This window comes from Eumetopias jubatus, unplaced genomic scaffold (assembly GCF_037043125.1).
Source record: "Eumetopias jubatus isolate StellerSeaLion01/CBP00866 unplaced genomic scaffold, mEumJub1_p1.0 scaffold_16, whole genome shotgun sequence".
Classification (NCBI taxonomy): domain Eukaryota; kingdom Metazoa; phylum Chordata; class Mammalia; order Carnivora; family Otariidae; genus Eumetopias; species Eumetopias jubatus.
This window is the reverse complement of record NW_028274822.1, coordinates 24316582-24440693: the sequence shown is the minus strand read 5'-3', so window position 1 is coordinate 24440693 and position 124112 is coordinate 24316582. Positions and strand designations below refer to the sequence as shown.

At 43.0% G+C, this 124112-nt stretch overlaps 4 protein-coding genes and 1 pseudogene across 25 annotated transcripts; 1 reads left to right on the top strand and 4 right to left on the bottom strand.

The window, feature by feature from the left end:
* Positions 1-3300: 3300 nt before the first annotated feature.
* On the bottom strand, positions 3301-43917 carry CFAP53 (cilia and flagella associated protein 53). Its single transcript, XM_088019522.1, has 8 exons — positions 43584-43917; positions 39587-39816; positions 38750-38923; positions 25293-25596; positions 20920-21138; positions 11724-11940; positions 9614-9716; positions 3301-6839 (listed from the first exon to the last, which is right to left on the bottom strand). Exons 1-8 carry the CDS (start codon positions 43650-43652, stop codon positions 6611-6613), a joined length of 1545 nt encoding a protein of 514 aa, XP_087875648.1. The 5' UTR covers positions 43653-43917; the 3' UTR covers positions 3301-6610.
* A 2617-nt stretch (positions 43918-46534) lies between these two features.
* Positions 46535-58180, bottom strand: MBD1 (methyl-CpG binding domain protein 1). 21 transcript variants are annotated; one of them, XM_088019521.1, is made up of 17 exons: positions 58023-58180; positions 56512-56646; positions 54003-54117; positions 53745-53911; positions 53576-53658; positions 53376-53416; positions 52858-53004; positions 52626-52754; positions 52373-52447; positions 52120-52239; positions 51968-52036; positions 51233-51400; positions 50581-50880; positions 50350-50487; positions 49878-50012; positions 49730-49791; positions 46717-48555 (listed from the first exon to the last, which is right to left on the bottom strand). In XM_088019521.1, exons 2-17 carry the CDS (start codon positions 56619-56621, stop codon positions 48516-48518), a joined length of 1899 nt encoding a protein of 632 aa, XP_087875647.1. In that variant the 5' UTR covers positions 56622-56646; positions 58023-58180; the 3' UTR covers positions 46717-48515. The 21 variants fall into 21 exon arrangements, with proteins under 21 accessions (XP_087875646.1, XP_027953969.1, XP_027953970.1 ...); XM_088019520.1 differs by lacking the exon at positions 52373-52447 and having other exon boundaries at positions 46535-46806; positions 50344-50487; XM_028098168.2 differs by lacking the exon at positions 52373-52447 and having other exon boundaries at positions 46535-46806; positions 58023-58105.
* A 1057-nt stretch (positions 58181-59237) lies between these two features.
* CXXC1 (CXXC finger protein 1) lies at positions 59238-64964 on the bottom strand. Its single transcript, XM_028098353.2, has 15 exons — positions 64671-64964; positions 63712-63830; positions 63511-63611; positions 62986-63221; positions 62720-62896; positions 62280-62306; positions 61957-62202; positions 61679-61786; positions 61318-61502; positions 60819-61026; positions 60629-60739; positions 60451-60500; positions 60207-60303; positions 59763-59915; positions 59238-59681 (listed from the first exon to the last, which is right to left on the bottom strand). The coding sequence occupies exons 1-15, from the start codon at positions 64671-64673 to the stop codon at positions 59535-59537; spliced, it is 1968 nt and encodes a 655-aa protein (XP_027954154.1). The 5' UTR covers positions 64674-64964; the 3' UTR covers positions 59238-59534.
* A 9508-nt stretch (positions 64965-74472) lies between these two features.
* On the bottom strand, positions 74473-79186 carry LOC114204979 (putative RNA polymerase II nuclear localization protein SLC7A6OS pseudogene; annotated as a pseudogene).
* Positions 79187-92913: 13727 nt separating this feature from the next.
* On the top strand, positions 92914-107409 carry SKA1 (spindle and kinetochore associated complex subunit 1). Of its 2 annotated transcripts, none has more exons than XM_028098369.2 (7): positions 92914-93028; positions 93683-93781; positions 96636-96760; positions 98307-98404; positions 101298-101435; positions 104828-104997; positions 105813-107409. In XM_028098369.2, the coding sequence occupies exons 2-7, from the start codon at positions 93694-93696 to the stop codon at positions 105959-105961; spliced, it is 768 nt and encodes a 255-aa protein (XP_027954170.1). In that variant the 5' UTR covers positions 92914-93028; positions 93683-93693; the 3' UTR covers positions 105962-107409. The 2 variants fall into 2 exon arrangements, with proteins under 2 accessions (XP_027954170.1, XP_087875460.1); XM_088019334.1 differs by lacking the exon at positions 92914-93028 and adding an exon at positions 93505-93594.
* The last annotated feature ends 16703 nt before the right edge of the window (positions 107410-124112 follow it).

The window sequence follows — 124112 nt, the reverse complement described above, 5'->3', positions numbered from 1 at the left end:
GTGATGAAAAGCAAAGAGAAACACAGAGCTGGGGTGGAGCAGGGACATGGCAGGGGGCACGACAGCCTGAAGCAACACTGAGTGAAGGCAGAGCCGCAGGGAAGTGTGTGGAGCCGGACAGTGTCTGCTTAGGGATCCCTGACGATCCGTTCTGCACTGCTGGTTCTTGGTGCTCAGGGAGTTCTAGGAAGAGAGCCCAAGGTGGCCTCTGTGTGTTGGCTCCTGGCTTATTTCTACACTGGAGGCCGAGACCTGTTAGTTCAGAAGCCCTCCCATGCCAAACTCAAGTCTTCACACATCCCATTATTTTAAAAAATAGCCCAAACACACAAATGTTTATAGTCGATTAGAGACCACCTGCTTTGCTTACCCCATGACTCCCAGCCCAAGTGCTGTTACTAAGATAGGCCCCCACGCTGCCAGAGCCCCTTTGGAGTTCTCTGACCCAGAGACTTCCCACTGGGCTACTGAGCAGTATCACCTAGACACGTGAGTCCCTCCCTGATGCCCCTCTCCCCCCGGGGCTTCCCTTGTCCTCCACCCTTTCTGGATGGCCTCAGCTTGATCTCCCTCCTGTCGGGGTCTCTTGCTGTGAGGCCTTAGCCTTTCCTGCAACCCCGTCCAAGCCCCAACCCACCGAAGCTTGTGTGTGGTACTGCCATCTCGAGGTCCTATCTTCTCTCCTTGCTCCGCCCCAAATCCACCAAACCCCTGCAGAGAGGCAGGGGGAAGGCTGCCATCAGAGGAGGGACCTTTACTCAGTGACCAGAGACACAAAGGGCAAAACGCCTTTCATTTCCACCCTACACTCTCCTCATCAATCTGGCTAACCTGTTCCTGGCTCTGGGTAGTCACTCACCTGAGAGCCTGTACCCAGACAACATGGCAAATGTAGACCTGTGCCATGATCACCAGCCTTACGCCTGTAGTCAAGATATGAGTCTGTGAAAATTCTAGCTCCCCAGTGAGGAGAGAGAGGGCAAACATGTTCCACTCCCTTCGGGAGCCCTTACCTGCTCTGTGCCAGAGGCTGTGGCTACTGGAAGCTACAGGACATTTCCTGTCCTGCTCTGGGAGCTGTGGAATCCTAAGTGTTGCCCCCTCAGATGACGTCCCCCAGCCCAGCTGCCTGCCTGCTTCCGGCCCTGTGTGGCCGCTTCGTGTCAGGGCTCTCGGCCTCCTGTCAGCTCTAGCCTGCTGCTGGCCCTGCCAGGGGTTCTCTGGGGGCCGGTCTCTCTCAGCCTGGCCTCATCCCACGACAGCCCTGCTTGGCTCTCTTAGGTCTGGTTGCTGAAGAATCAGACAGAAGGTTCGGTGGTCACCGTTTCACCCTGCTCACTGATCCTTCCTTTCTTCCCCCAGGACAAATGAGGAAATATTTTCTGAGGACTTGCTCTGGGCAAAGTCTTGTGCTGAATGCTTGGGATCATTCGAGTTGTCTAAGACTGGCTACCTGCTTCATGCAACTCACTGTCTAATTGGAGAGAACACACACACACAAACACACACACACACACACACACTCAGAAAATATGTTCACACGCAGAAAGTATGGTTCTAGCTGTGTGCTGCGGGTCCGATCTTAAGTCTTCATACCTTCTCCAGCCTTGAGGTGCCCTGTATCACCGCTCCCCTCTGCCCCCCGGATTCCAGCAATGGTTCTGTCTGGGGCTCCAGGAAACACCTCAGGGGCATACCCCACATGACTCTGCTTTATCACCCAGGGCCTTCCTACAGCCTCCTTGGCCTCCCAACTACTACAGGGGCACCCCTCAACAAAGGGGGCAGGAGTGGGGTGAGAAGTGCCCCAGCTTCCACCTTGGGCAATACATACCTGCGAGGCTTTCTGCATAGTTCCTCAGAAGGCCCCCAGGTGGAATGAGATCCAGTTGCCCGCAGTGGTAACCACCCTATAGCACATTCTTGTATTGGCTCCTCCCTTGTTACTCTGCCCATCCCAAACTTCTTCCAGAATCACCTACCAAATAACCTAACTGCAGCTAAGTCCTCATAGTGTGAGACACTCTCTCATCTCTAAAGTGAAGGGTTTGGACTAGACACTCCCTCAGGACCCTTCCAGCCCTAGAAGCACCTCGGTTTTTAGACAAGAGAAGCACATCCCAGATGGTCCCACCAGAAGTCACACAGCTGATTAATGGCACATGGGGCAAGAACCTGACATGAAACGGTCTTGTTATATCAGCTTTCCCAGAACCTCATCTATAAAGTCATTTCAAATAAAAGTCCCACATCACAATGTTTGGAAGCACTAAGTTCATAACAGTCAGCCTCTATCCAAAACACATGTCTTAGAACTTTTAAAGAGTTTATACCTGGAGGCAATTTTTGGCTCCTAGAGTTCTGTCCAGCAACAGCTTCTCTGGAGGCACAAACAGAATCACATCTTTTTATTGTGACCTTTTCCTGTTATCTCAGGGCCATCCCTGTACAGGAAGCTACTCTTTTTATTGAATGAAGTTCTCGTCTATATTCTGAGGGGCTGTTTGCCCAGTGTATATAAGGTAATCAAAATATCAGAAGGATGCTTTATAGAAAGAAAAACATTCATGCCCATTTGTAATTTATGGAATGTGTATGCATAAGTGTACTTGATGGATTTGCACCCATATGCTGTTAGCACACGTAAAGGTGTGGATACAGGCCACAAAGTGACAGAAATAGAGTGGAAAGAGCCTCATGCTATCTATTGCCTAGACAGCAAGCTGTGCAGGGCATATTGGTTGATTAAGAGTGCATTGATAAATTGGATTTTGGCAACAAATCATGATGTTATATGAAGAAAGTGCTGAGCCAAGACATAAGAGATTTTGGGGGGTTCTGTTTTATCATTTCCAAAATAAAGGAAACTAAAACATTCGTGATGGGTTTTTACACTCTAAAAGTCTATCGTTGATTTATTTTGACGGTACCGCCTGTTGTGGGGAGGCAGCGAACCAATGAAACTAAAAGCATAGACGCTCTATTCAGCCAAGGTTCGATTGCCAGCACCACCCTACTAACTGGGGGCTCCCAACACCAACAAACAATTCTCTGGTTCTCCAAACACCGATGTTCAACAACTCAATTCCGTTCTGACACTAATTATCTGGAGTTGGTGCAGATCCCACAGATTTAAAAGCTCAGTCCCTCCAGACTGCCCCTGCCCCATTTCTGAGGCCCGTCGCAAGCCCTGGGCCACCTAGACTTCTGATCGGCTGGCTATCAATTGGGAATTCCTACAATCCCCTCTCCTTGGCTCAATAATTGAGAACGGCTCACAGAAGTCAGGAACACTCTGTATTTACATTTACAGCTTTATTATAAAGGATATAACTCAGGAACAGCCGAGCAGAGGAGCCAGGGAGGGCAAGGTATGGCAGAGGCAGAGCGTCGGTCCCCTCTCTAGGTGCGACACCCTCCCAGCTCCTCGTGTTCACCAGCCAGAGCACCCTGAACACCCAACATCGTTACGCACGGGTTTACATACAGCTCAATCTCCAACCTCTCCCCTCTCCAGCTTCTTATTGTCTTGTATATAACAAGCAGGTAGGGCTGCCAAGGACAAGACGATTGTGCCTACATTTTTTCAATTGTGATTCGATGGTGGGCACTCAAACATGGACTGCGTTAAATGAAGTATAATGCACCGATTAAAGGAGGTGGTGGTCCCACTGTATTGGGCTCTGCAGACCTCTTCTGGGCTGCTTTTTTCTAGTTCTGAGCATCCTGTTTTAATACAAATCTGGAAAAATGACCAGTGACCACTAGAGGGCAAGGTGATGATGAAAGGTCCACAGTGCAGGGACCAATGAAACATATTTATCTGGAGAATAAATGGCAAGACACATGATAGTAGTCTCCAGACACTAGATTCAGTTTGTAAAGATCCAGAAACCCACATCATGACCAATGGCAGCTATTTCAGAAAGCTTGATTTTTTTTTTAACTCTTAATGGAAGCCCAGTACACATATCGAAAACTGCACAAATCTTAAATGTACAGCTTGAAGAATTTTCTCAAGGTGAACACACTGAATCACCACCACCCAGATGAAGAAACACAGCATTAATACCCAGAAGTCCCTCTCCAGGAACTCTCCTCCAAAAGGGTAATCACCTGATTTCTAATACCAAAAATTAGTTTTGCCTGCTCCTGGGCTTTTCCTAAGTGGAACCTCACAGCACATGTCTGACTTATTTTGCTCATCATTATGTCCATGAGGCTCATCAATGCTGCTGCATGCAGCAAAGTTCATTCATTGTCATTGTGTATAGTGTTTTCCATTCTAGTCTGGTTGGGCATTTGGGCAACTTCTAATCTGGGCTATTATGAATAGTGCTGCTCTGAACAATCTTATATATGGCATTCGCTGCATATATGTATGCATTGGGTAAATACCTAAGAGTGGAATTTCTGGATCACAGGGTACATATATTTTCAGTTTTAGCAAATACTCCCTCATAGTATCCCAAAGTGATTTTTAAAATTTATATTCTGGGGCATCTGGGTGGCTCAGTCGTTAAGCGTCTGCCTTTGGCTCAGGTCATGATCCCAGGGTCCTGGGATCACATCCCACGTCGGGCTCCCTGCTCAGCGGGAAGCCGCTTCTCCCTCTCCCACTCCCCCTGCTTGTGTTTCCTCTCTTGCTCTCTGTCAAATAAATAAATAAAATCTTTCTTAAAAAATTCCTGTTTTATTTTTAAGGCTGGCTGGCTTCTTAGGGGTGGCCCTCTGTCCCTTCAGCCTAGTGCTCAGTGAGTGATTAAGCTAGTAAGGCTTTTACCTTTTGCTGTGGATCTGTGTGAGGGTTGGGGAACACATTCAAAGTTTAGGCCAAATCTGCCCCAGCTTTTACTTTCTGTATGTGCAAGGCCTCACATTTGGCCAAGGATCGGTAGACTGCTAGGACCTGTCCAGGTTCTTTAATGAGCAAGCATGTAGCTTTATGTCTACACAGATTTCCAGACTCCCAAGAATATGTGGAAGCCCATTCAAATACCAAAGCCCATTACAGCTGTCATGTTCCCCAGGTCTTCCTGTAAATTTCTGGCTGTTCTGCTGCTTGTCCCAGTCAGTATCACAACCTCAGGCTAGTTGTGATTGTTGGTCTTCCCTGACTGCCACAAAAATCACCATTATTTTGACAATGCCACAAGCATGGATTTTTCTAAATGGTGCTCCCAATCAAGTCGGCCTAATCTGGCAGTGAGGTTGCAGGTCCTCACGACCTGCCTTGCCCTGGTAGAACTACTGCTCCACGTAGCTGAGGGGATATGGCAGTAGCTCCAGGCCAATATGCCATAGATTCCCACCATTCTCACCAAGGTTTTGTAGGTTTTCTGGAATAAATGCTTCCCCATCTGTTGCGTGCCTTTGGTCAATTTCCAGTGCTGAAATGGCTGTTTTTGACAATGTTTCCCATTTTATCATTGCCCTTTGCGAAGAGGATTTCCAGAGCTCCTGACTCAGCCATTCCAAAAGTTCTCTCCCCTCCCTTTTAAGGAGGCTCTCTAGAAGACCCTATAACACTTTGTCTGCAAGGGGGTGTAAGTATCTTACTGATCACACAGGGCAGCCATGGCTTAGGGTGGAAGGGGATTGCACAAGGGCACAGATACAGGGGAGAAGATCATAGGGACCATCTTGGAGGCTGGCTACCATGCTATCCTCACCTCTCACCTGGACTACTATGATCCGCCATTCCTTAACTGAGTCTGTTTTTGTCTCCCCAAAGTCTGTTCTCAACACAGCAGCCAGCAACTGTCTTACATCTTATGTTGCTCTTCTGCTCGAAATCCTGTAACAGCTTTTCATAGCCAAGTAAAAGCCAGCCTTCACCATGGCTCCACAGCCTTACATCATTTAGCCCTAACTGCCTTTCTGATTAATCTTCTACCACTCTCTCCTCCCTCACTCCACTCTAGCACAAATGCTATGCCTCAAACGCACTAAGCAGACTTCTGCCCCAGGACCCTTGCACTGACTCTTTCCTCTGGCTGGGATCTGCCCAGATAACCATATGGCTGGTTCATTCAAGTATCAGCTGCTCAAAATGATCTTCGAGCACTCTTGCCATTTCCTTCTTATAGCACTTAACACGTTGCCTGGTTTCCTCCACCAGGACAGAAGTCCCACAAAAGCAAAGAGTTTGCTCTGTTCTTGCTAAAGTCACATGCAAGGTAAATATTTGTGTAATATTTAAATAGGTGGGCAAATGAAAGTGGATGTTAGGCCCAGCTCTGCCCTGTTGATATGGTGACTTTTGTATATGAGACAAAGCAATTATGTATATGAAAGAAAGGCAAGAGGAAATAGGCATTTGAGTGGATGGGGGGGAGAAATTGTAGCTATTAATAAATGAACAAGAAAGGGAGGTGTATGGGGGGTAAGTCAGGAAAATAACTGGGTGATATGAAATAAATCATTCAGATTTGTAAGTCTATAAAGTCTAAAATAGGCACAAAGTTGAATTTGAAGGAATAACATTACATAGAATTATGCAAACTCAGAGAAATAAAGGAAGTTTATCCATGATTTGAAAGGAACAGACCAGCATACTGTAGTTAAAAACATTAAAAGACTGAGAAAAAATACATTAACATTAATGAAACTACGGCGGAAGCTTATCAGGGCATGCCCTCCGCATGGGATGAATGTTGCAGGGCAGCACTTGATGGAAGGACAGGATCTCCCTGATCTTGTCCTGGCAAATCTTGTTTGCTGCTCGCCCTGCTTCAACCTCTCGGCGTTCCTCTTCCTTCTGCGCTTCCCGGGCCTGCTGCTGGTAGGATATCTGCATCCGAAGTTGCTTCCTGTATTCCTGGGCCAAACTGGAGCGCCTAAGGTATTGGCAATGTCAAGTACAAAATTGTAAAAGCAAGCATTTGGATTCATTTAGGGCATTAGAAGTAAAATGTAATTTTTGAAGTCAAATTAAAATTCCCATTAAAATCAGGGTGAGATGGGAAAAAATAGATGGAAAATTCATTAATGTGTTTATTACACAATAATAATTAAGATGAACAGAACAAATATTGATTTTAGGGAGGGAATGCTTCTGGCCCACTCAGAATATTTCCTGCTATCTGGAGTGAGTCCTTGGCCTCTCTCCACCCCCTCTCCCACTCTTCTCCAAGGAAGAAGTGACTTTTCCACTGGTCAAACCGGGAACAGGTTAGTCTGCCGGGTTTCCACCCTCCTGTCAAAGGGCCACGCCCCTGCCGGAGAGACCTGGCACTCCTGGGGTCTGGGTGGGTGTGTGTGTCTCATTCTGTTCAGTATGAACTAGACAATTTCCTCCATACATAAGCTACATTCTAAACATATAAACCACATTTTAAATTTTATAGTGTGATTTTTTTTTTTTTTTTTTTTTTTTACTGTGGTAAAAAACACATAATGTAAAATTGACCACTTAATGATTTTTAAGTGTATAGTTCAGTAGTGTTCAGGACACATTGTCGTGAATCAGTTCTCCGGGACATTTTCATCTTGAAAATTTGAAACGCTACACCCATTAAACCACAGCTTTCTTTCCCTCCTCCCCCCAGCCTCTGGCAACCACCATTCTAACCACCATTCAATTTGCTGTGTCTATGAATTTGACTACTCTAGGGATCTCGTATAAGCGAAATCATATAGTACTCATCTTTCTGTGACTGGCTTACTCATCTTTCTGTGACTGGCTTATTTCACTTAGCATAATGTCCTCAAGGTTCATGCATGAGTTGGCATTTGACAGGATTTCCTTCCTTTTCAAGGCTAAATAATATTCCATTGTATGTATATATCACATCTGGTTTACCCATTCACGTGTTAATGGACATGTGGGTTATTTCCACCTCCTGGCTATTGTGAATAGTGCTGCTATGAACATGGCTGTGTAAATATCTCTTCAATGTCCTGCTTTCAATTATTTTGGATATATACCCAGAAGTAGGATTGCTGGATCACATGGTAGTTCTATTTTTAATTTTTTGAGGAAACTTCATACTGTTCTCCATAGTGGTCATGCCAATTAAAATCTATAAGCCACATTTTTAAATAACAGCTTTTATCAGAAAAGAAGGCATGCCCATACCTCTGTGGCAGATTCCATTTTCTAAAGATGGTCATAGTAGCATCTCCCCTTCCATATGTTCTTCTGCGATGTGAACCTCTATTCCCCTTATCAAGACGTGGAGCTTCAGTCTCCAGCCTTTGAATCTGGATAGGCCCTGGTGACTATTTTTATGACCAATAGATTATGACACAAGTGATGCTATGCTAGTCCTAGGCGCAGCCCCTGTGTATTGGAACTCTCCCTGTCAGAACCAGCCACCACACTGTGAGAAGCCCCAGCACATGGAGAGGCCACATAGAGGTGTTCTGGGTGATAACACCAGCTGAGTCCTTAGCTACAGTCAGCACACACTGCCAGCTCTATGAGTAGGTATCTTAGGTGTCCAGGGCAGTTGGGCCCTCAGATAAATGTAGCCCTGGCTAACATCTGACTTGAACCACATGAGGGACCCCAAGGAAGAACCACCCAAGTGAGCCTTGTCACCAGAGAATCATGAGAGATAATCATAACTCACTTTAAGGCACAAATTGTAGGGTATTCTGTTATGCACCAATAGGTAGCTATGATACCTTCCACACATACTTGTTTTTCTTCTCTCTCAGTTGATTCAGAAGTTGGGCAAGGAAGCACATTGCTATTTATCAAGTCCCCCTCACATCTCCAACAATAAATTTTTCAAAATGAGAAGGAAAGACCTCCAGAGCAGAGGCAGTAGTAGGAAGTAAGTAGGGTAGACCAGAAATTGTTAGTGCCCCCAAACTAACAATAGGTGCAGGTATATAAACCCTACTCTTTCTAGAATGAAGAGAGCTTATTTCTATGTATTAAGTATGTGTAAGTCATGGGACAGGGCCAAGGGATGGGAAAGGGGACCAGCAATTAGAGGAGCCAAGTCGTCTTCCTCCACCACACTGGTCATCTGAATTGGGTATCTTGGTCACCGGTGGGAAAGGAGTGCTATGGTCCAAGAAATGCTGCAAAGAGGTATCTGCCTGTTTCCTCCACCAGAGCCTCGTGGTGGTGATCAGACAGGCATTTCAGAGAAGGCAGTGGTATTTCCCAAAGCACCTAGAACATTTCAGTTTTCCAGCCCAGTGAGGCTACAAAAGTTCTTCTGAGGACATTTTGCATGGACTCCTATCCTCAGAAGCCATTTCTGCTACTCCAACTAATCAAGCCACACTGTGTTTCAGGGTTTATTTCATGGGAAAGAATAGTCTTCTTGTTATTTCATTAGGATTCAATGTTGGAGCCTATTTCTAAAAAGTTGTTTCTAACTTATTTTATTTTTTAAAGTATTCGTTCAGCTTGATACCTAACGTCTATAATCACAATGTATACAATAGCAATAAAATTTAATTTTACCAAGATGTTTTGTGCTGATTTTTATATGGAATTTTGTAAACTGACTGGAACTTTTAGGACAACTGTAATACTGATGTAAAAAAAAATGCCAATAATGCATGAGTGATGGCACATTGTCCTCTCTCTACATTAAAAATCTTCCCCGTTTTTAGGCAGTAAACAATAATAAAGAAAACAAAATCATACCTTGCAAAATTCTCCTTCTCTTCGCGGTTAAGCTCTCGAAGACCTTCATTTATGCGTTCCTGTTCCATAGCACGCTCTTCCTGTTCTTTTGCTTTTCGTTGCACTTAAGAAAGACAAATGTAATTTTTGGTAAATGGCTTTCTTCAGACAAGACTTGCTGGCATCCCTCCGGGCATCAATGCCATCCTGTCTTTAGAGAGGCAGAGCCTACAATCACTGGGCTGTATCTTAGGTCAACAGGGTAGAAGTAGTCCTCTCCAAAAGGGAAGAAGAGGGTTTAGGTTCGAATGTGTGTGATCTACACAGATTTTTTTCTTAACCATTTTTCACTGAAAACCTACGATCAGCCTTTTTCAAACCAGGTTACCACCATTAGAACACTTCTTACCTTTCTCTTCTTGAGGACAAACAGTTCTGTTGTCATTTATGTTAACAAGAGAGTTTACGACTAAATACTGGAAAAGCCTGAGTTTATAATATATAAGGTATTTATGAATTAAATTTTAAAAACATAAGCATCCAATAAGGGTGACAAAATGACAAAGAAAACAGAGTTCACAAAAGAATAAATACAACTGGGAAATACACATCTGAAATGTACATCTTTGGCGCCCAAATCCACTTATAGGAACTTTCCTTAAATAATCATATATAAGCCAAGAAGAACTATATACAGAGATAGTAACCTGCAATTCTAAAATAGTAGTAAAAAGATTCAAGACAATCTGAAGGTCCATTAATTGTGTTTAGGTAAAATAAATCACGGTCCATTTTTATAATGGATTTCTAGGCAGCATTACAAATTTTATAATTGAAGAAAAATGACCCAGAAAAATGTTTATGATAAGTAGCAAAGGCAGGTTGTAAAACAATATATTCAACATAAATCCTAGTTTACTATATACATAGTAAAAATACTGGAAGGAAATACACGAAGTTGTGAATAGTAGCTATTCCTGGGTGGTAGAATTATGGTTGATTTTGTTTCTTTGTTTAAAAATGGCCCCAAAGGGCACCTGGGTGGCTCAGATGGTTAAGCGTCTGCCTTCAGCTCAGGTCATGATCCCGGGGTCCTGGGATCGAGTCCTGCATCGGGCTCCCTGCTCCTTGGGAGCCTGCTTCTCCCTCTGCTTCTCTCTCTCTCTCTCTCTCTCTCCCCCTCCGTTTCTCATGAATAAATAAATAAAATCTTTAAAAAAAAAATAAAAATGGCCCCAAATACTTAAATTTTCCACGTTGTCTCAATATATTTTAAAATATTTATCATGGGTAAATACGGAAATTTGTTAGCTTATATGCTTTTTTCTCATTTTCTTACAACTCCACCTAATACAGGCTTAACAATTTTCAATGGCTGTTATAATTCCTGGAGTGGAGAATCAATGAGTTTTCTCTCACAAAGACAACTAGTGTGAAGTCTAATGGTACCCGAATGGTAAACGTGTCCATCTACTGCCTCTCCAGTTCACTGGGCTGGACATGGAACAGTGTAAATCTGAAGGTGGCAGTTCACCCTCTCAACAAATATTTCTTTTCGTGACCAAGCACTGTTTGGAGCTGAGGGCAGACAAAGGTGTGCTAAGACAGGGATGTGAGCAAGCCACAGTGAGAGCCTCAGAAAGAGGATTTATTATGAATAAGGGGACGTATTTGAGGAATGAGACATTTGAGCTGGCCTTGAAGGACTGCCAGGATTTCTCAAGATCAAAAGCATCATAAGCAGAGAAAACTACCCAAGCAAAGGTGTGAAGGTATGGAGACACTTACAGAAAGAAAAGAGGGACAGATAAAAGGGTGGAGGGGTGTGTGTGTTGTGCCCTATCTTCTCGCTTCCCTTTATAGTCACTAAGGTGCACAGACCATTCAACAGACATACTGTTCCTTTAACCTTGAGAACATCTCCAACATGACTGCTAGAATCTGCTAGGATAGAAAACTCTTCATATGTTTATACTCAATGTATTAAATAAGTTCTACAAGGCAGGGGTCTTGCCTTAATCCTTTTTACATCCCTCATATCATTTTACATATAATACCTACCTAATAAATATTTTGGTTGCTACTTAGTTGAATTAAGGCCGGACTATATTATTATAATTCATGTCCTTACATTTTTCCTGAACTTGAAGTTTTCTTGTACACATGACCTCATTCACAAGTTGTCTCCTTGCCTCCTTTTCAAGTCTCAGCTCCTTGTCCTTCTCAGCCAACTTCTTTTCCTTCTCTGCCTCTAATACTCTGTCCAGTTCGTTCTCCTGAGCTCTCTCCTCCTCACGCCGCTGTGCCACATACTGACGATATATCTCCTGTTCTCTTGCCATCTCTTCCTACACAACAGAAGAATTACCTCACGTTGTTAACTTGTAGGTGTGATGATGGTACAGAGGTTAAGTTTTACAACAATCTTTTAGAGCTACAATCCCAATTTTTTAGAACTACATACTGACACATTTATAGATGAAATATTCTCTCTAGGGTTTAGTTCAAAAAATTCAAGAGTGGTGGTAGGGAACGGGTGGAGCACACATGAAATACAGAATTGCCGTTCGTTGGTGGTGGTTGAAGCTAGGTGAAGGGCATATGGGCGTTTATTGTGCTATTCTTTGTACCTGTGCTTTATAATACATTTTTGAATAAGTTACTTCGAACACTTTCCCAAAGTGTTTTTCAAAGCAGTTCCTAGACAATTTTCAATTACACAGCTCTATCTGTATATTTATTTTCATTTAGGTATAACCTGAAAAACAAAATAAGTCATTACCACCATGATAGCACTGTTTCTGACTAGAAGCTGGTCACTTGATACTTTGATGACAGACCTTCTCAGCCTTAGCTATACTTTGAAATCACCTGGAAGCTTTAAGAAGTACCAAGGGCTGAATCTCACCCTAAGACTCCAATCTAATGAACAGCGTTTAAGTTCTCCAAGTAATTTTAATGTGCAGCTAAGATTGTCAACTGGGCTTTGCAATGCTGGCATTTTTAATTGGCTTTTCTGTTATTCATGGTATTACCCTTGTGCCATTCCATCCAATCTCTGTCCTGACCTCTTCTGAGAATATCATAGATCTGGCAAGGTCTGAATTGTACCCTCAGAATGACTGGCATTCATAGTCTCATACTTGGGAGTAAATTTAACGAAAGAAGTGCAAAACTCATACTCTGAAAACTAAGAAACTGAAAAAATAAGTGGAAAGACATCCTACATTCATGGATCAGAAGGCAATACTGTTAAAATGGCAATGTCTACATTTGGTCTACAGATTCAAAAAATCCTTATCAAAATCCCAAATGGTTTCCATGGAGAAATCGACAAGCTGATTCTAAATTCATATGGAAATTCAAGAGAGCCAGAAAAGCCAAAGCAATTTGAAAAAGAACAAAGTTGGAGGATTCACATTTCCTGATTTCAAATTTACTGCAGAGCTACAGTGATCAAGCCATATAGATACGTGCTCCTGGCATAAGGACGGACACATAGATTAATGGAATAGAACTGAGAGTCCAAAGATAAACCCTCAAATTCACCGTCAATTGATTTTGAATAGTGTACCAAGACAATTCTATAGGGGAAGGACAGTCTCTTCAACAAACGGTGCTGGGACAACTGGCTATCTACACGCAACAGAATGAAGTTGGACTTCTACCTCATACCATACACAAAATTTAACTCAAAATGGATCAAAGGCCTAAATGTGAGAACTAAACCTATAAAGCCCTAAGAAGAAAACATAGGACCACCATCTTCTTGACCTTGGGGTAGGAACACATTTTTAGATATAACACTAAAAGCACAAGCAACAAAACAAAATATAGATAAACTGGACTTCATCAAAATTAAAACTTTTACACTTCAAGGGATACCATCAAGAAAGTGAAAAGACAACCCACAAGATGAAAAATACATATATTTACACACAATTTATGTGTAAGGGACTTGTATCTAGAACATATAAAGCACTGTTACAACTCAATAATAAAGACAGCCCAATTAAAAATTGGGGAAATGATTGGAATAGATTTCTTGAAATTTCAAATAGGTTCAAAGAGATTTCTCCAAGGAAGATATACAAATGGTCAATAAGCACAGAAAAAGAAGCTCAGCATCAATGAGGATGTGGAGTCATTAGGAAATGCAAATTGAAACCATAATAACAGATCACTTCAAACACACTAGGATGGTTGAAATAAAAAAGACAGACAATAACAAATGTTAACAAGCATGTGGAGAAATCAAAACCTGTGTACACTGCTAGTGAGAATATAAAATGGCAAAGCCACTTTGGAAAATAATTTGGCAAGTACTCAAAAACTTAAAGTTACCTTAGGACTCATTAATTCTACTCCTCGGTATATGTCCAAGAGAAACAAAACCCTATGTCCAAACAAAAATTTATATACAAGAATATTCACAGTAGCATTATTCATAATAGGAAAAAAATGCAAACAAATCAAATGTCTATAGATTGACAAATGGATAAATGAAACATGGTATATCCATACAATGGAGAATTATTCAGCCATATAAAAGAAGGAAGTATTCATACATGTTACAACATGGATAAGCCTTGAAATATGCTAAGTGAAAGATGCCAGTCAAAAGGTCAGATAATATATAATGCTATTCATAATAAAATCCACAATAACAAATTCAGAGACAGAAATTATATTAGTAGTTGCTTAGGAATGGCAGTAAAGAGGGGCACCTGGGTGGCTCAGTCAGTTAAGCATCTTCCTTTGGCTCAGGTCATGATCCCAGGGTCCTGAGATCCAGCCCCAAGCTGGGACCCCTGCTCCGTGAGGAGTCTGCTTCTTCCTCTCCCCTCTGCCCCTCCCCACTGCCTGTGTGCATTCTCTCTCAAATAAATAAAACCTAAAAAAAAAAAAAAAAAAAGGAATGGGGGTAAGGGGTGAGGAAGAGGGAATAGCGAGATAATAAAAAGTTCTAAAATTGACTGTGGTGATGGTTGCATACTTATGTGAATATACCAAAAACCACTGAATGTATATTTGAAATGGTTAAGTTGTATGAATTATACCTTAATAAAGCTGCTAAAAAATAAAATGATCTAATGGAGAACAAAAAACTTAATACCAAAAAAAAGAAAATCAAATAATTCAATTAGAAAATGGGAAAGAAATCAAGAAATGGGCAGAAGACATCAACAGACATTTCTGCAAAGAAGACATCCAAATGGCCAACAGACACATGAAAAGGTGTTCAACATCACTCAGCATTAGAGAAACACAAATGAAAACCTCAATGAGATACCACCTCAAACCAGTCAGAATGGCTAAAATTAACAAGTCAGGAAATGAGAGATGTTGGCAAGGATGCAGAGAAAAGGGAACCCTCCTACACTGTTGGTGGGAATGCAACCTGGTGCAGCCACTCTGGAAAACAGTATGGAGGTTCCTCAAAAAGTTGAAAATAGAGCTACTATCCTATGACTCAGCAATTGCACTACTGGGTATTTACCCCAAAGATACAAATGTAGTGATCCAAAGGGGTATGTGCACCCCAATGTTTATAGTAGCAATGTCCACAATAGCCAAATTATGGGAAGAGCCAAGATGTCCATCAAGAGATGAATGGATAGAGAAGATGTGGTGTGTGTGTATATATATATGATAGAATATTATGCAGCCATAAAAAAAAACCAACAAAATCTTGCCATTTGCAATGACATGGATGGAACTAGAGGGTATTATGCTGAGCGAAATAAGTCAATCAGAGAAAGACAAGTATCATATGATCTCACTGATATGAGGGATTTGAGAAACATGACAGAGGATCATAGGGGAAGGGAGAAAAAAATGAAACAAGATAAAACCAGAGAGGGAGACAAACCATAAGAGACTCTTAATCTCAGGAAACAAACAGGGTTACTGGAGTCGGGGTGGGTGGGAGGGGTGGGGTGGCTGGGTGATGGACATTGGGGAGGGTATGTGCTGTGGTGAGCACTGTGAATTGTGTAAGACCGATGAACCACAGACCTGTATGTACCCCGAAACAAATAATACCTTATATGTTAAAAAAAAAGAGATAGTAGGAAGGGAAAAATGAAGGGGGGACTCAGAGAGGGAGACGAACCATGAGAGACTGTGGACTCTGAGAAACAAACTGAGGGTTTTAGAGGGGCAGGGAGTGGGGGGAAGGGTTAGCCCGGTGATGGGTATTAAGTAGGGCATGTATTGCATGGAGCACTGGGTGTTATAAGCAAACAATGAATCATGGAACATTACATCAAAAACTAATGATGTAATGTACGGTGACTAACATAATAAAATAAAATTTAAAAAAAAAGAAAAAGAAAATGGGAAAGAAACATGGGAAAATATTTCACTGAAGAGGATATACAGAGAGCAAATAAGCACATGAAAAGTGGATCAACATCATTAGTTATTATGGAAATGTAAAATAAAAAAACAATGAGATATCACTACACATTTACGAGTAGAGCTAAAGTAAAGAATAGTACCACCAGCAAATGTTGGTGAGGATGTGGAGAAACTGAATCATTCATTCATTGTTGGTGGGAATGTACATTATTGGTTGGATGGCAAAACTACTCTGAAAAACAGCTTGGCAGTCTTAAAAAACTAAACATGCGATTACAATTGCCCTTCAAGGCATTTTTTGCAGAGAAACAAAAATTTATGTTCACATAAAAGCCTGTACATGAATGATTATAGCAGCTTTACTGATAATAGCCATAAACTGGAAGCAACTCAGGTGACCTTTATTTTTTAGTTTTTTTTTTTTTTTTTTTTTATTAAACCCAGGTGACCTTTAACAGGTAAATGGTAAAAACAAACTGTGGTATAGTCTTACCATGACTACCACTCGACGATAAAAATAAACACTACTGATACTTTCAACAACTTGGATAAATCTCCAGAGAATGACGCAGAACAAAACTGTCAATCCCAAAAGGTTACATACTATATGATTCCATTGATATAACACTCTTGAAATGACAAAATTATGGAAATGGAGAACAGGTAAGTGGTTGCCAAAGGTTAAGAAGGGGGTGAGGACAAGAGGGAAGTGGATGGGGCACCTGGGTGGCTCAGTTGTTAAGCGTCTGCCTTCGGCTCAGGTCATGATCCCAGGGTCCTGGGATCGAGCCCCACATCAGGTTCCCTGCTCAGCAGGAAGCGTGCTTCTCCCTCTCCCACTCCTCTGGCTTGTGTTCCCTCTCTGGCTATGTCTCTCTCTGTCAAATAAATAAATAAAATATTAAAAAAAAAAAAGAGGGAAGTGGATATGGCCATAAAAGGAAAACATGAAGAATCCTTGTGATGGGAATGTTCTGTATCTTGACAGTTCAATGTCAATATCCTGGCTGTGATATTATACTATAGTTTTGCAAGATTTCATAGAGAAAAACTGAATAAAGGGTCCACAGCATCTCTTTGTATTATTTCTTTCAACTGCATGTGAATCTACAATTATCCCAAAATAAAAAGCTTAATTAAAAAAAATAATAGCAGACTTCCTGGTTTTTAGTCTGGGATATAAGGAGCTTAGAAGCTGCCACTCTGGCATCCTAACAACAAGCAAAAAGCTAGCAAACTTAATAAATCAACAATCTTAGGGGCGCCTGGGTGGCACAGTCAGTTAAGCATCTTGGTTTCAGTTCAGGTCGTGATCTCAGGGTCGTGAAATCAAGACTTGTGTTAGGCTCAGTGCTCAGCACGCTCTCTCTCTCAATCTCTCTCTCAGAAATAAATAAATCTTAAAAAGAAATCAACAGTCAGTACACCTGAGTGGCTCAGTTGGTTAAGCGGCTGCCTTCACCTCAGGTCATGATCCCAGGGTCCTGGGATCGAGTTCTGCATCAGGCTCCCTGCTCAGCAGGAAGCCTGCTTCTCCCTCTGCCTGCCGCTCCCCCTGCTTGTGCTCCCTCACACTCTCGCTGACAAATAAATAAATAAAATCTTAAAAAAAATTAAGAAATCAACAGTCTTAGATCCATAAGAGAAGTGAGGTCTCCAGATTGGAGAGACAGACAAGTAAATACAGACAATCAGAACTTACCATAGTGGAAACCCATGAGCAGAAATTTCTATGGGAACCAGTGCTGGGGTAGGAAAACCTGTAACTGATGAATTGCTAGAGGCTCAGTGTAGACCCCTCTAAGAGTTAAAAACTCTAAGGGGACCCAGCATTGAAGGGTGGGGGATACCACACTTTTGTGAGTTTTACCCCCTGAAGCTCTACCAGGTTCTCACAGTGAATATTAGAGAAAAAGCCTTTCACGCTTCCTGCAGCAGGAGAAGAAATGGAATCATTTTGAAATACACCAGAGCATTCCATTCTTAGGTTTGCTCTCAGGAGAAACTATTTAACCAGAGCCTAACCTGCTGGGGTTTTATCTGAACCTAACTGACCTGGAAGAAGGTAAATACTCAACTCCAGGAACCCTGTAGCCTTCCATGTGGGAAAAGGGAAACACCATAATCAAGGATTCCGATGACAAAGGAGCGTCCAGACCCAAAGGCACCAGCTCTAAAGATAGAGGGAGGATCCCTTCCTCTACTTGCTTGGATTTTTATGGCTTGATGCTGACCTCACCCTCCTATTGTAGTTATTACAACAAAGGCTCAAAGCCAGTGGAACACACTAGATGAGGCCTGATTCCTTCTCTGTAACATTGGTATGGTCCAATGGGTCTATCACATCTCTGAACATAGCAACACAGATGACCCAGATTTCATCTCCAATCTTGAAGAGGCCCCAATTGTCCCTAAAACCAGATAATTCTTCTTACAGGAAAACCCCCTTCCAAATTAACAGAGCCACATGCCTCCACTTTGTGGGGACCTCCCATACTATTCAGGAGGCACTGGAAGGAGTAAACTTAATGGCACCCCATGAAAGAGATACTTAACTAGACTTCCAGATTTTATAATACCAAGGCAGCCCACAAACCCAAGGCCAGCCTTCAGGTGCCAAACCCTGCAACCCACCTTTCAGAGCAACATTCCCGCCTCCTGGTCCTGGAGCTCCTGTGCCAAATCTGTCAGGAAGCAATGTCTGAGACACTTCAAATAGCAGGGGGCCTTGTACTGGCAGCTCCACCAACTGGGGGTGCCCAGTGATATATTGGGACAACCCCGAGGTAAGCTCCTCTGTTTAAAACAAGTGATTACCGCACTACAGAGCCCAATCCTAATGTCTCAGAGGCCTTCAGAGAGTCCCAAGGCTCGCTCTCTCTCCCAAACAACTTCCCTGACCTGCAGGCTTGGCATGACCCAGAGAATTACCCTAGGGATTTGGCAGTCCCTCAGAGCTTGTCCCACCCGCACAACTGTCCATTTACAACTCTGGTGGCCCACTAGGTCAAAGGCAACCACCAGACATTCCTGGCTCTATTAGACACAGAAGCCCAAGTCACAGTGATTCTAAACTCAGTTGTGGACACCGTGCATTTCCTTGCAAGGGGCACCCCTGCCAACCCAGCAGAGCTCACTGAGATCTGCTCAACTAGCAGTAGAGCCCGTACTTGTAGTCCCACCCTGAGCCAGGCCTCTAGTATGTACAGTTGACTCTGAACAATGTGGAAATGCAGAATGGTATAGCCACTTTGGAAGACAATTTGGCAGTTTCTTAGAAGACTAAATATACTCTTACCATATGATCCAGCAACTACACTCCTTGGTATTTACCTAAATGATTTGAAAACGTACAGCCAGGGGCGCCTGGGTGGCTCAGTTGGTTAAGCGACTGCTTTCGGCTCAGGTCATGATCCTGGAGTCCCGGGATCGAGTCCCGCATCGGGCTCCCTGCTCAGCGGGGAGTCTGCTTCTCCCTCTGACCCTCTTCCCTCTCATGCTCTCTATCTCTCATTCTCTCTCTCTCAAATAAATAAATAAAATCTTTAAAAAAAAAAAGAAAACGTACAGCCACACAAAAGCCTGCATACAAATGTGTACAGCAGCTTTAGTCATAATCACTAAAACTGGAAATAACCCAGGATATCCTTCAGTAGGTGACTGGATAGCCTGTGGTCCATCCACACAATGAAATGTTATTCAGAGCAAAAAGGAAATGAGCTATAGAGCCAGGAAAAGGCATGGAGGAAACTTAAATGCACAGTACTTGGTGAAATAAGTGAATCTAAAAAGGCATCATACTGTATGATTCCAAATTTATGACATCCTATAAAAGATGAAACTGGAGACAATAAAAAGATGAGTGGTTTCTAAGGGTTTGGAGTCGGGGAAAGTAATGAACAGGGGGAGCACAGAGGACTTTAGGCTAGTGAAATTACTCTGTATGATACTTTCATGGTGGCTACATGTCATCTTACATTTGTTCAAACCCACAGAATGTACAACACCAAGAGTAAACCTTCATGTAAACTATACACAATGACTTGTCGATGTAGGTTCATCAATGGCAACAAATATCCCACTCTGGTTGGGGGATGTTGGTAGTGGGGAAGGCTATGTCATATGTAGGGGCAGGGGATACATGGGAAATCTCTGTATCTTCCGCTCAATTTTGCTCTGAGCCTAGAACTGCTCTAAAAAATAAAGTTTATTTTTGGGCACCTGGGTGGCTCAGTTGGTTGGGCGGCTGCCTTCGGCTCGGGTCGTGATCCCGGAGTCCCGGGATCGAGTCCCACACTGGGCTCCCTGCTCAGCAGGGAGTCTGCTTCTCCCTCTGACCCTACCCCCTCTTGGGCTCTCTCTCTCTCTCTCTCTCTCAAATGAATAAATAAAATCTTTTTTTAAAAAAGTTTATTTTTAAAAAGAAACAAAAAAAAATAGTATCTACAGTATCTACAGGAAAAGCACAACACCCTCAAGAGTTCAATACAAATTTCAAAAGAACAGACAACTGAATACATACTGTAATGCTTTTCTCTACGCTCTGCCTGACAAAACTTTACATATTTTTCAAGGTCCAACTCAAATACCACTTTCTCAGCATGTCTTCCCCAGCTTCTCAGCATACTTAGTCACTCACTTCCTTCACTCCCATCCTGCTATCACAGTGCCAACTCCATGTTATAGCAGTGCTCCAAATTCAGTGGGCATCAGAATCCGCTGGGGGAGCTTGTTAAAACAGATATCTTGCCCCTGCCAAGATTTCGATTTGGAGACTCTGATTCTGGAGGCTATGAATTTCTATTTCTAACATCCTCCCAGATGATGCTGATGCTGCTGGTTCGTGGACCACACTTAAGAGTAGCACAGTATGGTTCATTCTACATCTGGCTGGTTCCTGTAAGACTGAAAGCTAAGCAAGGTACCTCATCCAGCACATAGTAGGCACTGAATAAACATCTTACTCTTTTTTGCTTCTTTTTATCAGCCTCTTCCTCTAAGTCTTGAAGAGCCCTTTGCACGAGCTTCATGTTCAAGTCCTGCTCTTCTCTGTATTCCTGCTGAATATGTTCTATCTTCTCTCGGAGGGCTTTTTGCAAAGCAGCTCTAATTTCCTGTTTTGTCTTCCGTTTCTTTAGCTTATCCTGTTCGTTCTCAAGTTTCACCTGTGCTTTGTCATTTTCCTAAGGTAAAACAATAATGAAGATTAAGATACACACACCTGAATTTAGAGGGACTGTAAGAAAGAAAACTTGCGGGATGGGTTAGCCTGGTGATGGGTATTAAAGAGGGCATGTTCTGCATGGAGCACTGGGTGTTATACACAAACAACGAATCATGGAACACTACATCAAAAACTTATGATGTAATGTATGGTGATTAACATAACATAATAACAAAAAATGGCTATGTCAAAAAAAAGATAGAAAACTTGCTTTTCATTGCTGAGTCAGCAATAACACTTTGTGCTGTGAATGATTATGAAATAATAAATGGTGTGGAGTTCAAAATGCAGAAAAGTATAGAGAGAAATCACTTTTAATCTTAGTACCCACCACCCACTACCACACTCAACATTTCGGTGTATTGGCCTTCAAGACTTTACTCTTCTATGGACACCTGCAACATCTAGATATGGACACATTATTAAGCAGCAGTAGGAGTCCCAAACTGGAAAGGTACTATCAGGTACATATGCAAAATTAAATGGTACGCATTTTGTTCTTTAAAAGTACTCCCCCATTCTTCTCATTTCTTATCTTTCTGACCTTCTGGGCTGGCTTAATTGCCTGGCCAGCTAAGCAGTTTTAACTAGGGCACCAGTGTTGTTGGGCATTGTGGGTTTGCTAGAAAATCTGGGTATGGTATAAACTGCAGCACTAGTCCTCCTGCCAGAGGCAGCTGAGCAGTCCTGGAGGGATAAGTACTTGCCCAGCTGGGACAAGAGATGATGTGGCAACAGTGAGAATGGTATACAATTCCCAATGTGATTTAACCGAGACTCACAACAGCCGCAATCACCATGATCACTGGCTTGTGAGAAGACAGTTATATGCTAGACTTTCCTATTAATGTCATGAATAGTAAACCCTGAATTGTGAGGGTCAAAAGAAAATGTGAAAATCCTCCGCCACATCTAAGGAAAAGCAATGGCTATCAAAAATGAAAGCCAGTAGAATAGCAGGCCACATTTTTTTAAAAGTAAGGCTGACTATACCAGGACGAAGCAATCAGCCAAATCCCCACTATGAGACCTGGGGGAGATGGGATAGGACAGGGGAGAAGTGTTCAAGATTAAGAGACATAAAAGCAGTTCATCAAGTCTTGGTTTCTCCAGGGTAGTTCTGATTGTGCACCTGTTGTGCCGATGTAATGAATTTATTGCATCCCTTTCGACCTCAATTTTGCCCTGGTTTGAATAAGAAAGAGTCCCTCTTTCTAAAGAGACTCTATGAACCATGTTTGGATTCTGATTTAAACATCAAGTAATTCAGACAATGATGGAAATTTTGATGTTGATTTAAGATGATAAAAAGGAACCACAGTTACTTTTTTTAGGTCTGATATTGGCATGTGTAAGAAAATGTCCTTAATCGTGTCATTGAGACGCATACTTGACATGTATTTAAGGGGGAAATGACATGTCTGGGATTGATATTTTAAAACATAAAAATGGAGTGGGGTTGGGGAGGTAGAGGAAACCAATATGGCAAAATTATACAGCTGCTGAAACAGGGAGAGGGGTAGAGAGGGGTTCACTGTACTCTTGACTCTGTGTATTTGAAACTATTTATAATAAAACATTTAAAAAGGGTGGAATTTATATAACATTCTCAAAATCACAAAATAATAATGATAAAGCATATATCACTGCTGCCAGGAGTTAGGGTGGAAGGACGTTATAACTATAAAGGAGTAGCTTTAAAGGAGTTTCTTTGGATGATGGAACAGTTCTTTCTGCATCCTGATTTTGGTAGTGGTTACAAAAATCTATACATGTGATAAAATTTCACAGAACTACACCCCTTCCCCCCCCCAGGTCTACATGTAAAAACTGGTGAAATGCAAAGATTTTACTATATTTAAATAAAGAATAACTTTAATTGAAGGTATTACACCAATGTTAATTTCCTGGTTTGTTTTGTTTTCAAATGCAACTTATTTTTGCATGTTTATTTTGTATCCTGCAACTTTACTCAATTTGTTAATTAGATTGAACAGTTTTTGGGTAGTCTTTAGAATTTTTGCTGTATAAAATCTTATCATCTGCAAATAGAGGCAATTTTACTTCTTCCTTTCCAATTCTGATGACTTTTGTTCTCTTTCTTACCTAAGTGCTCTGTTTAGTAGGACTTCCAGTACTACGTTGCCCACAGTGTAACAGCGGGTACCCCCTTGTTTTTTGCCTGATTTTAGAGAAAAAGCTTAAAACCTTTCACCACTGAAAGGTTGGGCTTGTTATATATAGTTGTAATTGTGTTGCAATACCTCCTTCCATACCTAATTCGTTGATAATTTTTAACATGATTGGATACTGAATTTTTTCAAATGTTTTTCTGCATCTATTAAGATAACCATACAATTTTTGTTAATTTCCTGGTATTTATAGTTATATATACAAATATAAAACTATAAATACAAATACATACATATATAATGCTTGGTTACATAAGGGTATATACAGGAACTCTACTATTTTTGCACTTCTTGTGAGTTTAAAATTGTTTCCAAAAAAATGTTTTTGAAAGGAAGGTAGAAATAGAGCTAAGCATGGTATAATGAAAAATAAATATTTGGTCTGTATCCCTGTGTCCTGGTACATAGCTTCTAAAACCTTTGTGATCTCTGAAGTGGTAAGACTATCTTTTGTACCCTCATGTTATGACTAGTGGCTGGAGCCCCTACATAACTTCAGGGTGGGGCTGGTAACCAGAAAGAGCAAACCATATGATTAGAGGTTTGAAACTTTCATTCTGGATATCCCTCTATCTCCAGAGAAGAGAGAAGGGCCAGAAATTGAGTTCAGTCACCAACGGTCAATGATTTAATTAATCATGCCTACATAATAAAACCTCCATTAAAATGCCAAATGATAGGGTTGGTGAACACATGGAGATTGGGAACATGGTATGCCCAGAGGGTGTGCAAGCTGTGCATACTGCCCCCCATACCTTGCCCTATCCATGTCTTCCATTTGCCTGTTTCTGAATTGTACCTTTTACAATAAACCAGTAATATAGCAAATAAAGCACTTTCTTGAGTTGTATGAATTATTTTAGGGATTTATCAAACTTAGAGGAAGTTATGAGAACCTCTGACTTTATAGCCAAGTTGGACAGAAGTGTGAGTAACCTGAGGACCCACCACTTGTGACTGGCCTCTGGAGTACAAGCAGTCTTCTGGGACTGAGCCCTTAAACCTGTGGAGTCTAGTGCTATCACTGGTAGCTAGTGTCAGAATTCAATAAAATTGTAGGTCATCTAGTTGGTGGTGTCCATAGAGAATTACAGAATTGTTTGCTGTGAGAAAAAAACCCACACATTTGGTGTCAGGACTGTGAGTAAAAATGACTCACTAGGTATCTTAGCACAGAAGTAATTCGGGGGCCACCATTTCAATTTTCTTAGAGAAGCTAAAATATTTAGACATCTTCCACTAAACTCTCCAAAAGAAAACAGTCTCAAACCCAGGAAGGTTTTTAGGTCTCTGAAGTACCTTACCTTTGGCACTTCTTATGGTTCTAAGATTCAATACTTGGGATTTCCCAGGAAAATATATTTTTTCCTTAAATTTGGTGGTATTAAAGTATCAGTTGCTAGAAGCTTTATATACATATAAAATTGCTACTTGTTTTAGTGCTTTCATACATTTCCAGTGACAGTTCTAATTTCTCTACAGTAGGGGCAACGACCTTGCTGGAATGAAATGGTTGATTTTCGTGGCTGGGGTGGAGAGGCCACTGTAGCTGCTGTGTAGCGCTTGACAGAGGATTTGGAAACTGTAAGTTACTCATATCAAAGAACAGGGGGATGTTGCCAAATTGCCACCAGCCCTCCATGGTACTGCCCATGATTATCACATTTCATCCTCACAACAAAGACAAGCGCCTTTTGCCTCATTTTTTAGATAAAGAGATCAAGTCACAGTAGTGAAGTAATCTGCGCTATGCAATGGGATGGCGCTGTTGACTGGGCCTTGGACTCCAGGGCTCTGACCATGGTCTGCTGCTCTGTGAACTAGCCAGGCCATGAGGCATAGGGCATGGCAGCAGGCCTGCAAACTGTGTACTATACCCATAGAGTGGATCAACCCGCAACAAGCATCGTAAAAGGCCCACCACAAAGCGTGCCTCCTCTTCCTTCAGCTGCTGCTCAGCCTGCCTTTGCGCTTTGATGCTGGTGATCTGGGCATTCAGCCCCAGGCGTGTGTTCTCCACCAGCTCTTTCTGCCTCCTCGCCTCTTCAGCTTCTCGCTTTTCCTTGGCTAATCGGTCTTCTTCCCAGAGCTTTGAGAACATCTGCTCTTCCACCAGTTTCTGTCTTTTCAGCTCCTCATTGAAAGCTATCTGTGCTTTTCGCTCCTCGCACACCTTCTTCTGATGGATACAAAACAATTCAGCACGGAGCTCCTCACAGCGTTCTCTGAAAGGAGAATTTATTTTTAAAAGGCAAAACCCAGCCTTTCATGAGACACTGCTCTATTCAGGCACACCTCTGCACAGACACTGAAGTATGAAAAGTAAAAGACCTGGAGGTAGACCACCAGAGCCGAGAGGACATGTGAGGGGCAGCGGGGAGACAGGCATCATGATGTCACAGGCAAAGCACAGGCACTGGCGTCCGGCCAAGCAGACTTTGAAACCACAATCTGACATTTCTGTGTGACCTTGGATCACAAACTCGACCTATCTGAGTGTGTCTCTTTATCTGTAAAACAACTCTCTTTCAAGGTTCTGGTAAGGATCAGAAAAAATGGATGAAAATATCTGGTAGAGAATAGAAGCTAAATAAATGGTAACTATTATTATTACCATAGAGGAAATAGAAGAGGCATGGGTCCCTGCAATATTACAAGTAGATTAAGGCTTTGGTAGGAAGAGGCCCTGCATGCCAAGGAAAGAGCTAAGGGTCAGCATATCATGAAGCTGCCCCAATGCCCCTCATTCCTGGTGGGACACATGTCACTGAAGGGGTTTCTGCCAGAGCTGGGAAAATAGCCCAAATGCTACCTTCTCATACCTAGACTTATGTCACCATTCCAGAAGAAATGCTCTTTCAGTAAGTGTTTAGATTTCACCTTTTCTCTCAGTCTTAGTAATTCAAATTTCCTCAAAAGTTCTTCCTTGAGCCCGTTTTTAAATTAAGGGCTATGATATTCAATACTGTCTACACTTTAGATTTACTTAGGGGTATCTTTAAAATCCTATTCTCCACTTCTTCCCTCTGCTACTCCCAGACCAGACTAGTTAAATCAGAATATCTGGGGGCAGGACCCAGGTACCCGTATTTTTTCAGAGAGCCTCAGAAACTTCTGGCATACAGTCAGAAGTTTGAGAACCTCTGATTCAAGGTAATGTTTATAAACATCAAGTCTTCCTGGTTTCATCAAGTTCAGCACCAAGAAGCTGAAATTTGAGAATGGGCTCAATAAAGAACTTCAAAGAACTTAGTTGCTAAGGCTGAAAGAAAGGTTGATGTCTAAAATTACAAGTGTGGTCAATACCACAGAAATTGACATTTATCAAATACAGTTGAGTATTGTTCAACATTTGTTGAGGACTAGTCTCATTTTCCTAAATAAAGGGGAATCTCTGTGAGGGCTGGAACTTAGGAACATATTTCAGGAATATATTTCCCATACTACCTACCCAATGTCCATTAAATAACTGTTGGTTAAATTGATATACAGTCATGCTTATTAGCAAAATAATGATAACTGGCAGTTATCTATATTCTGTGGAAATCTCAAAAAGATTACAGAAGCTGAAATTGCTAGGTTACCAAAAAAAAATTTAACATTGAAAAATGAATTCATCAGTGAAATTCTATCAGAATTGGCCATGACAACTAATTAAAGTCCTTCCCAATCCTATGACTTATACTCCAGAAAAGTTATTCAATCAACGAAAATCTGAAGCCTAAGAATAACAAGTATGGTTTATGATATTTTTTCAAAAAAAAAAGCTTTCTAATTACAAAACTAATACACGCAGAAAAACTGGAAAATATAGAAAAGTATGAAGACACTAAAAATACGCTTAATCCCTCTCCCCAGAGATAATTGCTTTTAGCATGTTAGTGTATTTCTTTCCAGTCTTGTGTATGTGCATTTTTACTAGAATTGGGGTCGTTTTGTAGATCTGTATACCTATACTGGTATCCCTTCTATCTTAATTTTTCCACCTAACATTATTTTGGGAATGTTTCTTCATGGAATCCTCTTAAAAGACCTAACCTTACACCTTTACTATAGTTTATTAAGCTATGGAATATAGTCTACAACCTATAAATATATCAATTTATTTAAATATTTCCTTGTTTGATGAAGATATAGGTTACTTCTGACTTTTACTATAACATTGCAATGAGTATTTATAAATGTAGCTCTTTCTGCTTACCTCTGATGATTTCCTTAAGGTAATTCCTTTCCTTAATATAAAATCAGAGTACAAAAGTGTTGCAAGGCACCTGATGATGCATGTTGCTGAGAAAGCCTGAATTAACACTGTATGAAGGTGCCCATATCAAGTATTTCTTTAGATCAGTAGATCTTCAAACTTTGATTAGGTATCCTTTTCAGTAAAAAAATTCTAAGCACCCACAAATAGGTAGGATTATTATTTATAAATTGTATGCAATTATTACTCTATTACTATATCACATAAATTATTAAATATAGCAAAAATAAAAACCAAAGACAGATGAGATTTAAATTAAAAACATCAAATATTTCCTCCCTACATCCTAATGATTCATCTATTCACTTAAAACTTGAGAACACTTGATTCAAGGAAGCTCACTTTTATCTACAGATAAAAGTGTGTCTAACTATTTTCATTATAATAATCATTGATAAGAGGAAAACTTTTTGTTTGTGGGTGTTTTACATGGTACTTTCACAGTAAAATCTTATTTTATCCTCACGTGTGTCTTATAACTTGGAACAGAAAGGACTATCCCCATTTTAGAGTTACACCAATTGAAACTCGGGAACCTTGGTGTCTTCCCAAGCCACATAGCCAGTAGTTGTAGTATTGTTAGCAACAGTTATTGAGTGCTTATTATTTGTCAGGTGCTGTTCTAAGCACTTGACACGTATGAACTCTTGTAATCTTCATAACAACCAATGTTGCAACATCACTACAAGTTCATTCTTATTATTATTATCACCAGTTTAGATAAAACGGAAGCACAGAGCAGTTAAGCATCATGGGTAAGTTCATACATTTCATATGTGCTAGAGCTGGGACTGAAGGCCTGGTAGTCTGGCCCTGGAATTTGGGTTCTTTGGTACTTTGTTCTATCACCTCTATCAGTAATTAACAAAGGCAAGACAATCCTCAAGTGTTCTGACAACACATCCTAGGGTATTCATTTAATAAAAACACCCCAAAACAAAACAAAGCCAAAAATTGCCTACCTTAATCTGGGATCCAATCACTAATTATATATAAATATAGAACAGTTAAAAACAAATTTCATGGGACGCCTGGGTGGCTCAGTCAGTTAAGCGGCTGCCTTCGGCTCAGGTCATGATCCCAGGGTCCTGGGATGGAGTCCCACATCGGGCTCCTTGCTCAGCAGGGAGCATGCTTCTCGTTCTGCCTGCTCTGCCTGCCACATCCCCTGCTTGTGCACTCTCTCTCTCTGACAAATAAATAAATAAAATCTTTAAAAAAAAAAACAAATTTCATGATGTATCAAAAGCATGATCCATAAAAGAAATGTTGATAAAATGGATTTCATCAAACTTAAAACTTTCTCTCTGTGAAAGACCCTGTTAAGAGGGTTAAAAATAAAAAAAACAAAAAACAACTACAGACTAAGAAGAAAAATGTTTCCAAACCACACAGCCTACATAAAGGACTCATATCTAGAATATGAGGCACCTGGGTGGCTCAGTTGGTTAAGCGACTGCCTTCAGCTCAGGTCATGATCCCAGGGTCCTGGGATTGAGCCCCGCATCGGGCTCCCTGCTCAGCAGGGAGTCTGCTTCTCCCTCTCCCTCTGCCTGCCACTCCCCCTGCTTGTACTCTCTCTCTCTGTGTCAAATAAAATATTTTTAAAAAATAGAATATATAAAGAACTCTAAAAACTTAATAGCTAATCCAATTAGAAAATGGGCAAAAGACATGAAGAGACATTTCACCAAAGAAAATATAGAGATAGCAAATAAGCACATAAAAAGTTGTTCAACATCACCAGCCATTAGGGAAATGCCAATTAAGACCATGATGAGATATCACTACATACCTCTGTTCTAATAGTGACAATATAAAAATCTGGCAAGAATATGGAAAAACTTGGTCTATTATACATTACTGGTGCAAATGTAAAATGGGACAGTCACACTGGAAAACACTTTGGCAGTTTCTGTAAAAATTAAACATACATAGAAAGACCCAGCAATAGCATAGAACAATTATCCTAGAGAAATGAAAATTTATGGCCACACAAAAATCTGTATACAAATGTTCATATTAGATTCATTTATAATAGCTAAAAACCAGAAACAACCAAAATGTTCAGTAGTGAATGGTTTACACAAACCTAAGTACACCCATACAAGGGACTATAAAGGACAAACTACTGATACATGCAGCCACTTGGAATGGACCTCAAAGGCACTATGTTGAGTGAAAAAAGCCAATCTCAAAAGCTCACATATTGGGGCACCTGGGGGTGGCTCAGTCGTTAAGCGTCAGCCTTCGGCTCAGGTCATGATCCCAGGGTCCTGGGATGGAGCCCCGCATCGGGCTCCCTGCTCTGCGGGAAGCCTGCTTCTCCCTCTCCCTCTGCCCCTGCTCGTGTTCCCTCTCTTGCTGTCTCTCTCTCTCTCTCTCTCTGTCAAAATAAATAAATAAATAAAAATAAAAAAAACCTCACATATTGTGTGATTCCATGTATGTAACTTTCTTGAAATGGTGAAATGATGGAGATGGAAAAGAGATCAGCGGTTGCCAGAGGCTGGTAATGATGGGGGTGAGAGGGGTAGGTGTGACTATAAAGGGGTGGCATGAGGGAGATCTTTGTGGCGATGGGAGAGTTCTGTATCTTGATTGTGGTGGCAAGTTACGTGGATCTACACGTGATAAAATGACACAGAAATGTGCAGACATGACGGACCACTGTGAATTTCCTTCATATTGTGCTGTAGTTATGTTTAGATATAACTATGGTGAAAAACTAGGATAAGGGTACATGGCACCCCTGTACTATCTTGACAATTTCTGTGAGTATGTAATTACTTTAAAATTTAAAATAAGAGAAATCACTGGCTATCTTGTCATTATTATTCATTTCATTTCATTATTACAGAAAATAATTTTTCTGTTTAGAGTGGAACACTAAAAATGACCCATTCCAGGCATCAAATATTCTAGGTACCTAACAGAAATGAAAGCACATGTCCACCAAAGACACATACAAGCACGTTCACAGCAGCTGTATCCATAAGAGTCCCAAACTAGAAATAACTGAAATGTCTATCATCTGGGAAATGAATAAATTGTGGCATATTCATACAGGGGAATACAAAAAGGAGGAGGAGGAGACGGCAGAGAAGAAGGAGCAGTAATTTTATCTTGCTCTACATATGTATTAAAGCTCCAGTTATATTTTCGATAATGGGGCCTTAATTATTTATTTACTTGATGCTGAACTAGCATGATTTTTATAAGATTATTTATTTGAGAGAGAAACAGACACAGAGAGCATGCAAGTGGGGGGGAGGGGGAGAGGGAGAGAGAGAATCCTCAAGCAGACTCCACGCTGAGCCCAACACAGGGCTCAATCCCAGGACCCTGAGATTAGGACCTGAACTGAAATCAGGAGTCGGACACTTGACCAACTGAGTCACCCAGTGCCCCAGTGGGGCCTGATTTAGCATCCTTGGTCAAAATTTAACCCTCACCCTTCACTCTCATAAAGAATCAAAACTGTGTGTGATGCTCTGTATTGAAGAGTTGGCAGTATTACATTAAAAATACTAAAAACAATTTGTTTTCAGATGAATTATAACACTGTAGGATATAACTGTTTCTTCAAAAAGCTAACAATTTAACTAGCAAGTGATACAACTTCTCTATGAAGCTGCATATTCAGTTATACAAGATTTGTCTATATGATCTATAAAATGTTACCAAATTAATAGGTATTTTAAGAGCATGGACCGCTTTTGAACCTCATTTTTCTTACTGTGTTGGGCAACATTTACCAGGGAGTGGAAAATATATGAATGGTCATTGGAATTCACTTGCCAGTGTCCCCTTTGTCCCTCCCTGCATCTTCTCCTCCAGCCGCCAGTAGGGAGTGTTTGAGTCCTACCAAGGGCAGCGGTGAGGTTATATTTTACATAGGCTAGAAAATCCAAGTCTAATTCTGTCTTGGTTACTACAAGCTTTAAGACTCAGGAAAATTAATACCTGTGGAACTCAAGTTACCCATTTGCTAGATGAGGAAAGTGATGAGTCCCTTCTGGCCCTATGCATTACTACTCTGGTTTTCTTTAATGCCTTCCTTCAGGCAGGTCCCCAAGCCCTGGAACTTGCCATTCTCTCCAGTTTGAACAGTCTAATTTACTGCTAGCTCAGCTGTATCTGCGATTTGTATACACTACTCACTGAAATAGCTTACTTGTCCTCTGGGCCTCTACTAGGAGGATTCAGGGCACTCTATATGATTAATAGCAACTTCATGGCAGAGAGAGAAGAGGTGGCAAAAGCTCTGCCTCTGAAACCATGTCTTAATCCTCCACGTGTCTGGTTTTGCTGCTTTTTTATACCTGTTGACCTTTGGATTTCTCATCTGCCCAAATTTTGCATGCTGTAAAAAATGAACTCTTGTATTCCTTCTGAATTGTGCTAGACTTTAATTCAGGGTTTACATTTACTTTGTTACATTAGTCTGTTCCTGAATCCAGAATAACATGATACACAATCTGCCCCACTCACATTTGGTGACCTGATAGCCTAAATGACACTCATTTTTTTGTTAAGCCAATCAATCTATTATTTAATCACAGAATTTGGCACAAAGTAGGGGCTCAGAAATATTTATTTAATTATTGAATGATAATGGCTATGCTTTAAGCATTTCCAAGTAACATTTGAAATTTAAAGATCCCTTCTCAAGATAAAAATATTAATCAGTGACTCCAAAATTAAGAGACTGATAAAGTGGATAATCTGGAGCATTGCATGGGTTACATCGTGTGATCATCACTACATTAAGAAACATGAATGAAAAGAGGGAGCAAAATGAACATATCATCCTGAGATATATAATAGTAATTCTTGATGTTCACACTCTTATAAGGCATTATTAGAGGCACTGAAAGTATAACTGAGGAGTTACATATATAATGAAATTATAAATATGTAAATATGTCCTTGCTCTAAGAGCTGTAGATCTAAGAAGGAATGTAACACATTGAGACTTTTTTAGTATACCTTTGCTTTAGAGGTAAGGAATCTCTCACAGTTTGTGAAATTAAAAGCCTTTGCCAAGCTCTTCGTGATGCAAATCATCTCAGAAGATCATCCTCAGGCACTTCCATGCAAATCTTCCCTCTTTAAGTGCAGGGTATTGGAATGAAATGAGGGCACAGACTCAGGGTATCCCAAGATGGAAAAAGCAAAACAAAAAGGGTTGATGGAGACAACCACAGAATTGGACTGAAGACCAGGGATCTGAAAACTGAGAGTCACTGTGGGTATGGGTCAGGAAGTGGATCAAAAGTTAAGGTGATCAGACTCCAAGGACCAAGAGACCAGGCGGGGAAACAATAAAGAACAGGGAACCAAGCACACATTCTGCACAGGTAGAGACAACAGCACTAGGGACAGCAGGGAAACTCAACTCTACCAAAGACTTCCTGCAACAGGAACTTCCTGCCAATAGTAAGTCTGAGGTTAATATCTAAAATTCAATAACAGAATCTCACTTGGTACCTTCCATTCTAATTGGGAGATAAGCACAGAACACTAGAGCACGGGACTTACACAAACTCAGTACCTGCATGAATGGACATGAGCAATGCAGTAGACTACAAGTTTTCTACCATTATCCCCCATAGAATTGATTTTGATAGTCGCCCATGGATGAGAGTACCTTTGTGGGAGTCTAGGAGTCCAGTGGGGAAGGCACACCACTAGCCAAAAATCCAATAACAGACACATTGAAAGGATTGAGAACAGCTTCATTTTATCCATGTCACCTCTCCCCCAAGGTGGCAAAACTCAGTGCCAAGAGAGATGCCCCCCCCAGTCCATGATTTCTCTCATGGGAGAAAATGAAAGCATGTAAGTAAGCATTTGACTTCTCCCAAGTGGCTCCGCTTCTTTCTTGCCCCACCCAAAATACTGAGGTGCATGGCTGAAGGGTTGGAAGAGGTGGGGAGCACAGCAACCAGGGCCTGGAACTCATCAAGGGACATGGATCCTCCTAACTGCCACATGGACTCCATCAGGAAGCCTGCTCATGAGCCACTGGGGACATCTTGCCTGCAAACACACCAACTGATCCATGAACAACCCCATTACTCCATGGCACACCCCCTGTGGCCAGCTCCCTTCATGTGCTCCACTAGACAGTGAGTGTGAGCCTTTGCAGATGGCTAGCCAGCATAAACAGAAAGCCAGCCCAACTCTGTGAGACTGGGGGAAGGTATACAAATTTGAGGATTTCAGGGTACCACACTAGGGAAAACAAATGGAAGGCTCTCAGCATCTGGCCTGGCTTTTCAGAACTGAGAGAAGACATATAATCTTAAAAAATCCTCTCCCTGAAAATAAAGAACAAGAACTGAGGGGCAGGCACATCTGTAAAAAGGTCTGAGAAAGCCTCAGAATCCCTAGCTGGGCTGACTGATGAAGGTATTTCTCTCCTGAAGCAATCCAATAAAGACTGGAGGAGGTAACTGCTTCTTCAAATGTGAAGAGAGCAACACAAGACTTCAAGGAACACAAAAAAAAATCAAGAAAACATGATGCGACCAAAGGAACAGAGTAAGTTTCCAGTAACCAATCCTAAAGACAAAGAATTCAAAATAATTGTTCTAAAGAAGTTCAGTGAGGGGTGCCCAGGTGGCTCAGTTGGTTAAGCGTCTGCCTTTGGCTCAGGTCATGATCCCAGGGTCCTGGGATCGAGCCCCATGTTGGGCTCCCTGTTCAGCAGGGAGCCAGCTTCTCCCTCTCCCTGCCTGTGCTCTCTTTCTGTCAAATAAATAAAAATCTTTAAAAAATAAAAAAAAAGAAGCTCAGTGAGCTACAAGAGCACATAGACAGACAAAATCAGGAAAACAATACATGAACAAAATGAAGTTTCAACAGAGAGAGAGAAATCATAAAAAAGAACCAAACAGAAATTCTGGAGCTAAAGAATACAATGGGTGAAATGAAAAATGCAAGAGAGGTCATCACCACCAGATTTGATCAAATAGAATAAAAAAATCTAAGAACACAAAGATAGGAAATTTGAAAGTATCCAGGGTGGCTGAACAGAAAAAAAACAAGACCCAACTATATGCTACTCTTAAGACATTCACTTCAGCTTTAAGGACATATAAAGGCTGAAAGTGAAGGAATGGAAAAAGATAGTCCATGGAAGTAGAAACAAAAAGAAAAGGGGTGGCTAAACTTCAATCAGACAAAATAGATTTTAACTCAAAAGCTGGAAAAAAAAAAAAAGACAAAGAAGGTCCTCATATAATTATAAAGGGGTCAATTCATCAAAAGGATATAACAATTATAAATATATATACACCTAACACCTAAACATATTAAACAAATATTAACAGATTTGAAGGGAGAAATTGCAGCAATCCAGCAATAGTAGGGGATTTCAATACTCCACTTTCAACAGGAAATAGATCATCCAGACAGAAAATCAGTAAGGAAACACAGGACTTGAAGTACACTTTAGATCAAGTGGAACTCACAGACATACACAGAAGATTCTATCCAACAGCAACAGAGTACACATTCTTCTCAAGCACGCACCGAGCACTCTTGAGGATATATCATATGCTAGGTCACAAAAAAAAGTCTTAACAAATTTAAGAAGATCGAAATCTTATCAAGTATCTTTTTTGACCACAATGGTATAGAACTAGAAATTAATAACAGAAAGAAAACTGGAACACTAACAAATAATGTGGAAACTAAAAAACACACTTCTGAACAACCAATGGGTCAAAGAAGAAATCAAAAAGGAAATTGGAAAATACCTTGGAACAAATGAAAATGGAAACACGACATACCAGATTTATAGAATGCAGCAAAAACAGTTTTAATAGGGAATTTTATAGCAGTAAACACCTATATTAAGAAAAAAGAAAAACATCACGTAAACAACCTAACTTTACTTTCAAGGAACTAGAAAAAGAACAAACTGCCCAAAGTTAGCAGAAGAAAGAAAATAAGTAAATAAAACAGAGACTAGTAAATAAGATAGAAAAGACCAATGAAACTAAGAACTGGTTTCCTGAAAAAATTTAACAAAATTGACAAACTTTTATCTGGACTAAGAAAAAATGGAGAAGACTCAAATAAATAAAATCAGAAATGAAAGAGGAGACATTACAACTGATATTTCAAAAACACAAAGGATCATAGAAGACTACTATGAATAATCATAAGCCAACACATTAGATAGCCTGGGAGAAATGGATACAGTCCTAGACACACATAACCTATCAAGACTGAATCATGAAGAAATATAAAATCTGAAAAGACCAATAATAAGTTGAGATTAAATCACTAATCAAAAAAATCTCCAAATAAAGAAAATCCCAGGACTAGGTGGCTTCATTGGTGAATTCTATCAAACATTTAAAGAAGAATTAATACCAATCCCTCTCATAAGCTTCCAAAATATTGAAGAAAACACTTCCAAACGCAGTTTATGAGGCCAGCATTATCCTGCTACCAAAGCCAGACATGGACACTACAAGAAAAGGAAATTACAGGCCAATATCCCTGATGAACATAGATGCAAAAATTCTCAACAAAATACTAGCAAACCAAAGTTAACAGCATTTTAAGAGGATCATACACCATGATCAAATGGAATTTATCCCTGGGATACAAGGATGGTTCAATATACACAAATCAATAAACGTGATGCACCACATTAACAAAATGAAGGATAAAATTTATAAGATCATGGCTATAGATGCAGAAAAAACATCTGACAAAATTAACATACTTTCATGATAAAAACTCTCAACATACTAGGTACAGAAGGAATGTAGCTCAACACAATAAAGGCCATATATGAGAAGCTCCCAACTCACATCATGTTCAGAGGTAGAAAGTTGAAGGCTGTTCCTCTGAAAAAGTGCCCATTCTTGCCACTTTTATTCAGTATAGTACTGGAGGTCCTAGTTGGAGCAATTAGGCAAGAAAAAGAAATAGAAAGCATCCAAAATGGAAAAGAAGCAAAACTGTCTGCCCAAGACATGATCTTATATATAGAAAACCCTAAAAACTCCACCAAAAAAACTGTTAGAACTAATCAGTAAATTCAGTAAAGTTGCAGGATATGAAAACAACATACAGAAATCAGTTGAATTTCTATACACGAGAAATGAACTATCTGAAAGAGAAATTAAGAAAACAATCCCATTTGGAAGAGCATCAGAAACAATAATATATTTAGGGAAATATTTAACCAAGGAGGTTACCTGAGGTTAACTGGAGTTAACTGAAAACTATAAGGCACCGATGAAAGAAACTGAAGACACAAATAAATGGGGAGGAACCATTTGTCCTTGGATTGGAAGAATCAATATTGTTCAAATGTCCATACTATGCAGTGATCTACACAGTCAGTGAAACCCCCACCAAAATTCCAATGGAATTTTTCACAGAAATAGAAAAAAAAAATCTTAAAATTCAGATGGAACCACAAAAGAGCCAAAGCAATCTTGATTTAAAAAAGGACAAAGCTCAAAGCATTACATACTTGATTTCAAACTATATTACAAAGTTATAGTAATTAAAACAGTATAGTACTGGCATAAAAATAGATATATAGATCAATGAAACTGAATAGAGGGCCCAGAAATAAATCCGAAAATATGTAGTCAACTAATCTTTTACAAGGAGGCAAAGAACACATAATGGGGAAGAACAGTCCCTTCAATAAGCAGTATTGGGAAAACTGGATATCCACATGAAAAAGAATGAAACTGGACTACTATATAAACCATTCATAAAAGTTTAGTCAAAATGGATTAAAGACTTAAACATAAAATCAGAAACTGTAAAACATATAGGCAAAAACATAGGGAAAAATCTCTTTGACATTGGTCTTGGCATTATTTTTTGGATATGACATCCCAAAGTAAAGGCAATAAAAGCAAGAATAAACAAGTAGGACCACATAAAATTAAAAAGTTCTGCACAGCAAAGGAATCAATCAACAACATGGACAAGGCAATAATGGGATATTTTCAAACTATGTTATCTGTTAAGGGGTTAATATCTAAAATATATAAGGAACTCATACAACTCAGTAGCCCCAAAAAATCTGATTAAAAAATGAACAAAGGACCTAAATAGACATTTTTCCAGGGAAGACATAGAAATGGCTGAAAAGTACATGAAAAAGTACTCGACATCACTAATCACCAGGGAAATGCTAATCAACACCATAGTGAGATATCACCTCACACCTGCTAGGATGGCTATTATCAAAAAGACAAGAGATGACAATTGTTGGCAAGGATGTAGAGAAAAGGAAACCTTTGTATGCTGTTGGTGGGAATATAAGTTGGTACAGCTATTATGAAAAACAGTATGGAGATTCCTAAAAAACTAAAAATAGAACTACCATATGATCTTGCAATCCCACTTCTGGGCATATATCCAAAGGAAATGGAATCAGGGAAGATTCCCGTACCTTGATATCTGCAATCTCATGTTCACTGCAGCATTATTCACAATAGTCAAGATATGGAAACATTCTAACAACATTATGTGAATGGATAAAGAAAATGTGTGGTATATATACCACATACATACACATCTATGTATCTATATGTATGTGTGTGAAATGGAATAGCAGTCAATATAAAAAAGAAGGAAATCCTGCCACTTGAGACAACATGGATGAATCTGGAGGACACTATACTAAGTGGGTTAAGACAGACAGGCAAAGACAAATACTGTATTCTCACTTTAAAAAAAAAAGTTGAATGTATGGAGAGTAGAATGGTATGGTTTCCAGGGACTGAGGTGGGAAAAATGAGATGTTGGTCAAAGGACACAAACTTTCAGTTATAAGATGAATAAGTTCTGGGGATCTAATATAGAGTATGGTAACTATAGACAATAACACTATATTGCATATTTAAAATTTGCTAACACAGTATGTCCAAAGTTTTCTTACTACAAAACAACAGCAGAACCTCAGTGCCTGCATTATCCAATGATGTGTATAATTACCAAGACTTAGAGGCACAACTACTGTGTATACCATCTTAAGGCCATACTTTACTATAAGTCAGTATGCCTAAATCATTTTTTCATACACCAACTTCAGATTCTGTGTGTTTTTCTGATATCATTACCTGAATTGCTGGTCTAGTTTTTCAGCCACAAGATCTTGTCTCTCTTTTTCTTTCTTCTCTTTCAATAATCTGGTTTTCTCTCTCATTCTATCTTTTTTCTCCTCAATTGTTCCTTCTTTCAACTGCATTTCAGTAAAATACCCACTTTCTTCTGATGCTAAAAGTTCACGTAGCCTAAAAAAAAAATCACAAAAAAAGTAAAACTGTCATGCCACATGGGCCGTTTTACTAATTGGTTTTTATTTACTTTTATTTATTTAATTAGCACGTTTATTTTTATTTTTAAAAAAAAATTTATTTATTTGAGAGAGAGAGCGTGTGCATGAGTGGGGGAGAAGCAGACTTTCTGCTGAGCAGGGAGCCAGACAGGGGGGCTCAATCCCAGGACCCTTAGATCATGACCTGAGCCAAAGGCAGACACTTAACCGACTGAGCCACCCAAGTGCCCCCAAAGCACAGGTTTAATCATAAATTTTGCAAAGGAAAAATATCATTGCAGTCTTTTATAAAATAAGACTAGTCCTCATTTAAAGCAACAGAAACTGACGTGCCATATTTTATTTGATCTCATACAAATTAGCTAATGTACATCTTCAACAAGAGTATGAACAGATTTTAACTAAAGTAACAAAATATTAAACAATATATTCTTATGCTTCCTATCAAATGTGGGTTATCACAAGTGAAAATACAAACAAGGAGGAGCTATTGATTGGGTAAGGATATGACTATCTCAGCTATGATCCTTACTATAAAAATTTACTTGATTTTTGGTCGATCTCACATTAGGGTTTTGGGAATGTTTTATAGTCTGAAGCACCAGTTTGTGAATCTTACTTATTTCGTCTTTCTTCAGTGTTGATCATAAAACCTTGCATGGCATCCTTGATTCTTGCTTTCACAAGACTGTCCACAAACTTGCGATCATTGTGCTGGTCCCACTCAACTTTCAAGCGATCTCTCTCCTTTGACTTAATAGAAGTCAAAATAGCATGATGTTTCTGATGGCTGCGTTGGATTCTTTCCAGATGTTGCTCAGCCCCATGAACTTGGGGAGGCTTGGCTCTCTGAAAACAAATAATTATCACTTACAATCGATCCAAAATCGATTGCATATTTTTAACTAATCATGACCTCCACCAATGCTAAATAAAATTGGATGTATCAAAGTAATCCTGCTACAACTGCAGAGAGCTTAAGTGCCTAAGGTTTAACATGTTTGATTCTTTGAGCCTATACTTAAAATGTCATCAAATCAGCCTCAAATGTTTCCTAAGTGCCGCTTGAGTAAAAGTTCATGGAATTATAAAGTTAAAAATTTGAGCAGGACTCTAGAGATTATTTAGTCAAACTCAGAAACATTAAGTGATTTGTCAAAGTGCTTCCAATAGTCAGGGCAAACCTGTATAGAACAAGAATTAGAGGTCTTCTAATTCCTGACCTTCATCTTGCCCCCCACTATCCCACATTGTTTCTCAGGGGTAGACCACATAGTTACCATCAAAATAATTTCAACTAGAAGAGGCTACTATCTCTAAGTATATAGGATATATATAATGAGTTGTGACAATAAAAAAACCCTCTACTGAGAAGGAAGGGAAGTAGGGAGGGAAGGGAAAATAGGAAAAGAGAAAAGGGGAAAAAACTGATAGTAATGCTTTCTTATTTCTCTTGTGCCCAGTTTAATGCAAGGGCAGTACTCCTGATATTTTGGGGTAATTTGAATTTCTACATTTTTTTTAATACAAACTTCCACTAAAAAGTTGGAAACACACTACTTTGAATACATATTGATATATTTAATAAAATCACATGGACAATCTTTCTCATTTCTGTATTCCTACATTGAAGTATAATGCCTTACCACTGTTGGTTCTCAATGTGAAGCAAGGAAAGAAGGTAGGGAGAAAAGGAGGGAGAAAGGACACATCTCTGGGTAGGCTTGATGCAATTTCTGCTCTTCCTGAAGCCATCATGAAATCCACTGTCTTGAGCTTTGTATTTTCAAGCCAGTTTTATCAAGTCAAACTTAGGTGAATAGTGAGACTGCAGGATGCTGATTTACAAGTAACAAAATTCTTAACTCATATGGCAGAAAGTCAATCTGATAATTTACACTTCTAACATTACACTAACATCACTGTCAGGATTACCAAAATACTAGTGTTAAGTCTTGGTAAAGGAGTCTCCTAGAAAAAAAAAGAAAATCAACATTTGCAGATAGCCTGATGAAAAGATTCAAGGTACACATACAGTTACCTAGATTTAGCTGAACAAGGTAAGACAGGGCTGAGGTGGATTGGAGCAGATGATGTTGGGGGTTATATCATGTTAGGTAGCTAATCCGTATCAGAATTTAGAGCCTAGAGCCACTTAATTAACAAACTACTGTTCTCTAATATGTATGGCATTGTATGAATGAAGATTCAGTGATAATGAAGTGGAAAAGGGTCAAGACTACACCTTGTTCAGGATACACACAGGAATTCAGGCTCCCATTAGACATATGGGCTGAGAACCAAGCACCAAGGTGATCAAGAATCAATTGTCTTGAGTTGTCAGAGCAGGAACCTGGTTCTGAGGTACATTTTGACTGAAAAGGTGAATGAGGGTGAAGGGTGGTAAGAAACATCCTGAGTAGTAGCCAGGTGTCAGGAACCCCTTCAAAGCTTGGGGTATCCTGTATAGGGCTCTGTGGTGAGGAAGGGCCCAGTGTCTGGAGGAATAAGATATGAACTGGAGTTCTCTAACAAGGTGACACCAATCCATGCACAGTCTCAGTATTACTCAAAATCCACACTTTTTAACAGAAATATAATGTAAAACAGATCCATAGTTTAACATTTTCTAGTAGCTGCATTTTAGAAAGTAAAAAGAAACAGGAAGTTAATTTTAATAATATGTTTTATTTAACCAATATATTCAAAATATTGTCATTTCAACATGTGACTCTAGGCACATTTCAAGTGCTCAAAAGCCATGTATGGCTAGTGGCTACCATATTGGACACTGCAACTCTAAACCATGCTAAAGGCAGGAGAACATAGGATTTAATCACTACCTTGTGTTTCCAAGGTCACTGAAGCCTCTGTCACTGTAACATGTTAAATTACAGTTTCTAATGAGAGAGTTTACAGTTTATATGTCTTAAAGAACAGTATTTTACAGTCTGGGTTTGATTCTGGCCTCTACCCATAACAACCGTGTGATTTTAAACAAGGTACGTAATCTCTTTGAATCTCTGTTTTCTCACCTGTCAAAATGAGCAAAATAAATGTGGTCCTAAAAAACTATTTTGAGAATTAAATAACTGGGTCCCTAAGCAGCACTCACCACATAACTGCTCCTTTAGTTCTCCATTACTTCAGACGTTACATCATTTATTGCTTTCTCCTGGAGGAATTGTTTAGCATCAAGTCTCATCTCTGGTGGCTTTAATTCTTCCCCCACCGCAACGCTGCAATCTCTAACATCCATACTTCTTATCACACTCTGCCATCTGAGATGCACAACGCTGACTTTTCCCTTTTCCTCTTTATTCTTCTATAAGCTCAAAGTATTTATTTGGCCTGCTTCTCTGGTTTGGTGGTAATTTTTTTTTCATGTTCCTTATTTGTTCCCAACACAAGTAATGGCACTCAAACAATAGCCCAGTCCCTGAGCTCTGTGTTGGGATACAGAACCCAAAGTAGATCAGTTTCTGTCCCTTATGAAATCTGTCTATAATTACCACCTTGAATCCTACAATCTGTAGAATCCTCCAATCTACTGATTTCCAGACCCAGAACCTACAGTCCTTGGACCCAGAGAAGAGGGAGCAGGTCTGTCAGTGGACTGAGAATTGCTATGTGCACTGTGGTGCATAATGAAACTGCCTCCTTCATCATTATTCCTGATATTTCTTCCACAAAGTACCATCACAGACATATAGCACATGATTATCTACCATGTTAGCCTTTAATGGTTTATGTATGAACAAGTTGTTTCTGCAATTAGATAATAAGCAACAGGAAGGCAGGGATCAGACTTTTAATGAAGAATAAACCTCCCAAGGTCATTGTATTTACCACTCTATCTCCCACAGTGCTGTGGACACAGCAGGGGCTCAAGTAATACCTCTAAAATTGCCTAATTACACATGAAGGTTTTCTAGCCTGTAAAAACTTGTAGGAACAAAGGAATCTAGGTGCATAGACCAAGTGTCTGGGGTTCTAAGCAAAACCCATCAAATTCTGCAGCACACAGCACTCTCCTGGCCTACCACCACCCCAGCCTTAGAGGCAACCAACTGTCCTATTACCAGGCCTGCAAGGACACTTCTGTTACAGTTGAGTTGGCACAGGAAGGTCACTATAACTGCTCACAACCCCTCACAGCCCAATCCCCCTTCCATATACGATTTCCCTGGGAATGCAGGACCAGCCCAAGATTCAGACACAGCTGAATCACCACCAGCAGAGACCCGATTTCCTGCCCTGCCCCAGCCCAGCATGCTTTGTGTGACAGCCATGCCACATCACAAGGGGACACACCTCCTTTGGGTGTCTTGGAGACTGAAAACTCTCAGTATCCCAAGTGGTGATTCTACAAATACAGAATCTAAATATAACTGGTGTGAGGTGGGGGTGGGGGGTGAAGGATGGGGGGTTGAGGAACAGAGTACAGGAACTAGGTGAATGGCCTTATCTTTCCTTCTTTCAAAATTCAACCCACTGCACAAGGCACCTGCTCCCCTTGAGAGAGCCGCGGCTGGGGCTAGGTTGGGCTCGGGTAGGCCTGGAGTGCAGGGAGATGCAGAAAGCAGTAGGGTCCCGCACACACATCCCGTGCTTACCACGATCACCACTTTGGGAGTGGGGCCCTTAACCTCCCGCTGTAAGATGCCAAATCGCTGGCTGTACATTTTCGAGTCCCTCGGGATGGGGGCGGCGTCCGCCGCGGTTTCCCGACAGTGGAGACCTGCGGGACCAGCTTCCGCAATGCAGAGGTCTGGTTGCCATGGTGCGCCCTGCAGGGTGAGGGGCAGGTGGGAGGGGCCGAAGTCGGTCCCGTCACCATGGTGACCATAGACGCCGGTACTCGCAACTTCCTCCCGGAGCCGAGGAGCTGAGTCTGCGCGGTCCTCACCCCGCCCTTGGCCAGGCCTCCGGCGACCGCGCTCCCTTCCTCTAGGGTTCATCAGAATAGCAGAAATAAGCCTCCTTAACCCGAAGTGAAGGCGAAGATCTAATTACATTCCATTGACTTTGCTATTTATATCCTGTAATCAGCTCAAAAGCATGAGAAAAGTTAGTGGATACTCTGTGGGAAGGTTAAATTTTGCGGGCATTTTTAGGTAAATCTTGATGATGGTACTAATCATCACATGACCACCACCTTATATTTGTGTAGTTCTTTACGGTAATTTGTAAGGTATTTTCACACATAAAACCTTTGGACCTCACAAATGTCTTACAGGGTTTATAGAACAGCAGGTATTATCCTCTAATACCTGCTAAGACAAGGCCTAGAGAGCCTGTCAGCCCACCCAAACCAGTAATGATAAATGTTACTAGTATCTTCCTACTGCACTGGGCAGAAACCACAGCTGACTCGGGGTACCCTAGGATGGGGGACAGATCAGATGGCCTAAGAGGGCACTGACATGACCTGGCTGGGCAAAATAAAGACCAAGAGTCTGAGGTACGGTTCACAGTAAACCAGGGTGAGGACATGGATGGGAAGCGCTGGTAATGAGGCCCTGAGAATCCGTATCTGAAGGGAACAGGCAACACAGACAGCTCAGGGAACCTAGAAAGAGCCCTAGGCACAGGTGGAGCCCACAGCTGTACTTCAGTCAAGAGCAAGGTGGTAGTAACTAAAAGCCAATTAAGAATGACGCTTTGGTACTCTCCTTCTAAAGTGGGGGCGAGCACAGAACACTAGAGCATAGAAAAAAATCAGAACCTTGTCAGTCACTGACATCTAACAATAACCAAAGTACAACTATTGTGTATACCGTCGCAAGGCCGCAATTTACTGTAAATTAGCATTCCTTAATCATTTGTAATCCACCCACTTCGGATTTTGTATGCGGTACGTTTCTAGATTTGGATTCCATTTCCTGAAATTGCTGGTTCAGCTTTTCAGCCACAAAATAATGTCTTTTTTCTCTTTTTAATAATCTCTTTTAATAATTCTCATTTTGTCTTTTTTCTCCTATAATGCTTCTTCTTTCAATTGCAGTTCGGTAAAATACTCATTTTCATTTACTGCTAAGAGTTTACGTAGCCTGAAACAAACAAAAAAGAAAGAAATTAGAGGTCGTCTCGGTTCCCTGGACAGAGTCCTGAGGGTCAGTTCCTTGATCTTCGAGTCCCACGGGCGACTGGCCCGCTGGTTGGTCTGTGTGGAACCACCCCTCACACCACACCCTTGGGAAAGAAGGGAGGCAATGAAAAGGCCCTCAGTCAGGCGCAGGGTTTGGGAAAAGCAGCAGAGATACAAGGAGAGCCAGTCAGGCACCCCAGAGGTCGTACAGCCCGTAGGATCCCGTCGAAATGAGTTCGGCGACGGGGGAGGCCGACCCTTGGCGACACTTTGCTGCCCTCGAACGTCCCAGCGTCGGTCCTGAGCTCGTCGTGCTGCACCCTTACCCCGGGTGTGCCCCGTAACTTAACTCCAGTTCTGTTTTGCCTGTTTTACCACTACGTGAAGAAGAAGAGTCGGCTTTCCTCCCAGCCCGGCCAAGGATTCGTGTCTCGGCCGGGCGGAGGCCACGCCCCCGAGCCGCCCCGGCCAGGGGTGAGGGGCTGCGTCTCCCGAGAGCGACGGTGGGCTGACCGCGGCCCCGGCGCCCCCTGGCGGGCCTATTTGGAGAGTGGAGGGGCGGGGCCGGAACCAGCGCCCCGCACAGTGAGCCTCTGCCTTCAGCCAAGCCCCAAGGCCTGGAGAAGCGATTGGCCCAAGGTCCTCGGACAGAAACTGACCCTGATCTTGCCACCCACCATCCCACTTTCTCAGAGTCAACACTGTTACCACCATCAAGACACTCCCCAAAGAAACACTGAATATATGAAACAGTAAACGGGACAATAAAAATCATTTTAAAATAATTTTAAAATAGAACAGCTCAGAGATAGAAACTATTTATATTATTTCCAATTCCTATTGTGCCCCAACACGGTTCACGCAAGGGCTGTCCTCCCGACAGTTTCCTGAATTCTATATTTTCACCATTAAATTCCATGATAAAGTTGGATATCCATTCACCATTTGTAATACATACTGATGTATTTAATAAAATTGCATGGACTATATCTTTTTCATTCCTTTATCCCAGTATCAAGTACAGTGTCTACCATGGGCCAGGTTCTCATTACTTGAATGAATGACACAAAAATAGCCGAGACCAGCCAGTTTTTTTCTGGGTGGGCTTGACAGTATTTCTGTACTTGCTGGGGTCACCATGAAATCCATGGTCTTCAGCTTTGCATTTCCAGCAACGTAGCTTTATCAAGTTATCCTCGGGTGAGCAGTGAGACCCTTGGGAGCTGATTCATGGCAGGGTGGCTTTGTAATGTGTCACCTTGACTAGGCTACGTTTCCCAGAACTCCCTTCCCTGTATGCTTCCGGTTAGGATGGGCCACAAGAGACATTTTGCATGGTAACTGGAGGACAGAAGTGAAGCAGCAGCATACTGTTTTTACACTCGGAAGGTTGGTGCAGACGCACCAGGCACTGTTGCAGTTCACACATGTTGTCACTTATCTGCTGGCTCACCTCGTTGGTGTGGGGCAGCAGCCAGGCCTGCAGTCAGGCCTGCAGCTGCTCCACTTTCCCTGGGATCTTCCTTCAGCTTCTCTAATTCCTGGGCAGGATGAGTATTTAACTCTGTGATGAAGGGCACCAGCTTCTTCTGCAGGACACCCACATCATCGAAGTTGGAGGTGCTGAGACACCGACATGGGTTCTAGGCCATCCTCGCCGGTTCCAGCTCTTGCTCGTGCGCGCCAAAGTGTCCTCCGTCTCCCACACTTTACATCCATCTTCCCTTCCCGATTGCCTGCCCTGCAGACTTCAAGCTCCAGCATTAGATGCAAAGACAACAGCCTTACAGAGACTGTTTACTCAGCTCCCACTACTGCATAAGCTCAAATCCCTATTAAGTCCCTTAAAATATACATATACATATATATATACACACACATATATATACATATATATATAATCTTTATATTAGTGGTGCTGCTTTTCTGATTGTACTGGGATACACACTGTAACCAGACTCTTAGGAGTCTGAATGCCAATCAAATAAATTTCATGTAAGACATCACAGAATGCTAGGGTTGGGTGGCTGGGTCCTGGGGAGAACAAAACAATACCAGAAAATTACCCAGTCTTGTCTCTGGCTCAAGAAGGTAAAGCAAAGGAAGGAGCAGAGAGGGTAGCAGAAAGGGTTAACAGTAGGGAAATGTCTAATCTACATCTGAATTATCTAAAGCTGAAGGGCCTGGACTAGAATAAGGTAGGGGAGATACAAAGGCTACAGAATTTAAGGAGGCATGCACTCAGTCACAGCCCTGTAAAGCTGGCTATGTAACGAACCACAGGTCTAAACTTTTTGGCACTTTATGAAGAACTGGGAAGTGAGGTGGGACTGTGTCAAGACTGGCCCTTATGTAGAACTTGAAGCAGGAATTCGGTCCCCTAGTAGAGAGGGGCCAAGGGCAGAAACCAAGCACAAAAGTCATCAGGGGGCAGGGAGGCAAGTTGTCAGCAAACCAGGCTGGCAGCTTTACTTCTGAAGACTGCTTTGGCTGAGAAGAATGAGGGCAACAAGCAAAATGGACAGTGACCCCTGGGGAAGGCGTCCGTTAGTGTTTGAGGAATATTATGCAACACCTAAGGCCTCAGAAGAACCCAGTCTCTTGAATGCATGGGTGCCGTGACAAGGTGACCAAATCCACACAGCCTTGGCACTCCCTAAACCACGCTAGAGGCAGCAGTGTAAGCGATTTGTTCTTTTTAGGGTAATCCACTTTGTTTTCAAGGTCACTGGAAACTTCTGTTACCATAATATTATCCATTATTGGATATAGGATTACAGCTTACAGTTTGGTGGCTTAAAGAACAAGGTTTTTACAACCTGGGGTTTTTTTCTAGGCTTACTGGTGTGAGTTGTCTGACACTGGACAAGTTATTTAATTTCTTTGAGTCTTGTTTTCCCAAATGCAAAAATGGGCAAAAATTATTGTCTTCCTAAAAAGATTGGAGAGCTAAATAAATTATATCAGTAGGAGGAACTATATCAAATAAAGAGTTCCTTTCCTCGTTTATTCACATTACACTTTCCAATGCTGTCTCTCTGAGAAAATGGAAATGTTCAGAAACACCGCCAGGTCTCATCCAGAAGCCACTGAAAGATTATTCATGAAGAGGGCTTGTATAGGCTGTTTTGTGGTGGCTTTTACATCTCCTCTCCACCCCAGATCCCCTACCTGTAATATCCACACTTCTTATCAGTCAAGCTCCCGGGATTTGCACCAGTTGGAGCAGATGCAACAACTTTCTATTCTTTCTCTTCCTTTCCTGCTTACTTCTGCTATAAGCTCAAAGTACTGAATAGGCCTGCTTCTCTGGTTTGGTGGTAGGTTTTTCCAGTTCCTATTGAATCCTACATAAGCCCCTCGGTCTACGGTCCAGCCTCTGAGTAGATCAGTGTTCTCTCATAAAGCCAGTCTTTAAATATCACCTTGAATCCTACAGTCTGCAGAAGCCTCCAGTCTACTGCTTTCTAGCTCCAGGTTTTTTAAGGTCCTTGGACCTAGAGAAGAGGGAGCAGGTCTGTATGTTGAATGAAGTTCGCTCTTTGCAAAATGGAGCATCACAAAACCATTTCCTAGTATTCTGTGCCCACCATCCATTTCCCCATAATTATCCCTTATCTCTCTTTTCATTTTAAAATATTCCATTACAAACAAGATAACACATCATTACCTTCTCCGTTAACATGTAATGATTTCACACATAGGGAAACTGTTTTCTCACTTAGATGATAAGTTCCCTGAAGGCAGGAATCCGTGTCTCCTGAAGGATAAGCCTTCCGGGGTCACTGTATTCACCACTGCATCTCTCACACTGCAGTGTACCCAGCAGGTACTCAGTCAGTACCTCTGTAATTGCCCAAGGCAGATGAAGGAGTTTCTGGCCTGCAGAAACTAGTTTGTGGGAACAAAGGAATCCAGGTGCCTAGGCCAACAATTTATGTTGCCCATGTCTGGGGCTGTGTGCACAGCCTGTGAACATTCTGCAGGAGGTAGCATTCCCGTCCTCCTCCCGCCAGCCCTGTCCTTAGGGGCAGCTATCCTTCATCCTACTGCCAGGCCTGCAGGGACAGTTCTGTGGAGCAGCTAAAACTATTAATAACCTCAAGAGGCTCAGGAAAGGCTCAAGAAACACAGCCTGACCCCATCCACAAAGGATGTTCTAGGAGGTGGAGGACTAGCCTGAGATTGCGCAGTTGCACGTGGACCCAGATCAGAGCCATCTCAGGGCCTAGATCTCCTGCCCACCCACCACTGTCCAACCCACCTGTCATCTATTGGAGACTCCAGAGGCCTTCAAGACCCCAAATGATGATTCTCTGAGTAAGAATTTATATATTAAACCTGACCCCTTTTGGATTTTCTTAGGAAGATGTGGACCAGGCTTTTATAATTTTCTTTCAAATCTCATCACCAGGAATCAAGTCCTCACCTCCACTGACCCCTGTCCCTCTACCCACCACCCCCACACACACCCAAGGAAAGTCCTGACCTGAATCTCAAGAGAAATTTCTAAGGTCCTGCACATAACCCCTCACTGATCATGATCAATGCAGTGATATGAGCCTTTACCTCCCACTGCATCATACCAAATTGCTGACTCTACATGTAAAACTCGGGGCCCACATCTGACCAGCACCAACCCCATACCACCCCTCACTGTGCGGGGCACACCTTGGCAACCAGACTGCTGTGTCCCGGAGGCGGGTTCCACCCAGGCTGAAAATCTCGGTGATCTAGAGAAGAATTAATATCATGGGTCATCATGGCCAACAGGGCTAAAGCGGGCTCAGGGCAGGGTGAAGCATCCCCCAGCACTGACCACGGGTGTGCCAGCCCCTCCTGCCTCCTCCTCTGGTGCCGAGTCGGAGGCGGAGTCATCCTTGCTCTCTTCCTCCTTGTCCTCCTCAGGGTCCAGTGGCTCTTGCTTCACAGGTGGCAGGCCTGGGTCTACTGCCTGGGAGAGGTGGGAAACAGGCAGCAGTCAGAAGGGCAGGGTTGGCCTGAGGAAAGAGTCTCTTATCAGCCAACCTGTCAGCGTGCTGACAAATCCCACTTTCGTCACACTTCAGCCCAGAAAATCCATCTCTCAGCCTACAAACCTTTCCCATTCCTCAGAGAATTCCATTTTTGTTAGCTGGACAGCAAAGCAGGCAGTTAGTTGCCTGGGGAAGGTGGGGCATGTGTCAGACAGGTGGGGTAATTTTATAGTGAGGCTGCAATCAGCACATCTATTGCTCTGCTCAAAGAACCACCATCATTCTGCTCACAGACCACCCATCACTGACCCCCACCTTGCTGGGGCAGCCAGACAGCAATACAGGAGAAGTCAGGATGGCTGTGCCCGGTGTCCAGTCTTCCTGGGCATCCGCCTTCTCTTGCTTCACCTGGGGTAAGGCCACAACCCAACTCAGGCCAGGGCACTGGGCCTCCTGTGTGAAGGAGGATTGCGGCAGACTTGGTCCCAGCTTCCTGGCACAAGGCTGGGTAGGGCTGGGAAGGGCAGAATAAGATGGGACCCTCACCTGCAACAGGGCTTCTGTGGAAGCTGAAGCAGGGCCAGGCACCTGCACAGGACTGCTTGCACCTTCCCGTAAGAACACAAGGTCGGTGCCAGGTGGGGGTAGCACAAAGCCACTGCCTGTTTCCTGTTTCATTGGAGTCTGGGCACGGCCTGATCGGGCTGTGGGTGTGGTCAAGGAGGTCTTCAGTATCTGCCCCAGACGGGGCCGTCGAGTAGAGCCAGGTCTCTTTCGACGAGAATAAGGTGGGGGCGGCCCTGCCCCATCCTCAGATCCTGCCCAGACACTAGGCAGCAGCCGCTTCTGAAGAAACACAAGATATTATGGCCATCTGGTGCAGTGACCGACTCCACCACCCTGTCCTGATCAATGCACCTGCTAATTCCCATTAGTTCCAGCACAGAACATGCTTACATCGGAGGCCCTCATCATTGAGCCTGCTGGTCTCCTGTTAGCAATGCCAGTGCCACCCAGAGTCATTTGCCCCAGCACAATGCTGGCTAATCTTTGGCTGAACCTACTGCCCTGCCCACTCTGAAGATGCACAACCCATCTGGCCTGCCCCACCCACCTACCAGGCCTACCCACCACTCCCAAGCACTGGGGGCCCTGGATCAACTTGTCCCACCTGCCTGACCCTTCCTGCCCCACCCACCATGGCAAACTGCAGGCATTGGCGCCAACGACACTTCTGACGCTTCTGGTTGCTGCCCCCAAATTTGGGCTTGTCACAGCAGAAGTCGCAGTGGCCACAGTCCATCCGGCGTAGGCAGGCTGCACAGGCCCCACACTTGCGGTTCTGCCGACGATTCGTGTAAGGCTGCTGGGGGACAGGCAAAAAGGGGGTTGCTATTACTGGCACTATTCCAATGCTGCTCCTGTTGCTCCTTCACTAGCCTCATCAGAGGGAACCAGCTGTGCACTGGTCTTGGTCACACCTCAGGAGCTGCTAGTCCAACACCAGGCACTACCATTGTATCGGACAGTGCCCGATACCATCAGGCACTCCAACACCGTATCCATCACGCCATCTGCTAGACTAGTGGCTACCAAAGTCTTTGACCCCCACCTTCAGCAGAATTTTGCTGACCCGCTATCGTTGCCTCCATTGTGCCTGCTGTATCTGCTCAACCTATGTGAACTCTGCTCACTACGCTGACATTTCCTCTATTAACCCCACCAGAGCACTGATTCATCTGACGTTAAGTACTGTTGCTGCACCTGTCCATCCCATATTAGTCCCTCCCCCATTGTCTGCTCACCCCGTACTAGTACCCATTACTCTGTCTTGCTGTTCCCCTATTAGGCCCACTGCAGCAGCTGCTTCTTTGGGCTTAACCAAGTGCCCTGGGAGGGTCTAGGTTTGTCCATGTAGGGTAGGGCCACTCACTAGCTCGTCCTCGTCTACACAGTAATAGATGAACTCGGCAGGTGGCGAGGGGGCCAGGGCTCTGGGGTGCTGCAGAGGCAAATGGGGTGGGGTCAGGGCAGGTACTGGGTAAGGTTAGGGTTGTGCCTTCCCCCTGCCCACCAGGGCCTCACCAGCTCTGGGGACTCTGGAGGCTGTGATGGGGGAACTGGAGGCAGTGGCTGGGCTCGCGGGGGGCGCCGCCGAGCTGCCATCTTGGAGTCACAGCCTCCTCTGCGGCGGCTACGTTTACCCTGGGAGAGAGCCAGAAGAGTAGTTTAGGCTTGGTGGCACCAAGCAGACACAGGACCACCCCCCTCCACCCCCAAGAGGAGTGCAGAAAGCATGCATGGGACAGGCAGGCAGAGTGTGGGGTGCGGCACTCACAGCAGGGGGAGCCACAGCTAGGGGAGGGCGTCGTTGACATCGCTGATGGTGGCGACGGAGACGGTGGGCAAGGTGCTGGCAGACAGGGGCAGGTAGGTGGGACCAGGGAGTTGAGCATGGGGCGAGGGAGAAAAGAAGACATGAGGTGGGCAAGGCTGGGAGGAAGCAGCAGCAGCAGTAGCAACTTTAACAGCAGAATGAATTCTGCCCCAGCCCTGGCCCCAACAGCGCTGGCCCCTCCAGCCTGACTCACCCGTAAGCAGCGCCGCTGGACACACCTCCACTGGCGCCTGAGACCAGGGCGGGGAGGGCGAAGGCAGACTCGACAACGGCCACAGTCCTCTCGGGTCTGACAGCCCCGGCACACTCCACACCCTCGGCTCTGTTGGGGGGATGGGAAGGGGCGGAGGCATGATGCATGGGGCCAGGGCTATGAGAGCCAGGGCTAGGGTGAGCCATGGGCCTACCCTACCTGCCCAACTCACCCTTTCCACAATCCGGAGGCACCGTCTCTGCTCACACTTGCAGAACAGCCCCGAGGCCACATCATGGGGCAACTGCAGAAGGCAGGTGGAGCAGGCCCCGCAGTCCTCGGTTACCCGGCAGGCCGCGCACTCCCCGCAGCCCACACGCTGCCAGGAATGGGTGGGGCGAGGTCACAGGCCCAAACTGAGTTGCTCCAGGTGCGCTGCCCCTTACATGTCTGTTATCAGCCCCCACTGCCATGTCTAGTAGTCCACCACTTGCCTCATCACTGTATCTGACAACTACTGATTAGCTGCCATCAGAGGCTATCCCCAATGTCTACCAGTGCCCCGTTAACCTCATCGCTGAATCTACTGACACCCCTTTAACCCATTACTGTCTGCTGACCAAAGCTAGCTCCCTACAAAATGACTCTGACACCCTGTGGATCCATCACCATTCCTTCAGATCCTCCATAAGCCCCCATCACATCCTGCTCCCACCGCACACTTGTGAGGAGGAGGCAGGTCGTGCTTACTTTAAACATCCTTTGCTCCCGGTTGAAAGCAATTCTCTGTGCTGGAGAGGGAAAAAGAGAAGTGGACAAAAGGCATCAGATATCTAACCTCACCCACTGCTGCTACCCTGATGTCCATTCAACCTCTAGCCTGACAGTGGTGTCCTAACCGACATCAGACCTGCTCCACTCCTGTCTCCAGGGTCCTGGGGGCCACTCACCTCGGCAGTCCTTGCATAATGTCTTGAGCCGCTGTCTTCGGGTACCATCTCCTGAGAAGCTGATTCCACAGTTCTCACAGCACCTGGGATGGGAAACATGGGTGTGGGGCTCTGAGTGCACCCCAACCACAATCCTCACCCTCTTGGCTCACTTTAGGCCAACACTCACCCAGGAGCAGGGAGTGAAGCTGGGGCTGTGTCGGCATCAGCCTTGGTCTCATCTCTTGGGGCCTCCTTCCTGACCTCACCCTTCTGGGGTCCAACCTGACGTTTCCGAGTCTTGGCTGGCCGTGAAGGCTTCTTCCGCTTCCTGCTAGGGACAGCTAAGGACTGGGGCTGCAGATGAGAGGGAAAGAAGGAAGAGATCAGTGGGTGGGTGTTAGGTGGCTCAGTTACCCCTGCCTGGGTACCCAACACTGTGTAGTACCTTGGGGGCTGGATAACACAGAATGCCTTGTTTGAAGTCGAAGAGGGTGAGGTCGCACGCAGGGCCCAGGTATCGGGTCAGCTCAACTTTGCTTCGGATCCTGTCTCCTGTGGGGCTAGGGATGGGCCAGGATGGGTTGGTACCTGGGTGGAGCCATGGCCACTCCACCCACACAACCCTTCCACTGGGCTAGTGAACAGGCTTGCAGGGCTGGCAGGGGATACAGGAGGCAGCGTGGGATTGGTATGTAAGCCCTGACCAGGTCTTACCCCAACTAAGCCTGCGTAGCAAAAATACAAAATGTGTACAAATAGCAGTGTATATGCAAATATAAATAAGTAATATAAACATAAATACGTATGTATTTATGACACACGCTACTTGTAGTCTACGTAAATAAAAATAAATACAGATAGAAATACCAATATATTAAGTAATATATAAATACGTTAGTGTTACTTAGCTGAACATGTAAAAAGGCAAAAAATACTCTTTAAAAATATACACACAAACACGCACATAAATATAAATACAGACATATGCGTAAACATACAGATGCAACTACATACAAAACAAAGTAGGAATAACTGATATTGAAAGAGAATACTCCACGGATCTCTAGCATTTCTGCATGTCTTGCAAGAGAGGCACTGACAGTCCTTTGTTATGAACTATCTTTTCAAGGATGTTTGTACAGCAAACAGCCTTGGAAGATAAGAAATAAGTTCTCCTTCCAGAGCAGAAGGAAGGCATCCTACTATCCTAACATTATAAAAGATTGGATTCCTTAAGCTCAAGGTTCCTTTCCTACAATCCAATGCACGGGCAGATGCTAGTTAGCCCTCTGCAGGTGACCATATGGGAACTGGTGTTTGGGGAATTGACATGAAAATAACAACATTCTGGATACTGCTGTTACTGTGAGTAATAAACTATCTTTCATTTCTGACCCAGGAGTCTCGTATATCCTACCAGCACCCACAAAATTATGACATACTTGTTATCTTGCCCTAATTAGGATAAAACCTCTAATCTTGTATGGTTCTTGATGACAGCACTTAAAAGTATAAGTTTTGACAGTTTCATACAAATTGTGATTATGTGGATAAACACAAAATTAAGTATGAACACTATTATTTATAATTTTACTATATTTCTCCAGGAAAACAGCAACTTAGATACAAAAAAAGTTCAGGAAGAATGCAGTAAACTCAATAACTGTATCATTAATATATCCTAAAACACCTTAGATCCTTAAACATAAATAGTATACAAACACATACATTCACATATTAATAGCTGATTCTCATTTGTGGTATATTGTATAAAGTCACATTAAACACTTAATTGGTGAATACAGAACCTCTTCTCCTAGTGAAACTACAGGTTAGCTTCCTGCGAGCCTCAGGTGACATTTCTGTCAACTGATCAATGTGTAACCTTGTTTTATGTATGGCCTTTCAATAATTTAAAGCCAGGAGCTTTGGAGTATTGTTATATAGGTACTTTTGGCAAGGTCCTTGTAAAATAAGCCAGTCTCTCAGGTTTGAAAACCTATTCTTCTACGTGATACTTTTCCCACGTAACACTTAACAGGTATTTTTAAAATTCCTCTGCAAACTCTTGGTCTGCAGAACTACCTTGCATGCAAATTTAACATTTTTCAGGATGTATCACCTTTTGAAACATGTGACCCAGTCAGCACTAGCTGAGATAGGTTTAACATTTTTCTAACCAGGGGTAACACAACTGTCAATGTCCCTGGCTTTCAGCTTCTCACTCTTGTCCACTACACTTTATTCTCCTGGTTATTATCTTACGGATCTTTAAGTTTAGCCCTTTTCCCACCTTTTCCTGAGCTTCTTTACATACTATAGATGTTACTTTAGCATTTTCCAGAAATTGGAAGTTGGACAAATTGGAAAATTTCCTTTTCTTTTTCTAGATGTACCACATTTTCGATTCATTAACAATGCACTCACACCTAACAATACTACAACTCACACCTGAAATTTATTTAATGTGTATTTTCTCCTTGTAGCACATCACATTTTTCTCCTTATGCCCATCACAGACTTCTTGCACTTAGAACAACAGACACTTCAGCACTACGCTGGGGGCCATTCTAAATACCAAAATCACCAATAAAAAGTACAAAAATGTGAAAAACATGGCACTAAGTAGACCACGAAAAGGACACTTGATTACAGTGAAAGAACTGAAACAAGAAAGCCTCATTCAACCTCAGCTGGGAATGCGTGTATGGGGCAGAAACTTAAATTTTTTGCTGTTCTGTGCGTATCTATGAGAGACTATGAAAGTACAGGGAGTATCGACTTTAATACAAATTCTAGCAAGCAAATTTACAAACATGGAATCTACAAATAGTAAGAATCAAATATATATGCATATTTTAACCCACCCACAAAATTAAACACACCCCCTTGATTTCACCCTGCTTAACCAGGCTCAGCCCTACCCAAGACTCTGTCCGCAACCCACTCAGTACCTCTGGTAATAGGTGTCTGAGCGTCCACAGGTGGCACCTGACTTTCGAAATACCTCACGGCGCTTCCAGCCAGGGCCCAAGGCTGGGCAGTCCAGCCAGTCCTCAGCCATGGGAGCCAAGGGAAGGAGCAGCGGCCTGCAACATGGAGGGGGCAATGAGGAAAACTGAGGCTCTAGGGGAGGACACGTTGTGCCCTAGCCCCACAAACTGCTAGTATTTATTAATGCTTGTCCAAGACCTGGTATTTACCACAGGCAACTGGCCAATATAACAGAAATTCCCCTTCCCCATCTCATTCTTCCCTGTCCTGGGCCCAGAAGCTTGTCATTCCTCCCCCTTCTGACCTAGCAGCCCCATCTTCAACTTAAGAGTCCCGATCCTCAACCCAAAGATCCTCATTCCTTACTCAATGTCCTGATTACCAATTCTTCCCTGTCCTTGGCCCGAGCGCCCATCACTTCTCCCCTCTGCCAACCTAGGAACCTCTCATCCCTCCCAGGAAGACACTCTGTCTCAACCTACTGGTCCCCACTCCTCCCCTTTGTCACCCTGAAACCTCCATACTCCCCATCCTCAGCCTGAGAGGCCCTAGTCCTCCCAACATCTGCCCCATTCTGCTCATCCTCAGACCAAGGTTCCAGTACTCTACTTCAGTGTTCTGACCTCCCATTCACTCTCTTCATTGACCCAGGAGTCCCCAGTTACTCTTTCAGTCTCTTAGCCCTCCCATTCCTTCCCTTTCTGATGTCCTCTTATCATGCTACCTCAGGGCTATTGCCTCAATTTCCTCTGTGTCCTCTGCCAGAGAGCCCCCAGCTTCTCCATCTCTTTACCCTAAACAGCCCCTCACTCCTTCTGTTCCTCAGCCTGAAAGCCTCCTCCTCCCTTATTTTCCCTGTCAGTGTTCCTCTCGTCTTCAGCTAAAAAGTTGCTTCATTCCTTCCCTTCAGTGTCCCTTATTCTCCATTCCTCTCATCACCCTGACATACCCTGACTTCTGCCCTCAGCATTCTGAACCCACCCCTAAATCCTCCCCGTTTTTGTCCCAAGATCATGCCATCCCTAACTCAGCATTCGGAACCCCTATTTCTTCTCGTTCTTCGTAGGAGTCCCAGTCGCTCCTTTTCAGCATCCCAATGCCCCCCATTTCTTCTCGTCATCAAGCTGAGAACCCCTCATTTCTCCCTCTCAGCGTTCTGAACCCCCATTTCTCTCCTTAACCTGAGAGGCACCGAGGTCTCCCCTCGGTGGGATGGAGTTCGGATCCTTCCCCATCCCTCTCCGTCCTCGTCCAGACTCCCGACACTTCCACCTGTCAGCGCTCTGAGCCCCATTCCTCCCCGTCCTCAGGCAAAACCTTCCCATTCCTCTCCTTCAATATTCCGACGCCGCCATTCCTCCCACTCATCGGCCTGAGGGCCCTTCATTCCTCTCCGTCAGCGTTCTGAGCCTCAATTCTTTCCCATCCTACGCCTGAGCGCTCTCCATTACCACCCCCACAACTGTCTCACCAGCTCGGCACCGGGCCGGTAGCTTCCGCCGCTCTAGGTCCGCGGACCCATGGCGAGGGTCCCGCCTGTGACTCCCGCCTTGCCCTGCTCTTCTTCCTCCTCCGCAGACGCTTCCTCTGAAGCGGTAGCTGTCGCTGCCGCGGCCGTTCGTTGCTCCCGGAACCGGAAACCCACTGCCCACTTCTAGGGCCCCGCCCCCGGCAGGACGCCTGCGCGCTAATGCCCCTCCAGCGTTTGCCCTTAGTGGGGAGGACGCCCCGCGCCTGCGTGCTCAGTCCCAGAGCGGCGCGCGCCTCTGGCCCGGGACCTACTGCGCTTGCGCCCTGACGTCCAACTACGGCTCGCACCTCTATCGGAGACCTGCAGCGCCGGAGCTCCTCATTTCGCCAACCGGCGCTTTCTCCCCACTCCGCCTGCCTGGCTTGCGCCCGCGGTTTCTCAACCTAAGGGGGCGTGAAGGGTTAGCATTGGCCCTACGCTGCTCCCCCAGCGGTCTCCACCGGCGGTAACCAGGCGGGAGGGGCGCCGAAGGCTGAGGTTGTGCCGGAGGCCTCCTCTCCCACCCCTCGCCTACGTCGCGCCTGTAACGGGCGGTCCCCCGACCCTCTCCCCCAGGACTATTGTGTCCCGCTCTCTCCGGCCCGCCGAACTGTCGCAGGAGCGCGCGGGGACTAGTGCGGCTGCACGCTAACCCCGGCTCCTTCCGCGGGAACTGGAGAAGGGGGCGGTGCCGCGCTGCAGGTAACCAGAAGGGCCGTGCGACCGAGCCGGGCCGGCCCCTCCTGTAAAGGCTGTGCTGTGGGGATCACTAGACCCGACGACAGGGCGGGATGGGCTCCCCAGACTTCTGTTACACGTGTAACGAAGAGGGGTTCGTGGGAGAATGAGACCGTGTGTCCGTTATCTAATACATTTCTACTCAGGAGGATGTCAGTGCTGACACGGGTGGTAGGTCAGCCACAATACTGAATTAGTGCCGACTGTATAGTTTCAGGATGAAATACTAAGAATGTAGGTCATTGGGCTCTCCTTCAGCAAGGCATATCCCATCGCCCAAGGGGGCTCCTGCAGAGCATAGAGTAGGTGCCAACTGGACACTTAAAGCTGTATACTGCAACTTCCTCTGAACACAGGTGTGTGCCACAGCTCATCTACCCAAGGGGTTTGGGAATGCAGCTGCAGCTGGATAAAGTGTGAAAAACATCAGTAGTGATCTTTCTTAATTCTTCAAAATTTTATTAACAAAACCGGGGGGGAGGGGGCAAGAGTGAGCAAACTCCACAGTCCCACCCAGGCACAGAGAACGGAGAGACAGAGGGACACACAAGAACAGGAGAAAATTCTGAGACCCTCTGGTAACGGCAGCTGGGTAGTCAACTGGTGGATGGGCACAGGGAGAAACTCAGGGACCATTGGAGAAACAGATGAATGGCAGAACAAACAAATGGGGGATTCACGGCAGCTCCCCAGCCTGGAATGCAGGGTGTGAGGACTTCTGGGCCAGTGTGAGACTCAGCGGTCAGCACTGGAGCGCAGGTCGGTAGTGAGTGGGTCATGTTGGATCGTTTGGTGCAGCATCAGGGCCAGTAATCCTGCCCGGTTAGTCATGGCTGTGCGTACATTGCGCTCCTGCTCAAACAGCTCATCCAGCTTGTACCACTGCCAGGGGAGCAAAGGAGCCATGAGAAGGAGCTCCAGAAGCCCCACCTGACCCCAGCCACATTCAGCATCAAAACCTACCACGCGCACACGCTCCAGGTCCACTTCAGCACGCCGCAACTTCTCCCAGCAATAATGGCGGTTACACTGGCGTTTGGGCAGGCGACAAAAGTCACCTGTGAGCTCAAAGACATCACGTACAAGAGGGCACCCACATACTTCATCTGCTGGCACCTGCAAGGAGATTGGGGGTCAGGGATAAATGGTGGTGGGGCAGAAAAGAGGACAGGAATGGGGAATGGTCAGAGAGGTAGGAAGGAAGGAATAGAGAGTTCAGAGTGTAGAGAGGAATGGAGATAATGAGACACGGAAAGGAAAAGAATGAAGAGTGACCAAGCAAAGTGAGAGTTATGGAAGCAGTCAAGTAGGGAAAAGGGAAGGAAGGAGGGCAAAGGACGAAACAAGGGATGAATGTGGGGCAGTGAAGAGAAAGAACAGAATGGGGGAGTTGAGGGCAAACCTTACTTTGGGGTCCCGTGAGTGCTCAGGGCACAGCACCTGGAGCCGCTTACAATAGGTCTTGCTCTGAGGATTATAGACATCACAGAAGAGTCGTGTAGCTCTGGGGATTTAGAGTAGAGAGAAGGTAGTGGAGGGAGAGAAGGGAGACCCATCTATTCTTGTCCATACCCATATCCTACCCCAACATGCCACTTCCGACCCCAGCCTTAACCTCCCTGCTCTAACTTCACGGAGCACGCACACTCACCCCTCAATGCGTGTGGGGTACATGGACCCAAAGGACGTCTGGCTCTCATACTGGAGGGATGAGCACAAATGGAGGGAACTGTGGATGTGTGCTGCATGCCCTCCCGAGACAACCCCCAGACAACACATCTGTTACCCCAGGGACCCACTGATATTCCCCCTCAGGATGACACCCTGACCTTGGCGTAGCAGCGCTCCATGTGGCGCAAGGCAACACGTGGGTTGATAGGGTGCCCGCAGGAGACGCAGAAGATCTGCAGGTCCGTGTCATCACTGTCACCCTCATTGCTCTGTGTGGAGTGAAAGAAACAATGAAGCCAGGTAGGAGCAGGTACTGGGCCCCGTGCTGCTGGGCCTGTGCTTGCTCACCTCCTCATCCTCACGGACAGCCTGCTGCTTGGCACGAAGAATAATGGCCTCAAGCTCATGGAATCGGCGCTCCATTTCCTGAAGGCGGGTGCGGGCGCTCTGCTGCTCACGGCGAATACGTTCGAGCAGCTTCTTCCCATGCTCCTCAGCAATGCAGGGACTCTGCTGCCACTGCTGGATGCGCTGGGGGAGGATCTCATAGATGCGGCTGCAGGGAGGCAGTGGGTTGGGTGCAGGCAGGGAAGGTGGCAAACAAGGTAAGTGGGGTGATCCAAGAATGGTAAAATGGATGGCCGACCAAATGGCAAAAGGATAAGTGACTGAATGGTAGATAAATAAGCAGACGAGCACGTGAGTGGTGGATGGATGAGGGATGGATAGATGGGTGCTTTGTGGACTGAACAGTGGGCAGGTGACTGATGGGAAGACATACAGAGGGCTCAGGCCATGCCCTACCCCGTATTCCCTGACTCCCTTGAAACCTTCAGGAATGACTCACTTGGCTGCCAGCTTCATGCCACAGTCATCTGAGCAATACTTGGAGCCGGGCTGGGCAGGGCGCACACAGCCAGGTCCCAGGCACTGCGGTAGTGATGCAGGGTCCTTGGCGTCGGCGCGCTCTGGGTGTTTCCATTTGTCCTTGTGCTTCTGTTTCTGCCGATGCCGCTTGTATCTCTCTTCTTTCTATGGGACAAAGCAGGTCGGGTCAGGTTAGGGTGGAGTTAAAGTCAGCCCTCGATCCCTGTCTCCCCCTGTATGCCACCCCCTTCTGGCTCTTGTCCCATCCAGCTCCTGACCTTTGCCTCTCCCTCCCCTCCCTGCCCTCGGCCTTCCCACACTCATTTCACCCTCTCCATCACCTTCTTCTCAGATTTCTTCTCCCGACGCTTTACGTGCTTCACTTTCACTGCCCTCTTCCGCAGCGCAGGGTCCAGGAACGGAGACTCCTCTGTGTCACTCATCCAGGGCTGCAAGTGAGACATACACTGACCCACCTGCCCCTCTCATGACTACCCCACCACTAATCAGTTCCCAAATCAGCCTTCCATACTCTGCCTCATCTTCCATGTCTCCTCATCATGGAAACTCAGCTTCTGTAACCTCTCCCCTTCCACCATGGGACACTCTGCCTGCTCACCAGGCCATGGTCATCAAAGGCCCCCGCACAGAAGTCCTGGTACAGGTCAGGGTCCAGTGGCAGGTCCTCATCCGAGAGTGGCTCAGGTGTGGCCATAGCCTCAGGTGGCTCCTTGACTGCTGATGATGCCACTGCCCCTTCGTCCTCACGGATGCGCCCCAGCTTCTGTGATGGCTGTGGCTGCTGCTGGGTGGGCAGTGGCCTGCGAGGCCGTGGCAGGGACTCTGAGGGCGTCACTGGCGAGAGCTGCGGGGCAGAATCTCAGGACTGGCCCTGACCGCCCTGCCCGCATGCCCCGCCCCGCCCTGGGGGGCTGGACTCACCGAGGAAGGGAAGTACTTGTACGATTCCTGTGCCGGCAGGAGGAAGGCCCAGGTCAGCCCCAGGTGGATGGAGGGTGGCCCTGCCCTAGCCCCTCCCACAAGAGCCTAGCCCCACCAACTAGCCCTGCTTTGCCTCCCCAGACACACCCACTACCCCCACTTCTCAGCACCAGGACATGCTCATCCCCGTCCCACCTGCCTTGACACGCCTGACTGCCTTGAAACATCTGGCTCTACCCTGCCCACCTGGGGTTGGAGGCGCCCCTGCTAGCCCCATACACCTGATCGTGCCCCGTTCATCTGGACAGGCCAGGCTCCTTCCCACCTGTCTGTATGCAACCAGGCCCCACCTCACCTGGCCCACCCCTCCTGGCCTCAATGAGCCCTTCCTGGACATCTGACACCCCCACCTGGCCCTGCCCAGCTCTACCCATGCTCACCCGGGCCCGCAGCTGGCACTGACGCAGCCGGCACTTCTGCCGGATCTTGTTGGGGCCCCCAAACTTCTTCATGTCCCGACAGAAGTCGCAGTGGCCACAGTCCTCAGTGCGCCGGCAGGCCTCGCACTCGCCACACATGCGGGCTGACCGTTTGATCTGTTGCTGCTGCTGGTGATGCTGAAGACGGGCCCAGAACAGAAATCAGGAACGCAAGTAGGGCCTGAAATGGGATCCCCTTACCTATCCCAGCCATGGCAGCCACTCACCTGGCTGGGTGTGGCCACCAAGGGCTGTGGAGAGGATTTGTGGGGCGAAGCAGAGCCCCGAGCAAGCATCGCCCCAACCCCTGTCCCTGACCCCGCCCGACGCTGCAGGTCTGGATCTGGGGCAGGCCTCTTGCGCCCTCCACCCTCATCCCGGGGCTCACTGCCGTCTCGCTCATTGCTGTCCCGCTCCCGTGACTTCTTGTGCCGATAACGGATTTCCAGCTTAGGGTCTTTCTCTGTGGGGTCAAGGTGGGTTGACACTGAGGAATTTGGATGGTCCCAGAGCTCTTTCTTCTTCTTTTCTGTCCCACCCACCTTCTCTGTCCCCCTACTCCAGGGCAAAGCTACCCAGTCTGGTGGGACCCTGTATTTGGGCTCACCGTGGAGTCTCCGCTCTAGCTCACCACAAACCAATAATCACCCACAGACGTATGTCACCACTCCACATGATCCACCCTCCTTTTATGGCTTCTCCTCCCTCGTGGCAGGTGGATCTGCCTGCCCTGTCCAGGCCGCCCCCCTCACCTCGGCACTCCCGACAGTACCACTCCCGGATGGCCTTGGCCATCTTCTCAGTGATCCGGATGCAGTCCCCATGGAACCACTCATTGCAGTTGTCACACCCGCTGCAGAGGATGGGGTGAGTGGTGCAGATGTGAGGGGCTGGACCCATCAGCCTCACCCAACCTTACAAGTGTCAGCCCCGCCCGCCTCTCCCCGGCTCACATCATGAAGCAGTTGATGTCTGGTTTACGGCAGATGCAGTAGATGGGCGCATTCTCCCCATTCTCCGACTTGCTGTCCTCCCCAGCATCTGGAGGCTCTGGGTCTGAACCATCACCCTCCTGTGGGATTCCCCCCACCATCATGGTTCCTTAGAGAACCCCCATCACAGTGCCTCATCCCTTGTTACAGCTCCATCACGCCTCACCACAAACCCCAACATTCTGCCAATAGACTTTCCATCATAGCTCCTCATTAAATCTTTCCATCACAATTCCCACAAGCTCCCCCCACTCACCCCTGACACCCCAGTCCCACACTTATAAATCCCATCACTCTGTCTCAGACCTTCCATCACTTACCCCACTAACGCTCCAGCACTCAATCCACACGCTCTTAACAGTTAGTTACACTCTGCCATTCATCTCATACTGCCCCCATCGTGACTCCTCACAGGCCCCCCTCACTTCTCAGACACCACGGGGTATATTCCGCAGACAGAACATGTATTTCCATCACGGTTCCCCGCAGATCCCCCGTTATCAACCCCACAGACAACCCGCCCCCATCACCTTTCCCCACCGGTCCTTTGACAAAGACTCATCACGGCTCACTACATACTAACCAGTACTGCTCATCGTAAACCCCTTATCACTCAGCCCAATTGCCCATCCAGACCCCCGCTAAACTACCGAAAGGGATCGCCACAAACTTCCATTACGGACCCCCATAATCGCTCATCACAAAACTCCCAGATGGTTCACACATCAGAAAAAATTCAGAACATCAGACCCCCAACATTCTACCCACAGACCCTTGTTAAGGCTCACCACAGGCTCCCACCTAGTGCCCACAGACTCTCCTTACGGTTCACCACAGACCCTGAAGATCTGCCCACAGACCCCACCACTACCAATCCACCTGACCTCTACCGCCGACCCCCTCCCCGGACCCGTACTCACCATCTCTCCGCTCTCAGCGCACCCCTCCGCGACCCCCGCCAGCGACCCGCGAATCCGCACAGACCTCTCGGAGGCGTCCCCGGCCGTTGTAAAGGCGCCCACAACTACTTCCGCTTTGGTCGCGCCTCCCGGGCACCGTACTCTTATTGCGCAGGCCTACTGCGTCGGCTCCGCAGCAAACAAGTAGATCCGCCGCCTAGAGCCTCTCCGGTCTCTTAGGCGCCACCATCTTGACTACTGAGACCGTACGGCAGCCGAGTCTATAAGTTTGCAGGAAACATGGCCGCACCTATATGGCTGCTTTCCCGAGGGCACCGCCACCTTGTCGGCTGAGTCCGTACGGTGACCGCTTGTACGGACTCAACGTTACAGGAAATATGGCCGCGCCTGTGCGCTACTTCCACGCAGATGCCGTCATCTTGGAAACTGATTCCGTAAGATGGCCGAGTCCGTACGTTCACAGGCAATACATGGCAGCGTCCTAATCGCGGCTTCCAAGAGGGCGCCGGCATTTTGGCCATCGATTCCGTACGCTGGCGGCTTGCACTGCAGAGAAGTTCAAAGAAAAAGTGGCTGCGGCAGAAACGCTACTTGTATCAAGTTACACTCACTCTTCCATTCAGTCACTTTCCCCTTCCACATGTATAAATGGGGCGCCAGCAGACTGTGTCCCTTAGCACTGCGAAGGAAACATTTCCCCCTGTTGTGTCTCCGATGTCAACGTCCACCACTCTTCCCCGCTCTCATTCCTCCTTCCAATTCCTAAGCCCGGTTCAGCCTCCGGGCTTTTGCAGGAGCGTTCTCGCCCCTCGGAATCAGTCCCAGGCAACCATGGTAGGCCATAAACGGTGGTGAACCGGTGAACTGACCGACTCTGGTGAGAAGTGGCCGAACCAAAGTAGATTTTGAAATCCGAGACAGCTGGCTTCACCAACTCTTCCCCTGACCCCGCCACCGCCAGAATGTGGATTTGCCGGGTTCCTGGTGACGTCCACTTCAGTTCTCTTGTTTCGTACATATTCAATTCTCTCCTATAAAGTTAATTGTAACATTTTTAAATTAGATCATGTACAATAAAAAAAAAATTTGGACACATCGGAGAGGTAGACGTCTCCTTAGGGTAATGATCTAACTCGGGCAACCACAGAGGTCAAATGAGATACAACAGGTCAATGCCCCCATCACCCCAAGTCCCACCCAATGGTCATAGTAAATGTCCACATGTCCACATTCAGAGTCAAAACGACTTGATTCGGGTTGAAGAGAGGCCTGGGGAAAATAAAACTTTCTCCCCTTTGCTGACAATTCTTCTGGACTTCTTGGCTCCGGATGTAATAGCAACTTATTTGCTACTGATGATTCTTCTGACGGTGGTTTCAAAAGTCTGGTTTTTGTTTTTGTTTTGTTTTTTTCACCTTTCCTAAACATTTTTATTTATGGCCCCTCCACATCATCACAGACAGCTGAAGACACAGGAGCTGCAACATGGATTCAATGACCCTCTCTTCCCAGAACACGTTTTTAATCCACAAAGCAGTCCTTCAGATCCAGACTTGCCTCCTTTTTCTAATTAATATTGAATTAATCTTAATTTGATTGTAATTTATTTTAATTAACATAATTTAATTCAAATTTAGTTGTTCTTTTAATGTATTAAATTAACTTTAGTTAGTATAAATGAATATGTATGTGTCGTAAAGGTACTGATACATTTACTTTAACATCAATTAATGAATTTCATATAATTCAATTTTAATTTAATTACAATTTGATGTACGAAAATAAGTTTAAGGGAATATAGTTCAAGTTTAACTTAAATTTAATTACTCAAATTTAGTTTAACATTACTGACTTGATTTACTAAATTTAATTTGGTCTAAAATAATTTAATATTAATTCAATTTATTAAATTCAATGTTGTGTATCATTTAAATTTAATATTGTTTACTTATATTACATTTCATTTAATATGATTTAATTCATTCAACTTCAATTTAATACATTTAAATTTTAATTCACATTTATCTGATTCATTACCTTTTTAATGTTACATAACTAAGTTGAATTAATTAAATGTATATTCAGTTACTGTAATCTTAAAATATAATTTATTAAATATGACTTATTCAATTAAGAAAAAACAGCAAAAAAACACAAATAACTCACCTCATGAATGCAAAAAGAGCCAAAAGTACGGATCTTACAGATATTAAAAAGAGAATATTATTCACACATTTATACCAACCTAATGCAATATATTTGACTACTCAGATAAAATGGACAAATTCACTGAAAAAGACAACTTACCAAAACTAACACATGAAGAAAAAGAAATTTTCAGTAGCCAAGCAGCTATAAAATTGTTTGAATTTCTAATTAAAAACTTTCCCACAAAGCAAACTCTAAGCCCAAATAGCTTCACTAGTAAATTCCATCAAATATTTAAGGAGAAAAAAAAAAAATCAATCCTATATAAAGTGTTTGAGATAAGAGGAGGAAGGAACACTTTCCAATTCATTTTCATAATCATTTCCCTGCTACCAAACTAGACAAAGACATTACAAGAAAAGAAAATGACAGGCCAACATACCCCATGAGCACAAATGCTACAAATTTTGAGGAACAGTCTCCAAAAGACTGGTTTTCCTTATTTATTTGTTTGTTTGTTTGTTTATTTATTTATTTATTTTTAAGTCACCTCTACCCCCAATGTGGGCTTTAAACTCACCACCTTGAGACCAAGAGTCACCTGCTCTCTCAACTGAGCCAGCCAGGTGCCCCCTGCTTTTACTTTTGGCATCACTATAGAGTTTAAAGTTCCCCAAGACCATGCTTACTTCTGACACTAATTGCAAGTTTGGGGGTCCCCAACTAATTTGCTAGAAGGACTCACAGAACTCACTGAAAGTTGTTGTACTCATAGTTATCACAGGGAGAGGATTAAAATCTGTCATAAGACAGAGTCTGAAAGGGTTCCAAATACAGAGCTTCTAGTCATCCTGTCCCTTAGGAATCCTAGACAGAGGTAGTTGCTCTTAGGGACAATATGTGACAACAGGCATGGAGAATTGTCAACCAGGGCAGCTCACCTGAGCCTTGGTGTCCAGTCTTTATTGGAGTTCCATTACCTAGGCACTAGGTTAACTACCCATGTCTGATCACAGTTTCTATCCCTTCAAGAACATGATACCATGTGACTTTAAGTCCTCACCCCAAGTCACATTGTTAGACTATCCAGTCACTAAAGACTCAAGAAATATTTAAAACAAAACCCACCAATAATCCTACCATCAAAGAGAAGCATTGTTAACTTGCTAACATATGTATATAGGTATGTATAGGTACATAAACGTTAAAAAACAGATTTGGGGTAATATGGTATTTCCAGACCTATGTCTTAATCTTTTGGTCTAATGTTTTTTGAGGAATACTTTTCCATATCCGTAAATATTTTTTAAAATAATTTTTAAACTATTTTCAAAATGTTTTTTAAATCCCTGAAAGTTAGGATTGTTATACGCACTTTATATTGAAAGCTGTTGAGACTCAGGGAGTCTAAGCCTCTAGCCAGGCCACACAGCCAGTAATAATAAATCTGATATTGTTAGTAACAATTTTCCTTCTTTGAGTGCTGCTCAGTGGGCTGAAATCAGGGCATAGACTGAGGGAACCCCAGCATGGGAGCAGCTAAATGAAAAGGCTGATGGGGCAGCCACAGAATGAAGCAGGTTCTGAAATCTGAGGATCACAGGGGACCTGTCAGGAAATGAATCAGTAGTCCAGGTAATCAGATTCCAGGCATCAGGGTCTTAGTTAGGAAACAAGCAACATGGAATGAAGAGTAGCAGTCTCTGGATGTCAACATACTTCATGGTCTGTTGGTGTCAGGATCATCAAAAAAGATACGACTAACAGAGGCATTGGTTAAAACGATGCTTTACTCAGATAGAGAAGGGACAAAGTGAGATCAGCCACACCAGTAGGCATAAGTTCCCCATAGCCAGTGGGACTCTTATTGCATTGGGTATGAATATCTTCATTGCCCATTCAATGTGTACTCCTTTGTTCTGCTTAAGCATGTACATCATATAGCACCTGGCTAACTCCACTACTATATCCCACCAGGAATGGGGTCCGTCACCTGCTGCACCAGATGGGTGCTTGTAGGCCATCACCCTGCTAAGGATAAACATACAGGTTTATTGGGTATATAACTAAGAATAGGATCGCTGGGTCATATGGTAATATTTGAAGAAATTGCCAGACTGTTTTCCAAAGTAGCTTTACCATTTTCTATTCCCATCAGCAGGTTCTAATTTCTCCAACTCCTCAGTAACATTTGTTATCTGTCTTTTGGATTATAGCCATGCTAGTGGGTGTGAAGTGGTGTCACATTGTGGGTTTGATTCGCATTTCCTTGATGGCTAATGATGTTGAGCATATTTTCATGTGCTTATTGGCCATTTTCATATTTTCCTTGGAGAAATATCTAATCAGATCCTTTGCCTATTTTTCATTCGTTGTTACTATATCTATAAATATTCTAGATACATTCCTTATCAGACATGTGATTTGCAAGCATTTTCTTCCATTCTGTCGATTGTCTCTTCACTTTCTTGATGGTGTTTTTTGAAGCACAAAAGTTTTCAATTTTCAGCCAACAAAACTAAAAGACAGCCTACCAAATGGGAGAAGATATTCACAAAAGGCTATAAAAGGTTAGTACCCAAAATATATAAAGAACTCATACAACTCAACATCAAAATAACAAATAATCCAATTTAAAAATGGGCAGAAGACATGAACAGACATTTCTCCAAAGAAGACATACAAATGGCCAACAGACACCTGAAAAGATGCTTGACATCACTCGTCATCAGAAAAATTCAATCAAAACCACAATGAGATATCACCTCATACCTGTCAGAATGGCTAAAATAAAAAATTCAAGAGACAACAGTGCTGCCAAGGATGTGGAGAAAAAGGAAAACTCGTGCACAGCTGGCGAGAATGCAAACTGGCACAGTCATTCTGGAAGATAGTATGGAGTTTCCTCAAAAAATTTAAAATAGAACTACCCTATGATCCAGTAATCACACTACTGGGTATTTACCCAAAGAATACAAAAACACTAATTTGAAGGGATATATGCACTCCTATGCTTATTGCAGTAGTATTTATAATAGCCAAACTATGGAAGAAGCCCAAATGTCCATTGATAGATGAATGGATAAAGAAGATGGGGATTATATATATATATATATGAATATTATTCAGCCATAAAAAGAATGAAATCTTGCTATTTACAACAACACGGATGGAGCTAGAGAGTATAATGCTAAGTGAAATAAGCCAGTCAGAGAAAGACAAATACCATATAATTTCACTCATATGTGGAATTTAAGAAATAAAACAAATGAACAAAGGAAAAGAAAAAAAAGACACAAACCAAAAGACAGACTCTTAACTGTAGAGAACAAGCAGATGGTCACCAGAGGGAAGGTCGGTGGAGGGATGGGAAAGGAAAAAAAAAAAGTTTTTAATATTGATGATATCCAGTTTATCTACTTTTTCTTTTGTCACTTGTGCTTTTGGTTTCATATCTAAGAACTATTACCTGACCCAAGGTCACAGAGATTCACACCTATGTTGTCTTCAAAATGTTTTATAGTTCAAGCTCTTACATTTAGGTTTTTGGTCCATTCTAAGCTGAAAGATCCGTTTTGAGTCTTCTGTATGGTGTGAGGTAGGGGTCCAACTTCCTTCTTATGCATATAGGTATACAGTTGTCCCAACACTATTTGTTGACTGTTCTTTCCTCATTGGATACTTATGGCATCCTTGTAAAAAATCAATTGATAATAAATATGAGGATTCATTTCTGAATGAATTCTATTCAAATTCATTTCTGAATTCAGTTCTATTCTGTAAATCTATATAGCTATCCTTATGCCAGTACCATATATCTATGTCTTGATTACTGTAGCTTTGTCGTAAGTTTTAAATTCAGAAAGTGTGTCTCCTTATTCTCTTACAATATTGTTTTAGCTATTCTGGGTTTCTTAAATTTTCTTAAAATTTTATGATCAGCTTGTTTAATTTTTCAAAGAATTCAGCTGGGATTTTGATAGGAGTTGTTTGAATCTGTAGATCAGTTGGGAGTAATACTGCCATCAGAGCAATATTAAGCCTTCCAATGCACCAACACGAGCTGTCATCTTCTCTTAATACAAGCCCTGACTGCAGGTCCAGTTGGGCTAGGCTGGGCCTAGGAACTGGGGCCAGCTGGACAAGTTTCTAGGGTCTCAGTATAGGTCATTAACACCCTTTCTTCCCTTCCTCCTACCATCTCCAGGTCCCCTCCCCTCCAACACCTCATTTGCCACTGTTGCCACCACAATCACGTAGGGGGCGTGAGACCTTTCAACCTCATTCCGCCCCATGAAACCAGACAGTTGTCTTTAGGTTTTCAGAGCCTTTGGTAGGGCAGCTGCACCGTATGGGGGGGGAACCCACAAATCATAGTGACCAGCGAGGACTCCTTTAAGGTGTGGCATTTGGGTTGCCCTGAGCTACCCACTCCCTGAGGAGGGTGGTTGGGTGTGTTTGCTCCTGCCCACTCTGGTTCACCAAGGGAACCAAGGACCCCGGAACTAGCTATTTCCTCTTGGCTCTGAGAAGCTGAGTCTCTGCACGATTCTCTCCTCCACTCAGGCTGGCCTCGCTGGATGTTATATCCTTCTGCCCGGAAGGCAAACTAATTCCTAGTACATCTTTCCTTTGGAAAAGCCGAAGGTCTAAATACAACTCCAATTTATACAGGGAATTGTATCTTATAACAGGTATAAAAGTATGGTTAGCTCTTATCTGGTTCCAAGAGTGCACTATTCAGCCTTTTTTTTTTTTTAGCAGTTCATGAAGGGTTTTGTTATTTTGCTATTTATGGTACCGGCTGAAAATGGGGGTGAGCGGGCAAGAGTGCCCTCTCGGAGCAGGCGGGAGAGTGTGGAGGTGATGGTGATGTCCCCAGTGCCCACCCCCCCCTCCACTACCAGTCCCACAGCAGCCACAGCCCTGCCCCTTGTCTGGTCCCCTCCACCACCAGTGGGTGCTTCCACTGTGGCATCGGCAGGAGGGGCCCCAACCAGAGACCCTAGGCACTCCAACAGCTCCCATCCCATAAAGAAGCCTATCCAAAATCGAGTCCTGCATGGGGTCCATCTAACCTTTGAGCAGGTTTGTCCAACCTCTGAACCTGCTTCTGCGAGGTTAGGTTTCCATAATAAAAATTCCACATCCCCAGGTGGTCAGGTGCACCAGAGCAGGAGGGGCCTCAGCTCAGTGACAGGAAACCCAGGCTGTCCCTGAGGCTGCACACTATCACAGGGAGACTCCTGCAGATGCTGCTCACAGCCAGGGTGGCTCTCAGCAGACCCAGGGGCCCGTTGGGGGCCCTGCGCCTCCCTGGGCCATGGTCTGTAGCAGGTTATCAGCCCGCTTTCACCCTCACCAGGAAACCCATGTCAACTTATGGAGAGTTTAGCTAAGCTACTCCATGGTATTACCATTCCCACACCCATTTTGTTTGGCCAAGTGGCTCGCAGGGGCCTCAGATGGACACTGGCCCCCCACGCAAGCACATGCCCTAGATATCAGCCACAGTCACATGCAGATGTAAACTCCTGATATGACTTCCCCAACAGCCCTTGTGATCAACAATCTCCTCTGCCTCCCCAAGCCTATATGCCTTAGGTACTACTTAGATAAGACCTTGTGGGACTACCCAAATCCTACTGTTCAGTTTGAATTGATCAATTCCGCCTGGGAACCCCAAAGCACTCCACCCAGGGACCCTAATTAAAGGCATGTGCCCAAGGTCCTGACTCCCTGTCTGCACTCTGCCTTGATCTCTCCCCACTCCTGGAGGAATGCAGAGTACTTCCCTTAGAAACTGTGAGTAATAAAATTTTCTATTTCAATTTCTTTTGAGGCCTATTGTTGAAATGGGGGTAGGGAGGGTGGGGCTCACCATCCAGCACCCTGTGTCCCACTTAACAAATGTTAATTGAATGATGTCATAGGATGGTGGCATAAGATGGAAGCCCATGGCCAAGCCACTTTTAACCTCCTCAAGGACTCAACCCTTTGCTCCTATGGAGTGAGAAGATCACAGAGACCTGGCCCAGTTAGCTCAGGTCTGGGGACAGGTGGTATAAGGAGATCTCTGGATGGGAACAGGGTTGATTGACCTCTTGGAAGCCGGGAAGCCCATCATGGGCCTCAGGGGATGGTGACACAACAATCTGCAGCTCTTTGGGGATCAGTGTCACCTGGCTCTTTGGGGGCAGGGAACCTGGGGATGCTTCCTCTGTGCTCCCTACCAACTGTGGACCTTGAGTACTAGGACAAGAAGGGAAAACCCTTCACACAGAGGGAGACCAGCTGGAAGCTGTGTGTGCTAACTGCTTTTCTCTCCCGGGCATTGGGCATCGCCTTTCACACCACAACTGAATTCAAATTATTGTCACCACTTGCCACCTTGTTTTTTTCTAGCGCTGTGGTATGACTTTGTCTCCCTGCTGTGTCTCCTGACTTACTCTTTCTTCTGATGATTTAGGAAGGTAAAACAAGTGCTCACTTTGGCAGGACATATACAAACAGAAGAAAATAAAACAAACGTTTGCAGTTTTCAGAATGTTTATGGCAGTCTGCTGTGTTATGTCTTTATTTTGTGCTGTTTTAAAAACTGTAATTGTCCTAATATTCTTTTGACCTCAAGCATAGCAGGGAATTCTGTGAAAAGAAAACAAAGAATAAAAAAAAAACCATTCTTGTGTAATTTCTTTGAAATAGTTTGTAATAAGTTTTTGGTGTTTTATCTTAATATGGACAGTGTTTTTGTTTGCATTTCAAAACACAAATGTAGCTGTAAAATGTATTGTCTGTTCTTAAACATACTATTTGATGTAATCCTATATGAATTTATAATATATGTTCTTATATTTGCTCAATATATAAAAGATTTTGAGAAATCTTTGTAATACTACAAGAAAGTGTGACAAATATGAAGCTTATGTTTTCAGTTGAATACATGTTTTCCTTTAACAAAAATGGGAGGAGAGGGAAGTCACTGACTTTTTTTCTACTGCTCTGATGTTTCTTTTTCATATTTAAAGTTAGCTTTTACTAAACACAGAGTATCACATTCATACATTCCCTGTTTCTTGGCACCACAGCCAAAGGAAGACAATAATATTTACAACCATTAGCAAAGTCAGGAAGCAGGGAGGTAGAGACAGCTGTTGACTAGAACCTCTCAGAGCTCAGGGAGATTCTATTTCCTTCCCTAGTGGCTATTACTATCCAGTCCGTGCTGCCAAAAGGGACCCACTGTAGCCCTTCTAGTTCCCTCTATTAAAAGAAACAGGCTTTTACTGGAGGCAGGCGCCCTGGTGGTATGGGAAATCTTAGTGTTGAGGAAATAGGAGCCTCTCCTCCACTTACTGGCTTCAGCACAGGAAGAGAATGGGAAAATGCCTGGGCTAACGAACTTCATTTTCATGGCTTTTTAAAAAAATTATAAACTATAGAATCACTTTTGATTGAGGCAAAAGAACACTGCTGTTACTGGAAAAGACATACTTCTTCAGCAAAGTTTTCACTGGTAGGATGGTGATGGTGGACATGCATTTTCCTTCCATGTGTTAAGCTAGGAAGCCCAAGAAAATGTTACCCGGGCAGCTGACACTGCATTCACAAAGCCCTCAAGGACCAGCGGCAGAACCGCACAGATATCACAGGATCATCGGTCTGAATCCAGCTCAGAGGGGTTGGCATAGCCAAACTCCTGCACCCCCAAAGGGGATTTGCTCCACATCTCTGGTCTGCCATTGCCTCCTTCCTTTTCTCTGAGGCTGTCCCATTCTTCAGAGCCTCTGGAATCTTCATTTCCGGCACCGTTCGCCTCCTCTGGGCCCTCATTGTGCCAGTTATTCTCACTGTTCTCATCATTTTCATCTTTATAAATGTCCTCTGGTTGCTAGCCATCACTCCTGGCTGTAGGACTGCACAGAGGAAGTCCTCGACCCATCCTGGAGTGGCCACCTCCATGTAGTAAATGTCGTACACACGGTTGTCCTTCTGTTCCTCCTGGCACCTGACTCTTGATCCATCCTTGGATACAGTCAGCTGCTCCTGGGTCAACTCCGTGAAATTGCAGAGGACTACATCTGGGTCAGGTGTTTTGCAGGAGCCATTGGAGGTGGCTTCTGGGTTTTCCTACTTGTGGACCAGGTCCACAGCTGGAAGTATGCATCCTTAGAGGCTTCTGGGTTTCCTGTGCATCCTCAGACTCCAGGCCACTGGAGGGAATCCCCAGGATCAGTGGCTAGAGACCACCCTGCAGTGGCCTTCCAGCCGGATCTCCTCAGCCAAAGCACAGAGGTCAGGCCGGATATGCTGCTGGGTGCCCGAAATAGTGCAGGGTGGCTCACAGGAGAGGTTGCACTGGCTGTGTCCTCCTGGGAGTGCACCAGTGCCCCCACCTGGAAGACATTATTCTCCACTGCTCTCTCCAGATCCTTGGGGGCGTCTTTTGGGCCACTACTGGATTGCGAGGCTCCAAGGTCTTAACAAGTGAAGACGAGAGCTTTGGCAGGCTCCCCACTGTTCTTTGGCTTCATGCAGGGTACACCTGTCCTGCCTGCCTCCAGGGGGGCTGTCACAAAGCCTCTTACTGCTGTAGTATTTTAAGATTACAAATTGAGCCTTGAACAATAGGGATTTGAACTGCATCAACCCACTTAAATATGATTTTTTTTTTTTAAGATTTATTCGACACAGACAGAGAGAGAGAGCACAAGCAGGAGGAACAGCAGAGGGAGAGGGAGAAGCAGGCTTCCTGCTGAGCAGGGAGCCAGATGTGGGGCTCAATCCCAGGACCCCGAATTCATGACCTGAGCCAAAGGCAGACACTTCACCAACTGAGCCACCCAGGTGCCCCTAAACATGATGTTTTAAAAATAAATACAGTATAGAACTATAAATGTATTTTCTTTTCCTTACAATTTTCTTAAGAACATTTCCTTTCTCTAGCTTCCTTTGTCGTAAGAATACCATATATAATACATATAACACACAAAATATATCTTAACCAACTGTTTATGTTATCCATAAGGTTGCTGGCCAAGAGCAGGCTATTAGGAGTTAAGTTTTGGGGGAATCAAAAATGATATGTGGATTTTCAACTTCACATAAGGATTGGTGCTGCTAGTCACTGCGTTGCTCAAGGGTCGACTGTACTTACAACTCTTCCTTAACAAGGTACTGATCTTTTTTTTTATAAGATTTTATTTATTTCTTTGACAGAGAGAGACACACCGAGAGAGGGAACACAAGCAGGGGGAGAGGGAGAGGGAGAAGCAGACTCTCTGCTGAGGAGGGAGCCCCATGCGGGGCTCGATTCCAGGACCCTGGGATCATGACCCGAGCCGAAGGCAGACGCTTAACGACTGAGCCACCCAGGCGCCCCACAAGGTACTGATCTTAATCTCAGCACTGTACAAGCAGCTGCCTCAATCCAACAAGAAGGATCTTTGGGCCAGACCCGTCCTTTTAGGGTGTTTGGAACATGTCAAGAATTATACAGTTTGGCAGAGTGAGCAACACAAGAAGTGCCAGCTAAAACTTGCATGGATTGTGTAAAAACAACACAAATAAGAACTGCATACATGAAAAGCTTTACCCAATTGCTGAGCAAAACAGCCACCAGCATGTGTATTACCAAAAACCAGATATAGTCACTAATTACATTCTGAGATCCTGCAGACTCTTTGCTAGCTGGCTTTAATATGTCCCTCTCTCTGGCACTGGGAACAATGTAGGTGGTTCCTGCTAGGAAGACAGTTGGAACTTGATCTTTCCTTTTTGTCTTAGAGGGGAAAAAAGGGCCCCAGTAATGTTTTCCTCTTCTTAATAAATTGAATTTTTAAAACATGCCATTTGTCTTTCTTGTGATTTTATCCTTTAGGTTCATTCACTCTCAGTTATGTCTGAAAACATCAGCATCCTCATCTCTGCAGTGATAACCTCACCTCTCTGGTTGCTGCATCCAGGCCTTACAAGACCACGACTTGGTCCCACAGATGTCCCAGGTTCTCCTCTACTGACTTTCTGAGACGGCAGACAGCCCTTTTCAACTTGACCCCAACTCACATTTCATTTGCCTAGCTCTTCACCCGCCCTCCCTGATCAGTATATGAGCTGTACTCATTCATTGAAAGTAACACTGAAAGTCTTGTTGTGTCTCTGAAACTGCTGCCCTTTGTTTCCAAAGACAGGAGGACTATCCCAATGTCAAAACTAAATGTATTTTTAGCTCATTTATTTTAGTTCACATACGATAAAATTCATTCCTTTCACTGTACAGTTCCATGAATTTTAACAAAGACATAACTGCAGGTACACAACCACCGCAATCAAGATACAGAGCTCTCTCATCACCTCCCAGAAAGTTCCCTTGTGTCACCCCATTGTAGTCAACCTCTTCCCACATCCCCCCCACCTGGAAACCACTGATCTGTTTTCTGCTCCTACAATTTTGCCTTTTCCAAAATGTCTTATAAAAGGAAACTTTGGGGCGCCCAGGTGGCTCAGTTGGTCAAGCGTCTGCCTTCAGCTCAGGTCATGATCTCAGGGTCCTGGGATCCAGCCCCGCCTCAAGTTCCCTGCTCAGCCGGGAGTCTGCTTCTCTCTCTCTCTCTCTCTCTCTCTGCCCCTCCCCCCTGCTCATTCTCTCTCCCTTTCTCTCAAATAAATAAAATCTTTTAAAAAAATGTACAATTCAATGGTTTTTAGTATATTCACAGAATTGTGCAAAGATTACCACAATCAATTTAGGACTTTTTCATCACCTCAAAAAAGAAACTCTGAACCCGTTAGCAGACACTCCTCACTTCCCCCCAACTTCTCCAGCCATAGGCAATCAAAATCTACTTTTTGTTTCTATAGATTTGGTTAGACTGGACACCTCATATTGACGGAATCATACAATATGTAGGATTTTGTGACTGGTTTCTTAGCATAATTTCAAGATTCATTCATGTGGTTGCATATATCAGTATTTCATTCCTTTTTATGGCCAAATAATACTCCAGTGTTTGGATATAATACATTTCATCTCTGCATTTGTTGATGGACATTTGGGATGTTTCCACTTTTTTGGCAATTATGAATAATGCTGCTATGAACATTTGTGGACAAGTTTTTGCATGGACATGTGTTTTTTTTTTTTAAGATTTTATTTATTTGACAGAAAGAGACACAAGGAGAGAGGGAACACAAGCAGGGGGAGTGGGAGAGGGAGAAACAGGCTTCCCGCGGAGCAGGGAGCCTGATACGGGGCTCGATCCCAGGACCCTGGGATCATGACCTGAGCCGAAGGCAGACGCTTAATGACTGAGCCACCCAGGCGCCCCGGTAACTCTATATTTAATCATCTGATGAACTTCAAGGCAGTTCTCCAAAGTGGCTGCATCACTTTACATTCCCACCAGTAATGCATGGAATAATTGTAACCACCTGGATCTTCCATCGAGCTGTACACAGTGCAGGAGCTAAACCAATATCTCTGCGATTGCCGAAGTGTGAATGGAGTAGTGTCTGGAGTATTGTACTGGCTAGGCAGAAACAAAGGAATTAGGGTGCGTATAACAACAGTCTACGGTGGAATGCAGAACCTAGCAATATTCTAGGGTGAGCAGCATTCCCTTGGTCTCCTACACAACCACAGTCCTTCGGGTCCTCCATCCTTCCTCCAATTTCCAGGTCTGAGTGTCGGTTCAGCCAGGCAGCTAGTAGGGTTGAACTGGTCACATAAAACAGTGGTAGAAGACTGAGAGAAGACTGAGAAACAAAGGCATGACTCCCACAGCTCCATCAGAATCCACGCACCACGCACCACGAGATGCATAACTAGTTCCACATCTCAAGCTGGTTAACGGCCCCCTCTGCGCCTAGATCTCTGTTTCCCAACCCTGTGTCCTCCTTGGGATATACACACCCCATCATAAGGCGACGGTCCTCCCGGGTATCGGTGTCGTGGAGACTGAAGGGCCTTCAAGATCCCAAATGATGATTTTCTAGACATAATTTATATATTAAAGCTGCCTCGTGGGGGATATTTCTTGCTGTTGGGTTAAGTGGTGAACTCATCTGTCAAATCTCCTTGCTATACCAGAGCATGCTCCCCTCTTAACAGGAGACCTGACTGCGGTCCAGTTGGGCTGGGTTGGGCCTGGGGGCGAGGAAAGCCGCAGAAATCTCAGGATCTGGTAAGAATGCGGTGAGAGACCGGAAGTGGGCTCTGTCACCATGGGAACCGAAGACTCACAACTTCCCAAGGAGTCAAATTACTGAGTCTGCGCAGTCCTGGCCTCATCATTGGCCACGCCCCCAGTCTCCCCTGCTCCTTCGCTCTCGGGTTCGGATGGAAAGGTGGAGACTCTGGGGAAATCCATTATGACGAATACTACAGCATCCTTTCCCGTGAGAAACTCACGATGTAGTTGGAAAGACGATATGAAATCAAACAATTTCAATAATTTTTTAAAGTACCATCAATAATAGAGGAATGCAAAGTTCAGAAAAATTTGACTCGCTCTGAAGGAAGATAAAGGAAGATTACCCGCAGAGGCAATTATTGAGCTAAATTTTTAAAGATGATCCGGAATTATTCGGAGGACAAAAAGCGTTCGTGGGTTGAAGAACATTCCACACAGAAGAACATCATGAACAAAGACGTAGAGGTATCAAACAACATGTACGTACTGGTAAGGTGGGGTTGGGAGGCACAACGTGGCAACCACCAGGACTGTTCATGTGGTATCAACTGCTGGGCAAGAGGGGTGGTTGCTGAGGCTAATGAGGTAGGCAGGAGCCAGGTCAACAGTAGAATTGTATGTCATGCCAAGGAACCGGGGCTTTCCTTTAAAGATGACAGCCACGAAGGCACTTTTGTCAGGGAAGCATTGAGTCCTGCCACAGTCACCCCTGACTATATGTCTCAAACCATTCCTGATCTGGTTCCCCTCCTGACAGCTGAACTCTAATTCTGACCCTATTTTTCTAAGCAATAACAAATCTGACTGTGATAGTTCATAAGAGGATGTTGTGGATTCCAAATCTGTCCTGAACATATGTGAGGGCAGTCCAGGTGAAAGGGCGGGGCCAGGATGGCTAATGGGCCAGATAATCCAGACATTCCGTTCTAGTGGTGAGACAGTTTAGCAATGGAATGTCCAGGTATAACAGATGCTGTATTGCACTGCCCTTTTGCCACTGAGAGACATACCAGCTGCAGGTAATGTTGCTAGGAAATTCACCAAGAGGCTTTATTGAGAATCTTAAGCAGATACCAAAAAAAAAAAAAAAAAAAAAGTTGGTGAAAAACAGTGCTAAAGGCAAAAGGATTAAAGCCAGGGACATTTAGTTGTACTGAATGATTTACTGATTGGCTGATTAATTGGCCAGAGCTGGAAGATTTATTTAAAAATAAATCCTATGGGAGAGGATGTTAATTACACAGTCAACATAGGGTAGGAGATTGGTCTTTAAAGGGAGGATTACTGCCTCTTCCCTGAGAGTAGGTGGGAGGAGGAAAAGAGGCTTGGCATTTCCACGTTTGCCCCTGCAATTCTGAAGGTATCTGTCCCTAGACAGATCTATAGTATCTTTGAAATCTAAATTCAGAACAGCTTATGGGCTTGAAGGGGTTAGATTTACTGTGGAGGTGAGATTGAAAGGATAATGCCGTCCACATTCAGCCTGTCCTTTTTCTCTTTATAGATTTGGGCCTGTTTAGTTTGGTTGTGTCTCAAACTGTGTGTAGTTGGATTGTGGGTTTTTTTAATCTGAGGATCTTTCTATCATATTGAAGATTAAATACATTTACTTACATTATTATAATTTGCAAATCAATATAAAAACTTGGTGAAAGATTCAGGGTTCATGCCTAGATTTGGGTTGAATTAGGTAGGGCAGTAGTGAGGAGGCAGAAATTACACACCAGGGGACTGGGTCCCGTGGGAGTTAGAACTGGTAACTGTCGAAGCCACATGAGAATTTATAGATTTTAGAGGCCATTAGGGTGTGATGACAGAGGGACAGAGGAGTTGTTTTGGGGTGATGGAACTTCTCTGGGTCCTGATTGTCATGGAATTTACACAAATCTATATACATGTGCTAAACCTGTAAAAAGTCAGTGTTACTGTATTTGAATTTAAAAAACAGAGATTTACAATTTAACCCCAAAATAAGTAAACCTCCTATGTCTGACCACCTAAAGTGACATATGTTTTGTTTCTTTAACCAGTCTGATTTCTCTGTGATGTCTCTTCAGGTCAGTGTTTTACCTATAATTAAAAATGGCAGAGTTTATCAGTCTTACCAAGATTAGTACCTGATGCTGCAGCTGTAATAAGATTAGGTATTTATGGTGAGCACTGTGAATCCAGTGGTGTTCACCCAGAGTGCTAACAAATCTCTAAAAATAACCAAAAGGAAATTGTGGGTTGGGGTTAGGGTTAGATTGGAGTTGGGATTCTGTTAAGTTTGAGTGAAATTCATAGTCAATGAGAGGGGAGGGAACCTTGAGCAGGGGTGTTTACAGAGAATGCTGGGAATGGTCCACACTTGAGCCATTTTATATCAGGAGCAGGACCTCCAGTGTATTTGCTTCTGACAGGTGGAATAATGAGAGTTTTGATTTTATTCTCTATACTTTTCTGTGTTGTTTTGATTTGCAGTTAAAAACATGCGCTACTTTCATAAAAGAAAAGATAATGCTGAAAAGGAAGATAGTGAGGTTTATCTTAATAAACTTTCCCAGCAGGCATCCTGAATTTGCATTTTGTTTAGCTTGTGGCCTCAAGAAGAATGGTGCTGCCCTGCCATCTAGTGGCCGTATGCAAAGGTGCCTTCCAACCAGCATTTCAATAAAGTAAAAATTTGTTTTACCAACTTTGAAGAAGACAACAAATGTACATTGTTCTGGGTAAAACTTTGATTTGGTTGAAGACTTATTGATACCAAACACAGATCAAGTATTCTATTTTATGGTAATATCTCATCCTTTGGGCATCATCAGGGAACAAAACTCCTCCACCTCAAGTCTTAACTCTTAAGGAACGACATAAAAATTAGATGAACACTCTTACTGTTTCTTAAAAAAGAATATATTGAACAAAACAACCTTTACTTTAGAGCTTATGGCTTTAAAAAATCAATATCACCAGGAAGAGCCCGGTTCAGTCGTAGTTAATCAGTAAATCCGGGGCATGGTGTAGCGGTTTCTTACAGTTACGTCTTATATTGGTTTGCTAAGGCTGATGTAACAAAGTGCTACACACTGGGTGGCTTGAACAATGGAAATTTGTTGTCTCACAGTTCTGGCGGCTGGAAGTCCAAGATCAAGGTAATGGCCCCATTGGTACCTTCTGAGGGCTGTGAGGGAAGGATCCGTTCCATGCTCCTCTCTCTTTGGCTTGTGGATGGCCATGTTCTTTCTCCCGGTGCCTTTTCGCTTTATCTTCCCTTCATGTGTCTCTGTGTCCAAACACCCCCTTTTAATAAAGACACCAGCCATATTGGATTAGTGCCCAGGTAATGACCTCAGCTTAACTTGATTACCCCTTTAAAGGCCCTATCTCCAAATAAGGTCACATTCTGAGCTAGTGGAGGTTTGACTTCAACGTATGACTGGGGTGGGGGGGTGGCGGTGCACAATTCAACCCTGATTTGGCTTCCTATCAGCTGAATCACAATTCTATTTTGATAAACAACAAGCATGAGGAGAGCGATACAAAGAAGGATGCCATTACTATTTCATAAGTGCCGTGGGTGGCAGTGAGTCAGGCTAGAATGGAAGAGGCATGACCAAGAGTGGGGTAAGACCCGTGGAGCATGATGGAGGGTGGGGATTGTTGACCTGACCCACAACGGGATGGATGCTGTGGAAACCCATTGTGTGGAGTGGGGAGGGGAGGCGAACAGCTGGGCGCAGGCATTAAGGGGAAGTACATGGTCTGGCAGCGGGGTATAGGGACCCATGCTGGGTATAAGAGAAAAGGCAGAGGGGGAACTTGAACCAATGAAGGTCCTGGGAGCAGCTTCACTGGGGTGTGAGAGGGGGAAGAGCTGAACAACTCAACTGCAGAATGTGTGTGTAATCGCTAAGATGTGGACGGGGTCAGGATTGAGCTTTGCCCCTTTAGGCGCTACGGTGGTGTGGGCACATCTGAGCTGGCCTGATTGTGCTGCTCCCTATGAGGGTGGCTAGGCTCTGGGGAGTTCATCTGCAGCTCACACTCCTTCTGGGCGGCCTCAGTTTCTCTCAAACATCAATAGCAACTGGGAAGGTAAATCTACTGGGCTTGGGTTTGTCCCCTCTGCTCTAAGAGTAATTTAACATCATGTGAGAGATTTCTGGTGTAATTCAACCATTTCCTAGGTTATCTGGGAAGTTTATTTGGAGGCCTGGAAGTAAATCCTGAGAGTGTTCTAATGAGGTCCGAAAAATCTTCGATGTAAAGCTCTAAAATCTTATAAGCATCTTTGAAATACATAAATTATTATTAATTTAGCTTTATAGAAAGCTTACACAAGATTAATAAACATATCCTGTTTGCTGGGTCATATGTAGGCAGATAGAGATTTTCTAAAACATGGAAATCACCTCGTCATATAGATATGGACATCATAATGACAGTTAATAAAATGAAATTCTAATTGAGTTTTCATTTTATTGCTAAGTTTTCCTTAAGGAGAAGAACTTGCAGAAGGTAAGCAAGAAAAACACCTTGGTTCTAGAAGATTAGAACATATTCAGCAAAATGAACACATTGATATAAATGGTACACAAATGGTCTTTTCTAGCTTCCCTCTGACCCATTATTAGAAATCTGACTGGCAGGTATTTCTGCAATTAATTGATTCTGGAAAATCTGGCGAGCATTGCTCCTCTCTGCCTCAAGAATTGGAAACTGCCCAGTTTATAAATGTCAATATAACAATATCCTTTGAGTGTTTAAAATGCTTTGGGAAAAGTCCTGTCAAATAAAAGATAGAGTTTTGTAATGTATAATACCTGATCTCAAATATTTATATATACAATACTGATGCCTGTTCTCAAAAAAATATTTTACCTAATTCACAAAGTATGTCAGTATGTGAATGCCATCACCCAAGTGTATGTGTCGGTTGTCTTCCTCTTGAGATCCACTCTCCATGATTTTCCACCCAGGCCTGGACTGAGGGGGTCTGACCTATATGGACTGCTTCAAGAATTTCCTTTGCCTCCTGGCCTCAGGATGGGTCCAGGCAATGGGAGTTGGGGTTATCAGCAGAAGATCCAAAGGTGGGAGGAGAATACAGGCAGATATTTATTCTCCCAGCTTCCTTCCTGCTGAGTTCCTGACAGGGGTGCTCGGAACCTAACCAGAGACCACGGCTCCTGCCAAGTGGCCCCTTCCATAGAGCTGCCTCCCCAAACTCATGGGACTGTCAGACTTCATGCTTAGGGATAATTAATGTTCCCTAACTTATAAACCCCAGGGAGCCGCACCATCAAATGTTACCTTCTGGAAACTCTGCCACATATTTTAAGTAGTCCCTCTTTATTAAATTCTCCTCAAATTATCCAGTTTTTTTCCCCATCCTATTTTTGCCAAGACACTGAATAATATAGTGTGTTCACTCTTTCCTTCGTGTGAACTAAGCAGATGGCAGAAAACACTAACATACAACCTCTGTGAAAAGCTGGAGAGATGTTTTACTATAGAGCTGCTCTATTCATCCATCTCTTCTTCCTTCTCTTTTAGTAGAAACCAGTGCTCCAATCTCCAGTCAGCTGAGGTCAGCTTAGCTGCAGCCTGTCAGGATGCAAGGGGTTAGTCATACCTTGTTACTTGTGTGGGTTGGAGAGCTTATAGTCCCCAATGCAGTAGCCATCCTCTAGAATATGTGAGCTAGAAAGATTTTCTTTTTCTTCTTCTTGAAAAAATATTAAGTTCTTTCATTTGTGCCCTTGTCCCTTCCCTTCAGAGGCACCTGGACTTCTCACCTTATTCTTTTATTACATATACACATTCTGTCCTGTTAAAATGCTAGACTCTAGAAGCCAGAGACATAAAAGCTTAGCCTCTCATAGTAGAAAGTGTGTGTGTGTATATGATACGGTGAATTTTGTCCCTTTAAAATTCATATATTGAAGTCCTAACCCAACAATGTGACTTTATTTGGAGATACGACTTTTAAGAGTTTAATTCCACTGTAGTCTAAAAAACATCCTGTGTATTATTTCTAGTCTTTCAAATTTGTTAAGGTGTACTTTATAGCCCAGAATGTGGTCTGTCGCAGTGAATGGTCTATGCAAGCTTGGGAAGAATGTGTACTCTGCTTTTGTTTGACATAATATTCCATAAATGTCAATTAGATCAAATTGATAGTGTTGTTCAGTTAAACTTTATCTTTACTGATTTTTTTTTTTTTTTTTTTTGCCTGCTTGATCTATTAGTTATTGACAGGGGGATGTTGGAATCTCCAAGTGGGTTTGCCTCTTCTTTTATTTCTATCGGTTTTTGCCTCACATATTTTGATGCTCTGTTGTTAGGTGTGTACATGTTAAAGATCATGTGTCTTCTTGGAGAATGACCCCTCTATTATTATGTAGTGTCCTTTTATCCCTGATAATTTTCCTTGTTCTGAAATCAACTTTGTCCAAAATGAGTATAAGTAGTTTTTTTTTAATCAGTGTTATCATTGTGTACCTTTCTCCATACCTTTACTTTTTTTTTTAAGATTTTATTTATTTGACAGAGAGGGACACAGCGAGAGAGGGAACACAAGCAGGGGGAGTGGGGGAGGGAGAAGCAGGCTTCCCACTGAGCAGGGAGCCCGATGCGGGGCTCGAACCCAGGACCCTGGGATCATGACCTGAGCCGAAGGCAGACGCTTAACGACTGAGCCACCCAGGTGCCCCTCCATACCTTTACTTTTAATCTATCAGATTCTGTATATTTAAAGTGGTTTTCCTGGGGCACCTGGGTGGCTCAGTTGGTTAAACATCAGCGTTTGGCTTAGGTCGTGATCCCAGCGTCCTGGGATCGAGTCCCGTCTCAGACTTCCTGCCCAGCGGGGAGCCTGCTTCTCCCTCACCCTCTGCCTGTTTGTGCGTGCGCGCTCTCTCTCTCTCTCTCTCGCTCTCTGTCAAATAAATAAATAAAATCTTTAAAAAAAAGTGGTTTCTCTGTTGATAAAATATGGTTGGGTCTTTTTTTTTATCCATTCTGACAATCTCTGTCTTTTAATTAGTGTAATTAGACCCATTCACATTTAAAGTGATTATTGATGTATTTGGATTGATATCAGCCAGGTTTGTAAGTATGTTCTATATGTTTCTAGAGGCCTCTTTTCCTACTTTCCCTGGGTTTAGTTGAGCATTTTTACTAATAAACAATTATACTTCTTTAAAAAAAAAGTTAGTGGTCTCCCTAGAGTTTGCAATACACACTATAATATTTGTGGAGTTTTAAAACCACCACTATATATGTATAGCTATATAGGAAGGACAAAATTGCAAAATGTTTAAATTTGAAGAATTTAAGTGAAGGGTATATGAATGTTTGTTGTTCAACTCTTTCCATTTTTATGTATGTTTGAAATTTTTCAAAATAAAAATATGGGGGGAAATGTTACTGTGCCATTGTCAGAGGCCAGCCAGCCTGATTTTTTCCTTCTTGTAGTCAATTTGCTTTTCCTCTGAATGCTTAAATTATTCATTCTTTATCCTTAAAGTTGAATAACTTAACTTGGATATTTATAGCTGTAAAGTGTCCCTTAATACATTTTCCTGGAATGCAGTGTGCATCTCCATCTAGAGGTTCAATTTTTTTTTCCTGGGTAATCACCTTTATTAAATCTTCTGGCCCGGGGTACCCAGGCGGCTCAGTTGATTACGTGATTAAGCATCTGCTTTGGCTCAGGTCATGATCCCGGAGTCCGGGGATGGGGCCCCACCTCGGGCTCCTTGCTCATCAGGGAGTCTCCTTCTCCCTCTGCCCCTCACCCCTCTCGTGCTTGCTCTCTCTCTCTTTTTCAAATAAATAAAATCTTTAAAAAAAATATTCTGGCCCATTTTGGGAGCACTTTGCATTTAGGACACAAATTATCCTCATGTTGGACCATTTCTATCTCCTGTTTCTGTGGCCTCTCTGTGTTTCTTTAACTTTTCTTCAACGGCATATACCATGATCATCTTAAGCTTTTCTCTTAACTTGATTTTCAATGGTGTCTCTTCTATACCTTGCTATTTGTAATTCAATGTATTTTGTAATGGTGTTGCTTGGACCTTCAATTTATGTTTTTAGGTCTAATGTTCTCTGTTCTGTTTCTTTTGTTTCTGTTTACTCTCTTCTTGATGGGGTCTTATTTTTAATTAGTATACATACAGTTCATATAGATATAAAATTTCTTGCTATTCCTTTTTTTTTAAAGATTTATTTATTTATTTGAGAGAGAAAGAGAGAGAGTGGGGGAGGGGCAGAGAGAGAGGGAGAGAGAAACTTTAGCAGACTTTTGGGCCAAGCATGTTGCCCAACCTGGGGCCGATCCCTGGACCCTGAGATCACGACCTGAGCCAAAACCAAGAAGTCAGATGCTTAACCAGTTGTGCCACCCAGGCATCCCTCTTCCTCTTCTTTTAAATATATATCCCTGTAGATCATTTTCTTTATCAATATTTGCATGGTTTCTTCTTTCCTTGCCTTCCCCCCTCTTTTTTTCATTTTCATTGTTGAATGCACCGAACCATTGTTCTGCTTTTCACAATTTCAAGTAGTAGTCCATCCCTTTGAGGAATACTCTCAACTTTGGGTCATTTCCCAATGGGAAATTAGACTCAGGGAGAGAGCGATGATCAAGGATAGAGGGAAAAGAAAGGGTATCCCTCAAATGGTAAACTTCAGATTTCCTTCAATTCATAGATATGTGGGCTCTTCAATATGATTTCAGGGTGGTGGTGTGATTAGGAGCCAAGCCATCCTCTACTTTTCCTCTGTGCTCCAGAATCTTCTGCTTCCCTCCTTGACATCAGTGTTTGAATTTATTACATTATCTCTGGTTGTTGCCAATTATTAGTGATTTTTGGGGGAGGAGAAGATTTAAAAAAACTTATTGGGGGGATATTTGTGAAGAAGCAGGAAAAAAAATCTGTGGGATAGTCTTAATTCCCCCCTTTTAACTTAAAAGTCCATTACTCTCCATCCAGTCATGTTTATATTTAAAAGCAGGTCACAGGAAGAGGGAAATACTTTTCAGAAGGAAAAAACCCAAATGCTTTGAGCTGGACATGATCTCAGAAGTCATCTACTTCTCAAGTTCACAGAGCCAGTTAATGACTGAGCTGGGACTACCTAAAGGTCTCCTGATATTTTTTTTTCCATCTCCCTCTCTCTCACTAATGGGTAGAATTGTAGACATTGGGGTGGGGGGGAGACAGAGTAGTTTTCATACTGTGACTTTCCTTCCCTGCCTCTAATCATACTACATGCCTCTGAGACTTTGTTAAGGGCACCCTGGTGGCCCAGAAATTGGGGCTCTAACTATAACACTAAAAAAAGTACACCCTGGATAAATATGACTCTAAAATGAGAGAAGAACACTAGGGGAAAACTGTAAGAAGCTTTTTTCTTTTTCCTCTTCTCTCTAGTTTCAAAAAAAACCTCAACCAACCAACCAAACAAACAAAACCAAAAAACTGCCACCAGAGGTATAAATCATTTTAGGGTATGAAACATTGTAAAAGTGAGGAGTTGGATTTTCTGGGTTGATTCAACTCAGCTGCCATGACAGATAATGAGAATTGAGAAATGGTCCCTGTGAGAACTGTATTATGAGTATATGCCTTGGATTTTAATGTCAGTTGGAAAATGCTCCTAAAAACAAACTAAAGGAGGGTAGTTTAATAGGAAATGTAAAAAACACAATCTGCCTTGAATGCTATTACTCCCCAAAGGGTCAGACATATTCCCGATCTGTGACACATCTCGGAATGCACCCCATTTATTACAATGGGCCTTCCCTCTTCTGAAAGGACAGCTATGAAACTGTCCCCAAACTTGTTGTCACTATCCACTGTCAAAACCAGAGGATTAAATATTTCCTGACCTTCCCAGAAAGGCAGAGTCCTATTGCTTAAAGAGATTTTTGATCTTTGTGCTACAATGAGGACCTTTATTGATTCTGAGTTGGGGACATCCAGAAATTAAACTTGACCCCTAGCTGCAAGAAAAAGACAAAAGTAAGAAAAGTACAAATAAAAGTATTTTGTCAAAATCAGGTATCAAAAACTTAGAATTCATAAAAAATCTAGAATTGTTCATGTGGTAATATACATGACATGAAGGAATTAAACAATGATGGAAGTCTTTAGGTTCAGAAGCATAAAACATGGGAGCAAGTGACTGACCCCTTGCACCTGAGAGGCAGCAGAGTATCATGGGAAAGAGGACAGGTTCTGAGATACTGATGTGGATAAGTTACTTAATGATAAGCCCCAGTTCCTCATCTGTAAAGTACAGATCACAATTTTAAGTATTCATTTTATTACAAAGATTAAACAGGTTAATATGTGTAAAATGCCTGAATTAGACTAAGTATCCAATAAAAGTCTCCTGTTATTATTTTCCCCTGAAGACTAGAGTTCACATTGCTTTTATTTTTGCTTATATTTCTTGCAAGGACCAGTCCAGCGATTTCTTATATCTTGCTCTTGTAAAAATTAATAAAGGGAGGCTAGAAGGGAAGTCTTACCATTCCATGTCAATTACAAGAATTGTCAATTATAGACCCCAACAGAAGAATCACCAATAGAAAAGAATCATCAATTATAGGCCCCAGCAGAGAAAGATATACATTGTATCCCCTAGGAGAAATCAACTATCTCTGCAACTCAGCCAATGAGAAATCATCATCACCCTGAACTCTTGCTTTTCCCCAGCAAACTTTTGTTCAAAACAACTCTTCCCAACTTGTCCTCCTTCCCCAGAAAGTAATGTTTTCAGAAACCACTTCTGTCCTACTCTCGGACCCTGTGTTTTGGGTAGATTGTCCTAACTCCCAGCTCCTGAATGTCTAGCCAACCAGACCATTCCACCCCCCTAAACATGCTGATTAGTTTAAGACTGGGCAGATGACCCAAATTAAGACAATGAGGTGAAATCCTGGGGCTTTTGCTAGACTTGTTCAGAAAGCAAGAACTGCTAACCTATTAGAGTATAAGTCTAGAGGTACCAGTGGTCACCATAGGGAAAGCCTGCCTGAGAATGGATTCAACACAGAGGAATGCAGAACTGAGAGACAGAGATGGTTCTTTAATTGGATGTTTGAGTTCCTGGGTCCAGCTATAACTGTAGACACATACACATGCACACTTTACAGTTTTATAAGCCAAATAAAGTCTTTTTTTTCTTAAGTCAGTTTGGATTGAGTTTCTGTCATTGCACTTGAAATCCTGATAAATAATCCTGACCTAGGAAGAAATATGAACCAGGCAGTGCAATCTAATTGCTCATTTGTATATTTTTTTTTTCGCATTTTCACCGTCTCCTCTTGTATTCAATGCCTTCATGCTCTTGGTCTTCCTGTTTATTTCCTCCTGGGGAATAATCTGAAAATGTTTGCCCTTGATGCTATAGGGTGAATTTGTGTTGCTGTGTTATTTTTCTTAGATAATTACATTTGAAGCCTTACATTTAGTCCTACAATGAAAGGCTTTGTTAAAGGACTTTAGCTTTAGATAAGTAGGTATGTCAAAATTAAAAGAAACATTAAAAATGTATCAACCAAATAACAATGTGTAGGGGCGCCTGGGTGGCTCAGTCGTTAAGCATCTGCCTTCGGCTCAGGTCATGATTCCAGGGTCCTGGGATCAGGCCCCGCATCAGGCTCTCTGCTCCGTGGGAAGCCTGCTTTTCCCTCTCCCACTCCCCCTGCTTGTGTTCCCTCTCTCGCTGTGTCTCTCTCTGTCAAATAAAGAAATAAAATCTTTAAAAAAAATAATGTGTAACTGTTATTTAGATTCTAAATCAAACCAATCGTTTTTAAAATAAACAATGAGGGCGCCTGGGTGGCTCAGTCGTTAAGCGTCTGCCTTCGGCTCAGGTCATGATCCCAGGGTCCTGGGATCGAGTTCCACATCGGGCTCCCTGCTCTGCGGGAAGCCTGCTTCTCCCTCTCCCACTCCCCCTGCTTGTGTTCCTGCTCTTGCTATGTCTCTCTCTGTCAAATAAATAAAATCCTTTAAAATAAAATAAAATAAAATAAAATAAAATAAAATAAAATAAAATAATAAAATAAATAAAATAAAATAAAATAAAATAAAATAAAATAAAATAAAATAAATAAAATAAAATAAAATAAAATAAAATAATAAAATAAAATAAAATAAAATAAAATAAAATAAAATAAAATAATAAAATAAAATAAAATAAAATAAAATAAATAAAATAAAATAAAATAAAATAAAATAAAATAAAATAAAATATAAAATAAAATAAAATATAAAATAAAATAAAATAAAATAAATAAAATAAAATAAAATAATAAAATAAATAAATAAATAAATAAATAAAATAAAATAAAATAAAATAAATCAAATCAAATCAAATAAATAAAATAAAATAAAAAAAATAAAATAAAAAAAAAAATAAAATAAAATAAATAAAATAAAATAAAATAAAATAAATAAAATAAAATAAATAAAATAAATAAATAAAATAAAATAAAAAATAAAATATAAAATAAAATAAAAAATAAAATAAAATAAAATAATAAAATAAAATAAAATAAAATAAAATAAAATAAAATAAAAAACTGATATAATCAGGGGAAACTGAACATTGGCTGGGTATTTGTTATTCAGAAATAATTGTTAAAATATCTGTGTGTGATAATGCTAACGTGGTAATTTTTAAAGAGTTTCTATCTTCAGAAGATAAATATGTAAATGTTTTTGGCTAGAAAGATACAGTATTTGAAATTTGCTTCAAACTATTCCAGTAGGGAAAAAAAATTCCAGTAGGAAAAGGGTGAGAGGAGAGGAGGTACAGATGAAACAAGATTTGAGATAAGTTAGTAATGGTTGAAGCTGGGGTGATGGGTTGAGCATGGGGTTCATTATCCTATTTTAACTTTTTAAGTTTGAAATTTTCCAGAAATTTTTTAAAAGTAATAAGTAGAAATGGCCAAGGTTGCTATTTGCCTACCCAGAATCTATGCTCTCCTTCTCCCTTACAAACAGAACCCCTATATGGTTGAGGATGCAATGTAACTATCTAAATAAAAAAAAAAAAATTTAATGATTTTTTTCTTCCGGTCTCCCTTGCAGATGTGACTAACCAGTGGAAATCAGAGAGAAGCCATCGGGTGTGGCTTCCAAAAAAATTCTTTAAAGGTGGTGGCTCAGCTGGTAAGTGAGCCTCTGACCCTTGCCTCTTCTTTTCTGCTGCCTTAGACCAAGATCTGAGGAAGGAACTGGCAGGGTCATCTTGCATCACAGTCAAGATGCATGATGCTATGGATGGTGGCGCCAAAAGACAGAAGGAATCTGGATCGTTGATGACTGTGGAGCTGACACACCAGCTCGAGGATACTTTCCCCCCACTTTTTTTTTTCTCCAACAGGGAGAATTAACCCTTTTTCTTAGTTTAAATTTGTAAATGCCCTTACAGAGGCTGTCAACTCTACGAAGACAAGGTCCTTGTCCTTAAGCTCACAAACTGGAGGGCTTTTTGGAATTATCTGGGGTGCTTTTTAGAATATTAGGGCGTGGACCCCACTTCCAGGGTGCCTGATTTCAATGACTTGGTGTCCAGCGTAGGCACTGGAATTTGTAAAAGCTCTCCCTGGTGGTTCTAACGTGCCACCAACCCGGAGACCTACTGTTAGAGCTCGCCGTGTGATTCCCGGAGCGCGCAGTCCCTGGCCGGGCAGCAGTCGACACAAGATGACTGGGATCACCCGAGACTGCCTGGACCAGGAGGGGCACTGGCCCCGGCTGCCTTGCGCGTCAATCCACCCAGCCGCGCCTTTTTCCCCGCCCCGCTGTGGCTCCGCCCCGCTATGGCCCTCGAGGGCGCCGGAACTCGAGCTGCCCGCCTTCCGGGAGCGCCGAGGTGCGCCTGCGCGGCGCCGGGTCCCGGCGGGCGCTTTGAATTTCGCTCCCGGAGTCGCCTCTCGCGATCCTGGGCGTCTCGACGGCTCGCGATACTGCAGCGCGTGGCGCTTTGCTCCCGGATCCGCGCCAGGTTGGGATCTGAAGTTGGGGGTCCTGCCCTCGGAGGCAGACGCAAGGCATTGTTTGGGCGGAGTAGGGGCGCGGGGGAGCCAGGCGGAGCCGAGGAACCGGGCTTGTCTTCCCACCGCTCGGTTGGCTGCAGTGGTTGTTTTAGATCTGTCCTACCCTCGGAATGAATGATAACTGACTCCCTTCCTTCCCCTCCCTCTGCCTCTGTATCAACCCCAAACCGTAAAGCTCCAGTCCCCGCAGCATGGGAGAAATGCTTACTTGGACTCGTTTCTTTGCACTTACTGTGCGTTTTCTTTTTAACTCATGTGTACTTTGCCGTTTTAAAGAAAACTTCAGAGTTGTCTTTATATATAAATCGTGCATTTGTCCCCCTAAATCCCCTGTACCTTGGTTTGGGATGCGTTGATTCCAGAAGGCTCAAAGACAAGTCAGTATTGGACTCTAGTTAAAAACTGAATTTTGTAGAATGGAAAGAAATTGAGTTTTTGTACTTTCTTTTCAAGATGTGATTTACTGGATCACCTCTGTGGTCCATTTACTGGCTCACATTACTGATCAATACTGGTAAATACCACTATTGGATTATGAAAGTAAACAGAAACTTGTCCTTTCTGTTTTTGTAAATGTTTGTTTATTTTTTTTTTTTCTTCAGAGGCTTAAAGGATGGCCTCCTCAGATCTGGAACAATTATGCTCTCATATTAATGAAAAGATTGCCAACATTAAAAGAACTCTGTCACTAAGAAATTGTGGTAAGTAGGACAGATTCCACTGACGTCGTAGATATAAAATGCATTTTAATTATTGTTCCACTGTGAGTATCTTATGCCTGGTTAAGTGAAAGGTAATTTTAACTTTCAAATAGTGGTTTTTTGAAGCACTCCAGCATTAATATTTTGAATATTGCGGAGTACTAAAATGTAAGTTATATTGAACAATGAACTGGATATTAATTAGACTTAATTGCTTGTGTTTTTCTGAGATACAAAAGGCACAATAGGAAGATTTGAAGGTTAATTTGTGGTGTTAAAGCTAAGTGGGGATACTGAAAGGTAAGGAATAAAAACAGAAGTGGAAAAGACCCACAGAGGTAAAAAATAGCCCATCTCCAGCCTGCTTTGGAGGAAGCTTATTGTTATATATGACTAGGAAACAACTGATTGAAAATGTCCAGTTCTAATGTCCAGAAGCTTGGAGATTGTAACCATCTTCCAGAATATTTTGAAGTGCTGAAAGAGAATGAGGCAATGACAGTGCAAAGAAATGGGTGATCCTTGTCAAATCTGGGAAAATATTGTTTACAAAAATTGTGAGCTCCCGGGTCCATTCTAGGAGAGCTTAAGATTTATTTATAGGCAGAATTCTACCTGCTGGGAAAATTGTGGTGAAGTTTAGTATAGTTTGTAGTATGAATTGGTAATTTAAGAAATTTTTTAAAATATTAAATTATAATGTTGAAATGCCCTTTCAAATTATACATGTCCTTCTAGGGACTTTGATATTCTTCATCTCTTGTTGAGAACCTCCAGTAAAGGAACATCATCCATTATACAGTTTACAGCTCACATTCTCTGTAGAAAGTTAAAGCTGAAGGGACTGTGGGTTCATCTTCTCCAGCTCCCTCGTTTCACACATGACTCTCAGAAGTCAAGTGACTTGCCCAGCTCCCCTAACTCCTAGGTAGTCAGTTGGGACCACAGTTTTGTATCTTGAGTCCCAGTCTAGTATTCTTTCTACTTCTATGCCACTTTGATTCAATAACGCAAAAAGGACGTCTATAACTAGTCTTGCTTACCTTCTCTTTCTAGGGGCATGATTACTGTGGGATAAACAGATAAAATTTAGAGACCTATAAAACAACTAAACCTTGAATTCAAATGACTCCACCAAGGCATGAGGACTGGCCTAAGCAATGTGAACTATTAGATCACTACACACTCAGTAACCATCATTTGTATGTGGGGAGAATGATTTCTCTCTTTGGTTCCATAGCTTATTTAATAGAGCCCAGTAATTTGTTTGCCACTCTGGCTGCAGTAATTTACTAGATTACTTCTATTAAAAGTATTGTATTTGCTCAGTTGATTATGTTTCTATAAATCAGTAGACAAGGCCCTAAAATTTAGGTGACTAAAATTATTTGAGATACCAGTGTATCCAAACTAGTTATTTACTCCCTATAAATTAATCTCAATAGAGACATCCGTACTCTTATTACTTACTAATTTCTTCTAGTTGTTACGAGCCTACAATCAAATGCAATTAACATTGCCCTATTAGACAGAATTATATGCTGCTTGTCATGACGATGATGATGAATAGTAGTTAGCATTTATTGAGTGTTTTACCAGATTCCAGGCACAGTGTTCAACCCATCTTATATGTACTTTCTTGCTTATCTTCACAGTAACCTTGAGGTAGGTGCCGGTGTCTCTGGCTTTAGGTCTTGGACCTTCTGGCCATTTTACTCTACAGCCTCCATAATCTACAGATACAGTCAAATTATGCTTTTGTTTATTTTTTCCCCCCGTCTCCCCAATAGTGACTTTACTTATGTGTATTTCATTGGTTACTAGAAATAAAGAAGGAAAGATTTGATTACGAGAATAGTTTTTCTTTTGTGCTTTTGATCTGCTCTTTAAAACAAAATTTTTTTTATTCTTTTATTTCTGGGGAGGAGGAGACTCTGGTTTTCTCATCCTCAAATCTGTGGAACTAGAGACAGGTGCCAGGAGGTGGGGTTGGGAGTATGAGAGCATGCTACTTTATAAATGCCTGGTGTTTGTTTCTGTCAAGCATCCCAGGCTTAGTACCAGCCTGTGACTTTTTATGTTACTTTTTCTTCTTAGAAATAGTAAATAGTGTAAATACGAATCTCAAACCAGGTGCATCCCAAGCCACTACTACAAATTCTGAAGGGAAACTGTCCCCCATCTTCCACACACCCTTGAGAGCCACAAGCTTCTCTCCCTGGCGAGTGATTAGAATTTTGAGGTGTGCACTTTAACTGAAGGTTTATCTCATGAAGAAGGCTCATTTGGGATTCTCACTTCCAACACCCTGTGCTTTGAAGTACAAAAGCCTTGGTTCTTGCACCCATTAAAACCAAATGTGTTGGGTTGCTGAGACTGGCAAACTCCTCTCTCCAGATTTCCTCTGCACCCCCAATTAGGGCTGCTGCAGCATCAGCTCCCACATACTGCCAGTCTGTGGGTCTGTCTTCATGCTGCAGCCCTTGAGATTTACCTTATTCTCATGAAAGCTCAGCTATGCATGTAGAAGTTTTTTTGTTTTTTGTTTTTTTATCTAACATTTCTAGGTGTTTTATCATAGTAGAAGACTTTGCCAAAATCAAAAGACTCAGGGGACACTTCATACTTACCTCTCTCTTCCTTCTTTACCATATTACTTAGAAATGAGGTCTTAAGATTATCCATGGAGACAGGTCCTAGGGGCTGAAACAAGAGTCCTATCTCCTCCCTAAGTGTCTCTCTAAAGTAAAGCTCTGGTCCAAGAGTTTAATTGGGAACAACTGAGTTAAAGAATACAGAATGCTAATACTTTTCTGTATACTTTATTTTTCATTCCCTCTTTGTCTATTAATAGGTCAGGAACCTACCTTGAAGACTACATTAGATAAAATAGGAGATGAAATCATTGTAGTAAATGAACTTCTAAATAAATTGGAATTGGAGATTCAATATCAAGAACAGACCAACCATTCACTCAAGGTAATGTTTTTCCAGTAAAGAAATGAAAGGGCAATAGATACAAACTCCATCATCACCAGGGAATTCTGAAGGATTCTTTAAATTTTTAAGATGTTCTTACCTTTTTAAATTACTAATGGTATAGAGTGCTATTTGCATTGTATCTTCTTAGTATAAAGGACTCCGGAGCTCCACAGGTGTTTCTTTATGCTGGTTGCCAATGAAATTGAACTGTACTAAAAGGAAGATATCCTAAATAATTTTTGGTAGGTTTAATTTAAACAAGCGGTCTGGTAGAGTGGTGTGTCAGGAACACCTACCCTGGGGCAAGGAGATGCAGATTCTCACCCTGGCTGCCCTTAGCACCCTCTGGCACCCTGAAAAAGACCTGTTACTTCTTCGGGTCTTGTGGTCCTCATTTGGAAAATAATGAGTCATACTGAACTATTTCTTAGGTCCCTTCTATTCTGCATTTCTCTGTTCTATAAAATACAAGGATTCTCAAGTACAGAAACACTTGAGTCTCAGTTGCACACCATTTTGTTCCAAGTAAGCTTTCTAACTGACTAAGCTAATGAAAGTGCTTGTGTACTTCTGGGAAAATACGCCATCTGTACATAGTTACCTCATGCCGTTAGAGCCACTGATGTGTTCCGTGGGATTGAACAAGGTGGCCTCCATGGTCCCTTTCAGCCTTAAAATCCTTAAGGTCTGTAAAGACTTTTCAGCTATAGGAATGGGCATGAATATGCCTATCCTGTTACTAGTTGAAATGAAATTAGTGGCTGTGAACATCATTCATCTCTTTGAAAGAAAGACATCCTATAAATTTAAAACAGAAGCCAATATTAGTTTCACTTCTAACCTACCCAAGAGTGCCCACGGTTAAGTGTGGGCCTAGAGAATGTTAGATTCAGAATTGAAGACTATTTAGAATTTTTGTTCATCTTATGATTGAGAATCAGATGACAGGAATCCAAAGGTGTAGAGTATTTTTCTTAATAAATTTGCATGAGTTCATAGTGTCAAGTTCTAGTGAAAGGTAAACTAAAGACAACACAAAACAAAAACAAAGCAGTTATGATCCAGTAGAAATTTCCATTAAGCTAGAGTATGTGCAGTGGAAGTTGTTACGAGTAGGTTCTCGTACACGTGCTCCAGGCACGCACTGTCCCCCTGGAGCTGTGGTACAGATAACACTGGGGAATGTTTGTTAAATCAACAAAAGCAATTTACCAGAATGACAAACATAAATCCTTCATACATTTTTTAGTTGCTTTCCAAGGCTGCAGTTAAATGTCAACCCTCCCTGTTGTAATGTGATTATAACAGTCGTTCTCTGAAAACCAGTAGGGAAAGCTACTATCTTGCCATCCAAAAAGAGCTCTAGAAACCAAAGGGTTTTTAAAAAAATATTGCTGCAGTCAGTGCTTTTCCACCTCTTCTGTGTTTTAAACACCCGCAGTCATTATGATTGTGAGTGAGTCTTTCATGCTCTTTATAACGTCTTAAAACACACACAGGCAGGACAGACACTTAACTTGGGAGCATTTTCTTTAAATTTTAGGAACTCTGTGAATCTCTTGAAGAGGATTATAAAGATGTGGAGCATCTCAAAGAGAACATTCCTCCCCATTTGCCTCAAGTAACAGTAAGCCAGAACTTGTAAGTGTATTTATAATTATTCTTGCTGTCTGCATTTACAAAACTATTAAACGTCTCAACTCTTTTTGCTTTCTTATGGACTTGTGGTTTTGTTAGTGATTATGTTTTTTTTTTTTAAGATTTTATTTATTTATTTGACAGAGAGAGAGAGATTGCAAGAGAGGGAACACAAGCAGGGGGAGTGGGAGAGGGAGAGGCAGGCTTCCCGCGGAGCAGGGAGCCCGATGCAGGGTTCGATCCCAGGACCCCGGGATCATGACCTGAGCCGAAGGCAGACGCTCAACGACTGAGCCACCCAGGCGCCCCCAGTCTTCTTGTCTTGCTACCTCTGCGGAAAATGTGGCTCCTCTTTCCCATGGGCGAGTGTCGGCTGGGCTCTCTTTTCCCACTTTTTCTCATTTCTTTTCCTCAGAGCAGAGTTTGTCCACCTCAGCCGTCTTAGGCCAGATAATTCTCTGTTGTGAGGACAGTGAGGATGTTGAGTAACACCCCTGCTCTCTGTCTACCGGCTAGATGTCGGCGGTATCCCCCCACCCCTCCCAGCTGTGACAGTGAAAAATGTCTTCTCACATTGCCATATGGCCTCTGGGGGACACACTCTCCCCTGATCCTTGAGAACCACTGTCTTAGGGTAAAAATAAGCTTAATAAACATCCCATCTTAAAAACAGCCACCGGAACAAAACACTTAGCTTTGCGTTCCCCCCTCAAACTAGTGCCCCCATGTGTCCCCGACCAGTATATGTTCACACCTCCTCTTTTCTCCAGAGCCCCACGGCCTGTCCCTGGGCTACTCGTGCTACCACACTCCGGCAACTGATCCAGAAACTCCCCCTCAGCCCTGATCCTCCTGTTCAGATGGTCTTTCTGTGTCTCTTCGTGTCGGAAGTGCTGAGTTCTGCTCTGCAGCAGCGCTCCGTTGGCAGCCCGCAGCCCTGACTTGGCTACCTCCCGTTGCTCCGCCCTTCTTGGCACTGCGGGCGTCTCCTAAACCTGTGTGTGGCTCATGCCCTCTCCACCATGCTCAGTGCTCACAGATGTCCAGCTCCAGCCTCGACAGGACCTCTGCTGCTTGCTGGGGGCCTAATACATGAGCTGTCCTCCCAGCTCTGCGTGTTTGAGGCCAAGCCGACCAGGCCCTTGTTAGCCACCCGCCATGCCCGCTGCCTTCCTCCCGTCCCCTGGACAGCACCCGGGTACCTTCCGCCCGTCTTTCTCTCTGTAGCCCTCAGCTGTGCATGCTGCCTCTGTGGGGTTTTGTCTGTCCCAGCCCTCCCTCCATTCTCATTGGCTGGCTCTGAGTGCGATCTTCCATCATTGTTTTTGAGCGCTCCTGTGTTTTGTCCCTCCATGGTTCCACTACTCCCTGCTCTCCAGGCTTCTGCCACCAAAGTTACATTTCTAAAAGGGGGTTCCAAGGGTGTAAAAACATTCCATGCGTAACTTAAAATTTTTTAACGTTTGAAATGTATCCTATATATACAGAAAAGTGACTAACCATTATTTGTGCAAATTAAAGAAGAGTAAAACAAACGTCGGTGTATCTGCCGGTCAGATTAAGGAAGGCACGGGGCTTGCTGAGTAGGAGAAGAGTCACATTACTGCTGGTGGTTGAAGTTCTCCAGAAGAAGATAAGCTCAGCAGAGTGCCTGGCATGGTCAGGGTCCCCTGCAGTTTCCCTGCAAGAAGAGAAAATGGTGGGCAAGGTCATGAATGAATGCTAGGAACAGAGGTCACCACAGGACATCTGCCAGGATTGTAGTGTGGGCTGGACATCGGACATCCAGCAGGAATATGGCCTGGGGAATAGGAGGAATTTTTCTTCTCCTGACCTCACTGTGGCTTAGCTTCAGTTTTCAGCCAAGGTCAAAGCAGAACCTTTCTGTAGATTGAAATGGTTTTCAGCTGATAGAGCAGGGCATGAAGAAAAAATCAGGAGCTTCCTTAGCATCTGGTGAAGACAAGCAAGTACAGCTAAGAATCAGCCAAGCTCACCATGAAGTCTCATGTTAGACTCATGGAAGGTTGATGGTACCATAGCATTGGGCATCTTCATCTTGACAACCTACAACATGGCCATCCACAGTTACAGCGCCTTGGGCACTATGACTGGTTGCCCTGTGTCTGGTGCTCAGCTGTTATCTTGGGATCTCACCTCCCTGTGTTTCTTGGGATTCCCTTCACTTGCTTTTGGGTTGGATCTACTCTGTCTCCTGTACCCCATTTCTTTTTTGGAGCAGTAGAGCTGGTATGGCTTCACTTGCTGCTGCCAGCAAGGGTCTCTTCCTTCCCTGGCAGCTAAATAACCCAGAAGCTACAGCCTATTTCTACACTCTCAGCTAGTGGGGTAGGAGCTATATTAGGCTTCTCACTGACTCCAAAAATTGGGTAGGACTGAATCCAAGAGTTCCATGCTCATTGCTGGCAACTAAAATGTGTCTGTAGCAGGCAAGGACTGATACTAACAGCCAGTGGGATAAATTAGAAAAATAGAAGTATAAGAGGACTAATGTTCCTGTGTCCAAAATTAGGGATTCAGGAAGAGAAGCTATTTAGTGGTTAAGATAAGTTCGACTTCACACGTATTGACTTTGAGGAGCCAGTGAGATAACTAATGAAGATGTTTAGCCTAGGTACTGTATACACCCATGTTTTGGGTATGTAAATTATAATTCTATTAGTGAAGATTCGGGGACTTAATTTTTCAGCGTTCTCTTCACTAGTCAGATCTTCATGAACAATAGGAGTGGGGGCAGCAAAAAATGTTAGCTATAAAATTATTTTGACAAGATGAATCTTGTATTTGTTAACTGATTATTTTTAGTTGGGAAAATTTTCTAGTATGCTGCAAAATTCTGATGATCTCTTATACATCTGTGCATCTCTGTCTGCAGTGCTAATGTGTCAGATCTTGACCCTGAAGAACCAATCAAAGTTGAGGAAACTGTACCCACAAAGAAGCCCCCAAAAGAACAAAGAAGTATTAAAGAAATGCTGTTTATAACTTCTGATGAATTTAATGGCATTCCAGCGTAAGTATTTAAGATAAAATTTTAACATTCAACTTTTTAATGGTCAACATACATGATTGTTTAAATCCTAAAGCTTGATTATATTCATAGCATGCTGTGTTCAAATATTGATCTTTTCTCCAAGTCTTATACAATGAAAATGCAGGAAATCTTTGTTGAAGATGCTTAAAATCATGGTTTTTATGTGGTCTAAAGCTCTTTTCATAGCAAGATCTAGAGATGGGTCAGTTTATTGCTGAGTCCTCTGCAGGACTATTTTGTGATACAGATTTATCCAGTTACATTTTAAAAGTAGCTATTCTGGGGCACCTGGGTGGCTTAGTTAAGTGTCCAGCTCTTGTTTTCAGCTCAGGTCATGATCTCAGGGTCATGAGATCAAGCCCTGCATCAGGCTCCATGCTCAGCTTGGAGTCTGCTTGTCCCTCTCCCTCTTCCCACTTACGCTCTCTCGTGCTCTTTTTCTCAAATAAATAAACAAAATTAAAAAAAGTAGCCTCAGTTTTGCTGTAATTTTAAGGGAAGTGTGCTGTATAGTTTTGAGAATTAGAATGGTGAGTATTGTGTTTGTTTGGTTTCCGTTTGTTCCTCAACTTCTGCCACACATTTGTTTGAGTCTGTGTTCTGTTCCAGGCTGTGGGTCACCTAGGAGAATAGTACAGGGGTGAGTAAGACAAGATACCTTCCCTGGAAGGAGGTCTGCTTTGCTCTTTACAGAAGACAGTAACAGAGAGCCCATTATGGAAACTCCTGTTTGTTTGTTGGTTTAAAGATTTATTTATTTTAGAGAGAGAGCATGTTCGGGGGAGGGACAGAGGGAGAGAGGGAGAAAGAAAGAGAGAACCAGACTCCCCACTGAGCACAGATCCCCATGCCGGGCTCCATGTGGGGCTTAATCTCATGACCCTGAGATCACGACCTGCGCTGAAATGAAGAGTCAGAGACACTTCACCAACTGAGCCGCCCAGGTGCTCCGGAAACGCATATTTTTAAACTCATCATTCCAGGGCTTTGCCTAACTTCTTGGCTTTATAGTATTAAATTTCTTGTTATGTTTTTATTATGTAAGTAATAACTTGTGAGAACATGTTGTCAGAAAATAATTCATCTGTAATTCTACCACCCAGATAAGATGGAGTATTTCCTTCCAGATTTTATTTACTTTCACATATATAATAGGTTGTTTCTGATTGTTATTACAACAATGTGGTTATACTGTCAATACAGTTTACTTACTTTTTTTATTATGAGCATTTTGCCATTGTTAACTGTTATTGTAAACGTGGGCTTATTAGTTGTGTTATATTTCATCAAAATGAGACCGACCTTTCTCTTCATTTTTTGTCAGTGATGTCTTTTATGGTAGCTTTATTTTCATGAAAGTTCTGTTTGATGATACTCAGTTTTTTAAATGTTATTTTTGTTGCTCATTGGCTGAGCCAAAGAGAAAAGCAAATGTCCGTGAGGAACAGTGGAGTAGATGGGCTTTTATAAAATGCTTCCAAGAAGAGATAAAGGAAGGAAATGAGGATAGTCATGGTAGAGTATTCATTTTTAATTCAAGGGGTTATTTGCTGCATGGGAGAACTTAGACCATTGGGATAAGGAAGAATATATTCCAAACATGGGGCTTTTGTTTATTATCTTTAAAAAATAAACACTGAGGGTTGAGTTAAAATAGAGAACATTGGCAGAGGGTGGGGGTGGGTATTGAAATTAAGGTGATAGTTCAGAGGATTTAAAGGAATTGCTTCGTGGGGAGCTGTGGGATCAACAGTTTGTGGGAACAGCGGCAAAAATGAATTTAGAAATGAAGAGAACAGGGGCAGCTAGGTGACTCAGTGAAGCGTCTGCCTTCGGCTCAGGTCATGGTCCCAGGGCCCTGGGATCGAGCCCCGCATCCGGCTCCCTGCTCCGCGGGGGGCCTGCTTCCCCCTCCCACTCCCCCCACCCCACTTGTGTTCTCTTTCTCTCTCTCTCTCCTCCTCCCTCCCTCCCTCTCTCAAATAAGATCCTTAAATAAAAGAATAACGAAAACGAATGTTTCTTGGTTAATATGAACATTTTCCTTTACACATATTCATATATTATTTTATATTATGGAAGTTTTGATTAGGGAACTGCCCCTTTGAGGAGAGGTGAAGGGCAGAGTTTCACATACTGAATCCACAGTTTGTTGAAGGGAAAAATGGAGGCAGATCATTGAGTTTTGTTTTTGGTAGGTACAGAGAAATCGAGGCTCCTATTTTTATATTCTAAGACTGTGTGGTGACTGGGAGGATGGCAAGAGGGAGATGGGATCGGAAGAGTGGCTTTAGAGAAGGACCAGTGCTCGAGGGGGTAGAGCCCAGAGCTGTGCACTGGCCCCCCTCCGCCCCGCACCTAGCCCCCAGGCCCTTTCCTCTGCCGGCGGCTCAGCTGGCGCTCTGTCCTGATCGCACTTGCCGTCTTTGTTGTGGTCTTTGTTGTCCATCTTCCCTCCTCCTCCTCCTCTTTTTTTTCTTTCTCAGAACAGATAAGTTTGCAAAAAACCAGAGTGGTATAAGTTAGGTAATTTATTTCATATTTAAATGTTTGTTTCCCTTGCTCACAAACATTCAAAAATGTTTCAATAAGCTTCTGTCTTGAAGTTAACCAGCAAGAGACCCTATTTTATTTTATTTTTATTTTTTTTTTTAAAGATTTTTTATTTATTTGACAGAGAGAGACACAGCGAGAGAGGGAACACAGGCAGGGGGAGTGGGAGAGGGAGAAGCAGGCTTCCTGCGTAGCAGGGAGCCCGATGTGGGACTCGATCCCAGGACCCTGGGATCATGACCTGAGCCGAAGGCAGACGCTTAACGACTGAGCCACCCAGGTGCCCCCAAGAGACCCTATTTTAAATTGTAGTATTTGAGACCCTATTTTAAATTGATGTTATCACTTCTTCCTCTCTAATTTAAATACATTCTCTGTAGGCAGAGAATGGCGATGAATACATCCAGTTAGAAATAGGGAAGTTAAGCAACTGATATGCTGTGGTTCTATTTAAATTTTCAGCTGTTGAGATATGTCTGGTTTATTTGGAAGTTGATATACATTTTTAAAACGGATTTGTTTATTTATTTTGGCGGGGGGTGGAGGCAGAGGGAGAGGGAGAGAGAAAATCTCAAGCAGACTCCATTCTGAGTGTGGAGCTGGACACGGGGCTCCATCTCACAATTCTGAGATCATGACCTGAGCTGAAAAGCATTGGATGCTCAACCAAATGAGCCACCCAGGTGCCCCTATACATTTTTTTTATGAGAGTTCTAATAGCTTTGCTTCTATATAAAGTCATCATACATAAACATTTTTCAAAGAAAATAATTTTGTATAATGATTCTTTTAAAAATTAATCATATATTTATTTGCAGGTACATGAAATCTCGCTTAACCTATTGTCAAATTAATGATGTTATTAAAGAAATCAACAAGGCGGTGGTCAGTAAATATAAGATCCTACATCAACCAAAAAAGTCAATGAGTTCCGTGGCCAGAAATCTCTATCACAGATTTATTGATGAAGAAACAAAGGATACCAAAGGTAAAAATGATAGCATATATGTGTGTGCATGTCGACTGGAGTGTAATTAAATCGTGAGAGACAAGATGAATTCTATAAAATTTTGAATCTAGAGAGGTAGTTCTCAACCAGGAGTGGTTTTCCCACTAGGGCACATTTTTCTCCATCACTGGAGATACTTTTGGTTGTTACAACTAGGGCTGGGGGTGCTACTGGCATCTAGAGGCTAAAAGTAGACTTGAGTACAATGCTCAAGACAGCTCCCACGGAAAGAAATAACTAGCTCTGAATGTCTGTAGTTCCAAGATAGAGAAGTGCTGCTTTAGAATCTATTATGAAACAATACCCAGTGTTTTTAGAATTAGAGTGGTAATGAAAACAGTTGGTCCTGCTTATATAGCACTTACCATTTGCCAGATCGTGTATTGAGATCCTCACATCTTATGAGGTACGTATGGTTGCCCCCATTTTGCAGATTAGGCAGAGAAAGGTTCTGTTACTTGCCCAGTGTCAGCCAGTTAAGGGACAGAGCTGCTGGGGGTTTCATTCTCTTAACCACTCTCCCATATTTCCTCTTGAAAAGTCAATTTTTTAGAAGATACAAACAGATAGCCAGTAATATGATAAGCAGGGCTACGTTTCTAAAATGCTACAGTGAACATGCAACTTCAGTTGAGAGAATACTAATCATTTTAGCAAGAATACCTGTTCTCAACTTTGGGTGCCTAATGATAATAAAAACGATCAATGTTATTCATGTTCACAATCTAATGCATTAAAGTCTCATCCTGAAAGTTGTCCTTAATGAAAATTGGTACTAATATCTTTATTTTCAGGTCATTATTTCATAGTGGAAGCTGACATAAAGGAGTTCACAGCTTTGAAAGCTGACAAGCGGTTTCACGTGATCCTGAATATCTTACGACACTGCCGGAGGCTCTCAGAGGTCCGAGGGGGGGGCCTTACCCGATACGTTATAACCTGAAGCACGTGGGTTTTTTTGAACTGGCTAACAATAGGGTGTAGAGGCCACTCACATAGTTTCCTTATATGTAATTTCTTTATATACAAGATTTCTTTGGCTTTTTCATTTTCTTTTCTAGCTTCCTATAAAAACGAAACATTTTAGTAAGTAAAGCATATATATTTTAAAATTCACTTTCTTTCAGCACATATTTAACCCCCTACCACATGAGCCTCTGGGCTAGGCATATAATGGAACTAAAAAATATTCATGGTTAGTTTTTGTGTTTAGTGACAGTGCTGTAGACCTCAGTAAGACAGATACACATGTGATAATGGAAGGAAAAGTTCAAGAAGATAAGGTCAAGGGTGCCCAGGCTTTTTTTTTTTTTAAGTAGGCTCCACACCCAGCATGGAGCTCAGCACGAGGCTTGAACTCACGACCCTGAGAGCAAGACCTGAGCTGAGATGAAGAGTCAGACACTTACCCGAATAAGCCACCCAGGTGCCCCAATGAGACTCAGGCTCTGTAGAATTAAAGGTCGTTAATGTCAAAATTCTATCAATGGCATTTCAGTCTGCAGGCAAAAGTTGGATTTGTAGGCAGCCCTTCCATGTAATGATTCTGCTTTCCCATATGTTGTTAGGGAACAGCTTACCTGAAATGCATTTGGTATAAACCAATCTATAAACATCAACCTGTAATGAAATTGTAATAAAAATATACTGAGATGAAAAAGATAATAACATGTAAGCAGTTTGATAGTTGTCATGGAAAATGGGTGGTTGGATTGCAAGAATTTAGGATGTTTCTCTTGTGTGCTTAAGGAGACTGTCTGGCTATGTGTGTTTTAGTCAGTGTTCTCCAGAGATATAGAACCAAGAGGAGATAGAGAGAGAGAGAGATTATGACAAATTGGTTAAGAAGTCCCCCGATCTGCCGTCTGCAAGCTGGAGACCCAGGAAAGCCGTGTGTAATTCAGTCCTGAGTCTGAGGGCCTGTGAAGCAGAGAAGATGCGATGTTGTTACTCAAGCAGTGAGGCAGGAAAAAAAGAAGTGAATTCCTCCTTCCTTCACCTTTTGTTGTATTCAGGTCGTCCATGGATTGGATGATGCCCACACACACTGGGGAGGGCAGTCTGCTGAGTCCACTGATTGAAATGCTAATCCCTTCACCCTCACAGACACATCCAGAAATAAGGTTTTAATGTGGGCACCCTGTGGCCAGTCCAGGTGACACATAAAGTCACCTATCACAGTCTCTCTGCCATTTGCTGGGCAGGTTGATCCTTGGAGCCGAGGGAAAAATCATCTCCTAGGCCTGGTGGCCTGGTTAATACTGTCACCATGAGGACCACAGAACATATTTTGGGCACTACGTATTATCCCTTCTTCCTCCCTAATTTAAATTCAGATGTGTTTAAATTTTCATGTCTTGCTTTAAATAAAAATAATGGCATTGTCCTTTACTTCGTTTTAAGTCTTGCTTGATTTTTCTCTATAAATTGTTTTTTTTCTATAAAAGATCATTTTATCTGCTTGAAATATTTCTTGACGCTCATAGTGAACAACTATGTTGACAAATGTGTCTAACTCTTGTAGAGTGGATACTAAGGTGAGCAATTAGTCTCTATTTTAATCATTAGCACATAATCAGTTTGTTACATTAATTTGAGCATACACTGGTAGACTTGTATTCATCAAAGAATAATAAAGACATTAATTTTCAAACAAGAACTAATCTCTGTGACTTGAACTTCATTTTCAAGAAAAATGACAGACTTGTTCTACTTACTTATTTTTGAAAATAACACTTTTAAAGATCTAAGTTTTGATGCACACTCCCTCAATGTGATATCAACACTCTTCCATCAAGAGGCAGGGTCCTTGTTCCCTCCGTTTGAATCCGGGCGTATCTTTGTAGCTTCAGCCAATAGAATGGAGAGAAATGCCACTGCATGATTTCCAAGCTAGCTGTTAAAGACAATATGAATTCCATCTGTCTCTTTCTTGGGATACTGTTCTTTGGAACCTTGTCACCATGTTGGAAGAATGCGAGGCTACAAGGAGAGAACACATTAACCACCAGCCCCAGCAGCCATGTGAAGAAATGATTCCAGCCCTCTGCATTCATGTATTCTTGCTGGGATCCCAGGCTTCAAGGAGCCAAAACAGGCTGCCCCCACTGCTCTGATTGAATTCAGGACCCGCAGAAATCATGAAAAAGAAATGATAATGGTTTAGAGACACTGTTTTTGCACTATTTGTCATACAACAGGAGATAATGGCAACACTACTCAAAACTAGCTTCACCAACAGTGGAACATCCTGACTTTATGTTCCTCCTAGTGCACACAATGGGGAGTAGACAGGACTGCCTATGGTGTATGATTGTCAAAAACATTAAACATGAATCTAAGACAAGCTCTAGCATCTAGTTTATAGGAACAAGGTATAGAGAAACAAGCCAAATGTCATCATGATGAAATGATCAAACATCCAGATAAAATAAATAATCTGGTCTCTTAAAAAGTCAATAGTCAAGAAAAAAAAATGGTGGTGGGGGATCCTGTTCTAACTTTATAAAGGCTTAAGAGCCTAACCAAATATAAACCATGAATCTTGAGGCACCTGGGTGGCTCAGTTGGTTGAGCAACCGACCCTTGATTTTGCCTCAGGTCATGATCTCAGGGTCATGGGATCAGGCCTTGCATTGGGCTCCCTGCTCAGCTGGGAGATTTGCTTGAGATTCTCTCCCTCTACCCCTACCCCTGACTAATGCACTCTCCCTCAAATAAATAAAGTCTTTTTAAAAAAGATTTTTTATTTATTTGAGAAAGAGTGAGCGAGGGAGAGAGAGAACACGAGGTTGGGGGTGGGGCAGCAGCAGGGAGAGGGAGAAGTGGACTCCCCGTGGAGCGGGGAGCCCGACATAGGGCTTGATCCCAGGACCCTGGGATCATGACCTGAGCCAAAGGCAGACACTTAACTGACTGAGCCACCCGGGTGCCCCCAATAAATAAAATCTTAACAAAATAAAACATGAACTTTGATATTTCACATCTTTATTCATCCATTAATGGACATTTAGGTTGCTTCCGTATCTTGGCTGTCGTAAATAATGCTACAATAAACATTGGGGTGCATGTATCTTTTTGAATTAGTGTGTTTATTTTCTTTGGGTAAATACCCCAGTAGTGGGATTACTGGACCAGATGGTATTCCTATGCTTCATCTGAGGAACCTCCATACTGTTTTCCACAGTGGCTGCACCAGCTTGCATCGCCACGCACAGTGTACGAGGGTTCTTTTTCTCCACATCCTCACCAACACTTAACTTCTTGTCTTTTTTATTCTAGCTATTCTGACAGGTGTCAGGTGGATACCTCGTTGTGGTTTTGATTTGCATTTCCGTGCTGACTAGTGATGAGCATCTTTTCATGTGTCTGAAGACATGAGTTTCTTGAATTATGCTGGATGTAAATATTGTTATGTTTGCACACAAAGCAATGTATTTGGCATCTGACTTATGCATGGAGAAATGATATGTGTGTCTAAGCTTGGTATCTGAAAAATGTGTCACTTTTAATGAACCCTGTTTTCAAATAAGCTTGGGTAGGACACACCCTCTATAGCTGATTAATGGGGACAGATTTTCATTTCTTTTTTTTTTTTAAGATTTTTTTTATTTATTCATTTGAGACAGAGAGCGAGCATGAGCAGGGGAGAGAGGCAGAGGGAGAAGCAGTCTCCTTGCTGAGCCAGGAGCCCGACGTGGGGCTCGATCCCAGGACCCTGGGATCACGACCTGAGCTGAAGGCAGACGCTAAACCGACTGAGCCACCGAGGTGCCCCAGATTTTAATTTCTAATGCAGGTTTAACTTAATTATTATGAAACCACCCGCTGCCTTTTCTTTTTAACAACTGTAGTGCAATTTCAGACTGATACTTTAAGTCTAGGGTCAATGCAACAATAATGCAAGTAATTAAAATTTTCTTCTTTCTGATGGGTCAACATGACAAATGTAAGCTATTTCTAATTATAAACATTTTCTTGCTAGAATGATTGTGGCCTGTGCCTCAGCTGCATATGAAGACGTACAACTCCCATCCTTATTGTGACTCAGAAATCCAATTATTTCTGGGGAATACTTTCTTGGACTCTAAAAAAACAATTCAGCAACATGGTGCATCGAAAACCAGAGCATCAGAAATCTGGGTTCTAGTTCTCCCTCTGCCATTTACTCCCTTTTGGTTCTACCTTCAAAAATTTGACTCCCTTCTCACAAGCTCCGTATCAACTACCCTGGTGCCAAATAGCATCATCTCTCCCCTGGATTAATTCAGAGCTTCCTAACTGGTCTCTGTGTTTGTGCTTGCCTCCCTACTGTCTATTCCCCAAAGAACCAAAGTTAGAGTAGGTCACTCTCCTGCTCAAAAACCTTCAGTAGCTCCCCATTTCTTAGAGAGTAAAAGCCGAGTCCTTACAAAGGCCTGGAAGGCTCTTCATGCATCTCTTCTCCTGGTCCTCATTTCCCACCTGTGCTCCGGCCACTCCTACCTCCATGTTGTTTCTGGAACAGGCCAAGTAGGAGTCTCCCTCAGGCCTCTGCACTGACTGTTGCCTCTGCCCAGAAAGCTTTTCGTCCTTCACCCCTATGAACCCCCTCCTTCCCTCCTTTAATCTGCTCTGATGTCATTTGATCTTGGAGGCCTTCTCAGACCTTGCTGTATCTAAAATTACAACTCCCTTCTGCAACACTTCCCCTGCCCTACTTTGTTCTCCTTCATAGCACGTATGGTGTATCTTATGAGCTATGTATGTGAGCAATTTGTCTTTCTCCCCGTACTAGAATATTAACGCATGGGCCTCCAGCCAATCTGACAGGGCTCGACAGTAGAGGGCGCTAAAGAAATACTCCTGAATGCACATTCAGGGCAACAGTTTGTGGCCTGGGCAAGGGGTTTTACCTTTTCATTCCTCCATTTCTTCCTGAATATAGTGACATTGTTGCACAAAAATTTCTCTCAGGACCTTCTGGTTTTAATAGTCTCTGATTCTAATATCCTCAGTTACTTCTGGGAAATACATTCCGTTGAAGTTGAGGGATATTGCCTGACTAGATTACAAAAATTATAAAAAATATTTGCTGATAATTACATGGAAATCTCATCTTTTAAGCAAAGAATCTGTGGAAGTATTAAGCTTCAAGAAACAATGAAGTTCTAAGTTACTAACTGAGTGATAAAAAGAAGTTTTCGCTGACTAAAAACCTTTATAAATTTTTCTCAGCCCAAATCTGTTTTCTAATTTATTTTGCTTGTTAGATAATAGTTTTAAGATTTCACAATTTATAAATCTTATGGCTAATCATACATGAAATTACAGTGGAGCGTTGAATAGAACTATGTGTTATAGCCTGCAGTTTTGTTTCATAATATTAAATATTTCTTTTATGAAACAGCCCAGCTTCTGATAAACCATTGCTGTTGTTCCAAAATACATCTACTAATACAAGCGGCAAAAAAAAGGTTACTCAATATATTAAGGAATCCTCCTAGATAAGTTTCAAACAGTGTTACTCAAGCTGGAGCCAAGACCATATATATATGATTTAGAAAGTAGAAATAATTTATTATAATGTCAGTTGAACCCTGTTAAAGTTAGGCTGACTCAAACTAAGTCCCTAAGGCCAAAAAAAAAAAAAAAAAGATTCTTAACTGTAGAGAACAAACAGAGGGTTACTGGAGGGGGGGCAGGTGGAGGGCTGGGTGAGATAGGGATGGGGATTCATAGTACACTTGTGATGAGCGCTGGGTGATGTATGGACGTATTGAATCACTATATTGTATGCCTGAAACTAATACAACACTACTGTATGTTAACTGAAATGGAATTAAAATTTTTTAACAAAAAATAAGTCTCTAAGGAACATACACAAGAAGTATTTATGAGAAGTTAGGGTATGATTAGAAATTTGTATCTCAGATTCTTTTTTTTTTTAAGTTTTTTTTTTAAAGATTTTATTTTATTTATTTGAGAGAGAGAGAATGAGAGAGAGAGAGCACGAGAGGGAAGAGGGTCAGAGGGAGAGGCAGACTCCCCGCCGAGCAGGGAGCCCGATGTGGGACTCGATCCCGGGACTCCAGGATCATGACCTGAGCCGAAGGCAGTCGCTTAACCAACTGAGCCACCCAGGCGCCCCTGTATCTCAGATTCTTTATTATGAACACGTCTTTGCCTGGTGTATTGAAAAGCCATAAGTTAGGCGGCTAGGAGGTTACATCATTTTTAAAATTGCAATTAAATTTACAAACAGTATAATGCACAGATCTTAAGAATATAGATCAATGAGTATTGACCAGTGCGTATACCCATGTAACCCACACCCCGATCATTGTTTTTTCTTAAACTTTTTATTTTGAGATAATGATAGGTTCACGTACAGCTGTAAAAAATAACAGAGAGAGACCTTTTACCCTTCACTCTGCCTCAGTGGTAACATCTTGCACAGCTGTAGTACAAGATCACAACCAGGATATCGACTTTGATACAATCAAGATATAAACATTTCCTCCACCACAAAGATCCCTCAGACTGCCCTTTGGGGACCACACCTGCTTCCCTCCCAGCACCACCCCCTCCTTAGCCCCTGACAACCACTCATCCGTTTGACATTTCTATAATTCTGTCATCTCAAGAATGTTATATGAAAGCATGATACAATATAAAACCTCTTGCGATTGGTCTTTTTCCCACTTAGTATAATTCTCTGGAAATCCATCCAGGTGGATGTACATATCAACAGTTCGCTCCTTTTTGCTGTTGAGTAGTTCTCTGCGGTATGCACGATGCGGATGTACCATCCTTACTTTAATCATTCCACCTGTTTAAGTATATCTGCCTAGTTCCCCAGTGGAGGCTATCATGAATCAAGCTGCTAGACGCATGCAAGAACAGTTTTGTGTGATAAATATTCATTTTGGGGGGAGTGCCATTCCCAGGAGTGTGATTGCTCGACCCCATGGCAGTTGCGTATTTACTTGTTTTTTTTGTTAACCTGTCAAATTGCATCCCAGAGTAGCCGCACCATTTTATATTTTCCTCTGAGCACAGCTTTCACTGCACGCCACAAATTTTGATGTTATATTTTCATTTTCCTCTCTTCAAAATATTTAAAAATTTCTATAGAGACTCTTTTTTTTTTTTTTACCCCTGTGTTGCTTAGAAGTCTGTTATTTAATCTCCAAATACTTTGGGATTTTCCATTATTGATCTTGAGTTTAATTCCATGTTGGCTTGAAAGCATACTTGGTGTGACTTTTATTTTATATTTGCTAAGGTGTGATTTATGGTCTTGGTGAAAATTCCATGTGAGTTTGAGAAGAATGTGTAATCTGCCATTGTTGGGTGACGTATTCTATAAGTGACAATTAAATCCTGTTGATCGGCGGTGCTGTTTAGCTCCACCTTACTGCTTTTCTCCCTGCTGCATATGCCAATTACTGATAGAGAGGTGGTCAAGTCTCCAGATACCACCCTGGGGTTGTCTATTTCTCCTTACGGGTCTATCGATTCCTGCCTCATGCATTTTGATGTTCCGTTATGCACACGCACATTAGATTGTTTATGTCTTCTTGGAGAATTGACTTCTTTATCATTAACGCCTCTCTGTTTCCCTGATCATTTTTCTAGTTCTGAAGTTGACTTTGTCTGAAATTAATATAGCTACTCTAGGTCTGTTCTGATTCATGTTAGCAAGGTAGACCTTAATCTCTTTACTTTTAATCTATCTGTCTTTGTATTTAAGTGGGTTTCTTATAAACAAGCTATAGTTGGATTTTTTTTAATCCTGTCAACTCTGCCTTTTAACTGGCATATTTAGCCAATTCACATTTAAGGTGGTTGTTGATGTATTTGGATTAATATTGGTCCTATTTGTTACCATTTTCTATTTGCTGCATTTGTTTTTCACTTCTTAGTGTTTAATCCTCTCTTTGTCTGGTTTTAACTGAGCGTTTGATATGATTCTATTTTCTCTCCTCTCTTAGCATATAAATTATACTCCTTTCAAAAAAAGTTTTAGTGGTTGCACTAGAATTTGTCATATACATTTACAATGAATGGAAGTCCACTTTCAAAAAACACAATAGCTGTTCACAGGTAGTGCAGGTACCTTATAAAAGAATATCCCGAATTTATTCCTCCTGTCTCTTATAACATTGCTGTCATTCATTTCATTCATTTACCCATAAGCTATGATCACCCAATCCATAGTTGCTATTAGGATTTTAAGGTGACAACCTGAGCTTGCAGGTGTCCAAAATGTGTGTGTGTGTGTGTGTGTGTGTGTGTAGTCTGGGTGGGGGGGACAGTCTTGTGGGACTGAGCCCTTAACCTGTGGGATCTGATGCCATCTCTGGGTAGATGGTGCCAGAATTTAGTTAAATTACAGGACCCCCAGCTGATGTCATAGAGAATTGCTTGGTGTGGGGAGAAACCTTCACAGATCTGGCAAGCGGGAGTGTCAGAAGGGGCAGGAGACACACAGGGGAGAGAAACACCCAGTAGGGAAGAAAGAGGCTTTTCCCTATTCGGGAAGGAAAAATCTGTGAGTGTTGCCACTTCACACGCCTTTCTTTCTTTTCCTTCTGGTATTCCCACTCTGTGTGCGTTTCCCTTTCATCAGTCTTGGGACGGAGGCTACTTACTCCTCAGGCCCTTCTGCTGTTCCATGGGAAGCCAACAATGTTTGATGAACAGCCCCGCCCCCCCGACCTAGCCCCGCCCCCCAGACCTAGCAGGATTCAAGGTCTGCACTTCATCTCCCCTTTTGTTGGCAGCCGCTGATGGCTCTCCTCAGCTGGGTCCCCCTCCCAACCGTTGCTCTCCTCAGGGCTCCTTAGAGACCCCTCCTCCCCGCAGGGCGCAGCAAATATGGGAGCGGAATGTGGAAATAGATGTGGGGGCTTCTCCCTCTGTGCTTCCTTCATTTCCAGGATCTCACCTGCTCCACTCCAGCACTCCCCAAGTCCTTTGTCTGATACCGCAACTCTCTACCCGGATTTCAGCTGATCTGCACACAGCTAGGGAATGCCCTACAGAAACACCTGTCTGAATGCACATCTTGCCCAGTGCAATTCCCTTTTTTTGAGGGGCATGTTCTCTCTAGTTCTGCCTGTTTTGAGCCATTTTCCAGACTTTTTAAATAGCCAGTTTTTAAAGGTTTTGAATATCTGTGGGAGAGTTAGTCCATTTTCCTACTCCTCCATTACTGGAACCAGAACCTAGGAAGATCTCTCTGGATCTTTTTGATGAGAATAGCAAGGTGGCCTTTTATTTATTTTTTTAAAGTAATCTCTACACCCAACATGGGGCTCAAACCCACAACCCCAAGGTTTACAGTCCCATGCTCTATGACTGAGCCAGCCAGGAGCCCCCTGGTAGCCTTTTAGAATGTAGATAGTACCCCTTATCTCCCTGATCGCATGCCTGCTGTATATTCTGTAGGGTCCACCGACATCTCCCCACTGAGTAGACGGTAACGAGAACTACAGTTTTCTGTCTTATACATCCATATTATGGGTTTAGGATTTTCTTGAAGCAGGACACCTATAGACCTAGACTTAATTCTGGCCTGTTTCCAGAGCTTGAGAGAATTGTGCTTCTGTTTATACTTTTATTATCACAACTAATAATTGAGGAAAGTCCCTCTGCCAGATCTTCTTCTCTGGTCCTTTGTGTTACCAGAAGCAGCTGTTGGTATTAATAAGCTAGAAATAATGATTCACTTCTGGCAATCCTTTCCAAGTTAGAGAAGTTGGAGAAATCATACAACCATTGGCTTCCCTAAATTGAAACATCCAAGCCTCTGCTGTTCCGTGTGGGCAGGCCACGGAGGTGGGTGGTTCTCTCCTATTCTGAGGTTCTCCTTGGAGGTGGGGTTGGACTCAGAGACATGTATTCGCAAACACCTCTGCCATTTGTGAGTTTGGACTGACTTCTGTCTTGGGGGAGGAGTGGGAAGGGCATTTGCTCTTTATGCTTGGAGTCGGAAGAGACTCTCTGCCACATTAACTGCCATATTTCCTGGTTCTGGAACCTAGGGCACCCTTTTGAGACCAGTAAATGGCAGTATTCTATCCCCGCAGGCTGGGAATTCATGTGCCAGATGTGATTTTTCTGCTTGTGTATGCCACTGGGGCAGAGACACAATGATTAGAACAATCTTCTTTTTTTAAAAGTATTTGTGGGCAACATTAAGAGACCGGGCCCCAAGAACTTTGATGAGGTATAACGGTTAACTTTAAAAAGGGTTAAATCTCATGTCATGTTGATAGGACTGCCTCTAGGTGGCTATAATCTTAGACGGCGAAATGTCTATCCCCTGCTGTAAGGGATCACATGGATCATTTCTAAGGACGGGAAGAAACTGGCCCAGTTTTTTAGCTACTAATTTCTTTTCCTAATCTGATTGGACCTCCTCATTTGGCTGTCTTGGAATCATCTTTTTTTCTCTATCCTTTGGCACATCCTGTATCTATTCCTAAACCCAACCCTATTTTTGGCCTCTCCTGACTGCATGTGATCTCAACCCTTAGTCTCCCAAGACGTGCTCATTCGTGCCCCTTTCAACCATTATGCTTCTAGGGAAGACTGTGGCAGAAACTTTAACACAGTGGTCCCCCATCTGTTTTCCACTCTGATGGACAAGATGGATCTGCTTATCCACTTGACAAATATTTATTGAGCATCTACTTTGACTCAGGTATGTTAGGGTCTAGGGATCAGTAATATAAAAAAGATATCAGTTCTTGCTTTCATGGAGTTTATAGAAAAATACCAGTGCAATGAATGCTTTGATCGTGTGTGCAGAATATCGTAGGGACACCCAGAAGCACCGGACATAAATGTATAGGGATCAAGGAAGGCTTCCTGGAGGAAGTGATATGTAGACCAAGGCCTGAGGGTGATTAGGAGAAGAGAGGATTCAAGCAGAAGCGACAGTCTCTAACATCCCCACTTACAACACACATCCAGGGAGAATCCAGGGTTATGTCCAACCGCCAAGTTTATCCTGTACCCACCCTTTTCTCTCCTGCGTAGGAGAATGTATAGAATGCTAGGTGAGCAGTAATGTCATTGGAGAGGTAAATATGAATCTGCTCTAACTTCTTAGAAGGATAAATCATAAATTATTTGCAAACTGTTAACTAAGAGTTCAGGTATGATCCATCGCTGAGAAGTGCACTTTGAAAGGGTTTACTGTCCCAGGCGTGGTGCCTTACACATAGCAATTAATAAGGAAAACAAGAAAAGTCATTAGAAAATGCATCCCCTTCCCAAAGGCCACCACCTTTCAGAGTGGAGATACATTCTTCCAGTCTTATTTCTTTCCAGCTACATATTATTAAATGTATAAAGAGAGTTTTGTGCAATATAGGTATCACTGATTCTTTATTTAATAGATCATAAGCATTTTCCCCATGCCATTACATGCTATACAATTGTTTCAGTAGCTGCATGTTTTGCATTTGGGGGTGCTTCCAAATTTTCATAAGCAATATTACATCTCAAAAAAGTCTGTAAGCTATATAGCTAAATCTTCCTAGCTTTGGAACATCTATAAAGTGATTCCTCTTCTTAAGGTGAACTTGAGATTGGTTAGGTGATACAACAAAAGAGAGAGTTTGAGCAAAACTGGGTTGAGAAGATACCCTGAGTGGGAAGAAGCACGATGAATTTATTTTTTATAAATCTAGGTAAGGTTTTCAATTTATATTTTCGTAACTTTTTCACTTATTGATATTTATTTACCAAGGTGCTATAGAACTTTGAGAAATAAAATGAAAAGTCATGGGTATTAGATTTAACTATACAATTAAAATCCTAATGTTTTCTTAGAATGTTTACCATCACGAAACAGAAGAGGGTAATTACAGGGACTTGCTTTAATAATTTGTAATTGAATTTGGTAGAAAACTAATACTTCATGTAATTTTAGGGGACAGTAGATTTCTCCCCAGTTCAGGTTAGTTATTTAAAACATTTTAAGCTATATAAGCTCATTACTGCTTTCCTTATCATAATACTATAATGATATTGTGAGTTTATAGATGCTAGAGGATTCCCGGTTGAGACCTAAGAGTTTATGAATTCTTTGAAATGATAATGAAAAAAAGCTGAAATATTATTACCTTGTTAATGTTGATCTGATTTTGAATTTCTCTTAAATCTCTATTTTTCCCAAGAACTGATACAGTTTATGCTACCTTGAGCCTTGAGATCATTAGTCGTTTGATCAAAGGTAATTTCTTGCACAGCTTGTTTGATCATCTAGAAGCATCCACTGAGAAGTTGTGTACTACACATATACTTAGTCTTGAGGGAAGTGCTAAACATCTCGTAATTCCATCTACGTCCAGTTTTTCTTGCCAGAGTTCATGGTACTTTTTGGGCAGTAATTGCTGGCCTAGAACAGATCGATTCTGCCCCCCCCTGCCCTTTCTTCTCTGGCCTGATTTTGGGGACATTTCGCTCACTCTCTGGTCACCAGTCATGTAGAGCCTCCCCCTGTGTGCAGCCCAGAACTCAGCATGAAGGCTGGGCTGCTGTGAGGGATTTGTGTTCCTACAGGACATATCTGCACTATCCCACTGTCACCATTGCTGAGGGGGCCGGGGGCCAGGGAGCAGGTATCAGAGGATCCGTCCTGGCTGGGGTCGCAGTGGGAGGCAGGAGCACGTGTGGGCTGAGGCTCCAAGTCTCTGGCACATGATCCATTGTCCCATCAGACTTCACTTACAAAACACAAACTCAAAGATGAAATTATTAGGAATTTCAAGATGGTGATGAGGTGGGGGGCATTCAATCCCAAGCACGAGGCCTTTCTGAAGGGGGTTTGTGAGATCACACACTCATCCACAAAGCTGGACCTGAATATATTAATTCATGTGATCCTCATTTCACCGATGCAGAAGACACTGACCTGAAAGGCTAAGTAACCAGCCAAACATCTTACAACGGGGATTTGAACTTGAACAGGACACTCCTGTAGTCTCTGCTCTCAACCTTTATGCTGGCCCACCCTGCTGTGGGGGTGGGGGGCGGTAAAGGCCAGAATTCACCCCTCTAGGAAGTTGGAACCACAGGGAAGAAGACATTTCTTTGTGCTTTTCCTCCATATTAACCACGTAGGTGATGAGCCTAAGTTCCTTAGGTGTCAGGTCTCTCCTGGGTCCTGCTGGTATCTCATGTCTTCTTTTTTTTTTAAGATTTTTTATTTATTTATTTGAGAGAGAGAATGAGAGATAGAGAGTACGAGAGGGGAGAGGGTCAGAGGGAGAAGCAGACTCCCCGCTGAGCAGGGAGCCTGATGCGGGACTCGATCCCAGGACTCCAGGATCATGACCTGAGCCGAGGGCAGTCGCTTAACCCAACTGAGCCACCCAGGCGCCCCTGTCTCATGTCTTCTTTATCACTGAAAATGTTCACCATAAAAATGGCCTGTCACATAGCTCCATTGTCCTCACTTTTCTCTCTGTATATGTGTGTACATGAATATACAGTAGGTAGTTATATAAATGATTCATATATTTAAAAACATGTGCATTTTTTTTATGTGTAATGTTTTTTAAAATTGTATCCAGACACCTGGGTGGCTCAGTCGGTTAAGTGTCTACCTTCGGCTCAGGTCATGATCCCAGGGTCCTGGGATCGAGTCCCACATCGGGCTCCCTGCTCAGCAGGAAGCCTGCTTCTCCCTCTGCTTGGGCACTCTCTCTCTATTTCTGACAAATAAATAAACTCTTTAAAGATAAATGAATAAATAAATAAATCAATAAATAATATCTGTATTGCCCTCTAGTGGCCACAGAAATTTAAGAGGAGCCACCCAAAACAGAACAGAGGCTGTATATTAAGGGCAATCATCACAATATGAACCATACTACTCCCATTTATGGCTGGTGTGCAAACACACATGTCCACAGCATCCAGGTAGATGGGGTCACAAGAACGTGGGCTGGGACAACACGAAAGGTGGACAACTCTTGGCCTGTCCAAAGGGAGTGATCTCCCGTGAGTTCTGGTGCATGGCTGCCCTGGGGAAGGCAGGCTCAGTTGTTAAAGGGAAGCCCCAGATCCAGATATTCATGTAAAAATTACCGATTTAGAAGTGTAGGTAATGAACTTTTTGAAAATAAAATTTTGTGTAGGCTATACTCACATGTGTGGGCTAGATGGGGGCTACACTAACTGATCATTTATGGCCTTTATTGGTGCTTCCTGCAAGCTGGGCACTTGTATGAAGAGCTTTACGTACAGGTTCCCAGCTCAGTCCCTGGTGCAACCCCACGATGGCTTAGCCCCATTGTACAGATCAGTAACAGAGACCCAGAGAAGTTACACAAATTGCCCAAGGTCACATGGTTGGGATTTGAACCCACTCTTGCTAACTCCAAAACCCCTGGTTTTAACTCTTCTACTTATTACCCACCACATGGGATAGATGATTCATTCCATTAAGAAATATATATTGAGTTGCTAACATATGCCAGAGACTACTCTAAGTGACACAGATGCAGCAGTGAATAACGAAGATCCTGCCTTCCTTCTAGCATGTGTTTGTGGGAATCGAATGAAGTAGAGAGAATCTCTGGGGCTCAGATTTGTTTCGAGCAACAAGATTCCCTGGTTTCTGCATCTTTAGAGCCACAGTTCCAGCCTGACTGCTCAGTTTATCCCCCCAGTTCTTTTTGCTCTGACCTATTTCCGTCTGGATTTCTCGGGGCTTCTGTCCAGCAGGGCCCACTGTTTTGCTTCGCACCCTTCAGCTCAGAATTTATTCCCACATCTCTGTCCTGTGCATTCGGCCTGACCACGAAGCAGTGCAGCCTTTGACTTGGCCTTGGGGGCAAGCCCCTCATTCCCAGGTCCCTACCCCTTCCAAGACACTGCCCTGGCAGGGGGTGTCACATCAGATGTCTTGCTTCTTAAACTTAGGGACACTTGTGCCATTAAAAAAAGGGCTATCTCATCACTACCAGATATTGCTTTCTCAAGGAAGTCACAGAAAATTCTTATGTGCCAAGTTTTGGAGTTTTATTTCACTTCTAAGTGTACTATTTTTGTAAGTCAGGTTTACTGCAGTATAAATTTAATACCGTAGTAAATTAAGGTGTCTATTCCTTTGAATTCCAACAAACACATACAGCCAGGTAACCTCCACCATAATCGAGTTATAAAACATTTCTACCACCCCAGAAACTTTCCTCCCGCCCCTTTGCAGGCAATCCCCATTCCTGACACGCCTTTGATCCATTTTCTGTCCCTGAGGTTTTGTATTTTCCAGGATGACATATAAATGGAATCATATATTTTGTGGCCTTATAATTGCTGAATGGTATTCCCAATTGCTTTTTGAGACAAGTGTTTTCTCAGTGGCAACATTAACTTTGAAATCCTAATGAAAACTAATGGGAAATTGTAATTGCTGTTGGAAACACGTATCTTATAAACCACTTCCAAAAGCATATCAATGTTATTACATGAAGCATACCTGAATTCAATATTGATCTATGTATGTAATTCATTGACATGAGAGATCATACCTAGCCAAACTAATAACTTTCTTTTGGTGAGGGAGGTAGAGGTGAGGGAGCCAAGGAATTACTGTGGGGATTTTTGCTAAAGTGCTCCTCTCATTCCCAGCCCACATAGAGAACTACAAATATAAATGTTACCATGCCTTGCCTAACTGCTAGTGTTTAATCGGTCCTGCTGCTGGAAAAGCCAAACCACAAGGACAATTGGGTCTGCATAGGAAATGAATGTTTCTGGGGGCACTTTCTTGCATGGGTTGATTGGACTCATCTCATTAGAGTGAATCCGTAGGCAACAGTTTGGTGAAGAGGGGAGTGCAATCATTCCAGACAGGGTGAACAGCATGTGCAAAGGCCCTGTGACATTGTGCTGCATCATGCAAGGTTAGCATAAACTTAGGGCTGACATTCAGCTGTTTCCCCCACTCAGACTGTCAAGATGCTCAGTATTCATTCTGACTGATGACAGTGTGGGCCTTACCAGTTGTAAAATAATTTTTAACATCCCCACCAAATGGGCGCTAAGGCCAGCTAGCCTCAGGCAGTTAGGTTGTTGCACACTTGAGCACAACTAGAAGCAAGGGCCAAAGGAGAGAGTCATGTCTGTAAAGTACATACTGGACTGAGAGCCACTCCTTACTAAGACTTCCTAGAGAGGCCAGGCCTGCAGAGATGAACAGTAATAAGTGCCACGGGCAAAACTTGAGTCCCCAGAGTCCTTTTCTGGGAGCCACCAAGAAAGCCACTCATGAAAGTGCTGAGCACAAAACAGCTCTTCCCTAAATATTTGTTGACCCTCTGGGGGCACAGGGCATTCAGGAATTTCTGTCATTTACTTTTTTTCTGAAGTCACATGTCTGATTCATGTCTGTTTTACTAGGACAGGTTAGGTTTGTCAGGTTTGGCCTAAGGGACGGACCGTCATTCTGATTTCCAGTATTTGAAGGTTATCTAATCCACCTCGGACTTTGCCAATGAGGGGAAAAGTCATTTGGCTCAAGTCCCCAACTAGACAGTGGGCACCACTGTGACTGCAACTCAAGTTTACCAATTCAAAGTCAATTCACTCTCCTGTTTGAAACAAAAATAAATTCTTTTCCCCTCAAAGAAGAAGAGTGTGTTGTGTTCCTGGAAGCAAGGCTGATTAAATTGCTGTTTTCGGGTCTCAGTTCAGGAATGCCCTAGTTTGGCCTACAGCAGCAAATAAATCTCACAGGTGAAGTGGATATAAAGACAAAAACCCACACACCTCATAAAGCTTCAGTATGGCATCGCAGACAGGCTGATCTCCGACAATTTTACGATGCCATCATTGGGGCAGGCCCTCAATCTATTGCCAAGAGCTCCCTGGAGCCCTAAGGGTGTGGAGTGGGATCCTGATGTTGTTCACCGATTTTCTGGAATAAAGAAGCTGAATTAGGATTAGTCTGGGTGAGTGTTATTCTCAGTGCTGCTAGATTGTTCTTTCCTGCATAAACGACTTCCTTTTATTATATATTTCCTCCTACACTGGTAGGAAGAATAATTTACAGAATGTTACGTGTCTGGTTTTTGTGACAGAAAAATGGGTAACGGCTCTAATTTCAGCAGGCCAGGGAGAGAAGACTTCCGAAGGTTCACTCCGGCAAAACAGCTGGATTCCTCGCTGAGTGCTTTTGCAGTCTAATTAGGGTGGGTTACATAAAATGCAATTTGGATTGAGCTGCCTTCTTGCAAAGGTAACTTAGACTTTCTGCCTTGTCTTAGCCTTCAAAATGAAACTCAGTGGAGGACTAGAAATGAGCAGATTATTAAAAAAAGCTTTTTTGCCATGTCTGAATTAACCGATTAAATGAATGAATGAAACAGCCGTTAGAATCCTCTGAATGGGAAGCATCGCCTCACCGATGCCTTTGATGAGCTCGTACTCTTTAACTGATGGCTCTGTGTTCAGTGAGGGCAAAAGTGAATCATAAAGTAGTTAAGGGCTTTGTTTGGCGGGTCTGACATTTAAGCGGAACTTGCAGGTGCAAGAGAATCTCTAGAAGAACAATAGCGCACAGACAGGGAATCTTTCTCATTGTTGAAGAAATGCCATGGCAACATCTCTGTGAAGCTGCGTGTGGGTGGAGGGGACTGCGCCAAAATGCAAGTTCGCCCTACGTGTGCTCGTGCGTTTTGCATGGAGCAGTCTCCCTTGTAAATCCTCATGTAACTGTATATATTTAGTCACATATGCTTCTATCAGCTACCCCAAAGCAGCGTCTAATTGGTACTTGAAGCTAAGAACAAGAAGTGAAGCCAAATAAATTTATCAGTGAGGGGGACGGAAAAGTCTGTACCCAAGCCTATGCCCTATGAATGAACCTAAGAACTAAAAGGCAAACTTCTTAGCTTGGAGAGCTCTACAGGCATGTAATTTATGCGCAGGTATCAAAAACAGTGATAACTATAACAAGCCAGGACTTTGAGAGCAATTTGGATTCTTTCTGCAGGTAGAACAAAATTGAAAAGTCTTTTCCAATTGACTGATTTAGTGTGGATGACAGAGGATTCGGAGTAACTAAAGTTTTCAGGACTTTGTTGCTT

Excerpts from the sequence above, each read along its gene's own strand:
- SKA1 (XM_028098369.2), top strand. The coding sequence starts at position 93,694 with ATGGCCTCCTCAGATCTGGAACAATTATGCTCTCATATTAATGAAAAG. Across the intron at positions 96,761-98,306 it reads AGACCAACCATTCACTCAAG|GAACTCTGTGAATCTCTTGA; the intron begins GTAATGTTTTTC and ends TTTAAATTTTAG. Across the intron at positions 104,998-105,812 it reads AGAAACAAAGGATACCAAAG|GTCATTATTTCATAGTGGAA; the intron begins GTAAAAATGATA and ends CTTTATTTTCAG.
- MBD1 (XM_088019520.1), bottom strand. The coding sequence starts at position 56,621 with ATGGCTGAGGACTGGCTGGACTGCCCAGCCTTGGGCCCTGGCTGGAAG. Across the intron at positions 51,401-51,967 it reads GTGTAGACGAGGACGAGCTA|CAGCCTTACACGAATCGTCG; the intron begins GTGAGTGGCCCT and ends CCTGTCCCCCAG. Across the intron at positions 49,792-49,877 it reads GAGGGGCTGGCACACCCGTG|ATCACCGAGATTTTCAGCCT; the intron begins GTCAGTGCTGGG and ends ATTCTTCTCTAG.
- CFAP53 (XM_088019522.1), bottom strand. The coding sequence starts at position 43,652 with ATGTACAGCCAGCGATTTGGCATCTTACAGCGGGAGGTTAAGGGCCCC. Across the intron at positions 25,597-38,749 it reads AAACTAGACCAGCAATTCAG|AGAACGCTGTGAGGAGCTCC; the intron begins GTAATGATATCA and ends TTCTCCTTTCAG. Across the intron at positions 11,941-20,919 it reads ATAAAAAGAAGCAAAAAAGA|GAAGAGATGGCAAGAGAACA; the intron begins GTAAGATGTTTA and ends TCTGTTGTGTAG.
- CXXC1 (XM_028098353.2), bottom strand. Across the intron at positions 62,897-62,985 it reads TGGTGGCCACACCCAGCCAG|CATCACCAGCAGCAGCAACA; the intron begins GTGAGTGGCTGC and ends GCCCGTCTTCAG. Across the intron at positions 61,027-61,317 it reads GGCATGAAGCTGGCAGCCAA|CCGCATCTATGAGATCCTCC; the intron begins GTGAGTCATTCC and ends GCCTCCCTGCAG.